The 144,179-nt window shown below is 44.9% G+C and overlaps 2 protein-coding genes across 2 annotated transcripts; both read left to right on the forward strand.

Moving 5' to 3' along the window:
* Positions 1–7,505: 7,505 nt before the first annotated feature.
* Positions 7,506–72,376, forward strand: LOC137519319 (solute carrier family 22 member 13-like). Its single transcript, XM_068238269.1, has 12 exons — positions 7,506–7,880; positions 16,127–16,230; positions 19,189–19,343; positions 23,796–23,964; positions 30,426–30,546; positions 31,771–31,865; positions 39,250–39,464; positions 41,044–41,152; positions 44,374–44,583; positions 55,477–55,615; positions 56,681–56,931; positions 72,283–72,376. Exons 1-12 carry the CDS (start codon positions 7,506–7,508, stop codon positions 72,374–72,376), a joined length of 2,037 nt encoding a protein of 678 aa, XP_068094370.1.
* A 14,996-nt stretch (positions 72,377–87,372) lies between these two features.
* On the forward strand, positions 87,373–135,681 carry LOC137519660 (solute carrier family 22 member 13-like). The gene is made up of 10 exons (XM_068238629.1): positions 87,373–87,747; positions 96,415–96,518; positions 99,410–99,564; positions 102,461–102,629; positions 109,656–109,776; positions 111,962–112,056; positions 115,321–115,535; positions 131,100–131,208; positions 132,562–132,771; positions 134,981–135,681. Exons 1-10 carry the CDS (start codon positions 87,373–87,375, stop codon positions 135,063–135,065), a joined length of 1,638 nt encoding a protein of 545 aa, XP_068094730.1. The 3' UTR covers positions 135,066–135,681.
* The last annotated feature ends 8,498 nt before the right edge of the window (positions 135,682–144,179 follow it).

Consider the following 144,179-nt stretch of genomic DNA (forward strand, 5'->3'; position numbering starts at 1 on the left):
TCAGTGATTAACCCCTTCACTATCACTACACTATTGTTGTATTGTTAATTAGCTTTATTTCATTGTGTGACAGTCAGAGTGTGTGCTACAGGGCTGCTGCAGGCAGCTGCTATGTGTCTGTGTGTGTGCTGAGCCTGTGTACAGACCACCAGGCCAGTTGCTGCCTGCTGGCCAGCAATTAGCCTTAGCTAGCTACAGTATAGGTTAGGTTAGGGATCAGGGAATAAGATTACTGTGTTATTGTGTAGTTAGTACTGTAGTACTGCAGTCAGTGCTAGTAGTTGTTAGAGTAGTAGTACTACTGTGTTAGCTTACTACAGAATGGCTGTGCTGCTGAGCAGTGCCAGTGTGACAGTTAGTGTTTTCTCCTCTGCTGTCTGACTGTCACTTGGCACTTGGCACGTGGCCCTTGGCACTTGGCATGTGGCCCTTGGCACTTGGCATGTGTAACTTGACACTTTGCACTGGACACTTTGCACTTGGCAAGTGGAACTTTGCACTTAACACTTTCCACTTTGCACGTGGCACTTCACACATGGCACTTTGCACTTGGCACGTGGCACTTTGCACCTGGCACGTGGCACTTTCCACTTTGCACTTGGCACTTGGCACGTGGCACTTTGCACTTGGCACGGGTAATGTGGCACTTGGCACGTGGCACTTTGCACATGGCACTTTGCACTTGGCACGTGGCACTTTGCACTTGGCATGTGACACTTTGCACGTGGCAGGTGGCACGTGTCACTTTGCACGTAGCAGGTGGCACTTGGCACGTGCAAAGTGCCACGTGCAAAGTGCCACGTGCAAAGTGCCACGTGCCAAGTGCCACGTGCCAAGTGACACGTGCCACGTGCCACTGCCAAGTGCCACGTCCAGCATGCTCCTGGCAGACATTACACTTGCTGCTGCTGCATTGCCCAGGTCCTGCTGCCTTTGCTGCTCCCACCACCAGGGTGCCACAGGCCACTGCTGCTGTGCTGATACCACCTATATTTATTCCAAAACACAATTGCTGCGTAATTTTTTTTAGGTGTCTGAGCTGAAAACTGCCATGTCCTAGCTGTGCGGTTGGACTTTGGACACAATGTGGGCTGCACGTCCGCTGTCTGGAACCTATTTTAAGTCCCCACATCATCAATTAGTGTTTCCCTTTAAAAAATAATGATGCTACATGCCTCATTTACCCTAAAAAAACGTTTTTAAAACAATTTAAAGGCCTATTCCATTTTTTCTATCCAGATATCCGAATCCGCCCGGATACCCTGGATACTGAGGTCGGATAGCCAATTCGGATTCGGATCAGAAAATTTCGAACTCGGATATCCGACCCGGATTGGATATCTGGGTATCCGGATCCGAATCGGAACCCGGATTTTGAAAAGGGGTATCCAGGCAGCACTGCTAACAGTTAGCTGTCAACCGAGAATGAATCCAATATGGTCACCACAACTGCTTTTTGATAGGGGGCTGGGGGGTCCAGGATGGGGTGCAAGTTGATTGGCTGCCATGTGTCTGCTGACTGTGAGGTAAAAGGTCAAAATTTAACTCAATGATAATGTATAGGGAGCGAATCAAACACGCCAAATGTTCGCTGTTCACCGCAAAAGCGAACAGCGGATGTTCTCAGAATACTGCTCGCCGGAAAACAGTTCAGGCCGTCTCTTTGCCCCAAGGCCTTTTGGATGTTGAAATGGCCCTAAATGTAGAACTAACACTAATCCTCTTCTTCTACATGAACTTGATATGCTGGTGCCTTATGCTAATAACACGCCTTAATAACCCACTGCCTTAATTACCCCCTGGTGTTTATATTACAGCTGAGCGCCAATTACTGCTCCCCCACCACTCTGCGGATAGCCAGGGGTTACCTATACTATATAGACCAACTCTGGTGCCCACATTACACACTGGGTGCCTCTATAGTCGCTAACTGCAAAGCAGCCTATAGCGGCGCCCAAAGTACAGGTGCACCTTTTGACTATTTAAACTGCTCTGTCCCCTTTACATGTGCAAAGCCCCCCAAAGAGAGAATAAGGTAAAAAGTGAAGGGAAGAGCGGAGAGAGCATTTATTACAGCATATTGCTGAGCTCATGAAAAATTCCTCTGTCTACAGGCCTGACCTCTGTTATTGAGTCAGAAAATGTTCTAGTAATTTATTACAGCTAAGTGTAAAGTTTAAACAATAAAGACTGTTCAAGAAAGGAAATCGTTCACTAGACTGCAATAAATTAGAAATCTGCTGTAGCTAAAAAGGCACCTACAGCGAGCGATGCTCAGTCACTGCTGGGCTGTATGAGCTCCTCCATTACCTCAGAGACGCACTTCCCAGCAGCTGCAGTGTATGTGAAGGAACTCAAGATGCTCATTGTGTCAGAGTTGCTAGAGGAGCAACCAATAGAAATAGAATAGATGACGCAATGTCTTTAACCATAATGTGTTGCCCACACTGGCTTGCATTATTGCATAATCAGTGCGGTATTCAGTGGTGTAGCTAAGGAGCTATAAGCCCCAGTGCAAGTTTTACATTGGGCCCCCAAGCACTCTATACTTATCAATTGATTTAGCGGGCCAAAACCTGCCAAGGACAACCACAGTCAGTGTCAGAGGTGCAAGAAGGAGATGGGTAACAGTTTGCTAATGATCACTACTATTCAAAGCATCTATAGAAGTGATTATTACCAGTACAGGACCAATAAAGAGTGAATACTGTGGTTAAGGGAGGGCCCCTCTGGCTCCGGTGCGGTCGTAACCTCTGCACCCCTATTGCTACACCACTGGTGGTATTAATATTAATAATATTATTACTATTTATTTATAAACAGATTCTGTGGCGTGGTACACAGTAAGAATGAACATGGGGTACATAATAATACAGACAAATGGTGTACACCAATATACAAAATTCAGAATGTGAGTGTTGAGGGAGGGTGCTTTTGGTTCCCTCTGCCCGTGACAGCAGCAACGCACCGCAACGGACCGGGACAGCTGCACCGCAAGTTATACTCGTGTTGTGTCGGGAACAATGAAGCATGTAGTCAATGAAAGCATTCTTCACTTTTACTATTAACTGACTATTTATTTCCAAGCTGTAGTCAGTGTGTATGAAAGGCAGAATTTTTATCATCTCTTCAACCATCTCTACTACTGATTAAAGTGAGTCTGAAGTGGTTTTAAAAATAAAAAACAGATATTCACCTAAGGAGAGGAAAGGCTCTGGGTCCTATAGAGCCTTCCCGTTCTCCTCACGGTGTCCTCATTCCCCCGCAGGATCCTCCGTTTGAATCTCCTGCTGCGGGAGACTTTGGCAGTTGATCCAGAAGAACAGCAGCTCTGTACTGCGCATGGGCGAGTGTTCGAGAGGCCCGAGTGCTTCCGAAGACTTCCGAAGTCTCCCCAACCCGGTACAGAGCAGCACATGAATGAACGGTCGTGGACTGCTAACGGGGGAGCCTAAGAGGAATTGAAGAGGCCAGCAGGAGAATGGGAAGGCTCTATAGGACCCAGAGCCTTTCCTCTCCTTAGATGAGTATCTGTTTTAAAAAAAAAAACACTTGAGACTCCCTTTAAAGGGACTCCGAGCAGTGCAGAAGCTATGGAAAGATGCACATCATTTTAAAGCTCTCTTTCTCCTCTTTCCAATGATATATAAACCACCCTACGCCTTTTAGTTTTCGCTATTTTAGCGATCGAAATTGCCGCAGCCGCAACTTCGATCGCGAAAATAGAGAAAACGAAAAGGCGTAAGGCGACGATTTAGGTGTCGCCAAAAAGAGGAGAAAGAGAGCTTTAAAATGATATCCATCTTTCCATAGTTGTATTGTATTACACAGGGCGACTTTTTCTGCTGAATGGAGCTGCTGACTTTGAGAAAAAGTCGCCCTGTGTAATACAATGTAACTATGGAAAGATGGATATCATTTTAAAGCTCTCTTTCTCCTCTTTCCGGCGACACCTAAATCGTCACCCTACGCCTTTTAATTTTCTCGTGGCGTAGTGCGGTGGTTTATATATCATTGGAAAGAGGGGAAAAAGAGCTTTAAAATGATATGCATATTTCCATAGTTTCTGCACTGCTCGGAGTCCCTTTAAAGGGAAATAGAGGTGAGAGACATATGGAGGCTGACATATTTATTCCCTTTTAAACAATGCATGTTGCCTGGTTGTCCTGCTGATCCACTGTCTCTAAAGCCTGGTATAGATATCCAATTTTGATTGGTCAATTACCAATTTTACCACTTCCATGTAGTAGGAGAGCTTACCTACCATATCTGGTCATAGTAATCTGTAGGCCCTCAAACTGCATGGAGGTGGTAAAATTGGTTAGTGATTGGTCAATCTTTCATGGTCTTAATACTTTTAGGCTGGGTCACACTTGGTTAGAATCGCAGAAATGTTCCCACATAATGCTTCCCAATGCACAATTGGAGTGCACTGGGAGCAATGTGTGATTTTACGCAGCAGGAAAAAAAAGCAAGAACTGCTCTTTTTTATTGCACAACACATGCAATTCCTTATTGCCAACAGTCAGCTGCTTTTAACGAGCCATGCGCTGAAGCCCCTACTGTGTCCAAGCGCCCACCTACAAGCATGGATTTTCAGGTGCTGCCAGCGCTGGATCCAGGAGGCTGAAGAGGACAGTGGAAGCCTCATAAGGACCCAGAAGTTTCCCCACTTCCCAAGGCAAGTCCGCATAGGGGCACTTTTTTTCCATACAGGTTTACTTTAATGAAAGGAACTCACATTGGATAAAACAATTACACTGCATTCCAAATTATGAGGCAAATTGTAGTTAAGTGTCATAAAGATTACATTTTTTTTTCAATTAAACTCGTTGATAGTATTGGGTCTCAGGGCTCTTTTGATCACTGAAATCAATCTTGGACACCTCTGATAACTAGTATTGCAGGTGAGCCTGATTAAAGGATAAATTACTAAAAAAGCGTGTTATACATATTAAGCAGATCACCATTTTAAAACAATACAAGAAAAATGATCTTTCTGCTGCCGAAAAGTGTGAAATAGTTGAATGCCTTGGATAAGGTATGTGTAACGATTGTGGAACTTTCTCCGTGATCAGCGCACAACGCGTGCGCTGATACGGCGGAAATCCTCCACAAGCGTGTAATTGCAGGAACCTAGCAAAAGGTGCTACGCACCCGTAGAGGGAAATTCCTGTCGGCAGATGGCGCTGAGGAGTGCAGAGGAACCAATCCTCTGTACCTCCACAAATGCCAGACAGGAATTGCACGGAGCGCAGAACGCAATCGCAAGGGAAGTGATTGCGAATGAGAAAGAGCAAAGGGACAGGTTGTATGTGTGTGCGCCAATCTAGTCGCCACCCCGCGACAGCGCACACACAACAGCAGATACGAAACAAAAACGCAAGAAAGGCGATTGCCAAAAGTGACACAAGGCAGATCAGAACAGAATACGAGGATAGCAAAGGCACAGCAAATCATACAATAAGGAGATACGGAAAATAACAAACGCTAACTGAATGCGAACACCGCACTCATTCGCAAAAGTGCACGCGTTCATGCGCAGTCTCCACGTGATAAGCACAATAGAGACAAGCACGCATAACTAACCATCGACAGACAAACATGTAACAGAGGACGCGAGCGCTTGCTTAACGGTTACCTCACCGAGCCTCCAGCAAGCGTTCGTAGCTGACAAGACAGACACACGAAAACAAGGACAAGCGAGAGATAGGATCCACAGCACTAGCGAAAGTGGCTAGCGCGATCCAGAAAGACAGAACAGAAGGATCCACAGCGCTAGCGCAAGATGCTAGTGCGATCCAGGTACAGAGTAGCAGAACAGAAGGATCCACAGCACTAGCGCTAGGCGAGTGCGATCCAGGCAGACAGAGTAGCAGAACAGAAGGATCCACAGCACTAGTGAAAGTGGCTAGCGCGATCCAGGTACAGAGTAGCAGAACAGAAGGATCCACAGCACTAACAGAAAGTGGCTAGCGCGATCCAAGGAGACAGAACAGAAGGATCCACAGCGCTAGCGCAAGATGCTAGTGCGATCCAAGTGAGACAGGTTAGAAGAGATAGCTGGTAGCAACCGCTGCACCAGCTATACTCCAAGAACAGAGATCAGAACCATTTCCTGTCGACCACTGCGGGGACAGGACAATCGCAACAGAACAAACAAACAGATAAGCAATCCTAACTGCACTAAGGAAACCTGCCTAGTGCAGTTTTCCAGGAATTATTCTAAGCTGATCTTCAAACAGAGAGTAAGGCTGACACTCCTCCAGGAGTGTTACACAGGACTGAATCCTTATGACCAGCCAAGCATTGTGGGAAACACATAGTACTTATAGTACACGCCTCCAATGAATGTGGCCAGGCAATTTGCATGACAACGTATGCAAATTCCTCAGCAAGCACAAGCTGCAAAACTGACAGAAGCTCTCCTTTCCAGAGTCCTGCAGCATGCAAACCTAAACAATGGTCAAAAAGCTGCCTGCCTGCACAGGCAGCTGAGCAGATCATTACAGTATGAAATTCTTTATATTTCAGGAAAACTTAAGCACAATCCTCGGACTGTTAAAAGATTTGTGGCTGACTCAGAGCACCCACAGGTCTGTGCAGATAAAAGTAAAACGAGGAAGGGTTCTGCCAAACAAATACCTCAGCGTAAGAAAGCAGCTGCTAAAATACCATAACAAAGCAGCAAACAGGTATTTGAAGTTGCTGGTGCCTCTTGAGTCCTGTGAACATCAAAGTGCAGGATCCACCAGAGGATTGCAGTTCTGCATAAACCTCCTATTAAGCCTCCCCTACGAGCAGAAATGGCTGCAGTGGGCCCAGAACTACAAGAAGAAGAATTTTCAAACTGTATTGTTTGCTGATGAATGCCGTGCAACCCTGGATAGTCAAACTGGATGAAGTGGTGGATGGTTGGTGGGTAAACACCACGTCACTGCAAGGCTGGGACATTAGTAAGAAGGAGTCCTTGGTCTGGGTCGGAATCATGGGGAGAAAACTGGTCGACCCCTTTACAGCCTATAAAAGGTTTTAAAACTCTGTTGTGCTTGATAGGTTTATTTTTATTTTTGAAAAAATCCTGTTTTTATGAGGAGGTTTGTTCAGTAACATTTGAATTATGCACTAAGTTGGTTGATGACTAAAAGATGATGCTGACTGCCACTTGCATCCACTATTTAGGAAAATCAGAGGGAAATATCATTTTTTATAATAATTTGGAACACAGTGTATTAAAAAATAAAATAAAAATAGAAGGGTATGCGAAAAAAGCATTGTTGTGTACTAGAGGTTTAGGTATCTGGTATACTTTCGGTATAGGTGACCTTTATGTATTCATTTACAGATTTTGGCAATACGCCAATATCTGTTTGCCTAGACTTTGTCTTTTTACATTTTTTCTAGCAGTAACATTTAACTCAGTCACCAGAGCTAAAAGAGAGGTGACTTATTTGGTTTAAACATTCAGAGCTAGCTGCCGGACTTGTGGATTTCAGTATCTCACTATGGTTGAGTTTGGAGAAATCCTGAAGAATATTGGGGAGTTTGGACGATTCCAAAAGCTTTTGACGTTTATGCTGTGCTTTCTTGGATTCATTAATGCCTTCAACATGTTTTCTCAAGTATTCACTGGCATATCTGTGCCTCATCACTGCAATACCAGCTGGATCCTGAAGAAGAACCCAAACCTGACTGAGGAGCATCAGTTGAATTTAACCATCCCTCGCAATACACAGGGCTTCTATGAGAGATGCCTCATGTACACTCCAGTGGACTGGGATATTGAATCCATTGAGAGGTATGGGCTGAACGACACACAGGAGTGCCAGGATGGATGGGTGTATGACACGTCACAGCAAAAGTCAACCCTGGTTACCGAGGTCTGTACGCATGCAACGTGTTTATTCAAACTGACCTCCTCTATTTACCCAAGAAAATTAAAACTACTAAATACTTCCAATAATAATGATTGTAATGTTTATGTGATTCTGTATATAGAGGTTAAATCTGATTGGAAATGTAATCATTAAACTTAAAATAGACCCAGCAGCAGCATTGTAGAAATATATTCTCTTTTACCTTTTGGTGTTATTTTTCTTCGACAAAGATAAATGTAGTTGTTTCTGCTTCTGGTCATTTGGCCATCTCTAGAGAGGGCCTTTTCTAACCCTATCTTGCATTAGCCATCATCAGATCAGATGCCAGTTAATGGATTGAGGAATATTGGGCCCTAGGCAAGATAGCAGTTTTTTGCCCACCGCTGATGGTCACCTGCCTTTTTTTAGTAAGCTTTGGTCGGGGCTAGCATATCCACCATGCCCCTAGAATCTCTCCAGGTCCTAGGCAACTGCCTAGGTTTGCCGTGCGGATGATTCGGCTCTGAGTTACAGCCCTTTAGACAGAGTTACAGCCCTAGAAAAAAATGGATCTACCTAAAAAAAGACTGCTCAATTTATTATCTTTAGCGTATGTCCTCATTCAAGGGATCACCTTAGAGACTACCCCTTCCTGGTATAGTAGGTAGGAATCAGACATGGGTTTTTGCTTAGATAAATGGAGTGAAATCCTTCACAAGATCTGGAAATATCCAAAAAGAAAACTGCAGATATTACCATATACAATTGTGGCCAGATGGCACCTCACTCCAGTTAGGATGGCCCAATTATTTCAAGAAAAGTTTGAAACTTGTTTGAGGTGTAACCAAGGGAGAGGTGATGAGGTCCACATGTGGGGGGGGAGGCTCCCAGTAATGGAAAACATTGTGGTCACAAAATGGAGGGTTTTTAGAAACACACAGAAATTCTTCAGCCACTCACTGCTTATAGACAGATCTTTGGCCTATCTATTGACAGTATGGAGGAGATGTCTAAATGGCTGGAAGGATTTGTAAAAAAAAAAGACCCGTTACTGTTGAGAGGGGGGTTAGAGAGAATGGACAGCTTTTGGGAAGAAACAGATATTGAGATGGATGTGTTAGTTAGAATCTCAAAAGAGCAGGAGTGATGACTTGCCTGTGCTAAAGAATATGTGGTGTGATTACGGAACGGTAGGGGTACATGCACCCACCCTCCTGCACACACACTACCTCCCTAATGCCTAAAACTAGCCCCCCCTCCCCGCACACACTATATGCGGAATGCCCAAAACTATCCCCCCCCCTCTTCATGCACTACCTGCCTAATGCCTGAAACTAACCGCCACTGCACACACTACTTACCTAATGCCTAAAACAAACCCTCCTGCACACACTACCTGCCTAATACCTAAACCTACCCCGCCCCCCATGCACATACTACCTCCCTAATACCTAACCCCCTCCCCCCCCCCCCCACACACACACACACACACACATTGCCTACCTGGGGCTTGATTCACAAAGCGGTGCTAACCTACTTAGCACGTCTAAAGTCTTTAGACGTGCTAACCAGGGTGCTAAGTAGGTTAGCACCAGATTTCTCAATCAGATCGCGCACAAAGCTTTGTGCGCAAAGCAAAATCCTATGCGCGTGCTAAGTCCCATAGGCTTTAATGGGCACTTCGCGCGGAACGCCCTGTGCAGTGCGCGCATAAAGTTTTACGCGCGTAAAATTTTACGCGCGAAAAGCTAGTGTAGACGTGCTAAGGGGGTTTTCACAGGCATGCTAACAGTTAGCACCGCTTTGTGAATCAAGCCCCTAATGCTGAAACCTATCCCCCGCACAAACACACTACCTGCCTAATGCCTAAACTTACCCCCCCACACACACACTACCTACCTATCGCTGACCCCCCACCCCCATTAGCCACGATGCAATGCAATGATTGCATCTGCGGAAAAAAACCCTGAAAAATCCTGTACGCCGCAAAGTATCGTCATTTAGATGCCCGCGGTGCCTACCTCCTGCTACTTCCATCTCCAAAATATTTCCAGAATACGTCCCTTCCTCTCACAAGAAGCAACTAAAATGCTTGTGCGTACCCTAATCATCTCCCGTATTGACTACTGTAACACCCTACTCTGTGGTCTACCAAAAAGCAGACTGGCACCTCTCCAATCCCTACTAAACTCCGCTGCCCGTCTCATCCACTTCTCTTCTAGATCCTCTGAGGCAGCCCCTGTCTGCCAATCCCTCCATTGGTTACCAGTTGCTCAAAAGATCCAGTTTAAACTTCTCACGCTTGCATACAAAGATCTACACAAGCTATCACCTCCATACATTCATTTCCTCTTTAATCTCCAGATACCTCCCCACCCGGACCCTCACAGGAGACCCTTTTGTCCTCTAGCCTAGTCACCTCTTCTCACTATCGCATCCAAGACTTCTCACGGGCTGTCCCTTTCCTTTGGAACTCTCTCCCTCAGCCGATTCGTCATGCCCCGAGTCTTGAAACCTTCAAACGCACTCTGAAAACACACCTGTTCAGACAAGCCTATAATTTGCTATAAGCAGCACTGAAGGCAAACTGCCTCACCCACTAACCCCTGTGTTTCCTCCCCACTACCCTCTAGATCAGGCATGGGCAAACTTGGCCCTCCAGCTGTTAAAGGGGAACTTCAGCCTAAACAAACATACTGCCATTAAGTTGCAGTAGTTATGTTAATTTAAATGGATAGGCAATATAATCTATTACCCACCCTGTTTTAAAAGAACAGGCAAATATTTGTGATTTCATGGGGGTAGCCATCTTTTTCATGAGGGCAGGCATCTTTTTGGTTGAAACGAGAGCAAGAGACACAGTTCCAGCTATCCTGTGTCCTGATCACCCCTCCCAGCTGAGTGCGCTAGGCTTCAATCTCAAATTTAAAAAAAAAATGTGCACCAAAACAGTAGAATAAGAACAACAACACAGCATCAGGGGAAAAATGCCCGGGCAGTTTTCTTCTGTGCAGCTAAAAATGAGGCTTGGATAAGAAAAACAAAGTTCTGATATTGTGAAACTGTTAAAGAAACACCAAGCCTTTTCAGTGCTGTTAAGTAGATTTTTAGTCTGAAGGTTCACTTTAAAGAGACACTGAAGCAAAAAAAAAATGATGATATTATGATTTGTATGTGTAGCACAGCTAAGAAATAAAACATTAAGATCAGATACATCAGTGTAATTGTTTCCAGTACAGGAAGAGTTGAGAAACTCCAGTTGTTATCTCTATGCAAACAAGCCATTAAGCTCTCCGACTAAGTTAGGGCCCTTTTCCACCAGCGCGTTTGCGCTGGCTGAATCGCAAAACCGCAAACCGCTAGCGATTTTACAATCGCTACGGTTTGCTTTTTAACATAGGAATCGCGGTAGGTCATTTCCACTACCGCGATTCGCTTTTGTCGGGAACGCGAACGCGCGGCGGAGCGATAATTGCCGCGATTTTGCTATGCAGTGCATAGCATAGCAAAATCGCTGCCGCAAACGTCGGGGGAATCGCCGGTTTTGCGATTCAGCAATCGCTAGCATTCAGCGTGAACGCTAGCGATTGCAGGTGGAAAAGGGCCCTAAGTCATGGAGAGGGCTGTTATCTGACTTTTATTATCTCAACTGTTCCTGGACTATTTACTTTTTCTCTGCTAGAGGAGAGGTCATTACTTCACAGACTGCTCTGAAAGACTCATTTTGAATGCTGAGTGTTGTGTAATGTGCACATATTATAGAATGATGCAATGTTAGAAAAAACACTATATACCTGAAAACAAAAGTATGAGAATATTTTCTTTGCTGCTAATCTTCTAGTAATTATTCATAGTACACAACCAATTCACTATATCATATATTTTTTTTTCGCTTCAGTGTCTCTTTAAGGAACTACAAGTCCCACAATGCATTGCAGGAGTCTTACAGCCACAGTCATGACTCATAAAGGCAACTGCATTGTGGGACTTGTAGTTCCTTAACAGCTGGAGGGCCAAGTTTGCCCATGCCTGCTCTAGATTGTAAGCTTGCAAGGGCATGGACCTCTTTCTAGTGTTTCTCATACTGCTGTAATTTTAACATATGCACATGTACCAAGTACACATCAACTATGTATGTATTTGTATTTCTAATATTCAATGTCATGACTGAACAGTGTCTTGTAGTTCTTATTTATATTTGTTCCACTTTAATTGTTTGTACTATGTACAGCTCTACGGAAAATGTTGGTGCTATATAAATAAAAAATAATAATAATATATAGTGGGCGCTGTATCAGCTCCCGCTATTTACCGGGCACCCAAATTTCCACTCCAGCACCCTAATACCGCTATTTTCTTTTGGCACCTATGGTGGCGCCCAATTACTCCACTTGCCGCATGCGCCCTTTTTTTTACTGCTTCTGGGGTACATAGGAGTGTAGGAGGAGGATAAGACTCAAGAAAAGGCAGTATGATGGTTGACTGATTTAATGATTTAATGAATGTAAGGTGAGTAAGAGAGTAAATACTGTATACTGTACGTACTCGCATATAAGCCTAATTTTTTTGGCATAAAACATTTGAAAAGTTACCCCTTGGCTTATATGTGAGTCAGTGGAGCAGAACAGATGGTGGTGCAGGTTTAGTTACTGGCAAAGGAGTGTAAGGATGGTGCATGAGTGATCCTGTTCTTGCCAGCTGCCTCCCTGCTGTGTCCGTGTCCCCCCATCTCCTGCAACTGGGGGGCCCCCATCCCCCAGCAATTGCTGCATCTTATATCTATGACGCCATCTAGTGGCATCCTGAGACACAGCTGTATCATCCTTGGTGCACATCTGGCTATGGGTAGAGGGCATGACTTGTACTGGGGGCAGATATGGCTACTGGGGAGGGGGCTTATATGCGAGTCAATCTACTTTTCCTGGTTTCTGAGGGAAACGTGGATACCTTGGCTTATATGCGGGTCGGCTTATATGTGAGTATATACGGTAATTGAAAAATTCAAATTATTATTATAATAATAAAGAATAATTGAACATATATATATATATATATATATATATATATATATATATATACAGTATATACTAGTTGACCTAAGCCCATTTAAAAATGGGCTCTAGGTCTGTCACTGCCTCCACCACCGCATGTCAGTGTGTATGCGTTCGCCCGCCGCACGCGCACACAAGCCCGCCACACACGCGCACATGTCCATCCACCCGACTCCCTGGCCCACCCTTGTCCTGTCCCAATAGCTGTCTGTTTGGCACATGTGCAGTACCGCAAAAGCACGGACAGGAGGACACAGCGACACAGGGAAATTATAATAGAGGATATCCAGTGGGATGCGAAAGTTTGGGCAACCTTAGTAATCGTCATGATTTTCCTGTATAAATCGTTAGTTGTTACGATAAAAAATGTCAGTTAAATATATCATATAGGAGACACACACAGTGATATTTGAGAAGTGAAATTAAGTTTATTGGATTTACAGAAAGTGTGCAATAATTGTTTAAACAAAATTAGGCAGGCGCATAAATTTGGGCACCACAAAAAAGAAATGAAATCAATATTTAGTAGATCCTCCTTTTGAAGAAATTACAGCCTCTAAGCGCTTCCTGTAGTTTGCAATAAGAGTCTGGATTATGTTGAAGGTATTTTGGACCATTCCTCTTTACAAAACATCTCTAGTTTAGTAAGGTTTGATGGCTTCCGAGCATGAACAGCTCTCTTTAACTCACACCACAGATTTTTAGTTATATTCAGGTCTGGGGACTGAGATGGCCATTCCAGAATGTTGAACTTGTTCCTCTGCATGAATGCCTTGGTGGATTTTGAGCAGTGTTTAGGATTGTTGTCTTATTGAAATATCCAGCCCTGACGCAGCTTCAGCTTTGTCACTGATTCCTGGACATTGGTCTCCAGAATCTGCTGATACTGAGTGGAATTCATGCGTCCCTCAACTCTGACAAGATTCCCAGTCCCTGCACTGGCTACACAGCCCCACAGCATGATGCAACCACCACCATATTTTACTGTAGGTAGCAGGTGTTTTTCTTGGAATGCTGTGTTATTTTTCCTCCATGCATAACGCCCCTTGTTATGCTCAAATAACTCAATTTTAGTTTCATCAGTCCACAGCACCTTATTCCAAAATGAACCTGGCTTGTCCAAATGTGCTTTAGCATACCTCGAGCGGCTCTGTTTGAGCTGTAGGCGAAGAAAAGGCTTCCTTGTGTAAAGTGCGCCAAATGGATGAACGATGCACAGTGACTCCTAGGGATAGTTACATATAGTTACATAGTTACATAGTTATTTTGGTTGAAAAAAGACAGACGTCCATCGAGTTCAACCAGTACAAAGTACAACTCCAGCCTGCTCCCTCACATATCCTTGTTGACCCAGAGGAAGGCGAAAAAAACCCTTACAAGGCATGGTCCAATCAGCCCCAAAAGGGAAAAATTCCTTCCCGACTCCAGATGGCAATCATATAAAATCCCTGGATCAACATCATTAGATCAACATCATGCTTTCCTTGCGTTGAAAGACATCCATGGCTACAATTACTAAATTGTAGCCATGGATGTCTTTCAACGCAAGGAAAGAATCTAAGCCCCCTTTAAATGCAGGTATAGAGTTTGCCATAACGACTTCCTGTGGCAATGCATTCCACATCTCACCGCATTCCGCGGAATTCCATTTTCCGCAATTCTGGACGGAATTTGGTGGTTCCGTTCTGTCGCATCGGAAAGGAATTGCTATACCGTTCCGACGGAATTCCTGAATTGCTATGTGTTATTCCGCCAGAATGCGAATTTTTGTATGCCAATTACAAGGAAGCCCCTTAAAGTAAAAAACAACCTGATTTCTGCATGAAAATAGGAATTTCTGCACCAATTAGAGGCTTACAAAAACCAACCAAACGGATTTGTGCATGGAAATCAGAATCGACAGGTCCCAAAGCCACCGCCATGGGACCACCGCCAGGTCCCAAAGCTTACGTGACACCTCATGTGGTGCCAAACCACACTTAAAATGACCGCCGTGGAACCCCATAGCTTACGTGACACCTCCTGCGGCGTCAAAACCACCGCCATGGGACCACCGCTAGGTCCCATGGCTTAAGGGACACCTCCTGCGGCACCAAAACGACCGCTATGGGACCACCGCTAGGTCCCATGGCTTAAGCGACACCTCCTGCTGCCAAAACAAAATAAAAAAAGAATAAATTACTTTAATTGCGATTACTTTAATTTTTCCGCCGGAACGCGGAATTCCACGGAAATCCGCAAAATTCAGCGGAAATCTAACGGTTACAGAATTTACCGCTGGCGGAATTCCGGAATTCCGGCGGAACGGAATTTCCTCTTTCCGATCATCCCTAGTGACTCCATCTGCAGCAAGATGATGTTGTAGGTCTTTTGTGCTGGTCTGTGGGTTGACTCTGACTGTTCTCAACATTCGTCGCTTCTGTCTATCCAAGATTTTTCTCGGTCTGCCACTTCGAGCCTTAACTTGAACTGAGCCTGTGGTCTTCCATTTCCTCAATATGTTCCTAACTATGGAAACAGACAGCTGAAATCTCTGAGACAGCTTTTTGTATCCTCCCCTAAACCATGATGGTGAACAATCTTTGTCTTCAGGTCATTTGAGAGTTGTTTTGAGGCCCCCATGTTGCTACTCTTCAGAGAAAATTAAAAGAGGAGGGAAACTTACAGTTGACACCCTTAAATACTCTCATAATTGGATTCACCTGTGTATGTAGGTCAGGGGTCACTGAGCTTGCCAAGCCAATTTGAGTTCCAATAATTATTTCTAAAGGTTTTGTAATCAATAAAATGACAACTATGCCCCCATTTATACACCTGCCTAATTTTATTTAAACACTTATTGCACACTTACTGTAAATCCAATAAACTTCATTTCACTTCTCAAATATCACATGTGTGTCTCCTATATGATATATTTAACTGACATTTTTTATTGTAACAACCAACGATTTATACAGGAAAATTATGACAATTAACAAGGTTGCCCAAACTTTCGCATCCCACTGTCTATCTATCTATCTATCTATCTATCTATCTATCTATCTATCTAGCTATCTATCTAGCTATCTATCTATATATACTCTGTATATATAGCTAGACAGATACACTTTTTTTTTTTTTTTTTCCACCGCATATGGTATTATGAGATTAACACATTTGTCATTAAATCTAGTACAATAAAAAAAGCAAAAATCAAAATCGATATATCTTCTCGCTTAGTTTGATCTGGTGTGTCACAGAAAGGAGCAGACAGATATCTCTCATGCTGTTTATATGGCGGGACTCCTGGTAGGAGCCATCACTTTTGGACCACTAGGAGATTGGTAAGAACATGCTGAAATGTGTTATCACTTTTCTAAATATTTAGGTTGTGTTTTCAAAAATGACTGTGACTGAGAAAAAGACAGGTGACAGATGGTTCAGTAGTTCAAGGTTTGTCTGTATGGGAGCTGAATAATGTTAAACTGCAGTCATGTATCTTAGTCTTAGACAGTCAAGTGTTTATAGGTAGGTTTATAGCCTTTAAATACAAAATAAGACTATAAGATTCCAGGAAAGTCATATTCAAAGTGTACCTGAAGCTGTTTTGAGGTTATAATATAATCTGTTGTACTTACTCAGCATGGATAAACTACATTATAACCCAAAAATTCACAATTTCTAGCTGCCCCGATGTGGTGCAACACACCAGTAAAAGCAGGAACCAGCTGCTTTTCAAAAGTACAAGCTGAATGGGGAGGCATGAGCTGTAATGGGACACCTAGTACACGCAGATTGCAACCAAAAACACTCCCAGCCTGCTTCAGCCACATGAATGCATGAGAGGACAGTCTGCACATGCTCAGACCTAACCCATCACACCTCCACTCACCATACCTCCAGTCAAAGGTCTTCCAAAGCACTAGTTATACCTTTCCTTCTTCTGACCCACAGGAGACCAAGGTTCAAATCTAGGCTCTTCCTGTTCAGTAAGCCAGCACTTATTCAGTATAGGTGCAGTGTTAGGCAAGACTGCCTAACACTGCAAGATGGCCCATTGAGCTCACCGCTACTGGCTGCAGCTCCCAAGCGCTTTTAGTCCAACAAGAAAAACACGCTAGACAAATCAATTATTATTACAACACCCCCACCAACCCTTCTAATCTCACCTCGGTTAAACCTCCAGCCATACCCTAACAACACACCTTCAATCTTTAATGCCTAATGATTGGCCAATTTATTTTAACACTTCCATATAGCATGAGGGGTAACATTTTGAATAATATAAACAGATTCCATACTAGATGCAAGTGGTGAAATTGGCCAATGATTGGCCCCTCAAGTGGTTTCTGCACTATAGCATTGAACAGATTCCATACTAGATGGAAGTGGTGAAATTGGCCAATGATTGGCCCCAAAGTGGTTTCTGCACTATAGCATTACTGCTAGATTACTGCTAGATGTGGCGCTACTCAGCGCATGGCAGACCCCGAAAAGACCTGCCTCGTGCTTGCAAGTTTACACGAACCCCACCCACAGAGCCCTCTCTCCCAATAATACAGAGCAGTGTGTAGTGGAAGACACTTACTAGTAGCTGGACAGTGTACTGGTGGCTAGTTAAGGGTGGTGCCTCTGACACAGGAGACCAGGGTTTGAATCTTGGCACTTCCTGGCAAGACTCCCTAACACTGCTACTGCCTACCGAGCATGTACTACTAGATGCAGCTCTGGTGCTTTGAATCCTCCAGGAGAAACATGCAATATTAGGCCTCTTGCACACTGCACGCGATTCCGATTCAGATTCCGCTTTTTAATCTGTTTTTACATCAGATTCAGATTCCGATTTGCAGTGTGCAGGGAGCAAACTGCAAATCAGAATCTGAATCGGATGTAAAAACTGATTAAAAAGCGGAATCTGAATCGGAATCACTTGCAGTGTGCAAGAGGCCTTAATGTTATGTGTCTTGACCTACCAGAGCTCTGGGCACATCTCCTCTGCACTTCTTACAGGTGCTGACTGTTCTACTACATCCTCAGTTCCGCCCCCGATGCATGCATGTGACCCGATACAAGTCAGGTGACAAACATCAGAAGTCTATGGAGGAGGTGGCAGAGCAGCCAGCGGCTGTAAGAACACAAGACAACGGCGGCTGGAGCTCTGAAAAGTGTCTTTCGCTGCATGCTGTTCTGCATTTGTGAAAGAGAGTCACACCCCCATAACCCCCACCCCTGAGTGTCAGTTGGTTGAGACTGCAAGTCCCAATTAACCAGAAGTCTGCTGTAGTGTATTTTCTTGATTGTCGGTGTAGGGCAGTGTTTCTCAAACCTGTCCTTGTGACTCCCCAAGGTTGCATGTTTTGCAGGCAGCCAGGGGCGTAACTAGGCCCCACCGGGCCCCCCTGCAGATTTTCAGAGTGGGCCCCCCTCCCCTCCCTGGGGCCTGCACGGGGCCGTTTTGTGGGGGGCTGGAGGGGTGGCAGCATGAGGGGAAAGCCGTGGCCACAGTAGGTGGGGAGAGGGGGCAGGACGTTCCCCCCCCCCTCCCTCACTTCGGGGCTCTCCCCTCTGCGCTCCCCTCCAGCTTAAATGTGTGTCCGTGGCAGCGGCGAGCAGCGGCGGGCAGGACACAGATACATACCTTCCATGCGTTCCAGCCAGTGCGTTCCTCTCGCTAGCCTCTGACGCGACTTCCTGTTATACTGGAAGTCGCGTCAGAGGCTAGCGAGAGGAACGCAGGCTAATGGAGAACACGAAAGGTATGTATCTGCTTCCTGCCCACCGCTGCTCACCGCTGCCCATGGACACACAATTAAGCTGGAGGGGAGCGCAGAGGGGAGAGCCCCGAGGTGAGGGAGAGGGGGGGAACTTCCCCTCTCCCCGCCGACTGTGGCCACGGCTTTCCCCTCATGCTGCCAACCCTCCAGCCCCCCACAAAACAGCCCTGTGCGGGCCCCAGGGGGGGGCCCGGGCCCCCCCGTGGGAGCAGGGGCTGCAGGCCCTGTTGTTACGCCAGTGCAATCAGCTTCACCTATGCACAGGTGGGGTAATTAGGTCTCAGCTAGGTGGATTCCATGTACATAATACACTAATTACTCCACCTGTGCATAGGTGAGGCTGCCTGCAAAACATGCACCGTTGGGGAATCACGAGGAAAGTTTTGAGAAACACTGATGTTGTGGGGGGAGCTGTTCTATAGCAAATGTATTGATATTATTAACTGATTTGTCTTAGGCACCCTGTTTTCTTTTTAATTGAAACTACATTTAGAACTTGTTCAGAATATGTAATACTTTGTTTTAAAGGATTGGAAGGCGTCCGATCATCTTAATCTCACTGCTCATGAATATGTCATTTGGTGTTGGAGCAGCTTTTGCGTCCCATATTTACGTCTACATGGCCTTGCGTTTTCTTGTGGGAGCTTCTGCATCCGGAGTCATAAACAACAGGCTTGTGTTAGGTAAATGCTTTGAGTCTATTTAAAGCTATTTTCGTTACCTTTTAACTGAAATCAGGGCTGGATTTACCCTAAGGCACTGTAGGCAGGTGCTTACAGGCAGAGGCGGGACAAGGTCCTCCAGCACCCAAGGCTGAGACACCAAAGTGCGCCCCTCCATCCCTGCCACCCCAGCCGTCACACACTGATTGCTATTAGACTAAGAGGTGCCACAGGGCCCACAACCTCCCCAACACCTTAATATCTAGTTATCTGGCTTTCAGTCACTGTCATGTATCCTCTTTTGTTATTTCTTTCTGCTTCAAACACAATTAGGAATGACAGCTGAATGAATTGTGCGCCCCCTCCTACACCGCGCCCTGAGGCTGGAGCCTCTCCAGCCTATGCCTCGGCCCGGCCCTGCTTACAGGCGTCTGATGATGGAAAGGCGGCTCACTTCCCTCTCCTAGTGCCTCCCTCCCTCCTTCTCTATGCAGATTCCTGGTGAGAATGTAAATGAGTGGTTACTCGCCTAGCTTTCAGATCTCCCTTCAATCAGGGCCACCTCTAGCTACCTGATACTTGGGGGCAGCCGTAGCTACTTAATACTAAGGAGCACCTGTAGCTACCTATGACAGGTAAATGACAGCTGGGGCAGCCAGCACACTTGCAGTGCAGTTCGGCAGGTGTTTGTAGGTTCATGGAGGGCAAAGTCTAGGATGCCACGACATCTGTGCCTATAGGCTCCTGTGAAGGAAATCCGGGCCTGACTGAAATCTTTCATATGAAGTAGAGGGGAAGGCAAAACCTTTCAGGTTTATGTGAAATAGCCTACAGAAGAGTTAACATTTCTTTCATGCTCAATCACAAGAAAATGTATGCGTGCTCTACGCCAAGCTTAACCCTTTCAAGTCTAGCTGTGCAATGGGGGCAATGGGAAGCCTCCCCGAGGCGCTCCTGGATAGTGCTGTATAGCATGAACTAATTCCCGCAGGGCAACCGCTTCGCGGTATTGGTTTTTGACCCTGCAAAGTTTGGCATGCGAAAGCAGATGCATTTCTGCATGAGCATGTCTCATGATAAGCCATTTTAGCCAGATTTGCACAGCTAGACTTGAAAGGGTTAAGCTTGGCGTAGAGCACGCATACATTTTCTTGTGATTTAACATTTCTTTCAGACCTGTATTGTTCTTGATGATGCAGAGATGTAACCAGTGGCATAGCTAAGGAGCTCTGGGCCCCAGTGCAAGTTTTACATTGGGCCCCCCCAAGCGTTCTGTACATAACAATTGATACGGTGCACCAAAACCTGCCAAGGACAACCACAGTGTCAGAGGTGCAAGAAGGGGATGGGGAACAACTTGTTAATGATTACTACTATTCAAATCATCTAGAAAAGTGATTATTACCAGCAAAGGACCACTAAAGAGGTAATACTGCAGTTAAGAAAAAAAAACTCAGGCCCCTCTGGCTCAAGGGCCCCAGTGCCGTCACAACCGCTCCACCCCCTGTTGCTACACCACTGGGTTTAACATACTGCAAAGTAAATGTAAAAATGTTATGACTGTCATTGGAGTAGTTCCCCCATCCATGTTATGCAACCCTTCCTCTACATACCCAAGAGTCCCCTCTCCTATGTGGTGCTTCCCTTCCTCTATGTATGCAGCATGTCCCTCTCCCATGTGGTGCTGCCCTTCTTTTATGTATGCAGCATGCCCCTCTCCCATGTGGTTCTGACCTACTTTTACGTATGCAGCATGCCCCTCTCCCATGTGGTGCTGCCCTTCTTTTACGTATGCAGCATGCCCCTTTTCCTTGTGGTGCTGCTCTTCATCTACGTATGCAGCATGCTTCTCTCCCATTTGGTGCTGCCCTTCCTTTTCGTATGCAGGAGTCCCCTGTCCCATGTGGTGCTGCCCTTCCTTTACATATGCAGCATGCGCCTCTCCCATGTGGTGCTGCCCTTCCTCTACATATGCAGCATGCCCCTCTCCCATGTGGTGTTTCCCTTCCTTTACATATGCAGCATGCCCCTCTCCCATGTGGTGCTTCCCTTTCTCTATGTATGCAGCATGCCCCTCTCCCATGTGGTCCTTCCCTTACTTTACATTTGCAGCATGCCCCTCTCCTATGTGATGCTTCCCTTCCTCTACGTATGCAGCATGCCCCTCTCCTATGTTATGCTTCCCTTCCTCTACGTATGCAGCATGCCCCTCTCCCATGTGGTGCTTGCCTTCCTCTACGTATGCAGCATGCTCCTCTCCCATGTGGTGCTTGCCTTCCTCTATGTATGCAGCATGCTCCTCTCCCATGTGGTGCTTGCCTTCCTCTATGTATGCAGCATGCTCCTCTCCCATGTGGTCCTTCCCTTACTTTTACATTTGCAGCATGCCCCTCTCCTATGTGGTGCTGCCCTTCCTCTACGTATTCAGCATGCCCTTCTCCCATGTAGTGTTTCCCTTCCTCTACATATGCAGCATGCCTCTCTCCCATATGGTGCTGCCCTTCCTCTATGTATGCAGCATGCTCCTCTCCCATGTGGTCCTTCCCTTACATATGCAGCATGCCCCTCTCCCATATGGTGTTGCTGTTCCTCTACGTATGCTGGAGTCCTCTCTGCAATTACCTGATTACAGGGGCATTGTTTGCAGTTTGCCTCTCACGCCCCATCCTACCACTGCTATGTGAACTGGGAGCGACAGCTATGGTATACTAAAAATTACAAACAGAGGTGAGCAGTACAGCCAATGTCAGGGTTCAATGCTATACTACAGGCATGCTATACTACAGGGGGCATAACAGGTAGCCCTCGAGTGCTTTCACTGCCAGGGAGACTACCCAGAACTACTACCCAAAAGAAATACATACACAAGAAAAGCCAAATGCTCACTCCTAAACAACACCGGGCTATTTAAAAAATCACCAGATTAAAACCAGTCAGCAAATTTAACCACTTCATGCATTGTAGACATTTATAAATGTTTTATTTGTGCACCAAAAGTGCAAATAGGACATTTAGATAAACACCCTATCCACTGAAATGCAATTATACACAAGGTGGCTGGAAAGCGCATGCACATTCCCATGCATTTTTTTCCCTTCAGCCTATGGCATGAAGAGGAGGCACAGCACATGCAGATGTACCTGCACCTGATGTACCAGATATAGCAAAGGCAGAAACTATTAAAGTATCTCCTCTAACATAGAGGCCTGGTGCACACCAAAAACCGCTAGCAGATCCGCAAAATGCTAGCAGATTTTGAAACACTTTTTCTTATTTTTGTGTAGCGTTACACCTAGCATTTTGCGGTTTTGTGAAGCGTTTTTGGTGTAGTAGATTTCATATATTGTTACAGTAAAGCTGTTACTGAACAGCTTCTGTAACAAAAACGCCTGCAAAACCACTCTGAACTGCCGTTTTTCAGAGCGGTTTGCGGTTTTCCTATACTTTACATTGGAGACAGAAACGCCTCCGCAATCCAAAAAATGCCTCACCCCGGGAGTATGCGTTTCAGCAAAACGCCTTCCGCTCTGGTGTGAACCACCCCATTGAGATACATTAACCAAGCGTATCCGCAAGCGGCTGCAAAAACGCCAAAAGACCCGCTCGATGTGCACCAGCCCAGAGAGAGACATTGCTTAAACATAATAATGCAGTAATGGGATAAGTGGGGCATTGTGTGCAGGTTGCCTCTCATGCCCCCTCCCAACCTATGCTATGTGAACCACCGAATGCTCAAAGTTACAGAGTTGAGTAGTACAGGCGGGGTCCTACGCATTGTCACCATCTGGGACCACCTCTTGCATGATATACCCCAGCGGGCAGAGCAGGTAGCCCCCCCCAGTGCCCTTCCCACCAGGGGAGGATGCCCAAAACTACTACCAAGAGAAATCCCTTGTATATGTATTTCTTTTGGGCAGTATTTGTGGGTTGTCTCCCTGGTGATAAGGCCAGCGCTATGGAAGATGTTGGCGCTATATAAATATACAATATTCCAGCTGCCTCTAATTCCAGCTGTATGTCGTATATTGATAGGTTTCACTGTGTTGTTATTCTACTCCTCCCCCTTCTCTTCCAGGTACAAATCCCACGCAATTGTTCATCAGTTCAGCCTCCCACCTGCTGGCCACAAGTATCTTTGGGCTGCAATTTGGCAGTGTTTGTAACCCCAGATTTGCTGTGAATGTCAGCGTTTGTAACCCCACGCCTGTTATTGTTTGACATGTGCGGATGTTACCCAGAAGAAGAAAAAAAAAAACAATGGAGACACCTGCTATGCAGCCAGGACAGGAGCAACTAACGTGGTGAATTCAGCGCCTTCAGCTTCCCATGTGAAAGGGGCCTTAGTCAATTGCATTTCATGTATTTTATTGGCAGGCACTACATAGAATTGCAATATCATGTAACAATTTTACTATGTTTAGCAATAAAAAAAGCAGAGTGATTTTTTTTAATTTATGTATATTTTTATTTCAGTGGCTGAGTGGGTGGGATCATCACAGCGGCCCTATGCCACCATTAGTTCCCATGTTTCCTTTGCATTCGGACAGATAGTTTTGGCAGGAATTGGTTATGGCATCAGAAATTGGAGGATCGTGCAGATTGTTTGCTCTGCACCAATTGGCCTATTATTTGTCTACTACTGGTGAGTAAAAGTGTTGCTAAAAATGACAAAAAGCAACATCCTGAACTTAGAATGTTAAAATGTTGTGATATTTCACATTTGATTAAAGTGGACCTGAACTCAGAACATCCTTTGTGCTCTAAAAGATACCCAACGACATGATGATAACCTTTAAACAAAAAACATTTCTTTGTTACACCTGATACAAATGCTAAAATAAATCTGCACTGTTTCTACTACCTGATTCACAGAAGCAGACATATTGTTAACCTCCTGTTCTTTCAAATGGCCTTATCTGCCATCTCTGCCATAGGCAGTCATGTGACACAGGGGAGAGATGAGATTACAATTTGTGATTAGACACAAATGAGGGGGAATTAACTACTGAAGGACCATGGTGATTGAAATCTACAACCTGTTTTGGTGGTTACCTGGCTGGAAGGGCATAGATTTCAATCACTGCCGCAGCGCATATCCGCCATTTTCGTTGCTCCCTGCCGATCTCGCCGCTGAATCACAACATCTCTCACCACAGCTCACTTGCTCTGCCTGTCTCTATGATGGCAGAGCCATGTGAGCCGGTCAGGAGCTGATTTCATTGGCTCCTGGCCATGTCTATCAATGTAAGCCGCTCCCATTGGCTTACATTGATAGACATGGTCAGGAGCCAATGAAAGCGTCATAGAGACAGCAGAGTGGATGTCAGGAGGATCCTGGCGTGCGGCGGTTACGGCAGTTGCGGTGGGTATGCGCAGCAATTCGTCGGGATTCTGTCTGTATTGTACCAGTTGTCTCTGGTCCTTAAAGGGGCAGAGACCGCTGGTACTTAACCTATTTTGGTTCCTGGATGTAGAAACTACGTCCAGGAACCATGCGCGCTACCGCGCGCTCCCGTGGCCGATCGCGCGCGTGCACGCGCGCTCCCGGCCCGCGGTTCGTTAGCCAGGCAATCAGTGAATCAGGCTATGGTGCCCGATCACTGATTCCTCTCCCCCGCTGAAAAAGCGACAGCTTCTCTCGGAAGCTTCGCTTTTTCTGACTGTTCCCTCCCCGATGCGTCACTCTAAGCGTGTGTTATGCTTAGAGTGACGTCATGTAAACAAACTCATGGCCGCCATCTTGTGGCCAAAAAGTAAAACTACAACAAAAAGTAAAAATCATTTAAATCAACACACAATAACATTAAAAAACTATGGTTTACATCCCACCCTCCCAAAAATACCCAAATAAATGGTTTAATATAAAAAACCAAAACATTACAATAAAAAAAAATGTAAATATTTACCTAAGGGTCTAAACTTTTTAAATATCAATGTAAAGATGAACTATTTCTATATTTTTTTAATTTTAAACTTGTAAATAGTGATAGATGCAAAACGGAAAAAAATGCATCTTTATTTCCAAATAAAATATTGTCGCCATACATTGTGATAGGGACATAATTTTAATGGTGTAATAACCAGGACATATGGGCAAATACAATACGTGAGTTTTAATTATGGAGGCATGTATTATTTTAAAACTATAATGGCTGAAAACTGAGAAATAATGAATTTTTTCCGTTTTTTTCTTATTCTTCCTGTTAAAATGCATTTACAGTAAAGTCGCACTTAGCAAAATGTACCCCCCAAAGAAAGCCTAATTGGTGGCGGAAAAAAAAAGATATAGATCAGTTCATTGTAATAAGTAGTGATAAAGTTATAGGCTAATCAATGGGAGGTGAACATTGCTCAAGTGAAAACGACGGAACGCGAATGGGTTAAAGGAAAACTTAAGTCAAATTAAAAAAATGACATTTACTCACCTGGGGCATCCCTCAGCACCCCGAAGCTGGATGGTGCCCTCGCAGCCCCGCTCCGATCGTCCTGTCCCCGCCGGCGGCTACTTCCGGTTCGGCGACAGCCGCCGACAGGCTGGGAACGCGGCTGATTTTCCGCGTTCCCAGCCGCTGCTATCACCCTCTATGCTGCTATAGCGTCTATATATACTATATATACGTTCCCAGCCTGTCGGCGGCTGTCGCCGAACCGAAAGTAGCCGCCGGCGGGGACAGGACGATCGGAGCGGGGCTGCGAGGGCACCATCCAGCTTCGGGGTGCTGAGGGATGCCCCAGGTGAGTAAATGTCATTTTTTTTATTTGACTTAAGTTTTCCTTTAAGTGGTTAAACAGGCTAAACTCTCTCAATACATACATGGTAATTTATCTATGTATTTCTTCAGTCTTGTGCAAGATTTCAGGTCCACTTTAAAAATATTGCAAATGCATTTATCGGGGCTACATAAATCAGTTTTCAACCAGCTATGCTTGCCTAAAAATGTCAATAAGTAATAGAATTTGCATACCTCCCAACTTTTTGAGATAAGAAAGAGGGAAAATTTTGCCACGCCTCTAACCATGCCCCACTACACACCTCATTATGCACATCACAAAAAATTCTGAAACAAAATATGTACCGGTAGTTTTTTTTTTTTCGTTCAAACCACACTGGTTCTTTCTATCATCATTAGCTTTCCTTCATTTTAACATGAAAATACTGGAATATCAATTTAAATGGTGGAAATAAAGTTTAGAGTCAATTAAACACATTTAAAAAATACACATATTTGCACAAATCTGTACATCAGTCTTGAAAGAGGGACAATTGAAGAAGAAAGAAAGACAGAGAGATTTGGTTCTGAAAGAGGTACTGTCCTAAAAAGAGACAGTTCTGAGCTATGCATTATTTTCAACCAGTTTCCATGCAGTGTCTAAACCAGGGTGTCAAAACTTTTTAAGCCAAAGGCCATATTGCCAGTCTTGAGAGTGTTAGGGGGCCGAACTAGCGAAATTAACCACTTATGTGGTTTGCGATGGTATACCTACATCTTCTTCATTTCCTGCTCAGGAATGTAGATATTCGTCATTGGCTGATGATGGGGTTGCTCCCGCGCGGGTACGTGCCGCTGCCCGTTAGTGGGGAGATAGATGAATGGGAACGCAGTCTAAGTCCCCGTCTCAATGATCGTGGCCATCAATAAGATGCTTGCGTCATTGTATCCTCCGGAGTAACACGTCCAAGCATTACTTTCTGTTTAGCGTACTTAAAGTATGCTAATAGAAAATAATGCGCAAGGACATCTTATGGCCAAATAGTAAAATTACACCTACATTCATTTTTTTTTTTTTTTATAAAAAGTCCCATTACATTTAAAATTAACCCCTTAGTGCCCAACCTCTCCCATTGTTACCTAAATACATAATATGCTTATTGAAAAAAAACCATAAATAGTTACCTTAGGGACTGAACTTTTTTAATATGTATGTCAAAAGGGTATAAATGTTATTTATGAAATTATGGGCTTGTAATCAGTGATGGACGCAAAATTGAAAAAATGCACCTTTTTTTTCAAATAAAATATTGGCACCATACTTTGCACTAGGAAATATTTTAAACATTTTAATAACCGGGACACATGGGCAAATAAAATGTGTGGGTTTTTAATTACAGTAGCATGTATTATTTTAAAAATATAATGGCCGAAAACTGAGAAATAATGAATTTGTTCCATTTTTTTTTCTTATGTTTCCTGTTAAACTGCATTTAGAATAAAATAATAGTTAGCAAAATGTACCACCAAAACAAATCCTAATTAGTGGTAAAAAAAAACAAGATATAGATCCTTTTATTGTGATAAGTAGTAATGAACTTATAGGCGAATGAATGGAAGGAGCGCTGAAAGGTGAAAATTGCTACAGAAGGGTAAAAACCCCTCCATAGTGAAGTGGTCAAACACAATTTTAGCTGATTGCCATTAGGTACCATATGCCTGTGACATTTTGTCAAATAAAACATTTCCATGGGAAATACCGGATGTACCATGTGCAGTTAGCATGTTCCTTTCAGTATGCAGGCATAGTTCTGCTGGCATAGTGGCAGCTGCTAATCAGTGGCTGTTACTGCTGCTGACATAGTGGCAGTGGCTTATCAGTGGTTGCTACTGCTACAGTGGTGGCTGATAACCTACAGGCGAGCTAAGGAGAAGTCAGAGCGACAATACTTGGTGGCCCCTGCATGCAGCACTACAACAATGGCCTACGGGCCGCATGGAATGAATAGTTGTATAGAGCTTTGGAAGCCACCACAAAAGACTTGATAGGCTGCATTTGGCCCCGGGCCAGACTTTGGACATGCCTGGTCTAAACTATGACCCAGACAGCAATGCCTCAGTCATTTCTTCTTCTTGCACGAGCGAGGTGCTGCATGGAGTAGTAAACATTACAACCCAAATACAAATGTATGCAGCTTGAAAATGGACCAAATTCCACCTCACTAAAGCTGCTAACAGGAGGCGCCCAAAATACTATAAAATAATAAAAAAAATGTTCAAAAGTAGGTAGACTTACCTTCAATAAATGTTTCACAGTTTATTGAAAAATGTCATCTAGGAAGGTAAGCCAACACATCTACTTTTCAAAAGTTTTTTATATTATTTTCTGTCTTTTTGGCGTCTCCAGCTTTTTTTTGTGTGTTTACCCAGTTGGGGAGGACTGAAATTTTAACTTTGATTTTAAAATGGATATTTTGGAGCGGCCATCACACCTACAAGGCGAAGTTGGGACCTCACTTCATCACACGTGGTTATACTGGTTACCTATTTGGCAACCACAGAGTGAGCATCCAGTTTTTTGCTTACTGACACTTTATTGTTTTACTAAAATGCTACACCTGATTGGGCTCCCAGTATCCCTATGTCAGGAACCGGCCCGCGGCACGCCTGCGTATACGGTTCCCGACTACGGGTTTGACCAGATCGAGAGGGGAAGCAGCCTTAGCCAAGCTAAAACAAGGCTGTGACCCCTCAGAACATTTCTCACTGCCACCACTAGCTGTTGCTAGACACTTCCACTCTGCTGTCAAGTTACTCGCACTGGCGTTTTCGTACGTTGGGTCAGATGCGCGCTTTAGGCCAACATATGACAAACGCCCCACACACACGCACAATTGCAATCTTACACTGTAGTGAAGCAAAACCACTAACAGTCATTCCGAACGATACTGTTAGCCACTCCGGGACTTCCCACTTTGCTGTCGAGCGCAGAAGTGCCCCATACACACAATGCAATTTCAATCTTATACGGTAGGGTTGCTCAATCATACAATCAGGCATGGACTTATACACAGTTACACTTCAGTCTCTTCTAGGCTATGAGTGTTAGTTTAGTACAGCAGAAGTCAAACGTATTAAATACCGATTTAATATTCCAGGAAAAAAGTGGAACAATGCAGAAAATAATATATACAAAAGATTTACAAAAAAACCAAGTAAAAAAGTTACAATGATACACACACGAAAAATTGCAAAAGTAACAGGGAAATAAATGTGCCAGTGTATCGATCTGGGCGTTGTTTGCGGGAGAACGCACTTTCTGGTCAGGAACCAGGTTAGTCCTAGCGTTGTGCTATCTCCAAGAACTACGAGTTATGACTATCCTAGCTACTGTTTTATAGCAAATTTAGTGGCCCCAGGCCACCCCAATGTCCAGGTCCAGGAATATCCAATTTCCTGTTTAACGCATGCAACTTCAAAGCGTTCCTGTTTTAGCTTGTGAAGTTTGGGGTGAAACTATCGTCTAGTACATACATCAAAAGATTGTATTTTGGGTGAAGCTTCCTGGCTGTCATGTAAATTTCAAACATTCCTGTCCACTTTGAACTTAGCAGACTCACTTAGTCGGATAGTGTTTTGACCAACAGGCAGCCGTCTACATTAATACAAAAGATCAATGCAATGCCCCACATTTGCAGGGTGCCAGACAAAAGGGAACCTAATTACCTGTTTCTGGCTGTCCAGAGGAACTGTATGCTAATGTCGGTCTATTGACACACACACACAATCACATTAACAGTCCATGAAGCTAGCTGCCAATACCTTCAAAGCCAGACTGGCTGACATAACACACAGCAGATAGAAAAATGACAGAATATGTTCCTGTATTATCCATAACATCAGTCACCAGCACCACAATATATCACCACACCTTTGTTCTCTTTTTTATATCTCCTCATAACCAAATTCCAGCACAGTGGGATGCGATTGATCCTTTTTGAAGCTGCATACATTTGCATACAAAATGTACAAATGTTCATTGACCATCCTTTTTTACCAGTCTTTCTGTACATTTTGATCATCAGAGTGCTGTATTATTGTCCTCTGTCTGGGCTACCCAATACCAGTTCCTATGTTTGCCCCTTTGGCTTAACCTTACATGACCAGATCTATGGCTGATTTCGTGGCTACATGATTGTTCCAAGCAATTTTCCATGCGGTACTTGATTGGACAGGACGGCCAGATCAATATACGGTACACGTTTGTCAATTAGTTCTGTCACTGAATCTTGCATTCCCAAGGAAACCTTCTGCTCTTGTCTCTTAATGTTGACTCCCAAAGCTTCGAACCCCAGTGTGCAACTGTCATTTTATACTAAAATGTATTGTGCAGGGTACTCCCCGAATCAGCCAGGTGGCTTTTGACAAAAGGGAAAAATGAAAAAGCCACGGAACTCCTCCAAAAAGCAGCAAGAATGAACAAGAAGGAGTTTTCAGAGAAACTACTGACACAGGTGATGACAAGGGAAGTTACAATAATTACAGTAATTTACATGCTGGCAGCTCTACAGTATAACTTTTGCAGCTTTAATTTTTGGAATAGGCAATTGGCCATGTTTCATGTTGTTTGTTTCCAAGTTGATCTAATATTACAAATGAAAATACAGTTAAAAAACTAACCATTGGTTAAAATTGTTATCTCGCTAAAGCAAGCCAAAGAATAAATCAGCAAATAAAAATAAATAAGGGTTGGTTGGTTGGTTGGTAAGTTGAGAGGTTTGCGTTTTTGGGGCGTGGTCTGTAGTTACGATCTATCCAGTCATAGCTCATGGCCCTGAGGAATTTTGGTATTAAGTCTAGTTTTTGAGGCAAGTCTCAGAGATGGTTTTAGCCGTTACTTATACTAAAGTATAAACTGTTTAAACATCTTTAAATGAGGGTCTGGTCTATAACGCAGTTTGCTTGTATTTTTGATTGACCCCATTCTAAAGTGAACCTGTATGGAGAAAAACAGTAAATGTTAGATTCTTACATCAGTAGAAGAATGAGTCTGTATAGTCCTGAGGCTTCCCTCATCATCCTTGACCCCACCGATCCAATGATGGGATCCTACAAGCAAATCCAACAAGGGCTTGTTAAGATATGCGCTCATCATGCTACTGTTTGCGTACAAGTGTGGCCAAAGTAGCACAAAGCCATTAGTGCATGGCCTTTTCCTTCATGCACAAGTGGCTTCATGCTAATGTGCAGGCGCATATTGTATTTGTGCAGTACAGCCAGGGCCGGGCAGAGGCATAGGCTGGAGAGGCTCCAGCCTCAGGGCGCAGTGTAGGAGGGGGTGCACAATTCATTCAGCTGTCATTCCTAATTGTGTTTGAAGCAGAAAGAAATAAGAAAAGGAGATACATGGAAGTGACTACAAGCCATAGAACTAGAGATTAAGGTGTTGGGGGCCCTGGGGTGCCTCTAGTCTAATAGCAATCAGTGTGTGACGGCTGGGGTGGAGGGATGGAGGGGCGCACTTTGGTGTCTCAGCCTTGGGTGCTGGAGGACCTTGTCCCGGCTCTGAGTACAGCTGTGCCTATACATGGTAGCCACGAAGAAGCAGAAGGTCCCGACTCCTGGCCAGCAGAAGTTGGGTTGAAGAGGACATGGGAATCTTCTTCACTATTCATCACATACATATTTTAAGACAGTATACCAATTCTTAAATTCTTGTATAATATTCTGTCTTCAAGCTACAAGAGGCAAAAAATAAGAAATCTGGAAACATGATAGACCTCTTCCGGGTCCCAGCTTTAAGAAAAGCGACATTTGTAATGAGTACTTTGTGGTAAGTATGAATGCAATGTAAATGTTTACTACAGGCAAGGAAAAGATCCTTATTTATCATGACAGATCCCCTAATGTACTACAACATATTTTAGTTCCAATAGATCATACACACAATGAACAATTCTTGATGTGGTCACTTGATACTTCTGCTCATTAAAATGATGCTACCTAGGAGGATGGGATGTCAGTCTACAGGCAGACTCTGCTTCCAAGCTGAGAGTGAAGCTGAGATTTTCATGGCGCTGCCTACTGTCAATCACAATGCTGGTCTCAGGTTTGTGTTGCTGAGCACCTTTTGCTTGTCATATGCTCAGTTTCCATCATGCTTTGTAATGTGACAACAGCAAGTCTGACACCCTAGTAGTAACATGAGCAGATATTATCTCCTTCTGAGACCACCAATAGTAAAATCCTGCAGCACTTGTGGCTGCTTAAAGTGGAATAAAACCCAGCATTTCCTCTTTGCTCGAAAAGGTTATTTAAAGCATATAACATACTACCACAATTGTTTTTTAAGCAGAACAGCAAGGGTTAAACACAGGACTTACTTTTTCATTAGCAAGCTCCCTGCAGGGAGATCAGCATCCAAACTGGTGATAACATTATCTTGTGTTTACTTAATTGTAAATTCCCTGACTGTGCAGAAACTTCTTCTAATGTGTCCAAAACTGATATACTACTCAGAAATTTTGGATACATTACAATATAAATACATCAGTTATGAATAAAATGCAATTGCAGCTTTCAGAGCAAATAAAACTGTTCTTTGGGAACTTGTCATTTATAAATGAATAATAATACTTATGCACAAAAGCAACCATGATAACTGTATGGGATATAAAAAGTAGGAACACACATTTTTATTGAATATTATGTCAGAGTTTAATACAGTTTTAAGCTTGATGTGGACTAGACCTGCTCCGTTATACAGGACACGATCACGGATCCCCGCCAGCACTAAACTCAGCTTTCTAATGACAACTCTGTACCACTATCATCAAAAAATTGCAAAAATGCATAAATATGTGCAAAAATATGTAAAAATGTACAAAAATGCAAAGATCGATTGCAGGGCAAGGGCCAATTACAGTAAAAGTGCTACAGTGCAAAAGTGCTGTTAATTGGTGCAAAAAAAAAGGCACTTTTGCACTTTTATCTGTAATTGGCCCTTGCCCTGCAATTACAGTTTACCGTATTTGTGGACACTAGGCAGCCAAGTAACATTGTTATCAGAAACCAATCTGTGGCAAATGTAGTACACATTTCAGGAACGCTTATTCTTGACAGTATGGGCCGTTTCGAACTGTGGGCGATTGGGGGGTGATTGTTCTGCACAGTGGCGATCAGCAAAGCGCTAGTGCAGTGTCTCCCTTTGGGCTGTTTCACTCTGCTGTGTCGCAATATGTAAAAGCTTGGCATCCAGCATTTTGTGAGAGATCTCACTGTAATTCTTGTTCCCAGAACAAGAGTCGCAATGGCTGAAAAATCGGCAAGCCAAATTGCAATCGCTAGTGCTTGGCGATTACCTTTTTCAGAGTGAAACAGCCCTAAATGGTTTGTCTTTGTGTAATGAGTTTCTATACTTTAGTGTTTAACCACATAACGACCGCCCCCAGCCGATGGGCGGCGGCAAAGTCTGGGCCCAAACGACCGCAATACGCCCATCGGCGGGGGCGGCTGCGGGAGTGGCTATGCGGCGATCGCGTCATTCGTGACGCGATCAGCCGCCGGGGACTGGCTCCGCCCCCCGTTCGCCGTAACCCGCCGGCCGTTCGGAAGCGCCGGCGGGTTACTGGCATCCGGATCGCCGCTGCAACAGTGTATAATAGGCTTTGTAATGTATACAAAGCCTATTATACTGGCTGCCTCCTGCCCTGGTGGTCCCAGTGTCCGAGGGACCACCAGGGCAGGCTGCAGCCACCCTAGTCTGCACCAAACACACTGATTTCCCCCCCCCCTGCCCCCTGATCGCCCACAGCACCCCTCAGACCCCCCCCTGCCCACCCCCCAGACCACTGTTTGCACCCAGTCACCCTCCTAATCACCCATCAATCACTCCCTGTCACTATCTGTCAACGCTATTTTTTTTTTAAGTCCCTAATCTGCCCCCTACTCCCTCCTGATCACCCCCCCCACCCCTCAGATTCTCCCCAGACCCCCCCCAGACCCCCCCCCCCCCGTGTACTGTATGCATCTATCCCCCCTGATCACCTGTCAATCACCTGTCAATCACCTGTCAATCACCCGTCAATCACCCCCTGTCACTGCCACCCATCAATCAGCCCCTGATCTGCCCCTTGCGGGCAATCTGATCACCCCCCCACACCAATAGATCGCCCGCAGATCCGACATCAGATCACCTCCCAAATCCATTGTTTACATCTATTCTCTCCTCTAAACACCCACTAATTACCCATCAATCACCCCCTATCACCACCTGTCACTGTTACCCATCAGATTAGACCCTAATCTGCCCCTTGCGGGCACCCAATCACCTGCCCACACGCTCAGATTGCCCTCAGACCCCCCCCTTATCAATTCGCCCGTGCAATATTTACATCTGTTCTCCCCTGTAATAACCCACTGATTACCTGTCAATCACCCATCAATCACCCCCTGTCACTGCCACCCATCAATCACCCCCTGTCACTGCCACCCATCAATCAGCCCCTAACCTGCCCCTTGCGGGCAATCTGATCACCCCCCCACACCAATAGATCGCCCGCAGATCCGACATCAGATCACCTCCCAAATCCATTGTTTACATCTATTCTCTCCTCTAAACACCCACTAATTACCCATCAATCACCCCCTATCACCACCTGTCACTGTTACCCATCAGATTAGACCCTAATCTGCCCCTTGCGGGCACCCAATCACCTGCCCACACGCTCAGATTGCCCTCAGACCCCCCCCTTATCAATTCGCCCGTGCAATATTTACATCTGTTCTCCCCTGTAATAACCCACTGATTACCTGTCAATCACCCATCAATCACCCCCTGTCACTGCCACCCATCAATCACCCCCTGTCACTGCCACCCATCAATCAGCCCCTAACCTGCCCCTTGCGGGCAATCTGATCACCCACCCACACCAATAGATCGCCCGCAGATCCGACATCAGATCACCTCCCAAATCCATTGTTTACATCTATTCTCTCCTCTAAACACCCACTAATTACCCATCAATCACCCCCTATCACCACCTGTCACTGTTACCCATCAGATTAGACCCTAATCTGCCCCTTGCGGGCACCCAATCACCTGCCCACACGCTCAGATTGCCCTCAGACCCCCCCCTTATCAATTCGCCCGTGCAATATTTACATCTGTTCTCCCCTGTAATAACCCACTGATTACCTGTCAATCACCCATCAATCACCCCCTGTCACTGCCACCCATCAATCACCCCCTGTCACTGCCACCCATCAATCAGCCCCTAACCTGCCCCTTGCGGGCAATCTGATCACCCACCCACACCAATAGATCGCCCGCAGATCCGACATCAGATCACCTCCCAAATCCATTGTTTACATCTATTCTCTCCTCTAAACACCCACTAATTACCCATCAATCACCCCCTATCACCACCTGTCACTGTTACCCATCAGATTAGACCCTAATCTGCCCCTTGCGGGCACCCAATCACCCGCCCACACCTCAGAACGCCCTCAGACCCCAGCCCTGATCACCTCGCCAGTGCATTGCTTGCATCTATTTCCCCCCTCTAATCACACCTTGAGACACCCATCAATCACCTCCTGTCACCCCCTAGCACACCTACCCATCAGATCAGGCCCTAATTTGCCCCGTGTGGGCTCCTGATCACTCGGCCAAACCCTCAGATCCCCCTCAGACCCCCTTCCGATCACCTCCCCAGTGCATTGATTGCATCTATTTTCCCCTCTAACCGCCCCCTGAGACACCCATCAATCACCTCCTGTCACCCCCCTAGCACTCCTATCCATCAGATCAGGCCCAATACATCCTGTCATCTAAGAGGCCACCCTGCTTATGACCGATTCCACAAAATTTGCCCCCTCATAGACCACCTGTCATCAAAATTTGCAGATGCTTATACCCCTGAACAGTCATTTTGAGAAATTTGGTTTCCAGACTACTCACAGTTTTGGGCCCGTAAAATGCCAGGGCAGTATAGGAACCCCACAAGTGACCCCATTTTAGAAAGAAGACACCCCAAGGTATTCTGTTAGGTGTATGATGAGTTCATAGAATATTTTATTTTTTGTCAAAAGTTAGCGGAAATTGGATTGTTATTGTTTTTTTCACAAAGTGTCATTTTTCACTAACTTGTGAGAAAAAATAAAATCTTCTATGAACTCACCATACCCCTAACGGAATACCTTGGGGTGTCTTCTTTCTAAAATGGGGTCACTTGTGGGGTTCCTATACTGCCCTGGCATTTTAGGGGCCCTAAACCGTGAGGAGTAGTCTAGAAAACAAATGCCTCAAAATGACCTGTGAATAGGACGTTGGGCCCCTTAGCGCACCTAGGCTGCAAAAAAGTGTCACACATGTGGTATCGCCATACTCAGGAGAAGTAGTATAATGTGTTTTGTGGTGTATTTTTACACATACCCATGCTGGGTGGGAGAAATCTCTCTGTAAATGGACAATTGTGTGTAAAAAAAATCAAAAATGTGTCATTTACAGAGATATTTCTCCCACCCAGCATGGTTATATGTAAAAATACACCACAAAACACATTATACTACTTCTTCTGAGTACGGCGATACCACATGTGTGACACTTTTTTGCAGCCTAACTGTGCTAAGGGGCCCAAAGTCCAATGAGTACCTTTAGGATTTCACAGGTCATTTTGAGACATTTGGGTTCAAGACTACTCCTCACGGTTTAGGGCCCCTAAAATGCCAGGGCAGTATAGGAACCCCACAAGTGACCCCATTTTAGAAAGAAGACACCCCAAGGTATTCTTTTAGGTGTATGATGAGTTCATAGAAGATTTTATTTTTTGTCACAAGTTAGCGGAAATTGATATGTATTGTTTTTTTTTTCACAAAGTGTCATTTTCCGCTAACTTGTGACAAAAAAAAAATCTTCTATGAACTCACCATACTCCTAACAGAATACCTTGGGGTGTCTTCTTTCTAAAATGGGGTCACTTGTGGGGTTCCTATACTGCCCTGGCATTTTAGGGGCCCTAAACCGTGAGGAGTAGTCTAGAATCCAAATGCCTCAAAATGACCTGTGAATAGGACGTTAGGCCCCTTAGCGCACCTAGGTTGCAAAAAAGTGTCACACATGTGGTATCGCCGTACTCAGAAGAAGTAGTATAATGTGTTTTGGGGTGTATTTTTATACATACCCATGCTGGGTGGGAGAAATCTCTCTGTAAATGGACAATTGTGTGTAAAAAAAATCAAATAATTGTCATTTACAGAGATATTTCTCCCACCCAGCATGGGTATGTGTAAAAATACACCCCAAAACACATTATACTACTTCTCCTGAGTACGGCGGTACCACATGTGTGGCACTTTTTTGCACCCTAAGTGCGCTAAGGGGCCCAAAGTCCAATGAGTACCTTTAGGATTTCACAGGTCATTTTGCCACATTTGGTTTCAAGACTACTCCTCACGGTTTAGGGCCCCTAAAATGCCAGGGCAGTATAGGAACCCCACAAATGACTCCATTTTAGAAAGAAGACACCCCAAGGTATTCCGTTAGGAGAATGGCGAGTTCATAGAAGATTTTATTTTTTGTCACAAGTTAGCGGAAAATGACACTTTGTGAAAAAAAACAATTACAATCAATTTCCGCTAACTTGTGACAAAAAAAAAAAATCTTCTATGAACTCACCATACATCTAACGGAATACCTTGGGGTGTCTTCTTTCTAAAATGGGGTAATTTGTGGGGTTCCTATACTGTCCTGGCATTTTAGGGGCCCTAAACCGTGAGGAGTAGTCTTGAAACGAAATTTCTCAAAATGACCTGTGAAATCCTAAAGGTACTCATTGGACTTTGGGCCCCTTAGCGCAGTTAGGGTGCAAAAAAGTGCCACACATGTGGTATCGCCGTACTCAGGAGAAGTAGTATAATGTGTTTTGGGGTGTATTTTTCCACATACCCATGCTGAGTGGGAGAAATATCTCTATAAATAGACAATTGTGTGTAAAAAAAATAAAAAAATTGTCATTTACGGAGATATTTCTCCCACCCAGCATGTGTATGTGTAAAAATACACCCCAAAACACATTATACTACTTTTCCTGAGTACGGCAATACCACATGTGTGGCACTTTTTTGCGGCCTAACTGCGCTAAGGGGCCCAAAGTCCAATGAGCATCTTTAGGCTTTACAGGGGTGCTTACAATTAGGCACCCCCCAAATGCCAGGACAGTAAACACACCCCACAAATGACCCCATTCTGGAAAGTAGACACTTCAAGGTATTCAGAGAGGAGCATAGTGAGTCCGTGGCAGATTTCATTTTTTTTTGTCGCAAGTTAGAAGAAATGGAAACTTTTTTTTTTTTTTTTTTTTGTCACAAACTGTCATTTTCCGCTAACTTGTGACAAAAAATAAAATCTTCTATGAACTCACCATGCCTCTCACTGAATACTTTGGGATGTCTTCTTTCCAAAATGGGGTCATTTGGGGGGTATTTGTACTATCCTGGAATTTTAGCCCCTCATGAAACATGACAGGTGCGCAGAAAAGTCAGAGATGCTTGAAAATGGGAAAATTCACTTTTGGCACCATAGTTTGTAAACGCTATAACTTTTACCCAATCCAATAAATATACACTGAATGTTTTTTTTTTTATCAAAGACATGTAGCAGAATAACTTTCGCGCTCAAATGTATAGGAAATTTTACTTTATTTGAAAAATGTCAGCACAGAAAGTTAAAAAAGTCATTTTTTTGACAAAATTCATGTCTTTTTTGATGAATATAATAAAAAGTAAAACTCGCAGCAGCAATCAAATAGCATCAAAAGAAAGCTGTATTAGTGACAAGAAAAGGAGGTAAAATTCATTTAGGTGGTAGGTTTTATGACCGAGCAATAAACCGTGAAAGCTGCAGTGGTCTGAATGGAGAAAAAGGCTCTGGTCCTTAAGGGGCGAAAAGACTGTGGTCCCGAAGTGGTTAATGGGCTAATTTTTCTTCACAAGTACACTTTTACAATTTATCTTGCAGGATCACCCCACTTTGAATAGATTTATCAGTTTTTTATGTGCAGGCTGACAGGAAAAAACATTGGTTTTATTCAATAGCTTCTGTCTTTGTCCATTTTCTTTATGTCTAAAAAAAGACTCCCACTTATACCCCATTCCTAGTCTTTGGCTCTTCTTCTTTGCTTCTTATTCTTTTTTTTATTGCTTTGCTCTGGTTTCAGGTGCGTGAATAGCCTGGTTTATTATGGATTAAGTCTGAATGTTGGGAGTTTTGGTCTGGACATATACTTCACCCAACTTATATTTGGACTTGTAGAAGTTCCAGCTCGTCTTAGCTCCATGTTTGTCGTGCAGTTCCTGGGACGGAAGCCCAGCCAATCACTGTATCTTTTAGTTGGTGGAACTGTTTGTCTTGTTATAACTGCAATACCAAAATGTAAGCATCTATATCATTATTTTTGCAAATATCTGGATTACCTCAGATGAGGGAAAATACAATGACAAAGGGAACTGTGAAGGCAAGAGCCTCTAAGTGTAGCATGTGGCTCAAATTGGAAGGATGATATAATATATATATATATATACTCACTTAAAAACCACCCCATGGGGCAACCACTTAAAGTGAAAAAGATGGTAGCAGGGGAAAAAAATCATACATAGCAAATGAAGACATTAAGCAATAAAAGATAGATCAAGAAATGATTGATACCCCCTGTGTAATTCATTCATGTTGTTTGATCCACCTCGAGCCTGCTGGTCAGTATCTTTACTTCTGGCAGATATGAAGAAAAACAAACAGCACCAACTGCCCTTCTCTATGAATACACCCACTAACAATGTTGGCAACAACCATTATTTCCCAGAATACACTGAGATTAACAGACAGGACACTCTGGGGGAAGGTTTTTATCACAATATCAGGCATACAGATGTCCCTGATGATCTGTTTGAGAAAAGGTAAAGATTTCTCATGGGAAAAGGGGTATCAGCAGGGCCAGATTTACCATAAGGCACTGTAGGCACATGCCTACAGGCATCTGATGATGAAAAGGCATCTCACCCCACTCCCCAAGTGCCTCCCTCCCTCCTTCCCTATGCAGAGTCCTCAGCGGAGTGTAAAATGAGAGGTTAGGCTTAGGGCTAAGGGTAGGGTTAGGCGCCACCAGGGGGGATGATTAAGGGTTACGGGACACCAGGACGGTTCTATTTAAGGCATCAGAAGTGAGAGGGTTCTGTGTTGGGCATCAGTAGTGAGAGGGTTCCGTGTTAGGCATTGGATGAGGGAGGGTTCTGTGTTGGGCATCAGCAGTGGGAGGGTTCCGTGTTAGGCATCGGATGAGGAAGGGCTCTGTGCTAGGCATCAGTAGTGAGAGGGTTCCGTGTTAGGCATTGGATGAGGGAGGGTTCTGTGTTGGGCATCAGTAGTGGGAGGGTTCTGTGTTGGGCATCAGTAGTGAGAGGGTTCTGTGTTGGGCATCAGTAGTGAGAGGGCTCTGCGTTAGGCATCAGTAGTGGGAGGGTTGAAGAAAGGTTCTGTATTGGGCATCGGTAGTTGGAGGGTTTTGTGTTATGCATCGGCAGAAATGTGTGAGAGTAGGTTTAGTCATAGTAAAATATCAGTAAAGATAACCAATATCGCAAACGGTATCAATATTCTGCTAGTGGCCATCTTCTATGTCCAATTTTTCTAAGGCGCCTTTTTTTCATTTATGCATGTAACCATGCAGCTGATTCGATCTGTATGGAGCTGGACACTGGGGGATACTACACTATACCAGTGAGGATCAGGCAACACCGATAGTACATTCAGTGGGCTACATAGAGCTGGGTTTAGTTTATTTACAGTTTTCTCACTACAGGTTCCCGTAAAATGTATTTTGTGTTGTCAGTGCACAACGGTATACATGTATTTTTCAAAACAAAGCATATGTAATTTGACGTGCTTGTGCAATTTTATAAGTTACTGTCATCTCTAAGAAACTGGCTTTTATAATACATTTTTGTTCCTTTTCTAGCATTGCCTGTTGTAACCACAGTGCTGGCAGTGATTGGGAAATTTGCAATTGCAGGTTCATTTTCAATCTGTCATATGTATACTACAGAGTTATTTCCTACTGTCATCAGGTGAGACATTAACAAACAGCCATACCAGTCTCCTCTGCTTTCTCTTGAAACAGGTCAATAAATTGTTTATTCTTATTTTAAGAATTCATGATACTGTATTTGTTACCATGTATTGCAGGCAATCAGGGCATGGTAGCCAGATGATCTCTAGATAATAATTTAAGCAGGCAAATCCATCTAGACAGGCCCGGATTTACATCCCAGGAGCCTATAGGCACAGATGTCCTGGCACCCTATACTTCACCCTCCATGAACCTATAAACCCCCACCGAACCACACCACAATTGTGCTGGCTGGCCCAGCTGTCACTTCTCCCTTACATAGGTAGCTGCAGGTGTCCCTTAGCATTAGTTAGCCAGATGTGCCCTCAGTATTAAGTAGCTAGAGGTACCTCCGACTGAAGGAAGTTCTCGTCAGTGGAATGACGAGAGCTGGGTGAGTAACCTCTAATTAACGCTCTGCTAAAGGACTCTGCATAGGGAAGGAGGAAGGAAGGCACTAGGGGAGGGGACTGAGCAGCCTTTCTATCATCAGTCGTCTGTAGGCTTGTGCCTACAGTGCCTTATGGTAAATCCGGCCCTGCATCCAAATAAAAAAAAAATTAAGTAGCCATGTGCCTCAAGATACCAGAATTAAGTAGCCATGTGCCACCAGATACCATGATTAAAGGGATACTTAAGTCTGATAAAAAAAAAAGACTTTTACTCACCCGGGGCTCCCCTGAGCCTAAGGCAGCTGAACGGTGCCGTCGCCATGTCCCTCCGATGCACCTGGACTCGCCGGCGGCAACTTCCAGTTTGGCTAATTATCCGCGTTCCCGGCCCCAATAGCACCCTCTATCATGCTATTGCAGCCGGGAACACGGGTAATCTGTCAGCCGGTGACGGCCAAACCGGAAGTGGCCGCCGGCGAGTCCAGGTGCATTGGAGGGACACGGCGAGGGCACCGTTCAGCTGCAGGGGGCTGAGGGGAGCCCCGGGTGAGTAAAAGTCATTTTTTTATCAGACTTAAGGTTCCCTTTAAGCAACAGTCCCTGACTTCCACATTCCCCTACTAAGAAAGTACCTAATTCCCTCCCTTCAGCAACTGGGTATTGCTGGCACCCGGATTACAGTAATTTTGTAGCCAGCACCCAGCCCGTTGCATCACGGGTGCCAAAATGACCTGCTGAAATGACCTGTCTCGATATATGAGCCCCCCAGTTAGCAGACAGTGTTTGGTAGCCAGATGACCCCTCAGATAGTATTCAGTAGCTAGATACACCCCTCAGAAGTTTCATCATTACAGTCCTGGCCAAAAGTTTTGAGACTGTCAGAAATATTGAGAATTAGAAAAGTTGGTGCTTAAGTTTTTATAATAGCAATTTGCATATACTCCAGAATGTTATGAAGAGTGTTTAGATGAATTGCATAGTCCTTCTTTGGCATGAAAATTAACAATCCCATTATCCCCCCAAAAAAACCTTTCCACTGCATTTCATTGCTGTCATTAAAGGACTTGCTGAGATCATTTCAGTAATCGTCTTGTTAACTCAGGTGAGAATGTTGACGAGCACAAGGCTGGAGATCATTATGTCAGGCTGATTGGGTTAGAATGGCAGACTTGACATGTTACAAGGAGGGTGATGCTTGAAACCATTGATCTTCCATTGTTAACCATGGTGACCAGCAAAGAAACACATGCAGCCATCATTGCGTTGCATAAAAATGGCTTCACAGGAAAGGATATTGTGGCTACGGAGATTGCACCTAAATCAACAATTTATAGGATCATCAAGAACTTCAAGGAAAGAGGTTCAATTCTTGTTAAGAAGGCTTCAGGGCGTCCAAGAAAGTCCAGTAAGCGCCAGGATCATCTCCAAAAGAGGATTCAGCTGCGGGATCGGAGTGCAACCAGTGCAGAGGTTGCTCAGGAATGGCAGCAGGCAGGTGTGAGTGCATCTGCACGCACAGTGAGGTGAAGACTTTTGGAAGATGGCCTGGTGTCAAGAAAGGCAGCAAAGAAGCAACTTCTCTCTCAAAAAAACATCAGGGACAGACTGATCTTCTGCAGAAAGTATGGTGAATGGACTGCTGAGGACTGGGGCAAAGTCATATTCTCTGATGAAGCCCCTTTCCGATTGTTTGTGACATCTGGAAAAAGGCTTGTCAGGAGAATAAAAGGTGAGCTCTACCATCAGTCCTGTGTCGTGCTAACAGTAAAGCATCCTGAGACCATTCATGTGTGGGGTTGCTTCTCATCCAAGGGAGTGGGCTTTGCCAAAAAAACACAGCCATGAATAAAGAATGGTACCTAAACACCCTCCAACAGCAACTTCTTCCAACAATCAAACAACAGTTTGGTGAAGAACAATGCAATTTCCAGCATGATGGAGCACCGTGTCCTAAGGCAAAAGTGATAACTAAGTGGCTTGGGGACCAAAACATTGAAATTTTGGGTCTATGGCCTGGAAACTCCCCATATCTTAATCCCATTGAGCAGTGGCGTAGCTAAGGAGCTGTGGGCCCCGATGCAAGTTTTACAATGGAGCCTCCCAAGCACTCTATACATAACAATTGATACGGTGCACCAAAACCTGCCAATGGCAATTACAGTGTCAGAGGTGCAAGAAGGGGATGGGGAACATTTAAGTTAATGATTACCACTATTCAAAGTATCTATAGAAGTGATTATTATGAGCACAGGACCAATAGATAGCTAATACTGTAGTTGAAGGAGGGCCCTTCGGGGTCTCTCTGACCCAAGGGCCCTGATGCGGTCGCATCCTCTGCAACCCCTATTGCTATGCCCCTGCCATTGAGAACTTGTGGTCATTCCTCAAGAGGCGGGTGGACAAACAAAAACCAACTAATTCTGAGAAACTCAAAGAAGTGATTATGAAAGAATGGGTGGCTATCAGTCAGGATTTGGCCCAGACGTTGATTGAGAGCATGTCCAGTCGAATTGCAGAGGTCCTGAAAAAGAAGTACCAACACTGCAAATACTGACTCATGATGTTCACACTCATAACAAGCGCAGCCACAAAAACACCTGATCTGAAATATAGTCCCCTTTATTGGAGGAAGGGAAGGTCAGTAGTTGGGACCTCCGATAGCTCTGGGCCACCTGTGGCTGCAGGGGCTGCTCCCCTCTAGTTATGCCCTTGGCTGACATAATAACTTTGTGGACCAGTAGAAGATAAACACAAATGATCTGATATTAGCGAGTTGTGTTTCTTGCAGGCAAAATGGATTGGGCATCTGCACTATGACAGCCCGAATAGCTGGAATAATTGCCCCTCTTATTAGTCTCCTGGTCAAATATCACCCAGCCATCCCTATGGCCATATATGGCAGTGGACCCATCATTGGAGGTCTCCTTTGCTTCCTCCTACCAGAGACACGGAATAGAGACCTGCAGGACCATACACAAGAGGCCAATGGCCTTCCAAGGTAAGTGTATAGTGTGAATATTACTAGCATCTCATTGACCACCACCAATATTTTGTTATGCGCACTTTGGGACTATTAATAACTAACCAAGATTCAACAGCTGATTAAGATATTTCTCCCTCTCTCTGTGAATACAAAACTGTGCTTGTGCAAAGCATTCCTGATACAAAGTCACACAGTTAAGGTAGCCATACACTGGTCGATTTGCCATCAGATTCGACCAACAGATAGATCCCTCACTAATCGAATCTGATCAGAGAGGGATTGTATGGCTGCCTTTACTGCAAACAGATTGTGAATCGATTGCAGCATGAAACCGTTCACAATCTGTGGTGGTGGTGGTGCTGCTGCCGCTGCTCCCCCTCCCCCCCCCCCATACATTACCTGCTCCGCCAGTGCGACTTCCCAGGTCTCCGCTGTCTTCTCCGCTCTGGTCTGGTCTCCGGGTCCGGCATGATTCACTTCTTCCTGTCTGGGGGAAGTTTAAACAGTAGAGCGCCCTCTACTGTTTAAACTTCCTCCCGGGACAGGAAGAAGTGAAGCATGCTGGACCCGGAGACCAGACCAGAGCGGAGAAGACAGCGGAGACCTGGGGAGTCACGCCAGCGGAGCAGGTAATGTATTGAAGCTGTATTGCGTCGGTCGTTGGGCACTCGAACGCCGCTAGCGACGCGCTCCCTACCCGCGGGCGATCGACGGTAATTTCCCGCACGGAGCGATCGACGGGATGGATCTATTTCGGGACGAAATAGACCGAAATTTAGCGTGTAGATCCCAGTGATCGAATCTGCCGTCGATCGGCGGGGAATCGGCCTAGTGTATGGCCAGCTTAACTCCGAGTTATTATTATTTAGCATTTACATAAGGCTGACATCTTCCGTAGTGCTTTACAGAATACATAGTTTTGACATTAACTGTCCCTAAAAGTGGTTATACATTGGTCGATATGGCCAATAGATAGATCCCTCTGATCATTATCTGATCAGAGGGATCTATCTGGTCGAATCCCTCGACACACTCCACACCGATCAATCAATTTTGGCATTCAATCTAATGTAAACTTGTGTGTGACTGCCAGGTTTCCCAGTGTCCCCTGGGCGGTGTAGGGGTGGATCTCACCTGTCCATGGCACGGTACCGGTGTCTTCTCCTCTGGTTGCTTCTTCCTCTCCTCTCTACACTCCTGAGTCCTACGGCACTTGTGAGATGTAACTATACAGGTCTAACTCTAGGGGCAGTGTGGCACATACCTTATGTTACCACTAGACGCCTCCAGTATTTGGACTCTATGTCACACAGACGCCTGGGGACTTAAAGAGAACCTGAACTCAAAAGTCCTCTCTGCTGTAAAAGATACGAAACAGCATAATAACCTTTAAACAAAAACATTTCTTTGTTACAGCTGATACAAATCTTAAAATAAATGTGCATGGATTCTACTTCCTGATTCATGGTGGCAGACCTATTGTGAACAACCTGTGGTTTCAAATGAGCTTATCTGTCATCTCTGCCATGGGCAGTCATGTGACAAAGGGAAGAGATCGGATTACAACTTGTGATTAGACACAAATGAGGGGGAATTAGAAAGGATAAACTCTCTAAATACATACAGGGTGCATTTCTCTATGTTTTCCTTCTGTCCTGTGCAATAGTTCAGGTCCACATTAAGAGTGAAGATAGAGAAAGTAGCCAGCAGGGAGAGAAGACACCAGAACTGCGCCACGGACAGATAAAAGTAGCTCCTGCTGCCGCTGTTGCCCATCACAAAATAGAACACCGCTAATGACAATCTGCTGCTGATTGACCAAAAGGTTTGTGTCCTCCTCCGTTCTGCCATATGGACAATGTCACTGCAGTGCTATGGGTTATAATCACTGAGGCATGTGGAGGAGGAACTTCACAAGCAACGTATGTTGAAGTAAAGTGCATAGCAAGACCCGCAGCCCATAAACAGAGTCAGGATGAATGTCACACTTCGTCCTGATGGCCAATTCATACTACCACATGTGATCAGAAGCCTCTGATTAAGGGTGAAGTGGTTGTCAGGCTTGAGGGTGCCACTCACCTTCAGGGCCATCCCACCCATGATGCCAGGTGACGCCACATTCCACCCACCCCCTCAATCCCTCCTCCCTCACTCCCCGGCCGACGCTTACCTTCTTGAAACAAGCGGCAGCCAACTCCTGCAGCAGGACAGGCTCATGGGTCCCCCTCACCTGCCCTGCTTCTAGTAGACCTCAGATCGCGGATCTTGCAGCGGCTCCCATAGCTGCGCGTATACCTGAAGTAATTAATTCCTTTCGGTATACACGCGGCTATGGAAGCTACGGCAGGTCACGCAGATCTGAGGTCTACAAGCAGGACAGGTGAGGGGGGCCCGTGAGCCTGTCCTGCTGCAAGAGGTGGCCGCCACTTGCTTCAAGAAGGTAAGCGGTGGATAGAGATGGCAAGAACCTCTGATTTTCGGTTCATGAACCGCGAACGCGAACTTCTGCAAAAGTTTGGTTCTCGTGAACTTCCGCGAACCGCTATAGACTTCAATGGGGAGGCGAACTTTGAAAACTAGAAACACTTATGCTGGCCACAAAAGTGATGGAGAAGATGCTTCAAGGGGTCTAACACCTGGAGGGGGGCATGGCGGAGTAGGATAGACGCCAAAAGTCCCGTGGAAAATCTGGATTTGACGCAAAGCAGCATTTTAAGGGAAGAAATCACATTGAATCCTAAATTGCAGGCCTAAAGTGCTTTAAAACATCTTGCATGTGTATACATCAATCAGGGAGTGTAATTAGAGTACTGCTTCACACTGACACACCAAACTCACTGTGTAACGCACAGCAAATAGCGGTTTGCGTAGTGACGGCCGTGCTGGACTGGTGCGCACCATGGCGAGAGTGCAGGCCGTGGCGGTTTTCCAGCCCATATGGTCGCTGGGCTGTGGTAGCTCAATAATAGAACAACAGTGACTGTCCAGCTGATCAAATTTGGTTTGTCCACAATGAAGCAACGACCTTATTATCTTGGGTGTGCCCCCCCCCCCTCCACCCGGGACACTCATATAGCCGTCGGTCATTGTGATATGCAAACCCCTTCACCGCGGCTAGGTAATGATCACGAAGGGGAATTGGCACATGTACATGCCTTTTGTTTTGTTGTTGCAGCTGCAGTGCAGCCAGAAAAATTAGGCAGGCATGTACACGCACCAGAAAAATTATTATCGTGGCCGCTGCTAGCAGCAGCCTTAAAAAATTCAGGAATCCGCCTGGTGTCCTGGACCCTGTAGGTGGTGGCGGAGAAGGCAGTTAAGCAGCCTGCAGGCAGAGGATACTGTGTGGGGAGCGACTTAGTCTTGGGGCAGGCAGTCACACGGCGCGGAGGCAGAGATGCTGTGTGTGGGAACTGACTTAGACTACGGGTGGGCAGTAGCTCTCCAGGATCCATGCCGCATTACTTTTGATAAAGATGAGGAACTGAACACTTTTGTGACTTAGGTGACTTCTCTTCTCAGTGACAATGCCCCCAGCTGCGCTGAAGGTCGTTTCTGACAGGACGCTTGAGGCAGGGCAAGACAGAAGTTGGATGGCAAATTGTGACAGCTTTGGCCACAGGTCAAGCCTGCGCACCCAGTAGTCCATCGCTGCTCACAGTGTCTACATCCACACTTAAAGAGACTCTGAAGCGAGAATAAATCTCGCTTCAGAGCTCATATTCAGCAGGGGCATACGTGCCCCTGCTAAAACGCCGCTATCCCGCGGCTAAACGGGGGTCCCTTACCTTCCAAATCCCCTCCGTGCAGCGGGGGATCTCTTCCGCATTGAGGCAGGGCTAACCGCCGCAGCCCTGCCTCACGCGCGTCTGTCAGCTCGTATCTCCCCCGCCCCTCTCAGTCTTCCTTCACTGAGAGGGGCTGGGGAGAGGCGGCGATGCGCCGCTGATAGACGGCGCTGAGAGGCAGGGCTGCAGCCGTTAGCCCTGCCTCAACAGCAGCAAAATCTATGACTAAGTTGGTCGTAGATTTTGCAGGGGGGGGGTAAGGGACCCCCGTTTAGCCGCAGGATAGCAGCGTTTTAGCAGGGGCACACATGCCCCTGCTGAATATAAGCACTGAAGCGAGATTTATTCTCGCTTCAGTGTCTCTTTAAGGCCAGGTAGTCGGCTACCTGCCAGTCCAGGCGTTGGTGGAGGGTGGATCCGGAAGGGCTAAGGCGAGGCATTGGACTAAAGAATATCCGCATGTCCGACATCACCATGAGATCGCTGGAGCGTCCTGTCCTTGCCTGCGTGGAAATGGGAGAAGGATTACTGGCAATTGTGTTGGGCTGTGACATCAACCTTAAACGCATTGTAAAGCATAGTTGCCAGCTTGTTCTGCAAGTGCTGCATCCTTTCTGCCTTCTGGTGATTTGGAAACATCTCCGCCACTTTGTGCCTATACCGAGGGTCTAGTAGCGTTGCCATCCAGTACAGCTCATTCCCCTTGAGGTTTTTTATACGGGGGTCCCTCAACCGGGTCAGTGAAAAATGGTGCCCCATTCAATTACATTATCAAACGATATTTATCGTTTTAAAAGGTTAAAAAATGGCGCCGTCCTTTTGAATGAAATTTATCGTTTTAAACCTTTTTTTTTTTGGTCCTGCCTGAACGATATTTATCGTTTTAAGCCCTGCTTTGCTGCCCTTTGGAAAATGTGTGCCCGCCGAATTTAACGTTTAATAGCACAGCCCCCTTAAAAGCTAAAGACACCAAATTTGCAGGTAATGTTAAGAAGAAAATTGTGAACAAGAGGAAACATTTTTTTTTCAAAAAGACCTTATAGTTTTTGAGAAAATCGATTTTGAATATTCTTCTTCTGACCGTGGGAAAATTAAGCGCCCGCCGACTTTAGCGGTTAATAGCAAAGCCCCTTTAAATGCCAGAAACACCAAATGTGTAGGGAATGTTAAGAAGAACATTGGGAACACGAAGAAAACACAAATTGTTCAAAAAGACCTTATAGTTTTTGAGAAAATCGATTTTAAATGTTCAAAGAGGAAAATGTATCTATTTAACCACTTGATGACCCAGCCTTTAACCCCCCTTAAGGACCAGCGCTGATTTTGCTGATCTGTGCTGGGTGGGCTCTACAGCCCCCAGCACAGATCAAACACCAAGGAGAGCGACCAGATCGCCCCCCTTTTTTCCCCACTAGGGGGATGATGTGCTGGGGGGGTCTGATCGCTCCTGACTGCGTGTGGCTGGCGGGGGGGGGGGGCACCTCAAAGCCCCCTCTTCCGCAGGATTCCCCCTCTCCCTCTCCTCCCTCCCTTCCCCGGAGATCGGAGGCTGCACAGGAACGGATCTGTCCTGTGCAGCCTGTAACAGGCTCCTGCCTGTCATGTGACAGCGATCCCCGGCCGCTGATTGACCGGGTATCGCTGATCTAGTACAACGCTGCTACTGTTAGCAGTGTTGTACAAATGTAAACAAAGCGGATTATTTCCGCTTGTGTTTACATTTAGCCTGCGAGCCGCGATCGGCGGCCCGCAGGCTATTCACGGAGCCCCCCGCCGTGAATTGACAGGAAGCAGCCGCTCGCGCGAGCGGCTGTTTCCTGATTAATTAGCCTGCAGCCGGCGACGCAGATCTGCGTCACTGGTCCTGCAGCTGCCACTTTGCCGACGCGCGTTATGAGTGCGCGGTCGGCAAGTGGTTAAATCGCGTAATGACATTTCTGCGGGGAAACAATTCCCGCCGACTTTAGCAGTTATTAGCAAAGTCCCCTTAAATCCTAGCAACACCAAATTTGCAGGATATGTTAAAAGGATACTAGGAAACAATATTTAAAAAACATTTGAAAAATGTTATTTATTTATTCTTTCAATTAAAATTTTTGTGTCATGTTCTGAGTGTGGGAAAATTTTGAAAAAAATTACGTGGGGTCCCCCCCAGAATGCGGAGCCCCGGCCGACTGATGCTTCACACCCTGAGCTATACCAGCCCGCATGGTCCATGGTATGGGGGAGCTTCGGGGGGGGAGGGGCGGCCAAGCCTTCCCCTCCCCCCGGAGACCTTGTCCAATCCATGGACAAGGAGCTCTTCCCCACCTCCGGTGCCCCAGGAGGAGGTGGGGGCGACGACTCCCTGGGGGGGGGGTTCATGGTGGCATCTGGGAGTCCCCTTTAAGAAGGGGAACCCAGATGCCTGCCCCCCTCCCAGGAGAAATGAGTATAGGGGTGCAAAGTACCCCTTACCCATTTCCATAAAGAGTTAAATGAAAGAAAAACACAACAACGAGAAAAGTCCTTTAATGTTCTAAATTAACCAGAAATACTTACCTGAACCTTTAAGAAAAAAATCCCACGCCAATTAGGTCCCACGACAGTATCCTCCATCTTGCGATCTTCATAAATACTTACCTGTACCTTTAAGAAAAAAATCCCACGCCATTATCCTCGGAAAAGGTCCCGCGCTATAATCTGTTATGTCCCACAACGACAGTATCCTCTGTCTTGCGATCTTCAGAAATACTTACCTGTACCTTTAAGAAAAAAATCCCACGTCAATTAGGTCCCACGACAGTATCCTCCGTCTTGCGACCTTCTGTTACATGTTGATTGAAGATCTCCGCCGCCCGACGCCACACACGCCACCCCGGCCGCACTGCTCTCAGCTATACTTAGTATAGCTTAGAGCAAAAAGCATCTTTAAAATGTGGCTCCAATGGCCCCCATTGGTTCCTTATCAGACCAATGGGGATAAGGAGTATAACCATTGGTCGATGAGGAACCAATGGAGAGCCTTGGAGCCAAATTTTAAAGATGCTTTTTGCTTAGCTATACTTATTATAGCTGAGAGTGCGTCTATACAGACGCATTACCGCTAACTCCCGCTGTCCTCCCTGCCTCTCTCCACCTGCCACCCTCACCAATGATGGCACACAATGCACCCATGGGTGCCAGCATGGGTGAGGGTGACAGGGGTGAGAGGCAGGGAGGTCAGCGGAAGCTAGCGGTAATGCGTCTGTAGAGATGCAATCTCAGCTATACTAAGTATAGCTAAGCAAAAAGCATCTTTAAAATTTGGCTCCAAGGCTCCCCATTGGTTCCTCATCGACCAATGGGGATACTCCTGATCCCCATTGGTCTGATAAGGAACCAATGGGGGCCATTGGAGCCACATTTTAAAGATGCTTTTTGCTCTAAGCTATACTAAGTATAGCTGAGAGCAGTGCGGCGGGGGCGGCGTGTGTGGCGTCGGGGCGGCGGAGATCTTCAATCAAGATGTAACAGAAGGTCGCAAGATGGAGGATACTGTCGTGGGACCTAATTGATTTTGGGATTTTTTTCTTAAAGGTACAGGTAAGTATTTCTGGTTAATTTAGAACAGTAAAGGACTTTTCTCATTATTGCGTTATTTCATTTAACCCTTTGTGGACAGGGCCGGCGCTACCATAGAGGCAAAGGAGGCAGCTGCCCCAGGGACCCAGAGCTTGTAGGGGCCCCCAGTGGCTACAAGAAGAATTTTTTTTTTCAAATCGACCTTATAGTTTTTGAGAAAATGGATTTTAAAGTTTCAAAGGAAAAAAAATACACATTTAAAAACCAGCTGACTTTAATGGTTAATAGCAAATCCACCTTAAATTCTAGAAACCCTAAATTTGCAGGATATGTTAAGGAGATCATTGGGAATAAGAAGAAAAAACAATTTTTCAAAAAGACCTTATAGTTTTTGAGAAAATCGATTTTAAAGTTTCGGAGGAAAACAGTATACTTTTAAATGCGGTAAATGTCACTTTTAGTACCTAACGGTAGTGTAATTTTACATGTATCAAAAGAAAGAGCAATACATTTCCTGAGGCTCGGGAGGGGGGACCTCACGTTGTTTTTTAAAAAAATGTATTTCCCATACTCAGAACATATAAAAAAAAAGTTGATAGCAAATTTATAAAAAAAAAACGACGTGGGATCCCCCCTCCCGAGCCTCTGTAACCCCTTGTCCCCCATGCAGGCTGGGATAGCCAAAATGCGGAGCCCCAGCCGACTGGGGCTTCGCACCCTGAGCTATACCAGCCCGCATGGTCCATGGTATGGGGGGGCTCCGGGGGGGAGGGGAGGCTTAGCCTCCCCTCCCCCCCGGAGCCCTTGTCCAATCCATGGACAAGGGGCTCTTCCCCACCTCCCTTGCCCCAGGTGGAGGCGGGGGCGATGACTCCCTGGGGGGGGGGGTTCATGGTGGCATCTGGGAGTTCCCTTTAAGAAGAGGACCCCCAGATGCCCACCCCCCTCCCAGGAGAAATGAGTATAGGGGTACAAAGTACCCCTTACCCATTTCCACAAAGGGTTAAATGAAATAAAAACGCAACAACGAGAAAAGTCCTTTAATGTTCTAAATTAACCACAAATACTTACCTGTACCTTTAAAAAAATGTTCCCACGCCAGTATCCTCCATCTTGCGACCTTCTGTTACATTTTGATTGAAGATCTTCGCCGCCCCGACGCCACACACGCCACCCCCGCTGCACTGCTCTCAGCTATACAGTATAGCTGAGAGTATTTACACTAAAGCAACACGAGCAGACATATCAAGGCAACAAATTGTTTACCTAATCACTTTGTTAAGTATTTATACTTGGGGAATAGGTCACCGACCTAAATTAACATACTACTGAGAAGAAAAGAACTAGATTCCCCTAATATTTGATAGTTATTAGCTAAGAGTCGTGGCTAATATATGGCTAGAGACACCTGAATCAGTGAAAAAATCTTTATTCAAAACCAGCTCATAAGGTAAAAACAATTAAAAACAGGCAGCCAGACCTGGTACACAGGCCCCTGAATAACAAAAATACATAATTGAGTCAAGTGTGCAATATATCATAAAAGAGGTCAATAGTTCTCCTGGGTACCTTGTGATAAATATGGTGACAGTGTCCAAAAATTATGTATAAGAAGTATAAACTAGAGACATCTGTTTCACAAATCCATATCCCAGGAGAAGCATATGATAAAATGTACAAACATATAAAATCTCCTATACGAATTCCCTGCTCAACACAAGGTGCAAATGCTAATATTCTAGTGCTATACTGGATGATAAAATATCATGGAAGGTCCACAATACTATAGTGAAAAGCCTATAAATATGTAAATACAAAACATGAATACAAAATCAATTTGGTTGTCAAAAAGACATAGTGAGGAGTGGGAGTGTAAAAGAACCAAGCAGGACACCAATTGAAATACCTGGTAAAAGGAATACAAACTGCTGAAATATGGGTGCAAAGAATCAAAAAGATAAAGACCCAGCAAGTACCAAGATGAAATGAGTAAGAGAGCAAGTGAAAGAAGATGGCAGCAATCCGCATGCCAAAAGGATTCAAGAGTGTGACAAGGATGGCAGAGAACAAGCACAAGACTCACCCAATGAATAAGTAGATGGACACAGGAATGGCTGCACAGCGCTACCCACGCTGCCCCACTAGTTCCGCCGAAGCTGCCAAGGGACGATTTGAAAACGGAAGCTGGCGCAGTTAAAATACTTCCCTAGACGCGGCCGCGTCATAGGCTAGCCCCCACGTGCCGTCATTACGTCAGCACGTGCGGCCAGCCAAGCGTGCATTGAGACGCATGAAAACTAAATGATACGCATGAAAAGCCCTATGGGCGCCATCTAATGGGCAAATAATATATCACATGTCATTTTCAATACTGAAACAGTAACGCTCATGAATAGAGAGTTTAGCCGCCACCCAGTGGAGAAAGATAAGTATACATACAATTTTAAAAATGAAAAAAGATTTAACACAGACTCAAAATATCTCAAGAACATACACGGGCATCTGGAGCATATATGAATATTTTAGGGATAAGTATCACAATTCACTAAAATTGTACCATAGGAATATTTCTCCATAATTTAAAGCATATAATTACACGTATATGTATACAGAGTCCCTAAATTCAAATAATAAATAGAGAGCATCCCAGAGGAAAAGACCTCTTCAGAAATTAGAGTCCATAAGCAGGAACAATCACATAATATAAGATGAAATCTTCAATGCTCAGACAGGAAGGTTGCTTCATCCCAAACAGCCAACATAGTCCTAATCCTGCATTCCATACATCAAGGTATACCCAGTTGTGTTCTAAGCTCTGAAAAAGATATATATATATATACAGCATATAAGAAAACGTCATACAGATAAAAACAGGGACTCAAGATCCCTACACAAAAATTAACCAATTCAACAAAAAAGAGAGCAACACTCAGGAAAAACATAAGACCAGTCCTCTTACCCAGGACCCTGAGGTCATAAACAAGTACCTCCATCTACTCACAAAATGAAGGTCACATATCAGACGTGTGAGTCAATAAAGAAGCCCTTCTCCAAAGACATATCTGAATAAGCCAGACAGTGGACACTCAAGACAACAAGAAGTCTGACCTCCTCACCTTAAGGTCATAGAAAATGTAGAGCTACTATAGAGTTACTATATAAGGTCAGAAAAACAAGGAGCCAGATAAAAAAATTCCACAGAGGTGAAAAGACATGTTACTGTGGCAAATAACAGCCCAAGTTAAAGTCCTCATTTAAGACGTGGAGAGCCAACCCCTAGGGATGATATCTCGGATTCTAGTGAATGGACAGAGTCTGATGTTGAAGGTAGTGCACTTCATCACTTGGGGAGACTAGATGAAATAAGGCTGGACCCCCGTCAGGTGGGAAAGAAGCACAAAGGAGATGGAGAAACAGGTGATTCAGAGATTGATACGGAAATATTAAACGTAATTAATTTGTCAACCATTCCGTTAACAGATATTGAATGCATGCTCTTGAAAAAGGGCCTAACTTTTTCACCAATGAACAAATATGATCCATTTGACATGCTGAAAGATCTTTATTTCTTCTGTAGGAAACTAGTTCTTAAGAAATTATATCATAATCAGGAGCCTCAGACACCCTCATTGGAAGAAATTACCCTTGATGAACAGGACAAAAGTATATTTTTGGACCTAATGTCTTTGTTGGAAGAACAAACAGAAACAGTAGGGGTAAGTAAGCATACTCATTTTAGGCCTGCATCTAAATTCTTGCCTGCATTCAATTCTTGCCCCCAAGTTCAGGTGTTTTTTGATCTGGTATCAAGAGAGTTGCAGCAAATCTCTTGTGATGGTAGAATGAGGGACAATTTGACTACGGAAGAAAGGAGAGCCCTCAAAGATTTGAGTAACAGACCAGATATCATTATAAGGGAAGCTGACAAAGGGGGCAACATTGTTGTTTGGCCTAGAGATCTTTATGAGAAAGAGGCCTATAAACAATTGAGAGATACTAAATTTTACAAGAAGCTGTCTGGTAACCCAACCGAGGCATTCCAGGGGGAGCTTAAAGTTCTACTTCAACTGGGATTCGAAGAAAAGATCATAACTATAAAGGAATTTGATTATTTGTGGGTTGAGAAACCAGTGACACCCACTTATTACATTCTACCTAAAATACATAAAAGCCAGCAGAGTCCTCCTGGGAGACCTATAATTGCGGGTATGGGAAGTTTAAATGAAAAATATTGCTCCTATATAGACTTTTTTCTACAACCTCATGTTTTGTCTCTTGAGTCCTACATCCGTGATTCAGCTGACATCATTAATAAACTTAGTGATATACAGATTGACAATAGAGATCTTTTGGTAACCTGTGACGTTGAGAGTTTATATTCCAATATTTCGCATCAACATGGTTTACAAGCAGTTAGGTATTTTTTAAACATGGAATCAAATGAAAACCGACATAGAAATTTGTGGTTATTGGAATTATTGGAATTTGTGCTGACACATAATTACTTTCTCTTTAATGGCGTTTACTACCTCCAGGTAAGGGGTGTGGCCATGGGGGCCAAATGTGCACCCTCTGTGGCCAACCTCTTCCTGGGGTGGTGGGAAAGGGAGCACTTGTGGACGTCGTCACTGGAACGATTCCACCCCGCTATTGCGGGGTGGCATCGTTTCATTGATGACGTCTTTATTTTATGGCAAGACAGTATAGAGTTGTTACATGAATTTATGACAACTCTCAACAATCATGATCTCAATATTTTTCTCACCTTTGATGTCTCCCAGAGCGAAGTCTCCTTTTTGGATATCAAGATCTTGAAAGGGTCTGAAGGGCAACTGAACACCACATTATATCGGAAAACCACAGCGGTTAATAGTCTCCTGCACTATTCTTCATTCCATACTATGGCCACAAAACGTGGAATCCCGACAGGACAATTTTTAAGAATCAGACGGAACTGTACTCATGATGATGAATTTGAACAAGAAGCGGAAAAACTAGCAGAAAGATTTAGAAATAGGGGTTACCCCAACAAGTACATACGAAAAGCGTGGCGTAGAGCCAGATTCACTCCAAGAGAGCAATTACTTCAGGTCAGAAAAAAGAACACACAGGCTAATAATGTGGTCAGGTTGATTACGACATATAATGAGGGTTGTAATCAAATTTATGATGTTTTAAAAACCCATTGGAAGATTTTACATAGTGATCCCATAGTGAACAGTTATATTACTTCAAAACCATCAATAACAGCCAGGAGAGCTCCCACTTTAAAAGATAAACTCTGTCACAGTCATTATTCATATCCACAAAGACCTTTGAGTATCAAAGGAAGTTATCCATGTGGGAATTGTTCTATCTGTTCATTAATGCCAGCCACTAGGAATATTGTTAATCATGTGGACAATTCTTGTGTCATGCTTCATGATTTCATTAATTGCCAGACACCATGGGTGATATATCTTCTGGAATGTGGATGTTCAAAGAGATATGTCGGTCAAACCAAAAATCCTCTTAAATTTAGAATTCAACAACATCGTTCCAACCTAAAATTGGCCTTTAGGGACTATCAAGAGGACAAAGTTCTGACCACTGTGGCAGCACATTCGCTGACATGCTCCCTGAGTAAAATAGAGAGATGGAAGGTCTATGGACTACAAAGACTACAGCCTAACAATAGAGGAGGAAATCATACCACCAAAATGTTACAGTGGGAATTACGCTGGATACACAAACTGGGTACGCGGGTCCCAATGGGCCTAAATGAGGACTTTAACTTGGGCTGTTATTTGCCACAGTAACATGTCTTTTCACCTCTGTGGAATTTTTTTATCTGGCTCCTTGTTTTTCTGACCTTATATAGTAACTCTATAGTAGCTCTACATTTTCTATGACCTTAAGGTGAGGAGGTCAGACTTCTTGTTGTCTTGAGTGTCCACTGTCTGGCTTATTCAGATATGTCTTTGGAGAAGGGCTTCTTTATTGACTCACACGTCTGATATGTGACCTTCATTTTGTGAGTAGATGGAGGTACTTGTTTATGACCTCAGGGTCCTGGGTAAGAGGACTGGTCTTATGTTTTTCCTAAGTGTTGCTCTCTTTTTTTGTTGAATTGGTTAATTTTTGGGTAGGGATCTTGAGTCCCTGTTTTTATCTGTATGACGTTTTCTTATATGCTGTATATATATATATATCTTTTTCAGAGCTTAGAACACAACTGGGTATACCTTGATGTATGGAATGCAGGATTAGGACTATGTTGGCTGTTTGGGATGAAGCAACCTTCCTGTCTGAGCGTTGAAGATTTCATCTTATATTATGTGATTGTTCCTGCTTATGGACTCTAATTTCTGAAGAGGTCTTTTCCTCTGGGATGCTCTCTATTTATTATTTGAATTTAGGGACTCTGTATACATATACGTGTAATTATATGCTTTAAATTATGGATAAATATTCCTATGGTACAATTTTAGTGAATTGTGATACTTTTCCCTAAAATATTCATATATGCTCCAGATGCCCGTGTATGTTCTTGAGATATTTTGAGTCTGTGTTAAATCTTTTTTCATTTTTAAAATTGTATGTATACTTATCTTTCTCCACTGGGTGGCGGCTAAACTCTCTATTCATGAGCGTTACTGTTTCAGTATTGAAAATGACATGTGATATATTATTTGCCCATTAGATGGCGCCCATAGGGCTTTTCATGCGTATCATTTAGTTTTCATGCGTCTCAATGCACGCTTGGCTGGCCGCACGTGCTGACGTAATGACGGCACGTGGGGGCTAGCCTATGACGCGGCCGCGTCTAGGGAAGTATTTTAACTGCGCCAGCTTCCGTTTTCAAATCGTCCCTTGGCAGCTTCGGCGGAACTAGTGGGGCAGCGTGGGTAGCGCTGTGCAGCCATTCCTGTGTCCATCTACTTATTCATTGGGTGAGTCTTGTGCTTGTTCTCTGCCATCCTTGTCACACTCTTGAATCCTTTTGGCATGCGGATTGCTGCCATCTTCTTTCACTTGCTCTCTTACTCATTTCATCTTGGTACTTGCTGGGTCTTTATCTTTTTGATTCTTTGCACCCATATTTCAGCAGTTTGTATTCCTTTCACCAGGTATTTCAATTGGTGTCCTGCTTGGTTCTTTTACACTCCCCCTCCTCACTATGTCTTTTTGACAACCAAATTGATTTTGTATTCATGTTTTGTATTTACATATTTATAGGCTTTTCACTATAGTATTGTGGACCTTCCATGATATTTTATCATCCAGTATAGCACTAGAATATTAGCATTTGCACCTTGTGTTGAGCAGGGAATTCGTATAGGAGATTTTATATGTTTGTACATTTTATCATATGCTTCTCCTGGGATATGGATTTGTGAAACAGATGTCTCTAGTTTATACTTCTTATACATAATTTTTGGACACTGTCACCATATTTATCACAAGGTACCCAGGAGAACTATTGACCTCTTTTATGATATATTGCACACTTGACTCAATTATGTATTTTTGTTATTCAGGGGCCTGTGTACCAGGTCTGGCTGCCTGTTTTTAATTGTTTTTACCTTATGAGCTGGTTTTGAATAAAGATTTTTTCACTGATTCAGGTGTCTCTAGCCATATATTAGCCACGACTCTTAGCTAATAACTATCAAATATTAGGGGAATCTAGTTCTTTTCTTCTCAGTAGTATGTTAATTTAGGTCGGTGACCTATTCCCCAAGTATAAATACTTAACAAAGTGATTAGGTAAACAATTTGTTGCCTTGATATGTCTGCTCGTGTTGCTTTAGTGTAAATACTCTCAGCTATACTGTATAGCTGAGAGCAGTGCAGCGGGGGTCTCAGTATAGCTGAGAGCGCGTCTATACAGACGCATTACCGCTAACTCCCGCTGCCCTACCTGCCTTCCCCCACCTGCCACCCTCACCCATGCTGGCACCCAATGCACCCATGGGTGTCAGCATAGGTGAGGGTGACAGGTGTGTGTGAGAGAGGCAGGGAGGGCAGCGGGAGCTAGCGGTAATGCGTCTGAATAGACGCACTCTCAGCTATACTAAGTATAGCTGAGAACAAAAGCATCTTTAAACTTTGGCTCCAAAGCTCCCCATTGGTTGCTTATCGACCAATGGGGATCCTCCTGATCCCCATTGGTCTGTTAAGGAACCAATGGGGACCATTGGAGCCAAAATTTAAAGATGCTTTTTGCTCTCTAAGCCAGTCTTTCTCAACCTTTTTACCCTGGAGGAACCCTGCAAATAACTTTTGGATCTCAAGGAACCCCTGCAAACAATTTTTTGGTCTCGAGGAACCCCTGCATTTATTTTGCAGGAGGCATGGTCTTTAAAAGTAGGTTAGGCTGTTAATTTCACTACCTCCTATTACACTGCCACTCATTATACTGTCTCCTGACCCCTCAATTTAGTGCTTTTTGTTACAGTACCACCTATTATAGTGTGCTCTATTATACTTACCCCACGATGGGGTAAAATGCCAAGGAACCCCTGCAGAGTCCTCAAGGAACCCTGGGGTTCCAGGGAACCCTGGTTGAGAAGGCCTGCTCTAAGCTATACTAAGTATAGCTGAGAGCAGTTCGGCGGGGGTGGTGTGTGTGGCGTCGGGGCGGCGGAGATCTTCAATCAAGATGTAACAGAAGGTCGCAAGATAGAGGATACTGTCGTGGGACCTAATTGCCGTGAGATTTTTTTCTTAAAGGTACAGGTAAGTATTTCTGGTTAATTTAGAACATTAAAGGACTTTTCTCGTTGTTGCGTTTTTATTTCATTTAACCCTTTATGGAAATGGGTAAGGGGTACTTTGCACCCCTATACTCATTTCTCCTGGGAGGGGGGCAGGCATCTGGGTTCCCCTTCTTAAAGAGGACTCCCAGATTTCACCATGAACCCCCCCCAGGGAGTCGTCGCCCCCACCTCCTCCTGGGGCACCGGAGGTGGGGAAGAGCCCCTTGTCCATGGATTGGACAAGGGCTGCGGGGGGGGGAGGGGAAGGCTTGGCCGCCCCTCCCCCCGGAGCCCCCCCATACCATGGACCATGCGGGCTGGTATAGCTTAGGGTGCGAAGCCCTAGTCGGTCGGGGCTCCGCATTCTGGCTATCCCAGCCTGCATGGGAGACAAGGGGTTACCGAGGCTCGGGAGGGGGGACCCCACGTCATTTTTTTCAAAAAATTTCCCACATTTAGAACATAACACAAAAATTTTAATAAAAAAAAAAAATATTTTTTTTTAAATATTGTTTCTTAGTATCTTTTTAACATATCCTGCAAATTTGGTGTTGCTAGGATTTAAGGGGACTTTGCTATTAACTGCTAAAGTCGGCTGGAATTGTTTCCCCGCAGAAATGTCATTACGTGATTTAAATAGATATTTTTTCTCTTTGAACATTTAAAATAGATTTTCTCAAAAACTATAAGGTCTTTTTGAAAAAAAAAATGTCTTCTTGTTGCCACTGTTCTTCTTAACATTTCCAACACATTTTGTGTTTCTGGCACTTAAAGGGGCTTTGCTATTAACCGCTAAAGTCGGTGGGCAGTTAATTTTCCCACGGTCAGAAGGAGAATATTCAAAATTGATTTTCTCAAAAACTATAAGGTCTTTTTGAAAAATAAATGTTTCCTCTTGTTCACACATTTTTTCTTAACATTCCCTGCAAATTTGGTGTCTTTAGCATTTAAGGGGGCTTTGCTATTAAACATTAAAGTCGGCGGGCAGACATTTTCCAAACGGCAGCAAAGCAGGGCTTAAAACGATAAATATCGTTCAGGCAGGACAAAAAAAAACAACAAGTTTTAAAACGATAAATTTCGTTCAAAAGAGCTGCATTATTTTAACCTTTAAAACAATAAATATCGTTTTAAACTAATGTCGGGCAGAAGGGGGCGCCATTATTTAACCGGCGCCATTTTTCACCTGACGCCCCTCAACAGGCTGGACAGCATGAAAGACGCCATCTGCACAAATTTGGATGCAGACGTACTATCCATCTCCTCTTGCTCTTCCTCAGTGACGTCAGGTAAGTCCTCCTCCTCCCCCCAGCCACAAACAATACTACGGAAACGTTGAGCAGCACAAGCCCCACGCCTGCACAACGCCTGCTGCGGTTGTTCTTCTGCCGCCGCCTCCTCCTCCAAAGAAACACCTTCCTCATCATCCGAGTCTGACTCCTCCTCCCCGCACGACTCTTCCTTCTCCTCCCCCCTCTGTGCTGCCGCAGGTGTTGAGGTAACACCTGGTTCTGATGAGAATTGATCCCACAATGCTTCCTCCTGTAACTGTTCCTGTTCACGCTCCTCCACAGCTTGATCCACCACTCTACGCACGGCACGCTCCAGGAAGTAAGCGTACGGGATCAAGTCGCTGATGGTGCCTTCCTCACCACATTGGTCACTTCCTCAAACGGCCGCATGAGCCTGCATCCATTTCGCATGAGTGTCCATTTGTTGGTCCAGAACATCCTCATCTCCCCAGACTGTGTTCTTCTACTGTAGTTGTAGAGGTACTGGGTGACGGCGTTCTCCTGTTCTAGCAGGAGAACATAAGGAGGGTAGAATTCCAGCGAGTCGGGCTATCGCAAATCAGGTGTCTCACCTGCAATTTGTTTCTCAGCTGAATTTCGGCAAGGCGTGCCATGGCCGTGTAAGACCGCCTGAAATGCCCACACAACTTCCTGGCCTGCTTCAGGACATCCTCTAAGCCTGGGTATTTTGACACAAATTTTTAAATGACTAGATTCAGCACATGTGCCATGCCAGGTACATGTGTCAGCTTTCCCAAATTCAAAGCGGAAATGAGATTGCTGCCGTTGTTACACACCACGTTGCCGATCTCCAGCTGGTGTGGGGTCAGCCACTGATCCACCTGTTTGTTAAGAGCAGCCAGGAGAGCTGCTCCAGTGTGACTCTTCGCTTTGAGGCAAGACATGCCTAAGATGGCGTGACACCGTCGTACCTGGCATGTAGCATAGGTCCTGGGGAGCTGGGGCTGTGTAGCTGGAGAGGCGATTGCAGCACCAGTAGAGTTGAACTGCCACTCAGCCAAGGAGGAGGAGGATGATGAAAGTGCAGAGAATGTAGCAGGTGGAGAGGAGGTGGCAGGAGGCCTGTCTGCAAGCCGTGGAGGTGTCACTAGTTGGTCCGCTGCACAGCCACGTACTCCCTGCTTGTCAGCGGTCTCAAGGTTGACCCAATGGGCTGTGTAAGTAATGTACCTGCCTTGACCGTGCTTTGCAGACCAGGCATCCGTGGTCAGGTGTACCCTTGACCCAAAGCTGTGTGCCAGAGATGACACCACTTGCCTCTCAACTTCACGGTACAGTTTGGGTATCGCCTTTTTAGAGAAATAATTGTGGCCTGGTATCTTCCACTGCGGTGTCCCAATGGCCACAAATTTACGGAAGGCCTCAGAGTCCACCGGCTGGTATGGTAACAGCTGACGAGCTAACAGTTCCGCCAAGCCAGCTGTCGGATGCTGGGCAATGGGGTGACTGGCAGAAATTGGCTTCTTCCGCTCAAAGATTTCCTTCACAGACACCTGGCTGCTGTGGGCAGAGGAGCAGGAACCGCTCAAGGTCAAAGGTGGAGTGGAGGAGGGTGGCTGTGAAGGTGCGAGGGAGAAAGCGGCTGAAGATGATGCACCTGAAGGAGGAAGAGGAGAAGGAGGGTGGCTTTTCTTTTGTGTGCTGCTGTTGCTCAGGCAGTTTGTGCCTTTTCTGCATGTGCCTTCGTAAGGCAGTTGTCCCTACGTGGGTGTTCGCTTTTCCACGGCTCAATTTTTGGAGGCAGAGAGAACAGATGGCATTGCTCCGATCTGAGGCAGACACATTAAAAAATTTCCAAACCGCTGAGCCCCCCTGGGGTGATGGCACACTATGGTGGCATCAACAGCTGACGTTGAAGGGAATGTTGGCTGGCTGTCCATAGGTGGTGATACATGGTGCTGGACACTGCCACCAGCTGTTTCTGATGACGAGCTCCCCCTGCTTCTTTCAGGAACTCGTCTCCTCCTACTCCTCTCTGACTCCCCCTCTGAACTGTCCCCCTGGTCATCTCCTCTATTGGGAACACACGTGGCATCCGTATCATCGTCATCATCATAATCATCCTGCCCAGCTTCGCTTGCCTCAGACACCTCCAAAACTGCACCAACAGCAGGTACTTCATCATCCTCCTTCTCACACGTTACGTCCATAGTGTCGCCTAACTCAGACATATGAGGTGGTGTAACTTGCTTAGTGCCTTTCTCTGGTTGTAACAATAATGGCTGTGCATCAGTGATTTCCCCACCAAATAACTCCTGCGCACTATCAAATGCAGTGGATGTGGTGCTTGTAGTAGCGCTGGTGGCTGCGGAAGATGAGGTTTTTTGTGTTAAATAGTCAACCACGTCCTGACAATCTTGGGAGTTGATGGGACGTGGCTTCTTCTGAGCACTGTACTTTGGTCCAGGGCCGCATGAAATCCCATCAGCACGATGTTGCACAGACCCGCCAGGTGGCCTTCCTCTGGGTTTGCCTCTACCTCTGCCTCTACCTGTTTTGTCCATTTTGTCCATATCGGGGGGATGCAGTGAAAGTTATGCACTGACTTGACTAATACAATGTGCAGTCACACAGGTGCAGTTAACAGGTATGCACGGAGTAGTATATCACACTGCGTGCACTCATGTAGGTAGGTGGGTGCACTGAACACAACAGGTAGGTATATGCAGTGATGGGTATTACAAATGTGCACCTGTCTCACACACGTACCGTGAACAGGTACAGTGACTGGTGGTATTAAATATCACACTGCGTGCGCTCACGTAGGTAGGTGGGTCACGGGTGCACTGAAGTGAACAACAGGTAGTTATATACAGTGATGGGTATTACAATGTGCACCTGTCACACACAGATAGGTACCTGACAGGCACAGTGGCACTGCGTGTGCTCAGGTAGGTAGGTGGGTGCACTGAAGTGAACAACAAGTAGGTATATGCAGTGATGGGTATTACATGTGCACCTGTCACACACAGACAGGTACCAGAAAGGCACAGTGACACTGCGTGCACTCACCTAGGTAGGTGGGTGCACTGAAGTGAACAACAGGTAGGTACTGTATATGCAGTGATGGGTATTACAATGTGCACCTGTCACACACACAGGTAGTCACTGAATGTGCTGGTCCTGGCAGTGGCACACACAGTCGGAATTACCAAAGCTGTCTATGCAAAACACACACACACACACACAACAAAAAAAAAAATCACAAGAACAAGATTAGCTCTCAAAAGAGCTGTTGAGGGCTGCTTTTTTAGCAATAAGAATCAGCAAGGAGCAAACTATCAAGCCTACAAGAGCCTAACTAAGCTCTCCCTTCTCTAATTACTGCAGGCACACACGTGAGTTAAAAGCCTGACGCTGCCTGCCTTTTATAAGGAAGGGAGGGGGGGGCTCCAGGAGGGAGTGTAGCCTGATTGGCTACAAAGGTGCCTGCTGACTGTGATGTAGAGGGTCAAAGTTGACCCTCATGATGCACTATGGGGGCGAATCGAACGTCTGGAAAAGTTTGCGGTTCTCCGCGATCGCGAACCACGGAAGTTTGCCGGGAACCTTTCGCTGGCGAACTGTTTGGGCCATCTCTAATGGTGGATGGGGAGGGAGGGGTACAGGGGAACTACCTCGCTAACCTATACTGGCCGGGGCAACTATACTTCCTATACTGAGGGCAAGTATACTAGCTAACTATACTTTGGCAACTATATTACCTATACTGGGGCAACTATACTGGCTACCTATGCTGGGAGCAGTTATACATGTAATAACCACAAATAAAACAGCTAGTTTTGTTCCACCCCACAATAATGCGTAATATATACCAAAGTCCACTAAAGAAAACACAGGGTTTTATAGGTACAATATCACTTTTATTCTTCAATTAAGAAAAACAAAAGTTTGCTTTCTTAAATTGAACCAGAGACGAAGCACCCTCATGTATTTTACTACATTTATTAGTGGGAACATGACAGTAAACACCTACCCTGCTTTTAGTTTCATTCTTATCTGCTTAATTAGTCTGTTAGCAGCTGTGATAAGAATCCCCGACTGAGCCTTCAGTCTAGGTTTGACCTGGAAACATTATAGCTGAGTCACTCTTCTGTCTTTTCAAGCCAAAGCCTGCCCCCTCCTGGCTCAGCTTTGCTGCTTTGCATACTGAGAGCTCTGATGACAAGGGAGGGGCTGCTTCTGCTGAGAGAGAAGCTCTGAAACAGACAAGTGTGGCTGCAATATGATCTGTGTGCTCTGTGTGCACTCTGCATAGATAATGATGATGACTGCAGTTTTATTCCTATGACAGACACTTCCTACAGGCAGCTGCACATCATACCAAAATGAAAGCACACAGATGAAAGGCTGCAGCAGCCTTTCTCATATAGCCTAGACAGCACATCCAGAACAACTCATAACCCGGAAGCAGAAGGGATATGTGCTGGCGGCCATATTGGATTTTTCCTGGAGCAATAATGGATAAAAAACACTAAAAAAGGCACACTAGAGTGGCAAAATGATCAGGTAGAGCATTTATTCTTTATAAGCTATCGACTGATATGTTTATTTTGTGTGAAACGTTCATTTCTGGTTCCCTTTAAAATAGAATTTGCGATAATTCAGGTTGGAGTGAGCTTGAGATGTCTCCCAGTGCATCACTGCTGAATATATGCAAACTAACCATTGCTATTCTTCAATTACTAATCTTGTGGGTTGCGGTTATAGCATGTAGACATGAATTCAGAAATCCAAATTACAAAAGAGATTGCCTGACACATGTTTCACGGCGAAAGGCCGCTTCCTCAGAGACACATAGTATACAAGAACATCAAATGCAGATTATGGGAATGTCAACCACAATCTGTAAAAAAGTGACTAAAGTACTCTTGCACGCAGCCATGGACAAAGGGTTTCTTAAGTGGACTTTAGCAACTATACCTGGCTACCTTATACGGGGGCACCTATACCTCGATACCTACCTACCTATACTGAGGGTGAAAATTTACAGGTGCTGTGCGATCATTACAAATCGAGGGGTTTCCTCACAAGTTTGCCTTAGGCAGCAAAAAGTCCAGAATCAGCCCTGCTCACTTTACCCATGTTCACATGCTGCTCTCTTGGTATATTAGTATATAGGTGTGGACATTGGACTGATTGGGACTGATTTCATCCCTAAGTGGTACATTTTGTGTACATTGTGTGGATATTTTATCACCTTGATTCTAGGCAGTAGGGATGGTCGGTCAACATGCCGGCCTGCCAATTTCGGATTCCGACACAATTCTGCTTTCTGAGAAGTGTCTTTTCGATTTCTGTGGAATGTTATTTTTTATTTTTGTCAATAAATTTAGTTAATTGTAAAAAAGAAAACTTTTTTTTTGCAGAATACGCTATTTTCTGCAGATGCGCTATTATGCTTAATCCGCATTTCCGACTGGCAATCGCGATACACTTCTGCATTATCTGATTGCCTAATACTTCTGATACTTGTGATTGGCCTAAAGATTCCACAGTCTTTCAGTTTCCATGGCAAAATACTGATTTTCTGATTGGTCCGATTCTTCCCAGTCTTGTGATTTGCCCAAAAATGTGCAATTCTTGGTAATGCGCTATACGGCGGAATACCGATTTCAGCATACTGACTTCCACATATCGATTTCTGCCATGGAAAGCCGATTTCCAATCGTAAACTAGGAAATTGGAATTCAGAAGCTCATCCTACCTGGCAGATGTATCCATGGAATTTTTTTTACAAACTGACATTAACATGACACAATTATTATTCTGTTTATAAAACATGGCAAATAGTATTTTTTCTATTATACCATTTTTTGAAAATAGTTTTTAGTTGTCTTGATAGCTTGCAATTGTGACCTTATTCAGTTAGCCAAAACCCTAAAATATTCCTGCTTATACCAATGACAAACACTGCACACCACACTACTGTTGTTATACTTTTCTCTGTTATGTGTGTAGATCTCAACCAGGGGCGCCGCCACTGCGACCAGGCACCAAGCAGGCCAAGCCGCCACTTTGGGCCTCATATTTTTAGGGGCCTCGGAGGCTCCGTGATGTCGTCGTGACATCACATTGTCACCGTCCGCAGCGGCTGCTTGGGACTCAGGGGCTCAGGGGGCGGGCAGACGCTGGCGAGGGGAAGGCTCTGTCCCTGCCCACCCACCAATAGAACGGCTGCTTGGACACTTTAGTTCCGCCACCTGCTCTGCCCACCCTCCCTGAAGCCGGGTATATGCGCCGCATACTTTCGGTTCTGCGTTCCACATGGACTACAGGAACCGGAAGTAAGAATAGTGCATGACTCCCGGCAAAGTGACCACTCTCCTCACCCGCCTGTCTGCTTTTACCCCCGCTCCCTGCCGCCTTGCTACTTTTACCCCCGCTCCCTGCCTGCCTGGCTACTATGCCCAGCTTCCTACGGGGGCAACTACCTACGCCTAGCTACCTATGGGGGCACCAACCTATTCCTAGCTACCTACAGGGGAACCTACCTACACCTAGCTATCTACGAGGGCACCTACCTATGCCTAGCTACCTATGGGGGCACCTACCTACGCCTAGCTACCTATGGGGGCACCTACCAATGCCTAGCTACCTACGGGGGCACCTACCAATGCCTAGTTACCTACAGGGGACCCCTACCTATGCTATGCCAAGCTTCCTATAATGGGACATCTACTTATGCCTAGCTACCTATGGGGGCAACTATCTATGCCTAGCTACCTATGAGGGCACCTACCTATGCCTAGTTACCTACGGGGGGGCACCTACCTACGCCTAGCGCCTAGTTACCTACGGGGGCACCTACCTATGCTATGCCTAGCTGCCTATACTTGGACACCTAATTTTGCCTAGCTACCTACCAAGCCTAGCTACCTATACAGGGACACCTACCTATTACCCTCCTCCCCACTTAGTGTCTGTCACCCTCCGCCACGCCCCATTAGTATCACCCACCTCCCAACCTAGTCATTGCCCCCCTCTCCCCACCCAGTGTTATCCTCCTCCCCACCTAGTGTCATCTTTTTGCCCAGTGTCACCCTCTCAGCCGCATCCAGTGTCACTGTCCCACCCTACTCAGCAGCTCCATCCCGCCAGCACCCAATGGGCCGGAACATTTAGGGCAAACAGATCCATGGAGGACGCCATCAATGTCAGCATGGCATACATCACGGAACACCTAGACAACCCTGCCTCCTACGCTAGGATCCTGTTCCTGGACTTTAGCTCAGCGTTCAACACGGTCTGCCCAGATATCCTGCTCACTAATCTGACGCAGCTCGGAGTAGATCCCACCCTTCGGGCATGGATCAAACACTTCCTGCCCATTTTTTGCCGTCTTGCGTGCCGCACTGACGTAACTTAGCACCTATACTGCTGGCTGTGATCAGGCTTGGGGCTGGTGTACCAGGCTGGCTGTGTGCTCTGTTGCGCATGCTTGGCTGTGTGTGCTTCTGCATATCTCACCCTATACACATCCTCCATACTGTTCACCCTATACACATCCTCCATTGGCAAGGTTATCTCCTCCATGGGTTTTAACTATCATCTGTATGCAGATGACACCCAGATCGCGTACGTTAAAAAAGGGCGCCGGGAAAAAAGGGCGCAGGGTTTTAAACGATAATCATGAATAACGTTTAAAAAAAATTGTGCTATATTTCGTTTAAAAATAATGTTTTATAAAGTTATAAATCATTAAATAATGTGTATGAAATCGGCAATTTTAAAAACGTTAATCTTCCCTGTTTAAAAAGTGAAATTTATAATAACGTTTTATAAAACATTAATAAGAATTTTACTAAAGCTATACCTAACCCTACTCTCACACAGAACCCTCCCTGTACCTATCCCTAACCCCTAGACCCCCTTGTTGGTGCCTAAACCTAAGACCCCCCTGTTGGTGCCTAAACCTAAGACCCCCCCTGTTGGTGCCTAAACCTAAGACCCCCCTGTTGGTGCCTAAACCTAAGACCCCCTGTTGGTGCCTAAACCTAAGACCCCCCTGTTGGTGCCTAAACCTAAGACCCCCCTGGTGGTGCCTAAACCTAAGACCCCCCTGTTGGTGCCTAAACCTAAGACCCCCTGTTGGTGACTCAACCTAAGACCCCCCTGGTGGTGCCTAAACCTAAGACCCCCCTGGTGGTGCCTAAACCTAAGACCCCCCTGGTGGTGCCTAAACCTAAGACCCTCCTTGTGATGCCTAAACCTAAGACCCCCCAGTGATAAGCATTAATAACGTTTTAAAAAAAATATGGTGCGGTTTTTCGTTTAAAAATGTTTTTTAAAAAAAAAAAATTGTACGGTTTTTTGTTTAAAAGTAATGTTTTAAAAAATATTGTACTGTTTTTCGTTTAAAAATAATGTTTAAAAAATTATAAATCATTAAATAATGGGTAATCATGAGAAGCAGTTATAAAACATTAAAAGTCTCCGGGCGCCGCTTTTAAAACGTTATTTTTCTCCGGCGCCCTTTTTTCCTGTTGGGCGCCCATTAAACGATATTTATTATGAGAGTGAATGGCGGCGCCCTTTTTGTCCACCTGCCTCATGCGCCCAAATTTCCTGCTTCCACCCAGATCTACCTCCACACCCCTGACATATCCACCACTACCATGGACAAGGTCTCCTCCTGTCTATCAGCCATCTCCTCCTGGATGTCCGCTAGGTTCCTGAAACTAAACCTAGACAAAACGGAATTTATGATCTTCCCACCCCGGACATCCATAAACCTCCCAGATGTGCATGTCACTGTTAACCACACTACCATTCACCCTACCTCTCAAGCCCGCTGTCTGGGTGTCACCCTGGACTCCGCACTCTCCTTCACTCCCCACATCCAAAACCTCACAAAGTCCTGCAACTTCCACCTTCGTAACATCTGTAAGATTCGCCCTTTCCTGACCTCTGCCACCAACAAACTCCTCATCCATGCCCTCATAATTTCCCGCCTTGACTACTGCAATGCCCTGCTGTCTGGTCTCCCTATCACCCGAACAGCCCCACTGCAGTCCATCATGAATGCGGCAGCCAGAATTATCCACTCCTCCCATCGCTCCACCACGGCGGATCCCCTCCTTGAATCCCTCCACTGGCTTCCTATCCAGTCCAGAATCAGATTCAAGATACTGTGTCTGACCTACAAATCTGTCCACAAAACCTGTCCAACCTACATTTACGATCTTACTCAGAGGTACACACCTAGCCGCTCACTCCGCTCTTCCAATGAACTTCACCTAACCGCCCCCCGCATCACCCAGTCCCATGCACGCCTCCAGGACTTCTCAAGAGCTGCTCCAACACTATGGAACTCCCTACCTCCACCCATTAGGGCAGCCCCCTCCTTCAACATCTTCAAGAAAGCCCTCAAAACTCCCCTTTTCACTCTGGCCTACCACCCCTCACAAGTGCTCTAAACCCACAGCTGAACTCTGGTCCCCTACCTTCCGTGTCCTTACCTCTCCCCCTAGATTGTAAGCCTTTGGGCAGGGTCCTCCTCCTTTTGTGTCCTACCTGATCATGCACCTCCATTACTGTGAACCCATGCTATGCATCTGAGTGAACCTAACTTGCCTAATCTCCATGCTCCCCTCCAGTGACTAAGCATTACCTTGTACTCATACTGTGCTGTGTGATCTGGTCTTTCTTGTATTCAGGTATTGTCATTTTGCTGTATGTCACCCCTAAATATTGTATGTATCCCTATTTATTGTCCAGCGCTGCGTAATATGCTGGCGCATTATAAATACAATAAATAATAATATCTCAGCGTTCTGTGGTAGTGCATTACTACTGCCGTGACCTCTTGTGCAGCACTCTACAAAGTACATAGCCATGTCACCGACTGCCCTCAGAGGAGCTCACCATCTAATCCCTACCATAGTCTAATGTCCTACTTAATTATGTATTTTTTGTTTATGCATTTTTTTTTCTTTTTTTGGGGAGGGGGGGGGGGGGGTTGTGTAAAGTCTACCTCTTTCTACATTGAAATGTTTTGTTTTTTTTTGTCCATATTGATATATAAGCATCATGCAGTTGGCTCCACCCACATGTCATGGCCACATCTTGGCTCCACCCACATGTCATGGCCATGCCCACTTTCCATGCAATAATCACACCCATTTTTTGGCGCGCCGTGGGTTAGGGCCACAGCCTACAGTCTGCTTGGGGCCACAAAAACCTTAGCTGCACCCCTGATCCCAACATCCAATTCTTTGTACCGAACATTCATATTGTTCATTGATGGCAGCCATGTAAATAGTATTGCTTTTGATAATGAACTGATATTACTATTATTATTTACTGAAACATTTTGTGTTTCTTTAGATCCAGCAGTATTATGGATAAACATTTAATTCATGAAAACCATCAAGAAGAAGACGTTGATACAGAACAAGAGGAAAAGAGAACATACTTGTAGCCATCCTATTTATTATCAACACCCAGCTTGATAAACATATAGTCTAGCAAAATAATGCTATGTCAGTGTGTGTGTGCGTGCGTGTGTGTGTGTGTGTGTGTGTAATATATCAGTTATATTCTACCCTCTAGATTGTAAGCTCGCAAGGGCAGGGACCTCCTCCTATCGTTTCTTATTTTAACATATGTACCTGTACTCATTTTAGTGATATCTCAATCCACACATTTACTATGTATGTATTTGATTTTGTATTTGTGGGTGTCATGAGTGTACAGTATCTTGAACTTCTCATGTATATATGTTCCCCAGTATTTGTTTCATACTATGTACAGCACTACGGAGGATGTTGGTGCTATATAAATCAAAAATAATAATAAAATATGTAATCCTTTAGTTTTATGCTTTGTTATCTCTTCTGCTTCTTTACTTTTCTCTCTGAACAATCATATAAAAAAGACTACTGAAATGTTTGCCAGTGTAATGGTTCATAAAAGCTTAATTACAGTAGAAAAATTAACTCTGGCAAAGAAGTACACCGTAGTGACATAGATAAGAGTCTCTGCTGTACTGGGCGATCTGGTGAATATCCAAACCCTGGATCAGCTGCAAATAAACTCTATTAGAAACTAGTGTACAAACAAGGTAGCACTCACTGGGTGAATGGATAAATGACCATGGCCAAGTGGAATTGTCTCACCTGTTGGAGCAGATAGCCTTAGGCGCCTGTGTACAGCTTACCGCTTGTAAGCCAGGGATCGGGCTTGTAGTGGCAAAGCATCTCGTAAACTGATCCTCTGCTAATCAGTCCTGGCAGCAGTGGAGATGGATGGCTTCCTGGATGGTGCCTATCTGGTACGGGTTGCTGCTCAAATGTCAGGAATGTAGACAACGATTGACAACAGGGTTATTAACCACTTCTCGACCGCCGTATTGACAAATGGCGGCCGGGAAGTGCACCCCGCAAGGACCGCCGTATAGACAAATGGCGGCGGTCCTTGTAGGGGCATGGGCGGAGAGATCGCGTCATCAGTGACCCGCCGCAACATCCCGCCGACCATACGGAAGCGCCGGCGGGATGTTAACCCGACGTTCGCCGCATACAAAGTGTATAATACACTTTGTAATGTTTACAAAGTGTATTATACAGGCTGCCTCCTGCCCTGGTGGTCCCAGTGTCCGAGGGACCACCAGGGCAGGCTGCAGCCACCCTAGTCTGCACCAAGCACACTGATTTCCCGCCCCAGATCGCCCACAGCACCCATCAGACCCCCCCCCTGCCCACCCCCAGACCCCTGTTTGCACCCAATCACCCCCCTAATCACCCATCAATCACTCCCTGTCACTATCTGTCAACGCTATTTTTTTTTATCCCCCCCCTGCCCCCTGCTCACTCCTGATCACCCCCCCCCACCCCTCAGATTCTCCCCAGACCCCCCCCCCCAGACCCCCTCCCCATGTACTGTATGCATCTATCCCCCCTGATCACCTGTCAATCACATGTCAATCACCTGTCAATCACCTGTCAATCACCCATCAATCACCCATCAATCACCCCCTGTCACTGCCACCCATCAATCAGCCCCTAACCTGCCCCTTGCGGGCAATCTGATCACCCACCCACACCAATAGATCGCCCGCAGATCCGACATCAGATCACCACCCAAGCGCCGTGTTTACATCTATTCTCTCCTCTAAACACCCACTAATTACCCATCAATCACCCATCAATCACCCCCTATCACCACCTGTCACTGTTACCCATCAGATCAGACCCTAATCTGCCCCTTGCGGGCACCCAATCACCCGCCTACATGCTCAGATTGCCCTCAGACCCCCCCTTATCAATTCGCCAGGGCATTATTTACATCTGTCCTTCCCTGTAATAACCCACTGATCACCTGTCAATCACCTGTCAATCACCCATCAATCACCCCCTGTCACTGCCACCCATCAATCACCCCCTGTCACTGCCACCCATCAATCAGCCCCTAACCTGCCCCTTGCAGGCAAACTGATCACCCACCCACACCAATAGATCGCCCGCAGATCCGACATCAGATCACCACCCAAGCGCAGTGTTTACATCTATTCTCTCCTCTAAACACCCACTAATTACCCATCAATCACCCATCAATCACCCCCTATCACCACCTGTCACTGTTACCCATCAGATCAGACCCTAATCTGCCCCTTGCGGGCACCCAATCACCCGCCTACACGCTCAGATTGCCCTCAGATCCCCCCTTATCAATTCGCCAGGGCATTATTTACATCTGTCCTTCCCTGTAATAACCCACTGATCACCTGTCAATCACCTGTCAATCACCCATCAATCACCCCCTGTCACTGCCACCCATCAATAACCCGCTGTCACTGCCACCCATCAGATCAGACCCTAATCTGCCCCTTGCGGGCACCCAATCACCCGCCTACACACTCAGATTGCCCTCAGACCCCCCTTATCAATTCGCCAGTGCAATATTTACATCTGTTCTCCCCTGTAATAACCCACTGATTACCTGTCAATCACCTGTCAATCACCTATCAATCACCCATCAATCACCCCCTTGTCACTGCCACCCATCAATCACCCCCTGTCACTGCCACCCATCAATCACCCGCTGTCACTGCCACCCATCAATCAGCCCCTAACCTGCCCCTTGCGGGCAATCTGATCACCCACCCAAACCAATAGATTGCCCGCAGATCCGACGTCCGATCACCTCCCAAGTGCAGTGTTTACATCTGTTCTCTACCCTAAACACCCACTAATTTCCCATCAATCACCCCCTGTCACTGCTACCTATCAGATTAGACCCCTATCTGCCCCTAGGGCACTCAATCACCCGCCCACACCCTCAGAATGCCCTCAGACTCCAGCCGTGATCACCTCGCCAGTGCATTGCTTGCATCTATTCCCCCCTCTAATCACACCTTGAGACACCCATCAATCACCTCCTGTCATCCCCTAGCACACCTACCCATCAGATCAGGCCCTAATTTGCCCCGTGTGGGCTCCTGATCACTCGGCCAAACCCTCAGATCCCCCTCAGACCCCCTTCCGATCACCTCCCCAGTGCATTGATTGCATCTATTTTCCCCTCTAACCACCCCCTGAGACACCCATCAATCACCTCCTGTCACCCCCCTAGCACTCCTATCCATCAGATCAGGCCCAATACAACCTGTCATCTAAAAGGCCACCCTGCTTATGACCGGTTCCACAAAATTCGCCCCCTCATAGACCACCTGTCATCAAAATTTGCAGATGCTTATTCCCCTGAACAGTCATTTTGAGACATTTGGTTTCCAGACTACTCACGGTTTTGGGCCCGTAAAATGCCAGGGCGGTATAGGAACCCCACAAGTGACCCCATTTTAGAAAAAAAGACACCCCAAGGTATTCCGTTAGGTGTATGACGAGTTCATAGAAGATTTTATTTTTTGTCAAAAGTTAGCGGAAATTGATTTTTATTGGTTTTTTTTCACAAAGTGTCATTTTTCACTAACTTGTGACAAAAAATAAAATCTTCTATGGGCTCGCCATACACCTAACGGAATACCTTGGGGTGTCTTCTTTCTAAAATGGGGTCACTTGTGGGGTTCCTATACTGCCCTGGCATTTTAGGGGCCCTAAAACCGCGAGGAGTAGTCTAGAAAACAAATGCCTCAAAATGACCTGTGAATAGGACGTTGGGCCCCTTAGCGCACCTAGGCTGCAAAAAAGTGTCACACATGTGGTACCGCCGTACTCAGGAAAAGTAGTATAATGTGTTTTGGGGTGGGAGAAATTTCTATGTAAATGGACAATTGTGTGTAAAAAAAATCAAACAATTGTCATTTACAGAGATATTTCTCCCACTTAGCATGGGTATGTGTAAAAATACACCCCAAAACGCATTATACTACTTCTCCTGAGTACGGCGGTACCACATGTGTGGCACTTTTTTACACCCTAAGTACGCTAAGGGGCCCAAAGTCCAATGAGTACCTTTAGGATTTCACAGGTCATTTTGCGACATTTGGTTTCAAGACTACTCCTCACGGTTTAGGGTCCCTAAAATGCCAGGGCAGTATAGGAACCCCACAAATGACCCCATTCTAGAAAGAAGACACCCAAAGGTATTCTGTACGGAGTATGGTGAGTTCATAGAAGATTTTATTTTTTGTCACAAGTTAGCGGAAAATGACACTTTGTGAAAAAAAACAAATAAAATCAATTTCCGCTAACTTGTGACAAAAAAATAAAAACTTCTATGAACTCACCATACTCCTAACGGAATACCTTGGGGTGTCTTCTTTCTAAAATGGGGTCATTAGTGGGGTTCCTATACTGCCCTTGCATTTTAGGGGCCCTAAACCGTGAGGAGTAGTCTTGAAACAAAAATGACCTGTGAAATCCTAAAGGTACTCATTGGACTTTGGGCCCCTTAGTGCAGTTAGGGTGCAAAAAAGTGCCACACATGTGGTATCGCCGTACTCGGGAGAAGTAGTACAATGTGTTTTGAGGTGTATTTTTACACATACCCATGCTGGGTGGGAGAAATACCTCTGTAAATGACAATCTTTTGATTTTTTTACATACAATTGTCCATTTACAGAGTTATTTCTCCCACCCAGCATGGGTATGTGTAAAAATACACCCCAAAACACATTGTACTACTTCTCCCGAGTACGGAGATACCACATGTGTGGCACTTTTTTGCACCCTAACTGCGCTAAGGGGCCCAAAGTCCAATGAGTACCTTTAGGATTTCACAGGTCATTTTGAGAAATTTTGTTTCAAGACTACTCCTCACAGTTTAGGGCCCCTAAAATGCCAGGACAGTATAGGAACCCCACAAATGACTCCATTTTAGAAAGAAGACACCCAAGGTATTCTGTTAGTAGTACGGTGAGTTCATAGAAGATTTTATTTTTTGTCACAAGTTAGCGGAAATTGATTTTTATTGGTTTTTTTCACAAAGTGTCATTTTCCGCTAACTTGTGACAAAAAATAAAATCTTCTATGAACTCACCGTACTACTAACTGAATACCTTGGGGTGTCTTCTTTCTAAAATGGGGTCATTTGTGGGGTTCCTATACTGTCCTGGCATTTTAGGGGCCCTAAACCGTGAGGAGTAGTCTTGAAACGAAATTTCTCAAAATGACCTGTGAAATCCTAAAGGTACTCATTGGACTTTGGGCCCCTTAGCGCAGTTAGGGTGCAAAAACGTGCCACACATGTGGTATCGCCGTACTCAGGAGAAGTAGTATAATGTGTTTTGGGGTGTATTTGTACACATACCCATGCTGAGTGGGAGAAAGATCTCTGTAAATGGACAATTGTGTGTAAAAAAATTTAAAAAATTGTCATTTACAGAGATATTTCTCCCACCCAGCATCGGTATGTGTAAAAATACACCCCAAAACACATTATACTACTTCTCCTGAGTACGGCAATACCACATGTGTGGCACTTTTTTGCAGCCTAACTGCGCTAAGGGGCCCAAAGTCCAATGAGCACCTTTAGGCTTTACAGGGGTGCTTACAAATTAGCACCCCCCAAAATGCGAGGACAGTAAACACACCCCACAAATGACCCCATTTTGGAAAGTAGACACTTCAAGGTATTCAGAGAGGGGCATGGTGAGTCCGTGGCAGATTTCATTTTTTTTTTGTCGCAAGTTAGAAGAAAGGGAAACTTTTTTTTTTTTTTTTGTCACAAAGTGTCATTTTCCGCTTACTTGTGACAAAAATTAATATCTTCTATGAACTCACTATGCCTCTCAGTGAATACTTTGGGATGTCTTCTTTCCAAAATGGGGTCATTTGGGGGGTATTTATACTATCCTGGAATTCTAGCCCCTCATGAAACATGACAGGGGGGTCAGAAAAGTCATAGATGCTTGAAAATGGGAAAATTCACTTTTTGCACCATAGTTTGTAAACGCTATAACTTTTACCCAAACCAATAAATATACACTGAATGGGTTTTTTTTTATCCAAAACATGTTTGTCCACATTTTTCGCGCTGCATGTATACAGAAATTTTACTTTATTTGAAAAATGTCAGCACAGAAAGTTAAAAAAATTTTTTTTGCCAAAATTCATGTCTTTTTTGATGAATATAATAAAAAGTAAAAATTGCAGGAGCAATCAAATAGCACCAAAAGAAAGCTTTATTAGTGACAAGAAAAGGAGCCAAAATTCATTTAGGTGGTAGGTTGTATGAGCGAGCAATAAACCGTGAAAGCTGCAGTGGTCTGAATGGAAAAAAAGTGGCCGGTCCTTAATGCTGGATACACACGTTGAGATTTCCCGTTCGATTCCCGGGATCGAACGGATCGAATCGATTATTTCCAACATGCTCGATTCGGATTTCGATCGTTTCTGCCGTCGATTTGCATGTTAAGTATGCCAAATCGACGGCAGAAACGATCGAAATCCGAATCGAGCATGTTGGAAATAATCGATTCGATCCGTTCGATCCCGGGAATCGAACGGGAAATCTCAACGTGTGTATCCAGCATAAGGGGTAGAAAGCCCTAGGTCCTCAAGTGGTTAAAGTCAGTCCGGTAAAGCTACTGTAGGTCCACACTTGTCTGTTGCAGATCAGATACATTTCAAACAGATCCGTTTTTGTAAACAAAACTTTTTTTCCTCTCCGTTTCGAGAGAAAATGGCAGGTACGTTTCCAGTCCGTGGAAACCTATCCCCAGCCCTAGCTGTGTGTGTGTGTGTGGGGGGGGGGAGCATGCTGGAGGGGGTAGCAGGCAGGAAGGGGAGCAGTGGGGGCAGCGGTACAGAGAAGCAATGTATAAAAGGCCAGCGTCGAGCGGGAACTTACTTCCTTGCGTTCCACCGCTCGCCGTCACTTCCTGCAATGCCTCCCAATGAAGTACAGAGGAAGTGATGGCGAGTGGTGGAATGCAAGGAAGAAAGTTCCTCGCTCACCACTTGCCATTTATACATTGCTATATTGATTTTAATTAATAAAACTAGCTGGAAGGGGAGCAGGAAAGGGGGGACCCACCGCTGCCCTCGCTGCCCCCCTTTCTGCCTGCTACCCCCTCCAGCATGGCGGCCCCCTCCCCTGGGACATAGAAAATGGACCCGTTTCCGTGTCAAAAGATGCCTGTGTAGAGGGGGATGCATTTTGGCATTAATTTTAACTACCCCTCCGTGTATCCGGCTCCATGTGCGGTCCATGAAAATCCTGAAAATCTGTACTGTCTGTTTAGGTTTTCAAAATGGATCCCCCTGAACGTAGACAGATCAGTTTTTTTTAAGTGAAGATGGCTGCTATTTTTTAACATTGCTATCCATGGCTCCGGTTCTGATCCAGGCTGAAAAACGGAGCCACGGATACGTTTTTAGAACAAGTATGAAACTACTCTACATCTCAATATTATTTATTATTAAAACTTTTAGAAGCTCAAAACTTCTTCAGGTATTGCAGGTCACTTTAAAAATAAAATCTGCTCTTCATCTTTCTATGCCAATAAATAAAAGAACGCCCTGGTTGGTTCATAGATAAAAGGGATGCTGGGTTATGAAAATTAGTTTAAATTAAGCAGAAGGCAGTAAGGCACCGCCTAGGCTCATTCTGCTAATAAGACATTGTATAAAACAACAATATAGACATCAAAATTTATATACATCTTCTTATCATAAAGTTAAGTGTACATACTGTATATATATAAAAAAGTCATACAATGAGAGTGAAAATAGGAATATAAATATAAAAAAATAAAACATGATAAAAATCTCCCTGAGGGCCCTTTTCCACTAGCAGTCGCTAGCGTTTTCTGAATCGCAAAAGGTAAAAAATTACCGGCGATTTCCCGACGTTTATGGCCGCTATTTTGCTATGCTATGCACTGCATAGCAAAATCGCGGCAAATATCGCTCTGCGCCGCGATCGCGTTTCAGGCAAAAACGAATCGCGGTAGTGGAAATACCCTACCGCGATTCCTATGTTATTTAGCAAACCCTAGCGATTGTAAAATCGCTAGCGGTTTGCGATTTTGCGATTCCACTAGCGCAAACACGCTAGTGGAAAAGGGCCCTGAGCGACGACTTTAAGATCCAATAAGGCTCCATTCTGCACAGAAGCCCAAAGTGTTCATGTACATTGGTACCCATCACTTATTCAATAGTAATGGCCTAAGCACACAGAAAACTTTATTGTGGGTAGTGAAGAAGCATTTTGAAATTCAATTCTCATTGGGTGATATTAAATCTGTGCTTGTTGAGCCGTTTGTGGAGTATTTATCTGGTACGTGCTAAATAGAATAAATTGCAGGGGCAAAACAACAAATAAATTATGTAGGAATTTTTCCTTTTTTTTAAATTTCACTAATTGTCAAAGTACTATCATTAGCCCAAAGAGAAATTGGCAAAAGCTGCAGTGAACCTTGTTCCCACCACTGTGCCCCGTAACTGTAAATAGAAATTATTAAAAAAGGAAAAGTAGTTGGACCACAAAATAAAATCTGTTGACTGCAGCAAAAATGTCATCTCATTTGGCATGAGGGGGGTCTCCAGTCATAAAGTATTTTATTGCTTTGATCACTAATAATATCCCAACATACTTACATTTCACATAGTTTAAGAATTGAAGCAATACAATATTTTTTGACTGGAGACCCCCTTATGCCAAATGGACAAAATGATTTTTTTTTCTGGAGTCAATAGTTTTATTTTGTGGTCCAACTATTTTGCTTTTTTTTAATAATTTATATGTACAGTTATGGGGCATGGCAGTGGGGACAGGGTCCATGCCAGCTTTTGTCAACCTCTATGTGGGCTGGCTGGAGGACCAGGCGATTTGGTCCACAAACAACCCCTTTGCTTCCAACCTTGTTCTCCATCATTGATTCATTGGTGATGTCCTTTGCATATGGTCGGGCACTACTGACGAATTGCAGATGTATATGGACTATCTAAATAGTAATCAAAGAGTTTCTATTTAGATTATTTAGTCCAGGTACATCTGCTTTTTTTCACAATGGATGGCCACCCAACTGAAATTAGCTTTCTAGATCTGTGTATCTTTATTGACCCTGTAAGTAGAACAGTTTATACAAAAAATAATGTAGAGCCCACTGACCAAAATGGTTATTTGGATTTCAAAAGCTCATATTATAAACCATGGCTAGAAAATATACCATTTTGCCATTATAAAAGGCGCAGATGAAACAGAACCTTTGTTAGTGATTTCACACATTAATCAAATATTCTAAAAAAAAAGATTCCAGGCAAAACAGTACCACCAACTATTAATTGAAGCAGCCTTTACAAGAGCAGCTAATCTCTCCCAAGAGGAGCGTCTCATAAAAATAGTAGGATACGTACCAGAAGTGAGTTAGCCTTCAGGAAACCACCACCCATAACGGGCTGCTATTGCTTGAAAATCACTGAGGTGCTTATGTTGCTGAACGATTGTGGACAAAGCCCTTTCATTCTCAAGCAATGCAACAATGCAATGGTCAGTCACAAGTTTTGTTAATTGCCTACCATCCCTATTAATTCCAGCTTCCGGTTCAGCAACCTTTTTTAACATCTCAGGTTGGTACCTCTTTTCTATAAACTGCTTAGTTAGGATCTGGTATATACATTATACTGTATATCTGATGGCTTCATATGTAGTTAATGGAATGTTTGTCCAATGCCAATTGCTCAATTTTGTCTAAAACTGCCCCAGCTCGATTTTTTCTCTACTTTTTTTTTCTTTTGTTTGATCACCTCCTCTTTTTAAACATGGGCCATATCCAGGAAACACCAGTAAGATCTCTGTGCGCACATAGTGCACAGCAATTTTTATTGCTATTCTCACAACTGGGTATTCACCCACCATTCAAAACCTCATGAATAAAGGTGTAGCACCGGAGCTTAGCAATAGTGAATGTAGAGGTTGTGACCCCACCAGGGCCCCCTGGATCAGGGGACTTGAATAGGGCCCTGCATCAGCCACTCCATCAGATTTTATTGGCAGTATAGTGGTAATGATCACCTCTATATGTGCTTTGAATATGGGCAACACAGTGTGATGCATGATGGATATTTACATCCATGTCCAACAACTGATAAAACGATTGTTTGTTTTCTTCATTTTTGATTCAGAGAAAATCTGTAAGGATCCCTCCTGTCAGTTGCAGCGGAGCTGCAACCAATCAGTTTTGGTCTACATATAGTTACATAGTTATTTGGGTTGAAAATCCATCGAGTTCAACCAGAAAACAAAGTACAACACCAGCCTGCTCCCTCACATATCCCTGTTGATCCAGAGGAAGGCAAAAAAACCCTTACTAGGCATGGTCCAATTAGCCCCAAAAGGGAAAAAATTCCTTCCCAACTCCAGATGGCAATCAGATAAAATCCCTGGATCAACATCACTGGGAATTACCTACAGTGGGTTGCAAAAGTATTCGGCCCCCTTGAAGTTTTCCACATTTTGTCATATTACTGACACCAGCATGAATCAATTTTATTTGAAATCCATGTGAAAGACCAGTACAATGTGGTGTACACATGAGAAGTGGAACAAAAATCATACATGACTCCAAACCTTTTTTTTTTTTAAATAACTGCAAAGTGGGGTGTGCATAATTATTTGACCCCCTGAGTCAATACTTTGTAGAACCACCTTTTGCTGCAATTACAGCTGCCAGTCTTTTAGGGTATGTATCTACCAGCTTTGCACATCTAGAGACTGCAATCATTGCCCATTCTTCTTCGCAAAACAGCTCCAGCTCAGTCAGATTAGATGGACAGCGTTTGTGAACAGCAATTTTGAGATCTTGCCCCAGATTCTCGATTGGATTTAGATCTGGACTTTGACTGGGCCATTCTAACACTTGGATATGTTTTGTTTTAAACCATTCCATTGTTGCCCTGGCTTTATGTTTAGGGTCGTTGCCCTGCTGGAAGGTGAACCTCCGCCCCAGTCTCAAGTCTTTTGCAGACTCCAAGAGGTTTTCTTCCACGATTGCCCTGTATTTGGCTCCATCCATCTTCCCATCAACTCTTACCAGCTTCCCTGTCCCTGCTGAAAAGAAGCACCCCCAGAGCATGATGCGGCCACCACGATATTTGACAGTGGGGATGGTGTGTTCAGAGTGATGTGCAGTGTTTTCCGCCACACATAGCGTTTTGCATTTTGGCCAAAATGTTCCATTTTGGTCTCATCTGACCAGAGTACCTTCTTCCACATGTGTGCTGTGTCCCCCACATGGCTTGTGGCAAACTGCAAATGGGAATTCTTATGCTTTTCTGGTAACAATGGCTTTCTTCTTGCCACTCTTCCATAAAGGCCAACTTTGTGCAGTGCATGACTAATAGTTGTCCTATGGACAGATTCTCCCGCCTGAGCTGTAGATCTCTGCAGCTCGTCCAGAGTCACCATGGGCCTCTTGACTGCATTTCTGATCAGCGCTCTCCTTGTTCGGCCTGTGAATTTAGGTGGACGACCTTGTCTTGGTAGGTTCACAGTTGTGCCATACTCCTTCCATTTCTGAATGATCGCTTGAACAGTGTTCCGTGGGATGTTCAAGGCTTTGGAAGTCTTTTTGTAGCCTAAGCCTGCTTTAATTTTCTCAATAACTTTATCCCTGACCTGTCTGGTGTGTTCTTTGGACTACATGGTGTTGTTGTTTCCAATCGTCTCTTAGAAAACCTCTGAGGCCGTCACAGAGCAGCTGTATTTGTACTGACATTAGATTACACACAGGTGCACTCTATTTAGTCATTAGCACTCATCAGGCAATGTCTATGGGCAACTGACTGCACTCAGACCAAAGGGTGCCAAATAATTACGCACACCCTACTTTGCAGTTATTTATTTGTAAAAAATGTTTGGAATCGTATGATTTTCGTTCCACTTCTCAGGTGTACACCGCTTTGTATTGGTCTTTCACGTGGAATTCCAATAAAATTGATTCATGTTTGTGGCAGTAATATGGCAACCCACTGTAGTAATTGTAGCCATGGATGTCTTTCAACGCAAGGAAAGCATCTAAGCTCCATTTAAATGCAGGTATAGAATTTGCCATAACTACTTCCTGTGGCAATGCATTCCACATCTTAATCACTCTTACTGTAAAGTACCCTTTCCTAAATAAATGGCTAAAACGTTTTTCCTCCATGCGCAGATTATGTCCTCTAGTCCTTTAAGAAGGTTTAGGGACAAAAAGCTAATCCGCCAAGCTTTTATATTGCCCTCTGATGTATTTATACATGTTAATTAGTTCCCCTCTAAGGCGTCTTTTCTCTAGACTAAATAAACCCAGTTTATCTAACCTTTCTTGGTAAGTGAGACCTTCCATCCCACAAATCAATTTTGTTGCTCATCTCTGGATTTGCTCTAAAACTGCAATATGTTTCCTGTAATGTGGTGCCCAGAACTGAATTCCATATTCCAGATGTGACCTTACTAGAGAGTTAAACATGGGCAATATTATGCTAGCATCTCAAGTTTTGGGTTGCTTGGTTTTGTTTGCATTTGCCATGAAAGTCATTGCTGTTTGCAATCACTCTGCAGTTCAGAGTAGCCCAGGATGTTGTCATGAATCCGCCTATGGCTTGCTGCAGTTGAACTACAGCAAGACAGCTGTAGATTTCTTACATGCATGTGATTGCATAATCTGGCATGCATTTGTAATGAGAATCCCTTCCATTCACAGGCAGCTTGCAGCCTTCAATCAGGGTAGCACAAGATTGCATGATTGCCATTCAGCTGTGAGGGAATTTGCATGTCTGTTCCCATTGGCTGATGTCCATATAAAAGCCTGCCTCTCATTCCAGACCTCGCCCGACATAGATAGCGTGCAGCTTACCTGAGTTGTTGCTGGGTCCATGCTGTGAAAGTTGTATTTTCTATTGCTTTGCTTTGCATTACCTTGCCTGCCTGGAAGTTCACTGCACCCGAGGGGGGTACAGTGAAGTCTTACCATCCTGCTAGTTGGAGACTGCCTTCACCACGTTGTTGACTGGTAGTTATCCTGCTTGCTCTGTTACTGTGGACGTGACTGTAGCAGCGGTTGCTATTAGTTACACTCCTACCTGTTTGTCTTGTCTGTGTCAGAGTGGATGTTTGCTATTGCTAGGCAAACAATCCTTCTGTCTGTGTTCCTGCTGTTCCTGTGAATGTAACTATAGGTTGCGGTTGCTATTAGTTACGCTCTTACTTGTTTGTTTTGTCCAAGTCAGTGTGGATGCTTGCTATCACTGGGGCAGCGATTAGATTGGCAAGCATTCCGTCTGTCTCTCTGTTGTCTGTCTTGTTACTCAGTCAGAAGCTCTGGGCTACGGTCGCCCTGAGCAACCAATATGTCTTGTTTGCTGACAACCAATCTGTCTGTCTGTCTATTGTCTGTCTTGTTACTCAGTCAGAGGCTCATGGTGGCGGTCGTCCTGAGTAGTGTTGGGCGAACACCTGGATGTTCGGGTTCGAGAACGTTCGCCGAACATGGCCGCGATGTTCGGCATGTTCGGGCCGAACCCCGAACTCCCCGAACATCCCGCTTTTGGGGGCCCTATGGGGTCGCAGGCATAAGGGGGGAGCATGCCCCGATCGCGGGGGGAGGGGGGTCGGAAATATCCCCCACCCCCTCCGCTAGCGCTCCCCCCTCTGCCCGCTTCCCCATACAAAAGTTTGACGAAAGTAAAATAGTACCGGTGGTGGTGGCTGGCTGCTGCAGTGGCTGGCTGGCACTATGAAGTGACTGAGGAGGAGGAGTCGGAGTAGGACGCGTTGAGGGAGGCCGGGCAGCGGGCGGTTCAGCGGTAGTACCGTTGTGGTACTTCCGCCCTTTCTCTGACCTCACGTCCTCTGCATACGAGGGTACGCGTCACGCGTACCCTCGTATGCGTCATCACGCAGAGGACGTGAGGTCAGAGATAGGGCGGAAGTACCACAAGGGTACTACCGCTGAACCGCCCGCTGCCCGGCCTCCCTCAACGCGTCCTACTCCGACTCCTCCTCCTCAGTCACTTCATAGTGCCAGCCAGCCACTGCAGCAGCCAGTCACCACCACCGGTACTATTTTACTTTCGTCAAACTTTTGTATGGGGAAGCGGGCAGAGGGGGGAGCGCTAGCGGAGGGGGTGGGGGGAATTTCCGACCCCCCCCGCGACCGGGGCATGCTCCCCCCTTATGCCTGCGACCCCATAGGGGGGCCGTATTCGGCCGAACAGGGCCCTGTTCGGCCAAACAGGGGCCCTGTTCGGCCGGGCATTCAGCAGTTCGGGCGAACCCGAACAGTTTGGCCGAACACCACCAGGTGTTCGGCCGAACTCGAACATCACCCGAACAGGGTGATGTTCTGCAGAACCCGACCAGTGGCGAACACTGTTCGCCCAACACTAGTCCTGAGCAACCATTGTGTCTTGTTTATTTGTGGCGGTTAAGGTAGCTCAGAGTTGCGGTTGCTCTGAGCAATCTTGCTCCCTTGTCCATAACTCCTGTTGTGATCTGTGTAGCCTCTTTCATTATCTATTATCACCCAGCTGCACAGTGTTGTTTGTTCTGGTGGTACTCTGGCTTTCTAGGCATCAGCTGCTTTACCTTGCACCGCCAAGGCCTGGGTGTAACCGAAGTTGGAAAGGTGTTGCTTCCTCACCTCCCGTTCAAGCGGGAACGCACCACAGAAGGTACTGATAGATTGGGGCATAGCAGCTGAAAAAAAGCAGATCTGCCAGGCATTACAAAATCTGATCATTTGATTAGATCATTCATTGGGCTTGGAGTGAATATCGGCTCATGAGTAAATACCAGGCCTTTAAAAGCTACACTATTTAGGATAGCAGAGTTTAGCATCTGCTGATCTTTGTGGTCTCTGTGACAGGTTTACTCATTTACTAATACTTGTGCTGAACATTCGCTTCTTAAACTTTCTTCAACAGTAAAGTAACTCACTGACCAGGTCTTAAAGTAAGGTGACTCATTGGGATAAAACATTAATACAGTTGACTGTTAGACTTATGTATTTTGATACAGCTGATCCAGACCACTATGATAGAGTTTGGGGAAATTCTAAAAAATGTTGGGGAGTTTGGTCGGTTCCAATGGATTTTGGTGGCCATGCAATGCTTTCTTGGTTTATTTGGTACTTTTCACATATTTGGACAAGTTTTCACTGAAATATCTGTGCCTCATCACTGCAATACCAGCTGGATCCTGAAGAAGAACCCAAACCTGACTGAGGAGCATCAGTTGAATTTAACCATCCCTCGCAATACACAGGGCTTCTATGAGAGATGCCTCATGTACACTCCAGTGGACTGGGATATTGAATCCATTGAGAGGTATGGGCTGAACGACACACAGGGCTGCCAGGATGGATGGGTGTATGACACGTCACAGCAAAAGTCAACCCTGGTTACCGAGGTCTGTAAACCCTGCAAACCTAAAACATTCAAACCAACCTCACCTGTCTTTACGCTTAATAAATTTATTCTTATGTCACATTGGGCCTGATGCACAAAAGTGTGGTAATATTGCCATACACAGACAGCTCACTGTGTATGTTGCCACGGTAACGAGCATTACTAACAATAACGCTCGTTAGTAACATGCGTTACCGTAACAACATTCACACTACTCAAGTCCCAAGGGTTGCACTAGTAGCGTAACTTGTGGTACACACTGATTGTAGTAACGGTAATATTACCTTGCGCTGTCTGTGTGTGGCAATATTACCGCACTTTTGTGCATCACGCCCCCTCTTTATTTAGGTATGAGCATTACCTACTGTATTTTACATTTCTAAAAACTTGTGTGATTCTTTCTGATTGTAAACTTTTCCTAATTTCATTTGTAAAAATTGTGATAAAACTGCAACCCCTCCTCCCATACTTTTTGGCACTTTATAACCTCTTTAAAATGTATCTCCCCTTTTTTATTATGTCATTATACATTTTAATTGTACATTTTTATACAGCTGAAACATTATCCTGAGTGCTTTACAAAGAACATTTTGAAATTCATTCTAATATATTTATGTCACAAAAGCTCACAATCTGTAGGTCCTACCACAGTTATGTATCAATCTAAAGTTTTCAGGGAAAACAAGTTAAACCACTAGTATGTTTTTGGAATGTGAAAAATATGCATCCCTTAGGGAAGGGAAGAGGGGTTACATAGGGCAGTGGTCCCCAACCTTTTTTGACCCAAGGACCGCTGCAGCACCAGGCAATTTTTCCAAGGACCGGGGACCAGGCAGATGCAAACATATGCGGGGGTGTTATTGCCGGTGGGGGGACGGGGGTGTTTGAGGGCTTGTTCTACAGGCAGGGTACATCAGCCCTACCAAGCCACTATCTTCATCACCGTCAGCACTTTGGGAAAGATGTCTTCGCACTGCACTGGGGCTGCTGTATAACCCACCAGCACAAGGTACATCTGATGTGACAGGTGGTGTGAAGGGGGTACTGCCTGGGCTTCCTTATCTACTGGCAGTCATTTCCTATCCTCATCTACCTCCCCTCACTTTTACCCTTCCCTCCTCCCCACAGCCACTTTACCCTAATTTCTACACTCCTTTCACCCTTTCCTCCTCCCTACACCCAATTCACACTTCCCTCCTCCCCACACACACACTTCACTTCTCCCCACACTCACTTTTACCCTTCCATTCTTCTTCCAACACTAACTTCTAGAATCAGCTGCTCACCTCCATGCAGACTGAACTCTGTGGCTGGCAAGAGACCAGAGCGTCCCAGTCATCCTCACTGCTGCCACCTGGTGTCCGTACAGACATAATGCATGCTGCATTAAAAATAACAGACACTAGGTGGCAGCAGTAACAATGGCTGCAGACGGCACTTCTCTATAGCTTGCGGCAAACGTCAGTGACACTTCTCTCTGCACTGTGATGACAGATGACACGGCCCAGCTCAGAGCAGCTTGCGGCCCACCAGTGGGGTCATAGGGGTCATAGGGGTTACATACAATCTCTATGTAAGCAGTGTTTTGGATGGGATTCTAGCCCTGCAAGGTGAGGGTAGTAGTGCTTTGCCATTGTCAGGATCTCTCCTGGAGCATGTTCTGTCGGTTGCAGTGGAACTGCAACCGGGCAGTTCTGATTTATATGCTTGCATTCACTTGCTCAGTTTGGATTGCATTCGCAATAAGTCTCATTGTCATTTGCAATCACTCAGCAGTTCAGAGTATCTCAGGATGCTGTCATGATTCCACCTATTGCTTGCTGCAGCCAGATAGCCCTGGATTTCCTACATGCATGTTGTTGCATAATATTGCATGTATTTGTTGTGAGAGTCCTTTCCATTCACAGTCAGCTAGCAGCTTGTAATCAGACTAGCTCAGGATAGCATGATTACCATTCAGCCGTGTGGGAATTTGCATATCTGCATCCATTGGCTGATGTCCACATAGAGGGTTACCTCCCATTCCAGACCCCGCCCGATATAGCGTACAGCTCCCTGAGTTGTTGCTGGGTCCATGCTGTGAAAGTATTGTGTATTGCCTTGCTTTGTATTTCCCTGCCTGCTGGATGTTTGCTGAACCCGCGGGGGTCAGTGAAGTCCACTATCCTGCTAATTGGAGACTGTCTTCACCACGATGGTGACTGGTAGTTTTCCTTCTTGCCTCCTTCCTGAGGACGTAACTGAATAAGCGGTTGCCATTAGTTATGCTCCTACCTGTTTGTCTTGTCTATGTCAGTGTGAATGTTTGCCGTCGCTTGGGCAGCGACTAGATTGGTGAAGCATTCCGTCTGTCTGTCTGTTGTTTGCCTTGTTACTCAGCCTGAGGCTTGGTGCGGCGTCGCACTAAGCAGCCATTGTGTCTTGTTATTTGTGGCGGTATCAGAAGCCAAGAGCAGCGGTTGCTCTGGGCAATTTCGTTCCTTTGTTCATTACTCCTGTGACAACCTGTGTTGACTCTTCCATCACCCAGCTACATATCCTTGTTGTCTGGTGGTATTCTGGCTTTCCTGCCCTCAGCTACTATGCCTTGCACCTTAACCACTTGAGGACTACAGTCTTTTCGCCCCTTAAGGACCAGAGCCTTTTTCTCCATTCAGACCACTGCAGCTTTCACGGTTTAATGCTCGGTCATACAACCTACCACCTAAATGAATTTTACCTCCTTTTCTTGTCACTAATACAGCTTTCTTTTGATGCTATTTGATTGCTCCTGCGAGTTTTACTTTTTATTATATTCATCAAAAAAGACATGAATTTTGGCAAAAAAATGATTTTTTTAACTTTCTGTGCTGACATTTTTCAAATAAAGTAAAATTTCTGTATACATGCAGCGCGAAAAATGTGGACAAACATGTTTTTGATTAAAAAAAACCATTCAGTGTATATTTATTGGTTTGGGTAAAAGTTATAGCGTTTACAAACTATGGTGCCAAAAGTGAATTTTCCCATTTTCAAGCATCTCTGACTTTTCTGCGCACCTGTCAGGTTTCATGAGGGGCTAAAATTCCAGGATAGTACAAATACCCCCCAAATGACCCCATTTTGGAAAGAAGACATCCCAAAGTATTCAGTGAGAGGCATGGTGAGTTCATAGAAGATTTTATTTTTTGTCACAAGTTAGCGGAAAATGACACTTTCTGACAAAAAAAAGAAAAAAAAAAAGTTTCCATTTCTTCTAACTTGCAACAAAAAAAAAATGAAATCTGCCACGGACTCACTATGCTCCTCTCTGAATACCTTGAAGTGTCTACTTTCCAAAATGGGGTCATTTGTGGGGTGTGTTCACTGTCCTGGCATTTTGGGGGGTGCCTAATTGTAAGCACCCCTGTAAAGCCTAAAGATGCTCATTGGACTTTTGGCCCCTTAGCGCAGTTAGGCTGCAAAAAAGTGCCACACATGTGGTATTGCCGTACTCAGGAGAAGTAGTATAATGTGTTTTGGGGTGTATTTTTACACATACCCATGCTGGGTGGGAGAAATATCTCCATAAATGACAATTGTTTTATTTTTTTTACACACAATTGTCTATTTATAGAGATATTTCTGCCACTCAGCATGGGTATGTGGAAAAATACACCCCAAAACACATTATACTACTTCTCCTGAGTACGGCGATACCACATGTGTGGCACTTTTTTGCACCCTAACTGCGCTAAGGGGCCCAAAGTTCAATGAGTACCTTTAGTAGCGATACCACATGTGTGACACTTTTTTGCAACCTAGGTGCGCTAAGGGGCCTAACGTCCTATTCACAGGTCATTTTGAGGCCTTTGGATTCTAGACTACTGCTCACGGTTTAGGGCCCCTTAAATGCCAGGGCAGTATAGGAACCCCACAAGTGACCCCATTTTAGAAAGAAGACACCCCAAGGTATTCTGTTAGGAGTATGGTGAGTTCATAGAAGATTTTTTTTTTGTCACAAGTTAGCGGAAAATGACACTTTGTGAAAAAAAAAACAATACATATCAATTTCCGCTAACTTGTGACAAAAAATAAAATCTTCTATGAACTCATCATACACCTAACAGAATACCTTGGGGTGTCTTCTTTCTAAAATGGGGTCACTTGTGGGGTTCCTATACTGCCCTGGCATTTTACGGGCCCAAAACTGTGAGTAGTCTGGAAACCAAATTTCTCAAAATGACTGATCAGGGGTATAAGCATCTGCAAATTTTGATGACAGGTGGTCTATGAGGGGGCAAATTTTGTGGAACCGGTCATAAGCAGGGTGGCCTCTTAGATGACAGGATGTTTTGGGCCTGATCTGATGGATAGGAGTGCTAGGGGGTGACAGGAGGTGATTGATGGGTGTCTCAGGGGGCGGTTAGAGGGGAAAATAGATGCAATCAATGCACTGGGGAGGTGATCGGAAGGGGGTCTGAGGGGGACCTGAGGGTTTGGCCGAGTGATCAGGAGCCCACACGGGGCAAATTAGGGCCTGATCTGATGGGTAGGTGTGCTAGGGGGTGACAGGAGGTGATTGATGGGTGTCTCAAGGTGTGATTAGAGGGGGGAAATAGATGCAAGCAATGCACTAGCGAGGTGATCAGGGCTGGGGTCTGAGGACGTTCTGAGGTGTGGGCGGGTGATTGGGTGCCCGCAAGGGGCAGATTAGGGTCTAATCTGATGGGTAACCGTGACAGGTGGTGATAGGGGGTGATTGATGGGTAATTAGTGGGTGTTTAGAGGAGAGAAGAGATGTAAACACTGCACTTGGGAGGTGATCTGATGTCGGATCTGCGGGCGATCTATTGGTGTGGGTGGGTGATCAGATTGCCTGCAAGGGGCAGGTTAGGGGCTGATTGATGGGTGGCAGTGACAGGGGGTGATTGATGGGTGGCAGTGACAGGGGGTGATTGATAGGTGATTGACAGGTGATCAGTGGGTTATTACAGGGAATAACAGATGTAAATATTGCACTGGCGAATTGATAAAGGGGGGTCTGAGGGCAATCTGAGCGTGTGGGCGGGTGATTGGGTGCCCGCAAGGGGTAGATTAGGGTCTAATCTGATGGGTAACAGTGACAGGTGGTGATTGATAGGTGATTGATGGGTAATTAGTGGGTGTTTAGAGGAGAGAATAGATGTAAACAATGGATTTGGGAGGTGATCTGATGTCGGATCTGCGGGCGATCTATTGGTGTGGGTGGGTGATCAGATTGCCTGCAAGGGGCAGGTTAGGGGCTGATTGATGGGTGGCAGTGACAGGGGGTGATTGATGGGTGGCAGTGACAGGGGGTGATTGATAGGTGATTGACAGGTGATCAGTGGGTTATTACAGGGAATAACAGATGTAAATATTGCACTGGCGAATTGATAAAGGGGGGTCTGAGGGCAATCTGAGCGTGTGGGCGGGTGATTGGGTGCCCGCAAGGGGTAGATTAGGGTCTAATCTGATGGGTAACAGTGACAGGTGGTGATAGGGGGTGATTGATAGGTGATTGATGGGTAATTAGTGGGTGTTTAGAGGAGAGAATAGATGTAAACAATGGATTTGGGAGGTGATCTGATGTCGGATCTGCGGGCGATCTATTGGTGTGGGTGGGTGATCAGATTGCCCGCAAGGGGCAGGTTAGGGGCTGATTGATGGGTAGCAGAGACAGGGGGTGATTGACTGGTGATTGACGGGTGATTGACGGGTGATTGACAGGTGATTGACAGGTGATCAGGGGGGATAGATGCATACAGTACACGGGGGGAGGGGTCTGGGGGGGGGTCTGGGGAGAATCTGAGGGGTGGGGGGGTGATCAGGAGGGGGCAGTGGGCAGGGGGGGGGATAAAAAAAAAATAGCGTTGACAGATAGTGACAGGGAGTGATTGATGGGTGATTAGGGGGGTGACTGGGTGCAAACAGTGGTCTGGGGGGTGGGCAGGGGGGGGTCTGAGGGGTGCTGTGGGCGATCATGGGGCAGGGGGAGGGAAATCAGTGTGCTTGGGTGCAGACTAGGGTGGCTGCAGCCTGCCCTGGTGGTCCCTCGGACACTGGGACCACCAGGGCAGGAGGCAGCCAGTATAATAGGCTTTGTATACATTACAAAGCCTATTATACAATGTAAGTGCGGCGATCCGGGTGCTAGTAACCCGCCGGCGCTTCCGAACGGCCGGCGGGTTACTACGAGCGGTGGGCGGAGCCAGTCCCCGGCGGCTGATCGCGTCACGAATGACGCGATCGCCGCATAACCACTCCCGCAGCCGCCCCCGCCGATGGGCGTATTGCGGTCGTTTGGGCCCGGACTTTGCCGCCGCCCATCGGCTGGGGGCGGTCGTGAAGTGGTTAAAGGCCTTGGTGTAACCGAAGTCAGGTAGGTTTTGCTCTTAACCTCCTGTTCAAGCGGGGATGCGCCACATAGGGTGAAGAAGGTGGTGGTAGATTGGGGCATAGCGACTGAAAAAAAAGCAGGAGATCTGCCAGGCATTACAGCCATATAGTGTACAAGGTAGGACATATGCATTGTTTACCTAATGTTGACACTGAAAGGCAGGTAATCCCTTTTGGACAGCAATTTTCGCACTGCTGGGTTCCCCCAGTTCTCTCCCCAACTTGTCAGCATAGCAACTCACCTGTCACGGCAATCTGCTCCACCCATGCTCCCTTCATCCCTGCTGGCTGACTCTTTTTCTTTATGCAATAGCACGCAACGGGTCAATGAGAAGCGGCACCCCTATGAGGATGAAGATGAGAGAGTACAGACTGGAGCAGTGCACCGAGACAGAGGAGTCACTATGCTGACAAAACCTGTTCAGGGGTTTCAGGGACCACAGTACAGTTCGGGGGGGGGGGGGGGGGAGACCTGGGGGGCCACAGAACCCCATTGTGGCTTGAAAGGGCACTGCATCTAAGAAGAGAGAAGGCTCTGGATCCCTTAGAGCCTTTCCAGTCCCTTCTCTGTCCTCTCATTCCACCACCGGTCCCCACATTGCAGCATTAGACTTTATTGTTAAAGAAGCCGTTGAGTCTTCTCGGAAGGCTATGGAAGTACTCAGGTCTCTGAGTACTTCCAAAGATTAGTGGCTCCATATTGTGCACGCGTGACCACAGACTTCTGCGTGCACAGTACTGAGATGCTCATCTTTGGAAGTACTCATAGACCTTCCAAGGAGACCCAAAGAAGCAGCCAGCAGGAAAGTTGAATGGGGGGAAGCAGGATGAATCATATTCAATTGAAACTCAACATGATGTGCAAGGCAGCAAACTCCTTCTGACCCTGTCTATGCCGAATTAGAACACCAACACTAACTGCCACCATATACGGTACAAGTATTCCTCCTGAGAGCAACCACTACATTTATACAGAGGAGATTAGCTTTGTAATTGACTTGCATGAGTTATTTGCTCCTTTTAATAGCCCGAGGAAGTGGGATATACCTGCAAAATGCGTTGCACCTGTCTGGAGTATGTAAATAAACTATTTTTGTTGAATAATAATCAACAGCATCTTGTGTCTATTTAAAGGGGGTTAGTACTTTACTACCTCCTCCATTTTAAACATTTTAGTAATTTTTATCCTATTGGCGCCTCAGTTCTACTGTACACTACATGTATATTGTTTAAAGTGGGACATTCATGAGGATGGTTCCTGTAGAACACTGTTATTTATTTTCCCGTAGATAGGTGTTATGTCCAAGAAGTACTTATTACTTGATATTCTGTGTACGACTCTGGCTCACTTCTGACTTTGCTCTTGCCTATCGATTCTGTACTTCTGCCCATGTGATTCTGTTGCTGACTCTGCCTGAATTTCCTCTACCCTCTTGCCTGCCGAATTTGTACTGTACCTACCTGTCTGTTAAGGAACCTAGCCTGTCTGGCCACTCCACTCACCAGTGAGCCCTTGTCACTGGTGAGGTTCTACTGATAGTACCCACCAGCTCCTCTGGTGAGGTCTAGTTAAACTATCAGTTATCCAGTTGCACCAAGCACAATACACTCCTATTATCTGTTAGCTATATTTGTATTATTGGTGATTCTGCAGATCACCACATAATCAGGTATAGTGTCTGGATTATTGGTGATACTGCAGATCACACAATAACTAGACATCTGTGTTGCTACACCAATCGTTACACTACGCTTTTAAAATCGCATGCATTTTTTAATTGCAAGATCTTTTTGAAAAATCATGAAAATCATGAAGACCTGTGCACACTGTTGTGATGTGATTTGTTTTATTTTCATGAAGGCTTTGCGATTTTAAAAACGTAGCGCAAGTGCATCAGTGTGTACAGGCCCTAAGTAAACATTCTGTACTAATTGTGTGGGGAACCTGACACCAGGACAGGATTTTCACAGTAAAGTTTTTTCATGTCAAACAAAAATTCTTCTGAGAGATGCAGAGACCAGCAGTGGCTGTATTGTCACATTTCAAATCAAAAATATGCACCTCAGCTAATGGATTGTTCCAATGCAATTAAAACCTACACAAACCAAAGTACAGCTTTTGGTTTTAACCTGAAAAGTAGGAACATGTTTGCACAGCTATTAAATAATACTTAGACATTATTTGTACATTGTAGTTTTAGAACACTTGCTTATTAATGGTTGTCATTTAAGTACATTTTAGATGACACAGTACAGATGTGAAAATAATTAACAAATATTTTCTTTTTAGTTCAATCTGGTGTGTCACAGAAAGGAACAAACAGATATATCTCAATCACTTTACATGGCGGGACTCCTGGTAGGAGCCATCACTTTTGGACCATTAGGGGATTGGTAAGAAAACCTGCAGTTTAAATGATTAGTAGAGAATATTTTATTGTAAATTTACCGGGTTCATGAAAAAAGGGAGCCCGAAAATGTAGGCACCTAGAAATAGCCGATAGTACATCAGTAAATTTACCAATATTCTACACTTGCGGTGCTAATAACAATGGTAAAATATTGATAATAGATACTGATATTTTACTAAAGCTACCAGTAAATCTAACCCTACTCTTACACTGAACCTTCCTGCTACTGATGTCTAACCTTAACCACTCCCCTTGGATGCCTGACCCTAACCACCCTAACCACCCCCCATGCCTAAGCTTAACTGCCCACCCTCCCCACAGCTAAACTTAACTGTCCCCCCACCCCAAACCTTATACACCCCCCAAGGCACACCTATCCTTAGCTGCACCAACACTCAACAATCCCCCCATGGCAATCTGACAAAAAACAAATCTGGAGCCAAAATATCACTATAAGCGCCTGTATAAATAGCGGCTACGGCTCATATGCAATTCATTTTTGTTCCTAAGTTTTCTTCTAGGGAATTGTTTTTCATTATGGGGGGTTTTTATTTGTGTCTTGTTCATTGTTTTTTGATACTGCAATTTGAGAAATAAATGGAACATTGATTAGTAATAGGTTCTGGCTCCCTTAAAGGGAAGGTTCAGGGACAATAAAAAAAAAAAATCCAAATCCACTTACCTGGGGCTTTCTCCAGCCAGTGGCAGGCAGGAGGTGCCCTCGGCCTGCACTGAGCATGCGCAGTACAGCACGGAGGACGTCCGATGACGTCAGCGCGCTGGTGTGAAATGCACAATGGAGCGCAGAAGAAGCCCGACCTGGCCGCCGGCCTGGCCAGGTCGGGTCGGCCACCGGAGACCAGGGCACCTCTTGCCTGCCACGGGCTGGAGGAAGACCCAGGTAAGTGGATTTGGATTTTTTTTAATTTTTTTTTTATTGTCCCTGAACCTTCCCTTTAACTCTACCTTTATTAATAGTTTTTCATGTTCTGTGTCAAAAAGCTTTTTAGCACTGTGCAATTGAAAAAAAATCCAAAAGCAGGTGAAAAAATATTGTCAAAATTATTCTTTTAGTATTTTCTTGCTTGCTGGTGCCTTAAAGAGACTCTGTAACAACAAAAACCTCCCCTGGGGGGTACTCACCTCGGGTGGGGGAAGCCTCCGGATCCTAATGAGGCTTCCTACGCTGTCCTCTGTCCCACGGGGGTCTCGCTGCAGCCCTCCGAACAGCCGGCGACAGAGCCGACTGTAGCTTCAATATTTACCTTTGCTGGCTCCAGCGCGGGCGCTGTGGCGGCTTTCGGCACGGAAATAGACGGAAATACCCGATCTCCGTCGGGTCCGCTCTACTGCGCAGGCGCCGGAAACTTGCGCCTGCGCAGTAGAGCAGACCCGACGACGATCGGGTATTTCCGCCTACTTCGGAGCCGACAGCCGTCAGAGCGCCTGCGCAGGAGCCAGGAAGGTAAATATTACGTCACCACTGCACGGAGGGCTGCAGCGAGACCCCTGACGGATGGAGGACGGCGTGGGAAGCCTCATTAGGATCCGGAGGCTTCCCCCACCCGAGGTGAGTACCCCCCAGGGGACGTTTTGTTGTTACAGTTCCTCTTTAAAAGGCATTTTATTGACAAGGGCCCATATGCAATTTACTTTTCCACCTTAGTTTTCTCCAAGTTGATATTTTCATCCCTCATTAATAAAATGCTTTTTACACCTCCAGCAAGCAAAAAAGACACAAAATATTTTTGATAGTACTTTTTCCACTACTTTTGGTACTTTTTTCAATTGTAAATAACTGAAAAGTTATTTTAAAGAGAAAATGAAAAATGAAAAAGTGAATTGCATATGGGCCAGGGTGTTAAAGTATCGTCGAGGAGAAAACTCAGGAAAAAAAAGTTTATTGCATATAGGTCTACGACCCATATGCAATGTACTTTTTTCTCCTGAGTTTTCTCCTAGGAGATAATTTTTCATCTTCAGCAGTATTGAACGTAAAAAGTACCAAAATGTAAATGAATAAGTACTATCAAAATTATTTTGAGTTCTTTCTTGCTTTCTTGTGGCTTAAAAGGCATTTTATTGACAAGTTTAAAAATATTACTTAGGAGAAAACTCAGAAGAAAAAGTTAATTGCATACGGGCCCATGTGTGGAAATTTCCCCACATAGTCGCTATTTATGTGGACTGGCTGTCCAAACTTCCACCAATCATGGCGCCCAAACGTCCTTTTTCTTCTTTCCTTCACCACCTCCTTAATATTGTGCACCTTTATAATATGTATTAGTTTATTAGTGGTGGCTGGATAGTGCACTGGTTAAGGGCTCTGCCTCTGATACAGGCGACCTAGGTTCGAATCTCGGCTCTGCCTGATCAGTAAGCCAGCACCTATTCAGTAGGAGACCTTGTGCAAGTCTCCCTAACACTACGACTGCCTATAGAGCGCACCCTAGTGGCTGCAGCTCAGGCGCTTTGAGTCCCTCAGGAGAAAAGCGCAATATAAATGTTCTGTGTTCTGTGTTTAGTTGTATGTCCAATCTAAGAAATGGAACAGTAAGGTGGACATGCACAGCCCCCGATAATGGTGGCCAGTCGATTCCTGCCCCCAATGCAGAATAGCACAGGGAGCACCGTTATATTGAGTCTGGCTGTCTCTGCTCTTTCTCTTTTTGCCGGGAGTCCTGTGCTCTATGTTGACATCCTGCGACTCCTGATGATGTCATGCATCGGGAGCTGGAGGATGTCAGCAGAGAGCGCAGGGCTCCAGCCAAGAAGGTTTAGTTACTGTAGATCTATTGTTTTGAAAATCTTAACTTACTTTAGTATTTTTATGTGCAGTCCCTATTTTGAGATTTGTACTACTTGTTTTTAAAGGATTGGGAGGCGTCCAGTTATATTAATCTCGTTGTCACTAATCACAGTATTTGGTGTTGGAGCAGCCTTTGCTTCAGATTTTTACATCTATACAGCCCTCCGGTGTGTGGTGGGAATGGCTGTGTCAGGGATCCTGATCAACAATCTTGTGTTAGGTAAGTGAACAGGAAATCTTTACAGGAAGCTGTGCTATCTTCTAATGTATGTCTCTCATTTATACTGAACCTGAAACCTTAGACAGATGTGGATGTTGTCCTTGCTGACCTACTTCTGGAAATGCTAGTTGCCTGGCTGCAATACTGATACCCTAGTTAAAGGTAAAAATGACAGAGCTTTTTAATGATGACGGATTAGGGGGTGGGGGGTGTCACAGGGTTAAATATTTACCTGATCCAAGGTCTTCGGGTCACAGGTAAGTGGTGGGGCATGCAATCATTTCCCATATGACAGTCATGGCTGCAGTGGTGTACTAAGCCAAAAGATGGCAATTTGCAGTCCTTTGTCTCCATGAATTAGTCTTCCGGTGTAGCCTCAAAATCGAGGTTGCCTATTGCACAAGGTAAATGCACAGTATTGCAATAACATGCTGCCCAGGGTAGCCTTGAATAATGTTAACCCCTTTTATTCCAGATGCAGCATTGGAATCTAAGGAGTTGTTGGCCCCGATGCAAGTTTTACAATGGGGCCCCCCAAGCACTCTATACATAGCAATTGATACAGCGCACCAAAACCTGTCAATGGCAACCATAGTGTCTGAGGTGAAAGAAGGGGATGGGGAACAGTTTGTTAATGATTACCACTATTCAAAGTAGTTCTATAGAAGTTATTATTATGAGCACAGGACCAATAGAGAGCTAATACTGTAGTTGAGGGAGGGCCCTTCGGGGCCCCTCTGGCGCAAGGGCCCCGATGTGGTGGCTACCTCTGCAACCCCTATTGCTATGCCCCTGATTGGGATACTGTACACACCAGGTGTTACTTGCTTGCAGAGTGCACAACAGTAAGCAATGCAGGCAGTAAATTCCCTACTGTATCAGAAGAAGCTCCAGTATTGTCCCACCTACATAAAGTGGGTAGTGGAGCAGGTGGTGGGGGTGCACATAGAGGGGTAGTGGGGAAGCGATTGGAGACACATAGTGGGGGTGTTGGGGCAACTGATGGGTTGCACTTAGTGGGAGTGGTGGGGTGGAGCTAGTGGGGCAGTGGATGGTTGCTTATAGACGGGGTATTGGGGCAATTTATTGGGCTCAGCATGTAGCAAGGCCATCTTCCTCTGACTTCTCCCCTGTTTCCACTCCAGTGCTTCTAGACACTCAGATTGAAATTATTTCCAATGTTAGACCTGAGCTGGTGTAGCCACAATAATGAACAACAACTAAAACGTTCTATGCTTGATTATCCCCCTTCTTCTTCACTAACGTGCCCAGGGCCGGTGGTGCCTCCTCCACTTACTTTAAATCAGACCTAAACTCATGCACATCACAGAATGAAAAGTCTTATTCCACACATAGGGCCATATGCAATTAACTTTTTCTCCTGAGTTTTCTCCTAAGTGATATTTTCAAACGTGCCAATAAAATGCATTTTAAGCCACCAGCAAGCAAGAAAACACCCACAATAATATTTTTGATAGTATTTCTTCAGCTACTTGTTGGTACTTTTTCAATTGCAAAGTGATAAAAACTTATTTTATATTAAAGATGAAAATTATCTCCTAGGAGAAAACTCAGGAGAAAAAGATAATTGCATATGGGCTGTAGTACCTAAATAAATTCACATCTGTGTGTTTTTAAATTGTGTTATTGTTGAGTCTCTGGGACTTTTTAGACCATTAACATTAATTGTGTATGTTATGTATAAATATGCTTTATAAATGTAAAGTACTTTGCCTTTAAAGAGAACCTGAACTGAAAATAACAGGTCAAAATAAACATACACAGGTCATACTTACCTCCCATGTAGTCTACTCCATTAATCTCTTTCTCCTCTCCTGCATCCCATTTGTCCACTGTGATCAATGCAATTCTCCATCCTCCATTTTGAAAATGGCCACTACCCCATAACAGCTTCCTGGTCAGCACACTGTTAAACTGTAATATCACCCACTTGAGCCATAGGGAAACATGGACATTACCTTGCACATTCAGTTGTAACTGACAGCTGCTGATATATAACTGACAGCAACTGGTATATTTCAGTTCTGACAAAATATTGTCAGAACTGGAAGGAATCACTGTAAGAAGAAAATGGTAGGCCTCTGAGAGGAACTGACAGCAAGGTTAGTATGTAATCTTTATTTGCAGCTACGTCATGTGTTTATTTTAAATAATTTTACTCACTTCAGGTTCCCTTTAAAGGGAATCTGAAATGAAAATAAACTTTTGATATAATAAATTGTATGTGTAGTACACCTAAGAAATACAACATTAGCAGCATAGATATGAGTCTCATATTGTTTCCAGTACAGGAAGAGTTAAGAAACTTCAGTTGTTATCTATGCAAAAGAGCTTCTCTAAGCTCCCCGACTAATGTATTCAAAAAGCAATGCTAAGCACTTATCTCAACCTGTGAACCCGTCTCTTACTGTTTCTTGTTTGTTTAGGCCTCTTTCACATTAGACAACGTGTGCAGGAGCCAGTCGGGAATCTGTGGTGCGACGCTGAGTAGCAGAGGTAGTAATTAATTAACCCAATGGGAAAGTGCAAATTCCCAATGATAAAATGCTCCCGGGTGCGTCGTACCGCAACGCATCGAAACGCATCGTCGGGTGTGAAAGGTAAAAGGACTTGGTTAACGCAAAGTATAGACTTTGCGTTAAAACGCTGAAAAAGGGCTCTGGTGTGAAAGAGCCCTTAAGGTTTTTCTGCTAAGAAATGTTCTATTAAATATTTGCATTACACATACAGTTCATTATATCATACATTTTTTTTGCTTCAGTGTCACTTTAAAGATTTTGAATGATCACATTATAGAACTATCCAATAACAGTTTATATTTATTTTTAGCACACACAATGCATTGTGACTTCATCCTTAAATATTTTCTTTTTAGTTGCTGAATGGGTGGGATCAGCTCAGCGTGCCTATGCCACCATTGGCAGCCTTTCTTGTTTTGCATTAGGACAGATGATTTTAGCAGGGCTTGGTTATGGCATCAGGAACTGGAGGCTTTTGCAAGTAGCTGGCTCAGCACCAACTGGTCTATTATTATTTTACATCTGGTGAGTTACAACTTTGTTTTAAATAAAAACAAATCATTAAAATATTATAATTCCAATAAAACAAATCAAAGGAAGATGCTATGTGCATGTGTGTCCACAGAACATGCGGGATGCGGGTGTGCTCACGAGTGGGGCCGAATTTACATGAACTTAGCAATGGTGGGACATTAGAATAGGACTACAGTAGGAATTAGATTGAGAGTGCCAACACAGGTGCCTACCCCCCGTTTTGGTAGTGACAGGTGCCCCCAGTTTAGGTAGTGACAGATTCCCCCCCAGTTTAGGTAGTGACAGGTTCCCCCCAGTTTAGGTAGTGACAGGTTCCCCCCAGTTTACGTAGTGACAGGTTCCCCCCAGTTTAGGTAGTGACAGGAGCCCCCAGTTTAGGTAGTGACAGGAGCCCCCCAGTTTAGGTAGTGACAAGGCCCCCCAGTTTAGGTAGTGACAGGTTTCCCCCAGTTTAGGTAGTGACAGGTTCTCCTCAGTTTAGGTATTGACAAGAGCCCCCAGTTTAGGTAGTGACAGGGCCCCCCAGTTTAGGTAGTGACAGGAGCCCCCCAGTTTAGGTAGTGACAGGACCCCCCAGTTTATGTAGTGACAGGTGCCCCCCAGTTTAGGTAGTGACAGATTCCCCCGAGTTTAGGTAGTGACAGGTGCCCCCCAGTTTAAGTAGTGACAGGAGCCCCCTAGTTTAGGTAGTGACAGGCACCCCCCAGTGTATGTAGAGACAGGTGCCCCCCTCACCTTAGTGACAGCAGCAGCCAGAGTCAGAGCTCAGAATCAGCTGTGACCAGTGAGAGCGGGCGCACGGTACTCCGTGAACACCACGCTGGATATGCGGAAGTGATGTAACTTCCCCATATCAGTGTGGTGTCTGTGAGGTCCTAGCGCTCGCACTCATTTGTCACTGGCTGTCGGAGGTCTGATGCCGGGCTGCCTGCTGTCACTAGGCAGCGGGGGGCGACCGTGGGGGGGGGCTTCAGCTGGCGGCTGGGGGGGGGGGGCCGCCTCATTTTGCCCAATGTGCGGACGCCCATGGCTATGTGTTGTTGGAATGTATATTTAGCAAAAATAGTCTATTATGTATATAACCAGCTATAACCACGAGGTGTCAGTGTGTTCTAGAAACAAACATTTTACTACATCCTGTGTCTGTGAAAGGAAGTTGTGAATAAAACTTGTTTGTTATTATTGGTGTGTTATAGCAAAGAGAACCATTAGCCATGAGGCTGATTAATATCTGTTTCTCCTGCATTCTATATTGCTGCGCACTAAGAAGTTTATAGTACCCTTCTATCATAAGTCATGTATTGTATTAAGTCAAATTGACCAGACGCATTTATGACGTATACTGAGCTAATCACATTGATTATAGCAGTTTTACACCCTTTTGGGCTATATCGTTATATGTTGAAAACAGATTACTTACAGTATATTAGAAGTAGCAGTATACCAATTTCTATACTGCGTCTGGCTAAGATTAAGCCATTGTATCAGTGGTTTATCTAGAAATCACTGGGCACCATAGCAAAAGTTTAGTCGCTCCCCCTACAAAAATAAAGGTAGCCTCCATCCCCAAACATCCATCCCCTCTTTCCCACAAACACTCACACACATGTACACCTCATAGAAATATTAAGTAACTCTTGTGTTTGTTAGCCAGAGGTGCTCCCAGTATTAATAGCCAGAGGAGTGCTCACAGTATTACTAGCCAGAAGTCCCCCCCCCCCCCCCCCACACACACACGCACACAACATTAGGCAGTCAGAAGTTCAGCCCAGTATAGGTAGCCAGAGGTGCACCCTGCAGTGTTAGGTTGTCAGAGGTAGCCTCACAGTATAGATAGCAAGAGGGATCCCCAAGAATAGGTAGCTAGAGGAAGCCCCACAATATAGGTATCCAGAAGTAACAACCAGTACTTGGTAGCCAGAGTTGGTTCCCAGTATAAGTATCCAGATGTGACTCCACCCCCATGCAAAATGGTGGGTGGGGCAGAGGGGAAAAGTAACTCACCTCTCCAAGCTCCGTCAAACATCCACCTTCCTCCACAGGAACCATCTCTATGGCTCCAGTGGCATAAGTTCCGTCAGATCAGGTCTTAGAATTTGGCATTTCCGAGTACAAACACGAAAATTGGAAATTGCTCTGTCCTGAGTACCGTGCCCGGTTTTTCCATTGAAGTCAATAGTGCTGATTTCCGTGGTTAATAGCAAAGCCCCGGTACATGCTATCGTCACCAAATTTGCCACGTATGTCCTTTCTAGAGTTGTCTCGTACCTCCGATTTTAGGTTCGTGAACCTCGAACCCGAACATGCGAAAAAAGTTCACGAACATGCAAGTTTTCGAACCGCCATAGACTTCAATGGGCAGGTAAACCTTCAAAACTATAAACATTAATTGTGCCCACTAAAGTGATGGAAAAGATGTTTCAAGGGGTCTAACACCTGTAGGGGGGCATTGCAGAGTGGCATACATGCCAAATGTCCCGGGGAAAAATCCGGATTTGACGCACAACAGTGTTTAAGGGCAGAAATCACATTTTATTGCTAAATTGGAGGCCTAAAGTGCTTTAAAACATCTTGCATGTGTACACATCAACAAGGTAGTGTAATTAGTGTACTGCTTCACACTGACAGACTAAACTCACTGTGTAACGCACCGCAAACAGCTGTTTGTGTAGCTTATACTGAGGGTCTGGTAGTGATGCCACCCAGTAATTGGTCATTCCCCTTAAGTTTTTTTATACGGTGGTCCCTCAACAGGCTGGACAGCATGAAAGACGCCATCTGCACAAAGTCGGATGCCGCCATACTAGCCATCTCATCTTGCTCTTGCTCAATGATGTCAGGTAAGTTCTCCTCCTCCCCCCAGCCATGAACAATACCACGGGAAAGGTGAGCAGCACAAGCCCCCTGTGACGCCTGCTGCGGCTGTTCTTCTGCCTTCTTCCCCAGATGACTCCTCCTCCTCCCCCCTCCTCTGTGATGCCACAGGTGTTGATGATGTTGGTGTTTCCAAAAACTCTTCCTCCTCCTCTTGTTCCTGGTCAGGCTCCTCTACAGCTTGATCCACCACTCTACGCACGGCACGCTCCAGGAAAAAAGCATATGGGATCAAGTCACTGATGGCGCCTTCACTGCAACTCACCAGGTTTGTCACCTCCTCAAACGGACGCATGAGCCTTTAGGCATTATGCATGAGTGTCCAGTACTTCAGCCGTAACATCCTCAGCTACCCAGAGCATGTCCTTTCACAGTAGTTGTACAGATACTGTTTGACGACTTTCTCCTGTTGTAGCAGGTGGTCAAACATCAGGAGCGTTGAATTCCAGTCGGGTTATCGTAAATCAAGCGCCTCACCATCGTACCTGGCATGCAGCATAGGCCCTGGGGAGCTGGGGGTGTGTAGTTGGAGACGATGTAGCAAGAAGAGTAGGAGGAGAAGGAGAGGAGGTGGCAGCAGGCCTGCCTGCAAGCCGTGGAGGTGTCACAACTAGGTCTGCTGAGCAGCCACGTACTCCCTGCTTGCCAGCGGTCATCAAGTTGACTTAATGTGCTGTATCAGTAATGTACCTGCCCTAACCATGCTTAGCAGACCAGGCAGATGGACCCTTGACCCAATGCTGTGTGCCAGAGATGACACCACTAGCCTTTCTACATCACGGTACAGTTTGGATATCGCCTTTTAAGAAAAGTAATTGCGACCTGGTATCTTCCACTGCGATATCCCAATGGCCACAAATGTTCGTATGGCCTCAGAGTCCACCAACCGGTATGATAACAGCTGGCAAGATAACAGTTCCGCCAAGCCAGCTGTCAGATGTCGAGCAAGGGGGTGACTGGCAGACATTGCCTTCTTCTGCTCAAAGATTTCCTTCACGGACACCTGGCTGCTGCTGTGGGCAGAGGAGCAGGAAGCGCTCAAGGTGAGAGGTGGAATGGAGGAGGGTGGCTGTGAAGGTGCAAGGGATAAAGCGGCTGAAGAACATGCTGCACCTGAAGGAGGAAGAGGAGGTGGAGGGTGGCTTTGCCTTTGTTTGCTGCTTTTCCTCAGGTGGCCTTCCCATTGCCGTTTGTGCTTTTTTACCATGTGCCTTCATAAGGCAGTTGTCCCTACGCGGGTCTTGGTCTTTCAATGACTCAATCTTTGATCGCAGATAGTACAGAAGGCATTGCTCTCATCTAAGGCAGACACACAAAAAACTCCACACTGCTGAGCCCTGGAATGATGGCACTTTGGTGGTGGTTGCGTCAGCAGCTGACCTTGAAGAGCATGTTGGCTGGCTGTCCATAGGTGGCGATACATGCCACCGAACACTGCCATGAGCTGTTTCTGATGACGAGCTCCCTCTGCTTCTTTCAGCAACTTGTCTCCTCCTTCTCCTCTCTGACTCCCCCTCTGACCTGTCCCCCTGGTCATCATGTCTATTAGGAACCCATGTGGCATCCATGGCAGTATCATCATCATAATAATAATCATCCTCCACAGCTTCACTTGTATCAGACACCTCCAAAACTGCACCAACAACCGGTACTTCATCATCCTCACACCTTAGGTCCATACTGGCGCCTAACTCAGACATATGAGGTGGTGGTGTAACATGCTTAGTGCCGTCATCTTGTAACAAGAATGGCAGTGAATCAGTTAATTCCCCACCAAATAACTCCTTCGAAGTGTCAAATGGGGGGGGATGTGGTGCTAGTAATAGCAGTGGTGGTTGTGGAGGAAGATATGTCACAGTTCCGTGCAGAAGCTGAGGAAGATGAGGTGTTCTTTGTTGAGTAGTCAAGTACGTCCTGGCAATCTTGAAAGTTGATGGCACATGCCTTCTGAACAATGTACTTTGGTCCAGGGCCACACGAAATCATGCCACCTCGACCTCGAACAGACCTGCGGGGTGGCCTGCCTCTGGCTCTGCCACTGCTTATTTTTTTGTCCATATTGGGCGGGATGAAGTGAAAGGTATGCACTGACTTGACTAATACAATGTGCGGTTACACGGGTTCAGTGAAAAGGTGACTGCTGGTACAACAATGTGTGGTTACACAGGTGCAGTGAAAAGGTGACTGCTGGTACAACAATGTGTGGTTACACAGGTGCAGTGAAAAGGTGACTGCTGGTACAACAATGTGCAGCTGTCACACACACAAGTGCAGTGAACAGTTATGCAGAGCCTGCTGGCATATAACACTGCATGCTGTCACGCAGGTGAAGTTAACAGGTATGTAGTGATTGGAATCAATAAAATGTGCAGCTGTCACACACACAGGTGCAGTGAACAGCTATGCAGTGACTGCTGGTATATAACACTACGTGCTGTCATGCAGGTGCAGTGAACATAAACAGGTATGCACGGTCGGACTGGTATTACAAATGTGCAGCTGTCACACACACAGGTGCAGTGAACAGTTATGCAGTGACTGCTAGTATATAACACTGCATGCTGTCACGCAGGTGCAGGGAACAGGTATGCAGTGACTGGTATCAATATGATATGCAGCTGTCACACACACAGGTGCAGTGAACAGTTATGCAGTGACTGATGGTATATAACACTGCGTGCTGTCACGCAGGTGAAGTGATCAGGTATGCAGTGACTGGTATCAATACAATGTGCAGCTGTCACACACACAGGTTCAGTAAACAGTTATACAGTGACTGCTGGTATATACCATTGCGTGCTGTCACGCAGGTGCAGTGAACATGAACAGGTATGCACGGTCGGACTGGTATTACAAATGTGCAGCTGTCACACACACAGGTGCAGTGAAAAGGTAGGCACTGAATGTGCTGGGCCTTGCACAGTATAGCAATTAGCAAGGGCCAGCTGCGTCACACAGGGCTGTATAATGCAGTGGCACAAAAAAATAAAGACTTCACAAGAACATTAGCTCTGAAAAGAGCTCTTTTTGTGGTGCTTTTCAACAACAAATATTAGCTAGGAGCAAGCTACAAGAGCCTAACTAAGCTTTTCTTCTCGCTACAGCAGGTTCCTCTCTTTTCTCTCACTACTGCAGCAACACCGAGTGAGATAATGGCCGACGCAGCTGCCTTATATAAGGGGGGAGGGGCTCCAGGAGGCAGTGCAGCCTGATTGGCTGTCATGTGTCTGCTGACTGTGATGTAGAGGGTCAAAGTTTAGCCCAATGATGTAGTATAGGGGCGGGTCGAACTCACTACAAAGTTTGTGTTTCGACGCGAACGCGAACCACCAATGTTCGCGCTAATAAGTTTGCAGCCAAACCGTTCGGGATAACTCTAGTCGTGTCAGAAGCCATTTTTTTTTATTTTACCCAGTTCAAAAAACATTTTTCCTATGAAATTTTAAATCCTATGAAATCGATTTTCTCAACAACTAGAAGGTCTTTTCACAAATTTTTTTTACCATATTGCTACTGATCTGCCTAACATACTGTAAATGGCAAATTTGGTGACGATAGCATGTATGGGGGCTTTGCTATTAACCGCAGAAATCTGCACCATTGACTTCAATAGAAAATGCCTTTGGAACATGCAAATCGGAACACGAAATTTGGTTTTCGCCTGCAGAACACCAAATTTTGAGGAAATGGGGATCTGACAGTTTCAATCAACCCTAGTCACATGATGAGAGATACCTCTGGAGCCATGGAGACAGGATGCCTAGGAGGAAGGTGGATCTTTTCTAGAGCCTGGAGAGGTGAGTTCTTCCCCCGCTCTGGTCGCCACTTGGCACTTTGGTTGGGTATCTCAGAAGTAAAGATTGAGAGTGGCATATTACTTACGTTTACAGTGCAGCAATTCAAGAATTGTGTTTTTCTTAAAAAAATTGCAAGGAATTTAGTGATTTCTTAATCTACAGTACATGATATAATAAAACACTCTAATTATCCAGAACAATCTCTGTTTGCAATGGGCAAGGCCAAGTGACAGACAGTATTGGATGTTTCTGATCATCAGGCATATACATATAAGATGTACATTTTTCCTAGACTAAATTGCATAACTTTGTTTTTGTAATATTTAAATGATGCTGTTTGATACAGGATCCTGCCGGAGTCACCCAGGTGGCTGTTAACTAAAGGGAAACATGAAAAAGCAAAGCAACTCCTGCAAAAAGCTGCCTCAATCAATAAAAGGAAGTTATCAGAGGAACTACTTACACAGGTAAAACGATTCCATGATTAAGTTGACGATGTCATATAAGATAACCTAATACAAGTTCTTGGCTGGTTTTAGGGAAGAAATTAAAGTATGGCCCCAATCCTATACTACTGAAGTATGGACTAATATTCCATACCATCCTCCTAACACCATTCTGTAAACTGCTTACCAAGTTACCATGTGATACAAAACTGAACAAGACCGAAGCTGAACCCAAAAAACAAAATTGTAAATTGCATGTATGTATTTGTGACCTGCCAGGGCTCACTGGACCTTCTTTTAAAGAACCAGGCAAGGCATATTCAGAAGGGTTCAGAGGGCTTGTGTGCAGGTCAGGAAGGTACTGAACCTGCATTTGGCTTGCGTTATTGAAACACGTTTAGTCAGATCATAAAGTGTACGTAAACAGGGGTTGTGACCCCCAAAAAACAGATACTTACCTAAGAAGAGGGAAGCCTCTGGATCCTGCAGAGGTTTCCCATATCATCCTTGCCCCTACCATTGCTGAGCAGGGACTCCTGGAATATAACCAACAAGAGCTTGCAGGGGTGCTGCACCACCATTTTCATGCACAGACTGGAGGAGGACATGGCAAGGCTCTGGAGGATCCAGAGGCTTGCCTCTTCCTAGGTAAGTATCTGTTTTTTATGTAACTTTCCACCTCAGGTTTTCTTTAAAATTCAACAGAGGGTTTCATCTGCCACTAAAAGTGAGGAGACATTTTTAGGTACAATTGTTTTGCGCATGAATATTTATGCCCCTATCTTAAAGTGAACCTGAAATAAAAATAAACCAATGAGAGAAACAGCTGGACCTATAAAAGATAACCTACAATTTTCCATTTTTACAAAGTTCCATATTTTTATTTTGGTTTTAAGGGTTTTAAATCTAGGTTTCAAGAATGATTTGTCTCAAAGCCATCTGCTGGTGCACTTTAAGTTTACTGAACTCACATACAGAGTAACGATGACCTATTCAATCTATCTGTTCTTTAGTGTGAGAACTGTTCATGTAAACCTCTAGTACAGGCATGGGCAAACTTGGCCCTCCAGCTGTTAAGGAACTACAAATCCCACAATGCATTTGCCTTTATGAGTCATGACTGTGGCCATCAGACTCCTGCAATGCATTGTGGGACTTGTAGTTCTTCAACAGCTGGAGGGAAAGTTTGCCCATGCCTGCTCTAGTATGTTTTTATGCAAATAAAAAAGGTCAATTTGCTAACTTTGCATTCTAATTTTTTCAAATGTAGCCTGTTCCTTTCATCTAAATTTGACTCCTGATTTTGTATTCAGCACATTCACAGTTCTTAGCAAAGATTTGAAATGTAATTATGACATTTTTTTTTGTTAGTTGATAAAAAAAACTGAATAGGGTTACATTCTCTGTCAAGTTTTTCTGTGGTTTTAGTATTGGTGTTTGAATTCAGGTCACCACACTTCAGCACCAAGACATGTGGACAGGACCTTATTTGCACTTCACATTGCACTTCACATAAGTCACATGATAAGTGAACTCCCCCTGACCCTGTCCACTTGTCTGGGTGCTGAAGTGTGGTGACAGGCGACTTTGAATTTCTGAATTTCAATAAACTGAATTAGATCACCAACACTAGTTCTGATTTGTGATTGGAGATGGTTATGGTTAGAGATCTCCTCTGCTGCAGCACAGGTAATCAGGTGTGCAGCTAGAAAGGACTGAGCCCCATAGTAATTTTTTTTCATGATTCCTTCAGAGAGAGACTGAGTCCCCTCCCCCCAACATGGTAAGTGAATTTCAAACAACTTCTACTAGATTTCAGCAAAAATCAATCAATCGGACCACTAGCATCGCAATGCTCCACTATGGGCCATTGATACCCCTCCCCCAGTATGTTACCCCCCCCCCACACACACACACACACACAGTAAAGCTGGGTATACTCCATACAATTGTGGTGTGATTTCCTGGAAGCATTGTTTGTTGGTTGGGGGATTGGAATAAAGGCAGCCCAGGGGCTCTGAAAATTAAAAAAGAACAGCCAGGACTGGGCCCCTTCCTTGGCTAGGGCTCCATAGCAGCTGCTAAGGTGATCCCTACAACCTTGCAGGTAATACAGAAAACCTCACCACACCTCTAACCCATTCTAACACTACCAAAATGTTTTTATTCCTGTCTGTATCTCCATGTACAATGTGGTGTGTCTAAGCTGCAAGAGGAAAAACCAACAAAATCTGGAAGCATGTTGGACCTGTTTAGAATTCCAGCGCTAAGAAGAATGACACTGCTTATGAGTTGTGTATGGTAAGTTCTTTTGTTATCTAAAAATAATGTAATATAAATGATTTAGCTACAGTCATAAGAAACATAAATTACACCCACTTTTTTGTGTTTTGGAATACTCTGGCCCTCAGCAGGTCATCCAATTAGGCAAATACAACATAAGATGAAGAGCCACACATTACATATTTCACTGTGTTAACATTTATTATTAAACAAATACTAAATCAAATAACAGCATGTGAAAAATTACATACACCCTTAGAACTGCTATAGGAAGAGGGAAAGTAGCAACCAGGTGCTGATAATTTAAATGCACTTCATTCATTTATCATCAGCAAGCATCTGTTGGAAAACTATCTGATCCCAGAAGTGGACTACCAAGCAAATTCACCCCAAGGTCAGACCTTGCAGTGCTCATAGAAACTGAAAAAACCCAAGAGCTACATCTCAGACTTTGCAGGCTTAGCATGTTAAATGTCATTACAGTGCAAATACAAAAAGAATGAATGAATGCCTCTACTCTCTAAAAAGAACATGGCAGCATGGCTCAGGTATGCTAAGTCTTCTGGAGCAATGTCCTTTGGGTAGAAAAGACTAAAATGCAATAATGCACAGCACCACGCTTGACGAAAAACAAACCTGGCATATCAGTGTTAAAACCAACTGTCAAGCATATCGGTGCGGTCATGATGAGTTGGGCTTCTTTCTCAGCCACAAGACCTGTGCACCTTGTTGTTGTCATTGAGTAGACCATGAACTGCTTTGTATACCAAAATATTCCATAGGCAAAAGTGACGCCATCTGCACAACAGCTAAAGCTTGCCCGAAACCTGATTATTCAATAGGACAATGATAGAAATGCTGTGTGGGTTTGTTAAAGGATATCCGAGGGGAAAAATAAATATTGAGCTGTACTTACTTGGGGCTTCTTCCAGCCCCTAGAAGTCTATCAGGTTCAGTAGTGTGGATTTGTTGTCCCTCAGGTTCCTACAGTCACCTCCATAACGATTCCCGACCCCAGCCAGGTTGCAAGCTTCTGGGCATGTGTGTTATGCACAGTGCCGGATTTACCATAAGGCACTGCAGGCACATGCCTACAGGTGCCTGATGATGGAAAGGAGGCTCACTCCCCTCCCCAAGTGCCTCCTTCCCTCCTTGGGGTACTTATGCAAAGTCCAGAGGGAAATGTAAATGAGAGGTCTTGAGAAAGCCCACTGGGCGAAATGTTCGTCGACCATCCTCCGTACCTCCATCTGCTGCCTGTGTCCGATAAGTATTGTGAACTTTTTTTTATCATTGTTTGATTGCTACAAGCCTATTTATGAAGATTACATTAAAGTATTGGAGTTTTATGACGAGTGCTCCTGGATTTCCTTTTCTCCATGTTGTGTGATATCAAGTCTGCTTCTCTGTCTGGAAGTTGCACCGTCTGATGTTTATACCAAGTTGGGTCATAGCAAGCAATCATAGGTGAGCCTCAAGCTTTTGTCTTCTTATGATATGTAAATGAGCGGTTATTCACCCTGGTCTCTGTATTCCACTGACCAGATCTCCCTTCAGTCAGGGGCACCTCTATCTTTCTTATACCTGAGGGTAACTCTAGCTACTTAACACAGAGGATAGCTCTGGCTATGGCGGGCAAGAGAAGTAAGGGAGAAGTGACAGCTGGGGCAGCCAGCACACTTGTTGTGTGGTTCAGTGGGTGTTTTACACACCTCCCATTATTGTGCTCCCGTGTCCAGGAGCATTCTGCTCTTGCAGAGTATAAGCATTTGTGAAATGTGCAAGTGCAGAATGTGATCATGGGAGGCGCGCAATGCACCTGCAATGAAGAGTGCAACCTGGCTGGGGTCAGCGATCATTACGGAGGGGACATCACTCTCTTGGAGGACAATGAAACTGCACCACTGGACATGATACACTTATGGGGTGGAAGAAGCTCCATGTAAGTAAAGCTTTTCCCCCTCGGATATCCTTTAGGACAGCCAAGTATAAAAGTATACCCATGAATCTTAGTGGATTCAAGCAATGTTGTAAAGAAGAATCTATACGTCTTTGAATGGCTAATCCTATCAACCTACAGTGGAAAAAGGGAGGAGACACAGTCTCATCATTGTGGCTTGTTGATTAGGAAAGTACAAACTGAGTCATTGAGAATGTGCTTCTCAGCATTTTTTGTATAGGTGTACCATATTTTTCAAACTATAAGTTGCTCCGAACTATAAGACGCACCTAAAGGGTAAAAATCAGGGGAAAAATATATTAAACCTAGGTGCGCCATGTAACAGGAGCATCTTAGACTCCCCCCTCACGCTGTATCTAAGCTACATTGCCTAGCTATACCAACCCCTGCTGCCCCCCCCCCCCCCAGCTACACTGCACTACACTACACACTACACTAGACTAACCCCTGCTGTCCCACCAGCTGAGCTACACTACACTGCACTACACACTATACTATAAACGACACTAACCCCCAATGCCCCCACCCCCTCAGCTACCCTACACTACAACTGCAGGGAAACTTTCGACTGATCTAGCCAGCGTGCTCCTCTCCTCCTCTGTCTCTCTTCTGCAGACAATGACAAATCCTCTCTCCAGTTCAGTCACAGCACATGGTGGGGTCACACAGTAAGAAGGCATCAGTAACCATGAAGTACTTTGCCCTTCGAGGACAGGTGTTCCGTGCGCAGTGTATGGCAGTGCGATCTGATAACACGTGTGTGTCTCCAATCTCCCGGCTATGCAGAGAGTGGTGTCTGGTGAGTGGAGCCCCATGCTGTGCATGGCTGCTCCGACCTGTGTCTTCTCTGTGCTGCTCTCTGTCACATGCCACGTGGGCATCAAGAAGACAAAGGACTTGTGGGGCACAGTCATACTATAAGACGTTGCTGACACCCCCCCCCCCCCCCCCATGCTTTTGGGGCAGAAAAGATGCATCTTATAGTCCGAAAAATTCAGTAATTCTCCCAGGATAATTGAGATTGTCTAATAGATAGGTGTTATAGCATGTCCCATGAACTCTACACTAGAGGTCCATCCCTTTTCTCCTCTTATGTAATCGAAAGCTGTTAATATCATATAAAAAAATCCATAAAGAACACTGTGTAGTGTGCATGTTATGTTGTTGTTTTGTCAAGTGGTGCCCTAGACAACTACCTTCCTACCTATGCTAAAAATTGTGGGTAAAAATAGTAATTTATGCTGGCAAACCAAATGACTGTTTTTGTCTCTTTTTTGTGCGTGTTATAGGTTCTCCCTTAGTTAATTTATTTCTGGTTTCAGGTTTGCGAACAGCCTGTCTTATTATGGTTTAAGTCTTAATGTCGGGAGTTTTGGGCTGGACATTTACTTCACTCAATTTATCTTTGGAGCAGTAGAAATTCCATCGACTTTTTGTTCCATCTTCATGGTGCAAACCCTGGGACGAAAACCCAGTCAATCAATATGTCTTCTTCTTGGAGGAACAGCTTGTCTGATAATTACTGGAATACCTAAAAGTAAGCACCTATATTTAAATCATGTTAAATACATAAAGCTATGTAATTAATTAATTTTCTTAAACCCACAAAAAAAGCTACAACAATGCAAATGAAATAGAATTGTAGAGCCTAGTGCCCGGTTCACACTTGCACAGAGGAAAAACTGATCCGTATAAAAACGTATCCATGGAATGGATCAGTTTTTAAAAGGCATCAGTTTTCTATCCGTGACCCTACATTCCATAAGTGCGCTTTCATGCGAAGATCCGGAAAAATCGATGCATCAGATCTGATCAGAAAGGGATCTATTAGCTCCCCACATACTGTATTATTATTATTATTGATTTATAAAGCGCCAACATATTCCGTGGCGCTGTACAAAGTAAGAAACAAACATGGGGTACATAATAATACAGACAATGGTGTACACCAATATACAAGATACATAATTAGTGACAAAATACAAAGCAAGATACAAAATACAAATTATCGAATCGGCAATGACAGTGATAAAATTAACATGATGAATAAAATGTATAATGGTTACCAAGACACAAAAGGGGAAGAGAGCCCTGCCCTTGCGAGCTTACAATCTAAAGGGAATGGGGGGGGGGGGGGGAGGGGGGAACAGGAGGAGGGGTAGTATGCAGCAAATATATAGAGGCTTTGTGTTTTAGGATACCTAGTAGGAGTGCAATTTGGTCTTAGTACAAAGGGAAGTGGCCTAAGGTAGAGCACAGTACACAGAGTACACAGATTGTCAATAGATTTTAGTATTAAATCTATTGAAAATCTGTGGAACTGCCCCCTCCTCCACTTGCCAAGCTGCCTCGATCTCCCCCATCTGTACTCCCTTCAGGTGATAGCAGCAGAACCAACTGTCACCTATCCTCCCAACATGCCTACTCCCACGTCCAGTGTTTTTTCTCCATGCTGTGGTGCTCCTCCTCCCTGTGTCTTCGACCCATGTGTCATGTGACCAAAGCTAGAGGTCAAACAATAGAGGTCCCATGTGTATGACCTCTAGCTTTTGCCACATGACACAGGGAGAAAAGACAGGAGGATGTGGAGCCCCGTGGCATGGAGAAAAGACAACGGAAACGGGAGGAAGTGTGCCAATGGTACAGGTGAGAGCTAGCTCTGCTGCCAACACTCTGCCAATCAAATTGAATGCCGCTAGCGACACTCATCCTCCATGATCGACTGAATCTGGTTTTCAGACGGAAATTCAATCTGCGGGTAAAATAGTGCTTTAATCAATATGCTCTTGCTAAAGAGAACTGAAAGCCCCTTGGTTGGAGACAAGAGATTTTCATGTACCTGTGGTGGAGCAAAATCAGCAATATACAGTACTCTAACTGGGACTGATTTAATGTACTTACTTTATGTTATAAATACACATATTTGAATATTTTAAATCGAAAGATAAATACAAAAAGCTGTTTTTTTTTGTTTTGTTTTTTAAAACATAACCTGATATAAAATCCTGTTTTTATTATTGTTATTCCCCTTTGTAGTATGTCTTCCCTTGTCCTAGTTTTCTAACATATACAGTAGTTATCCTACATGTCCAAATTAACCTCTGGCAGCAGCACATATGAGGTCTATTCACTATGGCCAGTAGAATTTACATGCGCAGATAGCGCTCATTATGTAGTCTGTATAACCTGCATTATACGCAGAAAATTTGCATACCTCCCAACTTTTTGACGTCCAAAAATAGGGACACTTAAGCCACACCCAGGCAACACCTTTAACCACTGACACACCCCTAGTCATGCACTGACACACCCCTAGTCATGCATACTTTAAAGATTTCATAAGTAAAATATGTTGTTTTACAATTCAAACATCACTGGTCCTTTCTATCCGGGGTAATTTTCCTTCATATTAGCATTAAAAAATAAAAAATATATCAATTTAAAGGATAGGAATACAATTTAGAGTCAATTAAGCACATTTTTAAGTAGAAAAATACATATATTTACACAGATCTGTATATGAGTCCTAAAAGATGGACAAATGAGGAAGAAAGAGGGACAGAGGGACATGGCTCCCAAAGAGGGACAGAGGGACAGAGGGACATGGCTCCCAAAGAGGGACAGAGGGACATGGCTCCCAAAGAGGGACAGAGGGACAGAGGGACATGGCTCCCAAAGAGGGACAGAGGGACAGAGGGACATGGCTCCCAAAGAGGGACAGAGGGACAGAGGGACATGGCTCCCAAAGAGGAACAGAGGAGCAGAGGGACATGGCTCCCAAAGAGGGACAGAGGGACATGGCTCCCAAAGAGGAACAGAGGAGCAGAGGGACATGGCTCCCAAAGAGGGACAGAGGGACAGAGGGACATGGCTCCCAAAGAGGGACAGTTGGGAGCTATGAATTTAAGTTCAGAGGGAGCTAGTAGTGGAATGTTAAAATGGTCTACTATTTTGGTCAGTGTAGTTGTCACAATCAGACATGCAGATAACTATCCTCCTTTGTTTACTTACAAAATTGAAGCATTTCTCTTTTACCCAAACTAATCCAAACATGACTGTAATTCTACTTAAAGTTTAATATGCTTAAAATTCAATTTATTGCACTGGTAAGGTCCAATAATAATGTTTTTTTATCCATGCAAAATGGTCCTATTACGGCACATTTCACTGCTTCTCAGCATTAATTAGGAGCTAAGGGGTTGATTCTCATTAACCTTCTTAACTACCTAGACTTTACAAAAGCTTTAGAGCACAAGCAATCAAAAAAAGGGATTTATTTTGCTTGAAATAGTAACCAGAAAGAGACAGTGGTTCCCTCACAAACCGCACCACTCCAATAATTAAATAATCATCATCTTTATTCAACTAAGTTCATAAAAACACTTAAAAACAAGGGACAACCATGCATAGATACAAAGATAATCAGTAAATGTAAATCCATATAAATGTCAAAGAATCTCTCCATTAAATACACAGGATATGTAACAGCAAATAAATAAATAAATAACTATGTGAACAAAGTTGCACTATCAATAAATAAGCATCTGATAATGATCCCAAAAGGGGGCATCAGCTAAAACACGTGCAAAAATATATATACATCAATAATAAATATGTGCAGAAAACATTGGTGAGGTAGGATCCAAAGATGGAAGAAATGAGCAAAGAAGATTAGTAAGGTGCAGAGGGTGTCAGCGTGTAATACGCTTGAGGTAGAAATCAGTATGTGAAATCTGTGTGCAAAAGGACAGCGTATAAACGCTGAAAAGTGAGCTGGTGCTTACCAAGATCAATGGAGGATATGGGGCATGGCGTCCAGGCGTGCCGTCGCGATTTGCCGCTCTCCGTTATCCGGCGGCTTCCACTCTTGATAAAGAGTTATTTTGCTTGAAAGACATTGAAAAGTTAATGAATAAGGTGAAACAGCTAAGGACAGATGATTAATAAAAAATGTTGTGTGAATCGTCCTATAAAAGTGCTAAAATTGCTAACTTCAAGTCACCATACAGTTTCTTTCTTTTGAAATTAAAGCGGACCTGAACTCAGAACTTCCTCTCTGCTCTAAAACATAAGCAACAGCATAATAACCTTTCACGAAAAGCATTTATTTGTTTCAGCTGATACAAATCCTGCAATACATCTGCAGTGTTTCTACTTCCTGCTTTCATGAAAGAAGACATAAAGTTAACATCATGTGTTCACAAATTAGCTGCTCTGCCATGGCAGCCAGCTGACACAGCTGAGAGATCAAATTACACTGGTGATTAGTCACAGATGAGGGGGAATTAGACAGGGTATATTTCTCTATGTTTTCCTTCTGTCCTGTGCAAGAGTTCAGGTCCAATTTAAGAGCTGTGTGGCACGTATCATCCTCCCTGCAATGCCCCGAGCTACCACTTGAGGTCACCTTGCACATATTTTCTAACAATTTTTAACACACACAATCTCACATGCATGATCATTTTACTGTATATTTGTGCAAACTGCCTGACTTCTCTTAAGTCATCAAGTGAGCACATATGACCTATCTTCTTTGTATACAGTTTCACACTCACTCTCCAGATCCTGAGAAATCAAGAACTGCCACCACTTCAAAATCTTCACAAGTTTTGGAAGCTAAGGAAGGGAATGCCAGGGACACTCTGCCTCTTCTTAGGTTCCTAGCCAAACCTTTATTTGATAGTTACTCTTGCCTCTCCCTCTATATTCTGAATGTGGTAACCTGCTCTCTCCATTTCAGCCCGCAGGGATTTTTCACATTATGCATCAGAGCAATTTTTACCTCCTGTTCATTCGCCAATAACTTTATCACTACTTATCACAATGAATTGATCTATATCTTGTTTTTTCCGCCATTAATTAGGCTTTCTTTGGGTGGTACATTTTGCTAAGAATAATTTTTTTATAAATGCATTTTAACAGGAATATTAAGAGAATAATGGAAAAAAAATTCATTATTTCTCAGGTTTCAGCCATTATAGCTTTAAAATAATACATGCTACCATAATTAAAACCTATGTATTTTATTTGCCTATTTGTCCCAGTTATTACACCATTTAAATGATGTCCCTATCACAATGTATGGCACCAATATTTTATTTGGAAATAAAGGTGCATTTTTTTAGATTTGCGTCCATCACTATTTACAAGCTTATAAATAAAAAAATGTTCGTAATATACCCTCTTCACATGCATATATAAAAAGTTCAGACCCTTAGGCCCCGTTCACACTTGCGGTTTTGCAAAAACCGCACCGGATGTCCGGACCGCACCGGAGCCGGATCGGACCTGAACCGTACGGTTCCTGTCCGGATCCGGTCCGGATCCGGTCCGGTTGCATACGGTTTCCGTGCGGTATGAACACGGTTCCGGTCCGGATCCGGATTCTTAAAGAGATAACAACCTGTATAAATACCTGGGGTTCTGGGAGGTCAGCAGAAGCTCTGGGGTCATTGTTGGAGACAGCTGGACGTGTGGAGACCATCCTTGGATACAGAGACAGCAGTTGGGACCATGGATCCAGTCATTTTTTACGCTTATTACCTGGGAATTCTCTCCTTCCTGTTGTTTACCTACTACTATGTGGGGAGAAGGCGTGCTCCTCGCAGGAGATGGTGGGTGCACCCTCTACTAGCCAGGAGGCAGAGGAAGGGAGAGTTCCAGGCCCTCTACCGGGACCTCAGACGACACCCACAGAAGTTCTACAGCTATACTCGGATGTCTATTCCCCTGTAAGTATATAGGCCTAAATACACCAACCCCCACCATTCCTAAACACCCCACCCTCACCCCCACAACACCTCATCCCTGTATACCTAGCTAAACACACCACCCTGACCCCCACACCCCTGTATACCTAGCTATACAGTACACCCCCACCCTCCACAACACTCCCAAACCTCTGTAAACACACCTCCCCCATCCTCCACCCAACACCTTGTCCCACAACATACTTTACAGCTTCTTCCTTTCCATCTCCTGACAGGTTTGATACCCTTTTGGAGATGGTGAAGGATGACCTTAGGAAGAAGGATACCACGTTCAGGAGAGCAGTCACACCACAAGAACAACTACTCATCACACTGAGGTATGTAAAAACAAATTTTTTTATTGCAAAAACAACCACTTTCCAACATGGAAACATTCTTCCAACATGGAAGACAAAAAAATAACATATCTATGGTATAGCCCGGTCAGTTTTAAGGAACACCAACCACCAACTTTGTGCTGGAAGAGTTGTAGGGCATAGCTGCCCAAGTGTCTTTCGGGGACACCAGGCCCTAATAAATTGAAGTGCTTCAAAAACCTAACCACTGGCACATGACCCTCTGAGCCATGGATGAAGGACACAGGTCAGTGAAAAGGCTAGGCCTCTCACCGACCAGTGTAGGTGTCCTTCATCCATGGTTTCAAGGGTCTTGTGCAAGTGGTTAGGAACAAGAAAAAAGTGAGGAGCAAGAGGAACCGATGGCAGAGGTGCATGACTACAGGTGCAGTGCAACAGGCACAAGGTTGTGACCCAGGTAGTGTCTTTCGGGGACACCAGGCCCTAAAATTGAAGTGCTTCAAAAACCTAACCACTGGCACATGACCCTCTGAGCCATGGATGAAGGACACAGGTCAGTGAAAAGGCTAGGCCTCTCACCGACCAGTCAAGGTGTCCTTCATCCATGGCTCCAAGGGTCTTGTGCAAGTGGTTAGGAACAAGAAAAAAGTGAGGAGCAAGAGGAACCGATGGCAGAGGAGCAGGACTACAGGTGCAGTGCAACAGGCACAAGGTTGTGACCCAGGTAGTGTCTTTCGGGGACACCAGGCCCTAAAATTGAAGTGCTTTAAAAACCTAACCACTGGCACAGGACCCTCTGAGCCATGGGTGAAGGACACAGGTCAGTGAAAAGGCTAGGCCTCTCACCGACCAGTCAAGGTGTCCTTCATCCATGGTTCAAAGGGTCTTGTGCAAGTGGTTAGGAACAAGAACAAAGTGAGGAGCAAGAGGAACCGATGGCAGAGGTGCATGACTACAGGTGCAGTGCAACAGGCACAAGGTTGTGACCCAGGTAGTGTCTTTCGGGGACACCAGGCCCTAAAATTGAAGTGCTTTAAAAACCTAACCACTGGCACATGACCCTCTGAGCCATGGATGAAGGACACAGGTCAGTGAAAAGGCTAGGCCTCTCACCGACCAGTGTAGGTGTCCTTCATCCATGGCTCCAAGGGTCTTGTGCAAGTGGTTAGGAACAAGAACAAAGTGAGGAGCAAGAGGAACCGATGGCAGAGGAGCAGGACTACAGGTGCAGTGCAACAGGCACAAGGTTGTGACCCAGGTAGTGTCTTTCGGGGACACCAGGCCCTAAAATTGAAGTGCTTTAAAAACCTAACCACTGGCACATGACCCTCTGAGCCATGGATGAAGGACACAGGTCAGTGAAAAGGCTAGGCCTCTCACCGACCAGTCAAGGTGTCCTTCATCCATGGCTCCAAGGGTCTTGTGCAAGTGGTTAGGAACAAGAACAAAGTGAGGAGCAAGAGGAACCGATGGCAGAGGTGCATGACTACAGGTGCAGTGCAACAGGCACAAGGTTGTGACCCAGGTAGTGTCTTTCGGGGACACCAGGCCCTAAAATTGAAGTGCTTTAAAAACCTAACCACTGGCACATGACCCTCTGAGCCATGGATGAAGGACACAGGTCAGTGAAAAGGCTAGGCCTCTCACCGACCAGTGTAGGTGTCCTTCATCCATGGCTCCAAGGGTCTTGTGCAAGTGGTTAGGAACAAGAACAAAGTGAGGAGCAAGAGGAACCGATGGCAGAGGAGCAGGACTACAGGTGCAGTGCAACAGGCACAAGGTTGTGACCCAGGTAGTGTCTTTCGGGGACACCAGGCCCTAAAATTGAAGTGCTTTAAAAACCTAACCACTGGCACAGGACCCTCTGAGCCATGGATGAAGGACACAGGTCAGTGAAAAGGCTAGGCCTCTCACCGACCAGTCAAGGTGTCCTTCATCCATGGTTCAAAGGGTCTTGTGCAAGTGGTTAGGAACAAGAACAAAGTGAGGAGCAAGAGGAACCGATGGCAGAGGAGCAGGACTACAGGTGCAGTGCAACAGGCACAAGGTTGTGACCCAGGTAGTGTCTTTCGGGGACACCAGGCCCTAAATTATTAGTGCTTCTAAAACCTAACCACTGGCACAGGACCCTCTGAGCCATGGATGAAGGACACAGGTCAGTGAAAAGGCTAGGCCTCTCACCGACCAGTGAAGGTGTCCTTCACCCATGGCTCCAAGGGTCTTGTGCAAGTGATTAGGATCAACAAAGTAAGGAACAAGAGGAATCAAAGGCACAGGAGCAGGACTACAGGTGCAGTGCAACAGGCACAAGGTTGTGACCCAGGTAGTGTCTTTCGGGGACACCAGGCCCTAAATTATTAGTGCTTCTAAAACCTAACCACTGGCACAGGACCCTCTGAGCCATGGATGAAGGACACAGGTCAGTGAAAAGGCTAGGCCTCTCACCGACCAGTGAAGGTGTCCTTCACCCATGGCTCCAAGGGTCTTGTGCAAGTGATTAGGAACAACAAAGTAAGGAACAAGAGGAATCAAAGGCACAGGTGCAGGACTACAGGTGCAGTGCAACAGGCACAAGGTTGTGACCCAGGTAGTGTCTTTCGGGGACACCAGGCCCTAAATTATTAGTGCTTCTAAAACCTAACCACTGGCACAGGACCCTCTGAGCCATGGATGAAGGACACAGGTCAGTGAAAAGGCTAGGCCTCTCACCGACCAGTGAAGGTGTCCTTCACCCATGGCTCCAAGGGTCTTGTGCAAGTGATTAGGATCAACAAAGTAAGGAACAAGAGGAATCAAAGGCACAGGTGCAGGACTACAGGTGCAGTGCAACAGGCACAAGGTTGTGACCCAGGTAGTGTCTTTCGGGGACACCAGGCCCTAAAGTTCAAGTCCAGCAGAACCAAAAGTTAAAAAGCCCTGTGATGGTATCCTTCCTCCGAGGATCGGAGGTATTCAGAGGAGCATGTCCAGGAACAATTTGACTTTTTTTTTTAAATTGTATCGGCACCACTACTCGAAAAGGTGGGAGTTGCTGCCTGGAAATCTGGACTCTCTTGGGTGCTGGTCGTGGATGAGCTGGACCCTGACAGCGGTGGCCCATATTGACTGCCTCTGTAGCCGGTGTACATCTGTGATGATTGCCAGGTGGGCACCGCTGTTGGTTGTGGGGGTCTAAAAATTGGTGGTTGCAATAATGGCGTGTCCATGTGCTGTTTAATCACCTCCAGCAAATTGGAATGGCACGCCATCAGGTTTTGGGAAGGCACCTTTTCCAGATATGGTATTAGAGACATCACAGTGTGAAAACACGGGTGTGCCTGCAATTTCAGTAGTTCCTTGCTTTGTTGATGCATTTGCTGCATCATGTTCTGCAGCTGGCCCACCGACTGATGATGCTGCGCACGCAGTTGGTCGATTTCTCCTCTGTGCATCTCATGCATCATTTTATGCTCGTCCCTGTAGTGCCCATGTACAGCGTCGAGCTCACATTGCAGTGAAGTGATGTGGGACTTGTACTGCTCCATGATATGGCCCCTGTCCTCATCTTGCAACTGCCGGGTTATGAGAGTTTGGTGGCTCTGAAGAATCCCGAGAAGTCCGGAGACAGCCCCGGACATCTCGGACTCTGTCTCTCTCCTTGTTGGGGGGAGGGTACCTCGACGCCTCACTGGTGTGGTGGTCCTCACTGGTGGTGTGGCAGCATCTTCCCGTCCTCTGGCCTGTGTCGGGGTTGCCCTGCGCGCTGGTTGTGCTGCAGTCTCTCGGTGCTCCTCACTTTGTTCTTGTTCCCCTGGAGCTTCCATAGCGGTCGATTGTGGAGGTTCAGCTTCTTCCACACTCGGTCCTGCAACCTCAACATCCAAGCTCTCTTCTGCCAAGTCATCATCAAAGGAGAGAGTTGGGATTAAGGACTCCCTCCTCCTACTCCTCTCCTCGGGGCAATAGGTTACATCGGCGACGTCATCATCCACCAAGCTCTCCTCACTGCTGAACCGTGCCTCCTGGGTCGGTTCCTCTTGCTCCAAATTGTCTTCAGTCCTGTAGATAAAAACAATATTTATTGGTGTGCCAAACAGCATGTGGCGTCAATTCACAGAGCTAGCAAACACTAGCAATCACTTTATCAACCGTTTCTACCCAACATTTGATAAAGCTTGTGAGAAAAGTTCGCTAGCCATGGGAATTGAGGCCATAGCAATACATGGCCGAAGTCATGGTATGAGCTCTCAGTTCCTGCCCACAGTAGTGGTACTTACAGTCTAGGTTCCAGGCTTGCATTGATGAAAGACAATTGCTTGGCAAATTGGTAGTCTTTTTGTCGCCTTCCCCCGCCACTGCCACTTCGTTCGGCAAGTTTTTTCTTCCGTAGCCATTTCACGTATGCATCCCGTATATTGCGCCACCTTGTCTTGAACCTTTCTCCTGTAACGACATGAAAAATTGATTTCGATTATTTCTCTTGTAGGTACATCGCAACTGGACAAACATATACATCGCTACATGTCACATTTCGTATTGGGAAGAGCACGGTGGCAGGCATCGTCGTGAGGACTTCGAGGATCCTTTGGACGCGACTGAGGGCCAGATACATGCCTGTGCCGGACACCACGAAATGGGAGGAGATCGCCCAGGGCTTCTGGACCGAGTGCAAGTTTCCTAATTGTGTTGGCGCACTGGATGGGAAACACATCCGGATTCAGAAACCCGTGGGGAGTGGCAGCCATTATTTCAACTATAAAAAATACTTCAGCATTGTTCTAATAGCAGTGGCAGATGCGGACTACAAGTTTGTGTACGTGGATGTGGGGTCGTACGGTAGTTCCAATGACTCTGGAATTTTCCAGCGTACGACCCTTTGCCGGCTGATGGAGGAAGGCAGACTGCGTCTCCCCCGTGACAGACCCTGGCCTGGGACAAGGGCACCGGCCTACCCCTATGTGTTTGTGGGGGACGAGGCCTTCGCCCTGTCCGACCATGTAATGCGTCCGTACCCAGACAGGGGACTTGATGCCAGCCAGCTACACTTCAATGCTCGGTTGAGCCGTGCAAGGAGAATGGTGGAGTGCACATTTGGGATCCTGGTGTCAAAGTGGAGGGTGTTCCACACGCCCATGCTGCTGAAACCGGGCAACGCAGTTGTCGTGGTGAAGGCAGCATGCATCCTCCACAACTTTGTGCGGCAGGAGGAAAGAGAGACTCCGGAACCCCCGAATGTGCTTCCACTAATGCCCCTGCGGAGGTATGCAACCAGGCCAAGGGTAGTGTCACTGCGGAACAGGGACCAACTGAGACTTTATTTTACCACACCACCAGGACGAGGGTGAATGTTTGGTTTTTAATATGTTTTGTTGAAATGTGTTTATTTTGGAGTTTCAAGTTTTTGAGTGATTTTAAATGTATTAATGTTTTACAATAAATTGATGTATAATAATTGGTCATTGTGTATGTTTTATGTGCACAGGTGGGGTACATCGCAGGTGGGTGGGATACATCACAGGTGGGTGGGATACATCACAGGTGGGGTACAGGTGGGTGGGATACATCACAGGTGGGGTACAGGTGGGTGGGATACATCACAGGTGGGTGGGATACATCACAGGTGGGATACATCACAGGTGGGGTACAGGTGGGTGGGATACATCACAGGTGGGGTACTGGTGGGTGGGATACATCACAGGTGGGATACATCACAGGTGGGGTACAGGTGGGTGTGATACATCACAGGTGGGTGGGATACAGCACAGGTGGGGTACAGGTGGGTGGGATACATCACAGGTGGGATACATCACAGGTGGGGTAGAGGTGGGTGGGATACATCACAGGTGGGGTACAGGTGGGTGGGATACATCACAGGTGGGGTACAGGTGGGTGGGATACATCACAGGTGGGTGGGATACAGCACAGGTGGGGTACAGGTGGGTGGGATACATCACAGGTGGGGTACTGGTGGGTGGGATACATCACAGGTGGGATACATCACAGGTGGGGTACAGGTGGGTGTGATACATCACAGGTGGGTGGGATACAGCACAGGTGGGGTACAGGTGGGTGGGATACATCACAGGTGGGATACATCACAGGTGGGGTAGAGGTGGGTGGGATACATCACAGGTGGGGTACAGGTGGGTGGGATACATCACAGGTGGGGTACAGGTGGGTGGGATACATCACAGGTGGGTGGGATACAGCACAGGTGGGGTACAGGTGGGTGGGATACATCACAGGTGGGATACATCACAGGTGGGGTAGAGGTGGGTGGGATACATCACAGGTGGGGTACAGGTGGGTGGGATACATCACAGGTGGGGTACAGGTGGGTGGGATACATCACAGGTGGGGTACAGGTGGGTGGGATACATCACAGGTGGGGTACAGGTGGGTGGGATACATCACAGGTGGGTGGGATACATCACAGGTGGGATACATCACAGGTGGGGTACAGGTGGGTGGGATACATCACAGGTGGGGTACTGGTGGGTGGGATACATCACAGGTGGGTGGGATACAGCACAGGTGGGGTACAGGTGGGTGGGATACATCACAGGTGGGATACATCACAGGTGGGGTACAGGTGGGTGGGATACATCACAGGTGGGGTACAGGTGGGTGGGATACATCACAGGTGGGTGGGATACAGCACAGGTGGGGTACATCACAGGTGGGGTACAGGTGGGTGGGATACATCACAGGTGGGGTACAGGTGGGTGGGGAACAGGTGGGTGGGCAACACGTGGGTGACACAAATCCATAGCAAAAGTGGAATACATCACAAGCTTAAACCACAAGCCCCCCCCAAAAAAACTTCTAGTCAACATACCCTCTGTGCCTTGCTGTCTCTTGCTCAAGTTCTCAAAGTCCTCCACATACAGCTTGGCAATTTTTTTCCACAGGCCTCTGCATTTTTTGATGTTGCTGTGGTCCGCATCCCCCTTGTCCCACAGGGCTGGTACCTGCTGCACCTGTAGGATGAGGTCTTCTGATGTGTAGGGCCTCACCCCCTCGCTATCAGACAGATCCTGCTCCATATTGCTGCCAAAGAGCTCCAGCATGAAGTCACTGCTGCTCCACTCTGTGAACGCTGGTGCCATGTGGTCCCCATCCAAAATGGCCACCATACCATAGAGTCAGCATAGGAAGTGTGGTACAACATCCGGTTTTTATAGCCAGTGTGTTGTGCGCTCTCCGGTTCTCATTGGTTTCCATTGGCCGGATGCAACATTCCGGCTCCGGTCCGGATACGTCAGCCGGACTAGCCGGACCAAAAAATAGCGCATGTTGGAACGGACGCCGGAGTCCGGATCCGGTCCGGCTCCGGTCCGGACGAAACGGACGCATGTGAACGGTCGCATAGACTTTCATTGCTATGCCGTGCGTCCGTTTCGTCCGGTCCGCATGCGGTCCGGCTCCGGCACGGCTCCGGCACGGCGATTCCGGATAGCAACCGCTAATGTGAACCGGGCCTTAGGTAACTATTTATGTTTTTGTTTTTTTTAATTGTATTTTTTTTAAATTGTATTTGGGTAATTTTTGGTGTGGGAGGTAAACAGTTAATTTTAAATGTAATAATGTGTGTTAATTTCATTAAAAAGTGTATGTAGATGTAGTATTAGAGCATTTTCTCTTTTTTACTCCTGAAAGCGAGCTCTCGCTTCCAGGATGTACTAGGAGGATGGGAGACTTTTTTTTTTTTTTGAAAAGAAGCCATCAGTCTTTCTACTTAGTCTTTCAGGGACTTAGATCAATGAATGGGAATTATATTCCCATTCATTGATCTTTGGGCTAACGGGGGCACCACGTACACGGGAGTGCGCACCCGCACAGGAGCAGCTGCCTGGATATGAGTATCATGTCCCGGCGGCATAAATGGTTAAAGTGAATTGGCTTTCCCAAGGATCAAAGGGGCACCATCACCAAATAATGTCTTTCTAACCTGTACTTGTGAACGTGGGACCTTGTATTTCTTTACATTAGTGATAGGAAGGGAGGATTCCGCACCTACTCTTTGTTGAACTGGGGTACCTCTCCATATTTAGGAATAAAACTAAATTTTCTTAAATTTTAATATTAGTTGTGTTGTGTCTGAAAGTGGTAATCAGTGCAAGTTTCATATGATTAGAATTGTTTCCTTAGCTATGTGTTAAGTCTTGGTAGCAGTTTACTATGAATTTTGGTAAAAAAATCCACTTGCCTTCAAGATGCAGATTACCACCAATTAACCGTTCGGGAACTTTTCGAATTAACCAGATTGCATGGAGCCAAATAAAATAAGGTTAACGTAGACTTCTTGATCTTTATGACATTTCCAATTTATAGAAATAAATATGGCATCCTGTCCATCATTCCTTACCAAGTGTCATATCTTCCAGTATGCTACGCTGAAGGTTACAGTGGGATGCGAAAGTTTGGGCAATCCTGTTAATAGTCATGATTTTCCTGTATAAATCGTTGGTTGTTACAATAAAAAATGTCAGTTAAATATATCATATAGGAGACACGCTCAGTGATATTTGAGAAGTGAAATGAAGTTTATTGGATTTACAGAAAGTGTGCAATAATTGTTTAAACAAAATTAGGCAGGTGCATACATTTGGGCACCACAAAAAAAGAAATGAAATCAATATTCAGTAGATCCTCCTTTTGCAGAAATTACAGCCTCTAAACGCTTCCTGTAGGTTCCAATGAGAGTCTGGATTCTGGTTGAAGGTATTTTGGACCATTCCTCTTTTCAAAACATCTCTAGTTGATGGCTTCCGAGCATGGACAGCTCTCTTTAACTCACACCACAGATTTTCAATTATATTATATGATAATATATGATATATTTAACTGACATTTTTTATCCTAACAAACAACGATTTATAGAGAAAAATCATAACAATTAACAAAGGTTTCCCAAACTATTGATCATATAGTACAGTGGCTTAGTGGATAGCACTCTCACCTTGCAGCACTGGGTCTGGTTCGGATCCCAGCCAGGGCACTATCTGTATGAAGTTTGTATGTTCTTTCTGTGTCTGTGTGGGTTTCCACCAGGCACTCCGGTTTCCTCCCACACCCCAAAAGCATACAGATTAGATAATTGGCTTCCCCCTAAAAATTGGCCCTAGACTTCGATACATACACTTCATCAGTGCTGGGCCGAAATTACGCATGAGCGTAATTACGCATTGTAATTCAATGTAAATTTACGCGTAAGCGCTACGCGTAACTTACGGTCTTACGCGTAATTATTTACGCGTAAGCAGTTAAGTGGTATCGTAATTATGCTGTCTACCGTAATTGCTAGGTATGCGTAATTTTACGAAGACTTACGCGTAATTTTACGCATAATTACTAAGGTAAAAACTCCTCTTTTCTAAGAGTAGCCAATCAGTCAACATCCTAAGTAACCAATAGTATCTTCTCCCGCCCTTCAGTATATAAGCGTACGTTTTGACGCATACGAATGATGTGTACGCAATAGCTGTCACATTGACGGCTATTGCGTACACATCGTCCGTATGCGTAAAAAAATACGCATTAATGGGTATTACGGCACTACGCGTAACATCGTAGTGTAAGTGCCTACATTACGGTATCCTTACGCGTAACTGCGTAAGTTAACGCGTAATTACAGTGATGAACCGTAGATAATTTCCTACGCCGTAACCGTAATTGCGTAATACGTAATAGCGTAAAATTACGCGTAATGATCCGTAAGCGTAGATTTTTCCATTACGACCAGCACTGCACTTCATACATAGACATATGACTACGGTAGGGATTGGTTTGTGAGCCTCTCTGAGGGACAGTTAAGTAACAAGACAATATACTCTGTACAGCGATGCGGAAGATGGCGCTACATAAATAATAATAATTATTATAATAATAATATAGTATGTAGGTACATCTGTCAGGTCTTATAACTTGAACTCTTATAGAATGATAAAAAACAATATTTTATGGAATGATGAAAGTGATATTATTGTCCTTTTTATGATAATTTGTGCAGCATGATAATTGTTTCTATCATTAGTTGTGTTTCTTCTTTTGCAGCATTGCCTGTAGTAGCCACAGTGCTGGCAGTGATTGGAAAATTTGCAATTGCATCATCATTTTCTATTTGTTATACGTATACAGCAGAACTATTCCCCACCGTTATAAGGTAAGCTTCCTGCAAACATCTTCTCTATTCTCTAAAGAACTACCTTCTTTTTTTAACAATTAAAAAACTCAGTGATTTTTTTTGAACGTTTGTAGTGCTTTGAAGGATGCGTGACATCATATAAGCAATCATGGGAGTGAAGGATTGGTTGCTTGTGTTTCATGGGACAGTCATAATGCTGCTGTCCACTGTTTATTAACAGCAGTTCTATTAATACAGTTACATGGTAGGAAAAAAGAGAACTCAAGGATGAGTTAAGTAACTGCTCCCTACAGTTAGACCTTGTCCAATTGTCATTGTACCTGCTGGAGTTCTACTTGCTCATCTCCCCATCTAAGTAAGACAGAAATGTGTGTTTTGGGGTTGGGGATTATAATATAAAGTGTGTTTGTAGGCAGTACCACTCCACCCATGGTGCCAAGTGAGGCGACTTCCTCAGGCAGCAGAAGTCTGGGTGCAGCACCAGGCAGAAACAGGAAGTGAAGAGAGTGCCTGGATAACCTACACTGGGGGCAACTGTACCTGGTTAACCTATACTGGGGGCACCTATACCTAGCTACCAATACTGGGGGCACCTGTTCCTGGCTACTTAGCTATACTGAGGGGTTTTATTGGGTGGGGGCTCACTGAAGCTATAACGTGCGGTGCAAATTGCCGGGTGCTGTGCGATCATTCCACTTCGGGGTGCATCCTCACAAGTTTACCTCAGGCAGCAAAAAGTCTAGAACCGTCCCTGTTTGTAGGGGTTAAAAGAGATAGTAACATGCATAAATGAGTTTGAATAGGTGGCTTTTAAGTGCTTGTTTAGGTGCATAAGAGGTAGAAGCAATCCTAAGGGACAAAGGAAGGAACTCCAGAGAGTTATGGTTGCGCTAGAGAAGTTTTAAAGCCATGGAAGCTAATATTAATGAGGAAATCATTAGTAAGTCAAAATGGAGAGAGCAGTTAAGAATAAATTTATCTAGAATGTTGGAAATGTAAATGGGAAAGGAGGGGTGGAGTGACTTAAGGGCAAAACATAGTAGTTTGACTTTGATTGTGATATGAAATGAAAGTCACAGAAGAGATCTCCTCTTATGAGCAGCAGATGAGGAGTAGTGAGTTCTCCCTCTATCTGGTGTCATCTATCTTGTCAAGCTATATGGATGCTTATTTTGGTTCTTTAGAGGGAGGTTTTTTTTATATGTCTTGTTCTTGTAGGACCTCTGCTGATATGAAGATCTCAGTCTATTACACAATATTCACAAAATTACATCTAACATTAAAAAATTAATAGAGGGCGTGGAGACACATTTTCTGCCTTTATTCACTTCGGTAACATTAACAGTAGTTAAGTTTTGTGTTTCTTTTCAGGCCAAATGGAGTGGGCTTTTGCTCTATGGCTGCCCGAATAGGTGGAATAATTGCCCCTCTTATTAGTCTTCTGGTCACATATCACCCAGCTATTCCTATGGCCATATACGGCAGCGGGCCTATCATTGGAGGACTCCTCTGCTGCCTCCTACCGGAGACTCGGAATAGAGATCTGCAGGACCATACACAAGAGGCCAATGGCATTCTGAGGTATGGTGTGACAATCATTTCTACAACATTATATCAAAACATTCCGTTTTTCCTAAATTCTCAAAAAGGAAACATTCATAGATGCTGAAGTTGGTATGGTTTCAGGATGATTGTGTTTTTCCTAGCTTATTCATTTAACTAATTAGATCATCCCAATTCCAATTATGTTTCAGATTTCCAAGTGAATAAATATCAATTAGATCCAAATGTTTTATTATCATTATTGCTACTATTGTTGTTGAGGATTGCTAATACATGTCTGAGAATCTGTGGAGAAGCATGACCTCGGTTTGAGGGATTTGTAAAGGTCTGATTTGCTGGTCATGATCATGTGCTACAGCAGGAAGTGACGTCCACAGCAAATCAAAGCTTTACAAATCTATCTAGTGAATAAACTGGTCACATGCTTGCTTCTCTATACATTCCCAAGGACTCGAGGATCACTACTCAGGATCATGTACAAAAATCATGGGTTGTATGCAATTCACTTTTTCTCCTGAGTTTTTTCCTAGGAGATATTTTTTCATCTTCAATTTGAAATTAACTTTTTAGCACTTTGCAATGGAAAAAGTACCAAAAAGTAGGTGGCAGTAAAATTACTGTCAACATTATTTTGAGTATGTGTTTGCTTGCTGGGGGTATAAAAAGCATGTTATTTACAAGTTGTGAAAGTATCCCCTAGGAGAAAACTCCATGGGCCATATGCAATTCACTTTTTCTCCTGAGTTTTCTCCTAGGAGTGAATTTTTCATCTTCAATTTAACATTTTTTTTAGCACTTTGCAATTGAAAAAGTACCAAAAAGTAGGTGAAACAATACTGTAAGAATTATTTTGAGTATTTGTTTGCTTACTGGCAATTTAAAAGGCATTTCATTTAAAAATTGTGAAAATATCAACTAGGAGAAAACTAAGGTGAAAAAGTGAATTGCATATGGGCCCAGGGGCCATATGCAATTCACTTTTTCACCTGGGTTTTCTCCTAGGTGATATTTTCAAACTTGTCAATAAAATGCCCTTTAAACCTAACAAATACTCAAAATAGTTTTGAAAGGTACTTTTTTACCTACTTGTTGGTACTTTTTCCATTGCAAAGTGCTAAAAAAAAAGTTACTATAAATTGAAGATGAAAAATTATCTCCTAGGAGAAAACTCAGGTGAAAAAGTGAATTGCATATGGCCCCATGTGTTCTAACACAAGTGAAGCATGGTCCAGTGTTAGTCATGGAGCAGATATGGTGACATCAAACCGACAAACTTTGATTCAGGTAATACCTTTAACCTTCTTGGTGGTATGGACGAGCTCAGCACAGAAACGTCCCTGATGTGAATGAGGCCTAACTGTACATGGTTTTTGCAAGCTTTGTAACCGTATGGCTATTAATCCTGATAGTACAGTTTTATCCAGTTCTGTATCATGCCTGAAGGTTTTGAAAGCTTGCAATAAACAAGTACCCATGAAAGTTATTATCTGAATCAACATTTGTAGGGTTTATGTAGTTTAATACAGTGCAAGTATATATGGTGGACCTTAAAGTGAACAGAGCACCATTTTTAGCCCCAGGGCAGCTCAATGGCACTTTAAAAATGCATGCTACCAATGTGGCTCATTGTATAAAATATATATATATATATGTAATATAAATAATATAAAAAACATACATTTTACTTGTTTTTACATTTAAAAATTTAACACAGGCTATTATTATCCTATTTCCGAGGACAGCAGAGCCTGCCCCGCCGCAGAAGTTTAAGGCAGAAAAGGATTGCTGTAATTATTTTATTGCACACATTAGCATATAGTAAACAAAAGCTTTCATTTGCAGGGGAGGGTCAGCGATAGGACCTGCGCTTCAAAAAGTTTAGAGAAGTCACAGATACTATCTTCACACCTTCCTCTGGATAAATAATGAGCAGCTGGGGGAGGGGGTGGCAGTTCCTATAGCTATTAGAAACTAGGAGAAACTACAGGAAAAAAAGGGGCTTAGTTCTTTTTCACATGTTATTGTGGGTGGACATAGAGGGAGAGATAGATCAAGTTTGTTTAACCCCTGAATTCTAGATATTTGTCAAAATTGAACTTTGTGTACAATACATAGAAGGGCATATTTTCAGCATGAGTCAACTGAATTGCTTTAACCTTGAGACAACACTGGCATTATCATTGCTACATAGAATGCATTCATTAGTTTTGTTCCATCTTTCTTGCAGAACATATGGCAACAGAGATGGACACTATGGAGATCATCAGGAACAAGAGACAGACCCTAAACCAGAAAAGAGGACTCGCTTGTAGTAATTGTTATTAAAGACATTTGGATGGATGAAATGACTTCATAAACACTGCAGGCCAGAATTTGAAAATATGCTTGCTGTGATTTGATGATTACTGCGGATCATAGCTGGTAACTAAATGCATGGCAAGAAGATAATGGGCCACTCTGCACTTCTCCCATTTTTAGACATAAAATATTTTTGCTGGTATACGTCACCTAGGACTCTAGACAAGGACAGAAAAGATAACATTTAAAATACAAAACATTAGTTAGTAGAGGAGGCACTAATACAAGAAAGCTCTAATTGACTCCCAGCAGGTCTGCAACAAATCCCTGTCTCTAATGATAATAATTCATAAACAAGCATTACACATTTGCAAATACTTGATAAGACATGTGCCACTGCCTGCTGCAGAAGCCAAGACACAAAAACGCAGTGATTTTCTCAGCATGCTGTTGACCAGTGCTATGTCTGACACCCAGACAAGGCATTCGAGATAGAAAATATCAGTACATTATTGCCTTCTTTATGCCTTTCTTTATTAGCAGTGCACAAAGATCTCTGGTAATTTAGTGTAAAGCTTAGTACTAAAGGTGCCCATACACTCGTCAGATTGGCAGCAGATAGATAAGAAATGCATCTGATGATCTATCTGATGCGTTTTTAGAACATTTTTTACCAGGATAGAATTCCAATAGATTTCAGTTTGAAATCTATTGAAATTCGATCTGATGGCATTTTTTTGCCATCAGATTTCCATTAAGGCCAATGCAAACTGATAAGCAATCTCATCAGATCGACCTAAATTTTCCACCCTGCAAGTCCGATGGAAATCCATCGAAATCGATCGAAATCGGCCGTCGATCGGTCGATTGGCCAACCGATTTGCAATCGGTTGATCGATCGATCGGGATCGATCGGTCGGCCAGAAAATCGGCTGAGTGTATGGGCTGCTTAACTCATTTGCACACAAGTAGAGATTTATCAGACTTTTCAGCCACTGCTCATTATTGGCTTAGGAAATGAGCTCACACAGGTTCTTTTGTTGTGTAAACCTCCCTGTAAGAAATAAATAGCATGACCCCGCAAGCAGTGGTGACATGAGTTCAGGTTTATGGTGCTATCTGATGATGGTGAAATTGGATCAATAAGATTGAAGACCCTTGATCTGGCTAGTGTGTATAGGGGTCTTCTCAGACCCCCTATAAATATGCCTGGTGTGTATGTTAGAGTCAATAAACACACATTTTTTGTACTATTTCATGTAGGTAAATTAAAACAGGGTCTTGTAAAAGTAATACCTTTTAATTCTTTTAACAAGACTTTGTTTATTTCTACCTACATAATTTGTGTGGCTAACACGGTACAGAAACATATTTACTTGTACTATTTCATTAATTGTAACTTGTAGAAAGTCTTTGGGACTCTTCTCTAGGACCCCATCTAAATATGGCTAGATGGCTCATTTCTGGTTGATAGCAGCCTTCTCTCCACATTACAGCTTGACTCCTATTTTGTTGATTGTCAGCATGTGTGAAGATTTCTCTAGAGTAAGCCCACCCACTTCAAACTCTCCTGCTCAACTAACTTACTGCCACCTGCTCCACCTCTATTTATAAACTTGGACAAGGGCAGCCTACCACCATGGAAAACTTCATAAGCTATGGTTGCTGAGCAGGCTAGCCGAGCTGGCCACAGCACATAAAAAGTGGTGCTTAGTCATAACACTTAGTTCGGCTCCCTTTTTTTAAATTGAGCATGGAGTAAGCTGCAGTAACCATCTATAATATGTGTATAGAGAACTGCAACTCAAGGTGGCAATTTAACGATACAATCCCATGGCTGATCGATCATTTCGTTTTGCCCCAGTAAATGATTGGAAATGATTGGTTGTGCCCATTAATGGCCAAATTCCCACTAACCAGTTAGATCACATTCATGATATCGATCAGTTTTTTGGATTGATCCCATCAATGTTATTGGATTGGTTAGCGGGAACTTAGCCGTTAATAGGCACAACCGATCATATCCGTACTATCGGCCGTGGGATTGTATCATTAATGGCCACCTTTACAGTGAATTTGCTGAATCAACCCAAATATCAACTACAACAAAACAAAAATTTTAAACAGATAAAATACAGACACCATTTATGTTTGTAAATATATTATATAGTCCACTACATGGCAGTGTACTTGGTCAATAAACCAACAATGATTATTGTGCCAATTTGTTTACAGCAAATGTGTATGTTTATGTTATTAACTCTACTATTGTACCAGAATCCTGCTACCACAAAAATATCTGTAATATACCAATGGCAAAATTCTTAGCAAGGTAGATGATCTGCCCAGAATTTCTGTAATAATGTACACATCTTTAATCCACAAAGCAGGCTTTGGTTGCTTATCTCCCCTGTATATTTCTATTGGAAAAAAGCCTGTTTGCATATTAATGGACCACTGTAAAAAGTATAGTGTGATGCACTCCTCCTGTTGCCGATATGGGATGTGCCTTGGCCGTATCCAGCAGTACTCCAGACAATCCAAGTAGTAGAAGAAAGTCAGCCGGCACCATCCAGAGTATTTTTCATGTTTTTTTTTATTTTTCAAATCATCACAATTGTCTGCTGTGATGATTTGAAAAATAAAAAGAACATGAAAAATACTCTGGATGGTGCCAGCTGACTTTCTTCTACATATTAATGGACCACTAAATATTGCAAAATTGAAAATATCTGTACACGTACATATGACGCACATTTTTCCCAGAATGTAGTGTGCTATAAATTACTTCCTTCCTATATTGCTGTCGCTTACAGTAGACCAGGGGTCTCAAACTCAATTAACCTGGGGGCCGCAGGAGGCAAAGTCAGGATGAGGCTGGGACGCATAAGGGATTTCACAAAAAAGTGAACTATTTTGCCTATTGTATTCAGTGCTCCCATTACAAGTAATCCGCTGTGTCCCCACCGCAAAACAAGGGCTGCAGAGCCCCCAAATCGCCCGGGGGGCAATCCGCCGGCATTTCCTGGAAGGGGCAGAGCTTTCAGCTTCAGCTCTGCCCCTCCTGACGTCAATAACGGTGGATCGCCGCCTCTGCCTGCCCCTCTCACTCTTCCTTCACAGAGAGGGGCGGGGAGAGGCGGTGATCCGTGTGGCGATTGACGTCAGGAGGGGCAGAGCTACAGCTGGAAGCTCTGCCCCTCAGCGCAGTCGTGGATGTTTGCCCGGGGGATTTGGGGGCTCTGCAGCCCTCGTTTAGTGGCGGGGATGTGGCGGATTACTTGTGAGCACTGAAGCAAACTATAAGGTAAAATAGTTCGCTTCCGTGTCTCTTTTGCTTTTGCCGGCGCGGTCCACAAAATATTGTACCGAGGGCCGCAAATGGCCCGTGGGCCGCGAGTTTGAGACCCCTGCAGTAGACAGTGAAAATGTGACAAATCTGTCAGGTTTTGGACTAGTCCATCTCCTTATAGAGGGATTATCAGTATCTTGTTTATTCTTGACAAAATCAGTCCATGGAAAGGATCTATATAAAGATGTTGGATGCCCTCCATACTAGTTCGGCACACAGTTTTGCCAGTTGAACTGTGCAAATGCCATTCAGTAATTGGTTTTGGATATAAACCTACATACACCTGCATTTTGAATTTTTTGTGATAGTCCTTTAAGCATCTAGAACTGCTGCATGTATTGATGCTTATAATTAGCTAGCACTCCCACTCATAATGGCCTCTCCTCATCAATCACAGGCAGGAGGAGAGCCCAGCTCATTGGTAGACACTTGTTTTAGTTTAATAAAAACTATAGCTTTATGAAGGGATATCTGGGGTAGCTGTTGATCTATAGATTCCAATCCTGATGAATAAAAGTGAATTCAGACCAAAACATAAAAAAACCTTTATAAATAGTAAAAAGACATCTAGAGATTAGGTAAATGTAACGATTGGTGTCAGCACGCAGAGAGAATCTGATTATTGGTGATCTGCAGTATCACCAAGAATGCAGATATATACCCGATTATTGATGATCTGCAGAATCACCGATAATACAGATATATTGCTAACCTCTGGACACCTAAAGGTATGTGAGTGTTTGGTGCAACAGTAATAACTTTGAGTGAGGACCACCCGAGGAGCAGGTGGTCCTTGGCAGTATGAGAAATACCTCCCTTTGGAAGTGCAGCAGCCTGAGACCTCCAAGGGGCGGAGTCTCAGGCTGAATAGCAAGAAAACCCGGAGACTAGTGACCCCTGGAAGATGGGCGTCACAAGCAGGTCTGGAGAATAACACAAATGATAATACAATTCCCTAGTCTTGAGTGCGAGGTCCGTGGTCTCAGCACCCTGGAACTAGTCTGGAATATAACACAAATGATAATGCAGTTCCCTAGTCTTGGGTGCGAGGTCCGTGGTCTCAGCACCCTGGAACAAGTCTGGAATATAACACAAATGATAATGCAGTTCCCTAGTCTTGGGTGCGAGGTCCGTGGTCTCAGCACCCTGGAACTAGTCTGAGATATAACACAAGTGATAATGCAATTCCCTAGTCTTGGGTGCGAGGTCCGTGGTCTCAGCACCCTGGAACTAGTCTGAATAATACAACACAAAGACAATACAGTTCCCTAGTCTTTGGGTGTGAGGTCCTTGGTCTCTACACCCTGGAACTAATCTGAATAATAATACAATAATAAATAGAAGTAATCTGGCTCAGTGTGAATTCCCAGGTCCTCCTGGTTCTAACACACTGTAGCATCTGACTATGGTCTGAATGCTTCCACGTAAGTGTTCGCAATGGCAGACAACCAGTAACTGGCAAGCAAGCTGTATATATAGTTGCAGGACTCTGCGGCCCCGCCCGAGCCACTCAGCCAACCAGGAGTCCAGCAGGAATCAGCTGATCGTCCTGATCAGCTGATCCATCTCCAGCTGGCATAAAGGTCCTGACTTCTGGCGGCCGCGCGCGTAGCTCTCCATCCAGGTGCACTAACAGAACCAGCCACACCAGACACACACTGCTGCGTGCAAACCGCCGTGTTGGACGCGGAAACAGCCGCCTTGCTGGCAGTACATGCGGCGGCTTTTCCGCGATCTATCATAGTATCAGACGCATGCTGCTGCATACAAACTGCCGCGCTGGATGCGGAGCCAGCCGCCTTGCTGTTAGTACACGCAGCGGCTTTTCCGCGTTTTCTCGCAGTACCCCCTGGAGAAAACTCCCACTCTACAGACTTTCTCTTACTAGTCTGATTTTTCAGGGTCCGGGATTTCCTTGACACTGGTAAATCTTGTAATGTACCTGATGAAGTCTGACAAGATGTTTTACCCCCTAGAATGTCTCGCTGGCAAGAGCCCAGACTAGGCATCCAGTTCTCCACCGTCTCCGTAGGTGCCCTGACCACCTTTCGAGGTAGGCCGGTCTCAGGCTTGGCATCTTTAACCACAGTTTCTGCCTTAACCTGCACTACCACTCCTCCAACCTGTATCTTGGTAGCACGAACTGCCACTCAGCCCAAGCAATGCTGATGGCAATAGGCTGACCATTCCAGCAGCTGACCTGAAGCCCAGTCAATCTGTGGGGAGTGGAGTTGCAACCAGGGCATACCAAGAACAATGGTGGAGGTTGCCAGGAACTGTAATCTCTCTTCATGTGATGCCCCTAAACAACATGACAACAAGGGGGTTTGAAAAAGAGATTGACTACTCTGCAGCAGCGAGTCATCCACTGCAGTGACCAGAATCTGCTGGTCAAGTGGGGACAAAGGTATCCCCAATCTTTTAACGAAATCGTAATCGATGAGGTTTGCGGCAGAACCGGAGTCCACAACGGCTTCTGCCGAACTCGTCTGACCCTCCCATGTAATAGAGCAGGGAAGGAGCAGACGATCATTGTTTAGGGGTAAAGACTGCTCGCCAATGGTGTTGACCAACCCATGGACGCGGAAACAGCCGCCTTGCTGCCAGTACATGCGGCGGCTTTTCCGCGATCTATCATAGTATCAGACGCATGCTGCTGCATACAAACCGCCGCGCTTGCCAGCCGCCTTGCTGTCAGTACACGTGGCGGCTTTTCCGCGTTTTCTCACAGTAAGCTTGTCTGATCTTTGTTCCCCTTGATGCTGGTTGCCCATTGCTTCCATAGACATCCAAATATTATTATTTTGTATTTGTGTAGTGCTAACATCTTCTGTAGTGGCTTACTGAGTACAGATAGTCACGTCGCTGTCTCTTAGAGGAGCTCACAATCTAATCCCTACCCTAGTCATATGTCTTTATTGCACTGTATGTTTTTGGGATGTTGGAGGAAACCACATTGCCCAAAAGAAACTAATGCAAACATAGAGAGAGCCTACAAACGCCATGCAGATAGTGTCCTGACCAAAACCATCCAAATATAGTTGATTTGGGCAGCTTTCATCTATTATCTGTGAGTACATTCACGATCTATATGCGTGCTTTCTTTATCTTTAATGGGCATTTGCTAGGACACTACTACTTGTTCCCCACCACTGATGATGTACTGGAAAACAAAGTGTCAACTTGACTCTCACTTTGTGTGTGTTCTTTGCTACTCTTATTGATTCTCTTACTTTATGCTTTCTGCAAGAACAGGCCTCCTAATGCTGCCAGTTGGCTGTCTCCCTCTGCTAGGAGCACTCTGCCATTATCTGTTTCTGCAGTTCTAGATGCTGTTTGCAAATGCTAACTGGCATGATCATGTACTCGGATGGACAGTGTAAATTTGGCCTTTAACAAGAGGGCATAAGGATCATCAAAACATGAAAGAGGCGCTTATTACTTGGATCCATTCCCTGCCAGTAATAGCATTAGAATTGTGTATACACCGGTGGCACTAGTGTTCGCCACTGTTCGGGTTCTGCACAACATCACCCTGTTCGGGTGATGTTCGAGTTCGGCCGAACACCTGACGGTGCTCGGCCAAACCGTTCGGCCCGAACACCTGACGGTGCTCGGCCAAACCGTTCGGCCACATGGCCGAACTAAGAGCGCATGGCTGAACGTTCCCCGAACGTTCGGCTAGCGCTGTGATTGGCCGAACGGGTCACGTGGTTCGGGCCCGAACGCGCTCTGATTGGCCGAACGGTCACGTGGTTCGGGTAAATAAATACCCGAACCACGTCATATCTCCGCCATTTCTCTGTGGGTTTAGCTTTGGGTAGGCAGGCAGGGTAGTTCGCTCTCCAGCCACGCTAGCCAGGGTCCCCCCCAGTCATTGTGTGTCGCTGCTGGGAACAGTAGTACACCGCTCGCTCAGCCACACTATATATATAGCATTGTTTACTGCCACTGTGTACCTCGCTCAGCCACGCTATATATAGCATTGTGTTTTCTGACACTCTGTGTACACGGCTTAGCCTGGCTATATAGCATTGTGTGTACTGCCACTGTGCACCTCGCTCAGCCACACTATATATAGCATTGTGTTTTCTGACACTCTGTGTACACGGCTTAGCCTGACTATATAGCATTGTGTGTACTGCCACTGTGCACCTCGCTCAGCCACGCTATATATAGCATTGTGTTTTCTGACACTCTGTGTACACGGCTTAGCCTGACTATATAGCATTGTGTGTACTGCCACTGTGCACCTTGCTCAGCCACGCTATATATAGCATTGTGTTTACTGCCACTCTGTGTACACCGCTCAGCCAGACTATATACCATTGTTTACTGACACTCTGTGTACACGGCTCAGCCTGACTATATAGCATTGTGTGTACTGCCACTGTGTACCTCGTTCAGCCACGCTATATATAGCATTGTTTACTGACACTCTGTGTACACTGCTCAGCCTGACTATATAGCATTGTGTGTACTGCCACTGTGCACCTCGCTCAGCCACGCTATATATAGCATTGTGTTTACTGCCACTCTGTGTACACCGCTCAGCCAGACTATATACCATTGTTTACTGACACTCTGTGTACACCGCTCAGCCAGACTATATACCATTGTTTACTGACACTCTGCGTACACGGCTCAGCCTGACTATATAGCATTGTGTGTACTGCCACTGTGTACCTCGCTCAGCCACGCTATATATAGCATTGTTTACTGACACTCTGTGTACACCGCTCAGCCAGACTATATAGCATTGTGTGTACTGCCACTCTGTGTACACGGCTCAGCCAGACTATATATCATTGTGTGTACTGCCACTCTGTGTACACCGCTCAGCCAGACTATATAGCATTGTGTGTACTGCCACTCTGTGTACACCGCTCAGCCAGACTATATACCATTGTTTACTGACACTCTGTGTACACCGCTCAGCCAGACTATATACCATTGTTTACTGACACTGTGTGTACACCGCTCAGCCAGACTATATAGCATTGTGTGTACTGCCACTGTGTACCTCGCTCAGCCACGCTATATATAGCATTGTTTACTGACACTGTGTACACGGCTCAGCCAGACTATATAGCATTGTGTACTGCCACTCTGTGTACACCGCTCAGCCAGACTATATAGCATTGTGTGTACTGCCACTGTGTACCTCGCTCAGCCACGCTATATATAGCATTGTTTACTGACACTGTGTACACGGCTCAGCCAGACTATATAGCATTGTGTACTGCCACTCTGTGTACACCGCTCAGCCAGACTATATAGCATTGTGTGTACTGCCACTCTGTGTACACCGCTCAGCCAGACTATATAGCATTGTGTTTACTTCCACTCTGTGTCTGCTGGGCCTGGGAACAGTAGTACACCGCTCACCTGCCACTGTATAGCATTGTGCTCTGTGTCGCTGCTGGGAATAGTGGTACACCGCTCACCTGCCACTGTATAGCATTGTGCTCTGTGTCGCTGCTGGGAATAGTGGTACTGTATAGCATTTCTGTACTGCCACTGTACTGCTGCAAGTCAGCGTGTACTGTAAGGATAAGTGAAATGAGGAAGAAATCCGGTGAAAGAGGAAGGGGCAAGGGAAGAGGTGTTTCCCCTGACGGTTCACGTACAGGCCACAGGGGAGCACCCAAGAAAACCCACTCAATACCGCCCATGTTGTCCAGGACAACAACCCTCACAGATCCAAAAGAACAGGACCAGATAATTACTTGGATGACCTCTCAAGCGTCCAGCAGTGGGTTAAGCAGCACCAGCA

The sequence above is a fragment of the Hyperolius riggenbachi genome, chromosome 5 (genome assembly GCF_040937935.1).
Source record: "Hyperolius riggenbachi isolate aHypRig1 chromosome 5, aHypRig1.pri, whole genome shotgun sequence".
Taxonomy (NCBI): Eukaryota; Metazoa; Chordata; class Amphibia; order Anura; family Hyperoliidae; genus Hyperolius; species Hyperolius riggenbachi.

Excerpts from the sequence above, each read along its gene's own strand:
- LOC137519319 (XM_068238269.1), top strand. The coding sequence starts at position 7,506 with ATGGTTGAGTTTGGAGAAATCCTGAAGAATATTGGGGAGTTTGGACGA. Across the intron at positions 19,344-23,795 it reads AAACAACAGGCTTGTGTTAG|TGGCTGAGTGGGTGGGATCA; the intron begins GTAAATGCTTTG and ends TTTTTATTTCAG. Across the intron at positions 55,616-56,680 it reads AACAAACAGAAACAGTAGGG|AGCGAAGTCTCCTTTTTGGA; the intron begins GTAAGTAAGCAT and ends GATGTCTCCCAG.
- LOC137519660 (XM_068238629.1), top strand. The coding sequence starts at position 87,373 with ATGATAGAGTTTGGGGAAATTCTAAAAAATGTTGGGGAGTTTGGTCGG. Across the intron at positions 96,519-99,409 it reads TTTGGACCATTAGGGGATTG|GATTGGGAGGCGTCCAGTTA; the intron begins GTAAGAAAACCT and ends TTGTTTTTAAAG. Across the intron at positions 112,057-115,320 it reads CTGCTTATGAGTTGTGTATG|GTTTGCGAACAGCCTGTCTT; the intron begins GTAAGTTCTTTT and ends TTCTGGTTTCAG.